This window comes from Numenius arquata, chromosome Z (genome assembly GCF_964106895.1).
Source record: "Numenius arquata chromosome Z, bNumArq3.hap1.1, whole genome shotgun sequence".
NCBI lineage: Eukaryota > Metazoa > Chordata > Aves > Charadriiformes > Scolopacidae > Numenius > Numenius arquata.
In genome coordinates this window covers 48,286,959-48,431,137 of record NC_133616.1, presented here as the reverse complement: position 1 = coordinate 48,431,137, position 144,179 = coordinate 48,286,959, and the positions used below count along the sequence as shown (strand labels likewise).

The 144,179-nt window shown below is 41.0% G+C and overlaps 3 protein-coding genes across 5 annotated transcripts; 1 reads left to right on the top strand and 2 right to left on the bottom strand.

Moving 5' to 3' along the window:
- Nucleotides 1-10,859: 10,859 nt before the first annotated feature.
- On the bottom strand, nucleotides 10,860-21,321 carry NXNL2 (nucleoredoxin like 2). Its single transcript, XM_074166720.1, has 2 exons — nucleotides 21,020-21,321; nucleotides 10,860-11,028 (listed from the first exon to the last, which is right to left on the bottom strand). The coding sequence occupies exons 1-2, from the start codon at nucleotides 21,319-21,321 to the stop codon at nucleotides 10,860-10,862; spliced, it is 471 nt and encodes a 156-aa protein (XP_074022821.1).
- A 16,728-nt stretch (nucleotides 21,322-38,049) lies between these two features.
- SPIN1 (spindlin 1) lies at nucleotides 38,050-99,548 on the bottom strand. 3 transcript variants are annotated; one of them, XM_074165939.1, is made up of 7 exons: nucleotides 99,245-99,415; nucleotides 77,136-77,213; nucleotides 72,786-73,011; nucleotides 53,496-53,544; nucleotides 45,733-45,986; nucleotides 44,500-44,733; nucleotides 38,172-41,892 (listed from the first exon to the last, which is right to left on the bottom strand). In XM_074165939.1, exons 3-7 carry the CDS (start codon nucleotides 72,835-72,837, stop codon nucleotides 41,693-41,695), a joined length of 789 nt encoding a protein of 262 aa, XP_074022040.1. In that variant the 5' UTR covers nucleotides 72,838-73,011; nucleotides 77,136-77,213; nucleotides 99,245-99,415; the 3' UTR covers nucleotides 38,172-41,692. The 3 variants fall into 3 exon arrangements, with proteins under 3 accessions (XP_074022039.1, XP_074022040.1, XP_074022041.1); XM_074165938.1 differs by lacking the exon at nucleotides 77,136-77,213 and having other exon boundaries at nucleotides 38,050-41,892; nucleotides 99,245-99,548; XM_074165940.1 differs by lacking the exons at nucleotides 72,786-73,011; nucleotides 77,136-77,213 and having other exon boundaries at nucleotides 99,245-99,420.
- Nucleotides 99,549-139,661: 40,113 nt separating this feature from the next.
- On the top strand, nucleotides 139,662-140,486 carry LOC141477282 (syncytin-2-like). The gene has a single exon (XM_074166383.1). It carries the CDS (start codon nucleotides 139,662-139,664, stop codon nucleotides 140,484-140,486), a length of 825 nt encoding a protein of 274 aa, XP_074022484.1.
- Nucleotides 140,487-144,179: the final 3,693 nt, after the last annotated feature.

Sequence of the window (144,179 nt, the reverse complement as noted above, 5' to 3'; positions counted from 1 at the left end):
AAATTCTGGAGATGTTCTCCAGAGTAACTGGGGATAAACTAAGAAAACGGTGTTCTTAGAGATCAATGTCGTGGTTGTGGTGAGATCAATGCCAGGAGACAAGATAAACGTCATTGCTGTACTGAAAATTATCCTTGAATTATTTAAATCCCATTTAATTCCTCTTTTCTGAATTAAATTTAATTTAAATGGGCAATGAACTCTGTTCTAGCATAGGGGAGAATTTCTTTTCAAGAATCTGTCTGGTCTCATATGGATATTTGTACATTCCAGGGATGGTTTATGAATGTGGTTTACTTTTTCTCTGGAGATTTTCACTGGCTTGAGACATAGTGGTGATGAGCTCACTTCCTGAGCACTGTCAGGAGTTCCAGATGTGCCTGTAACTAATATAATGTGTTGTCTTACCCTCTGAACTAGACAGAAAAGCAGGGAGAGAATAAAAAAGATTAAGTGTTAAATTCATTTTTAAAAGAAGCACTGGTTTACAGTTGCCTTTTTTTTGTTTGTTTTATGGACAGCAACAGATTTCCTGCTATGATAAACCAGAAGGCTGAGAAACCACTTGAAGTATTCTCACTGGGACTAGATAGTTGGTTACCTTTTAGGGCATCAGGTGAGTGAAATTCCCTAAGTATTTACCATCCAGAGACAGAAATGAAAGACTGACGAGCGATTTTCTTGCAACAATTTGGTATCAGATTTAGGAGAATCTAAGAAATTTGGATCTTCATGCAACCTTCCATGGAATAAAACAAAACATTTTTCAGAAGTGGTATTTCATCCTCGGCAATCACTCATGGGAGAAAAGGGTTTTCTGTTTCCAGGCTATTAAAAATCTAGTGTATAGTTTTCATGCCTTTTTTAAATCTTGGAAGGCCATAATAAGGTGCAAGCTTTGTGAGTCTATATTCTCTTTTCAGTAACTCAGATTCTTAAGTAACTGTTTAATATTTCGAGATAGGCTAGAAGATAGAGGGATTCTTAGTGTGGTTGTATAGGGAATAAAACTAATAAGAGTGATGCTTTGCTGACAAAACATAATAAATATAGAGTCATAAAGGCACCACTAAATCAGCATGAGAGAGATAATAAATTTTTAAAATTTCTTTTTTGTTAAATTTTATATTTGTTACCTATTGTTCCACCCTGGGTGATGGATATGAACTGGAAATGTTTTCCTGTGTGGTCAAGAGGCCTCTTCATTTTCTTAGAGTTCTTAGTTGTCCGTGCTCAGTCATCAGTTATTTCATTTTTATTTTCAAGGTCCTATAACAACATTTTAAGGAAATGTTCTGAAATATTACAAAAGTAAAATGAGGAATTGTCTTCATGCAGTAATATACTGTTGGATAGCTTAGTTTCTGTGTGTTTCAAGATGAGCTATTTCTGGGGAGACGACTTGATATCAAGCAATATAAATCACAGTTCTGCATATTTAAATTAGACATACATACACAGACCATAAATTTCATCTTCCTTCTTAACTTCCAGACTGTAACTCACTAGTATAACTTTTTATACATTCATTTGTAAAAAAGAATCCATTTTACTTACTACATGCATTGTAAATCGCACCCAATACAAAGTAAGTCTGCTAGATTTTCTATTACTAATGCATGAAAATTTAGGACCTAGTGTACTTCATTACAAATGGTAAATAGAAGAGTGATGAATATGGATGACAAAAACTGGAGAAACACATGGAAAAGTTTATACAGTGAAAACCAGGAGGTGACTGCAGCTCCAAGGCTAACCTCCATATTAACTGACCCTGTGTTTAGTCAAGTGTGACTCCTGGTGAGACTAAAATAGCCTTTCTCATGAGACCTCAGGAACTGTGAATCTCTTCCTTATATAAAACATTTAAGGATTTGGAGAGGAATCTGAATACCTTAAGGCAGCTGAACAGATAGGATTTACCAACCCGAGCATAACATGGGACAGGGAGAGGGAGATGTAACAAATACAGTTTGCAGCCCTTTTCTTCGTTTTACTTTGCCTAGCAAAGGACCAAGCCTATCTCTTTGTTACCCTCAAGTGGAGATTCAGGTTTGGCTTCTGCTGCTGAATTTCAGCTTTGCTGTTCCATACAGAAAGCACAGCAACACAGAGGGATAGACAGGTCCCTTGTCTCTCCCATCCCACCTGCCGCACTTAGTTTGAGCTACACTTGGCCTTGGGTCTACAGCAACAGACACCAGCCTGAAGGCAACTGGCCAAGCTAATAGCACCTTCCCCCTTTCTCCTCTCCCTCCCAGATAGGAGCAGCTGCAGCTGGCCATGTATCTTGCTGGCTTGCTTAACTCTCAAACACCCACTCCCTTACTATTTTAAGTAGAAGAGACCCTCCCACATCCCACTTCAGTAATCACCCTGACTCTATCTGGCATAATAATACCACCACCCTTCTGAAAGCCACAGGAATGCTTCTGGAAGCCCTGCATCAATGGATTATCTACATCCTAAGTGCAGTTGGGGTGTAGCAACAAATTTTTTGTCAACAAGTACAAATACTGTTTGTGAACAAACACATCTGGGAATACACCGTGGCATATCCAGACTGCACTTAGTGTCATCAAGTTCTCTCCTTTAAGCTCTGACAGGCCAAATACTTCAAACATAGTTTCTAGTGTCCTCAGATTTTATATTGCATATCATGTTTTGGCATCTGACCATTAGATAAGAATAGTCTAGGATGAGATTAAAAATAAATACCTCAAATTAATAGTCTTCCTTCAAAGGACAAGTGCATCAAGTTTTTTAAAACAAGTCTGGTAAGCAGATTACAAACTAAGGCTTCATTTGTGAGCAAGGAGCATTCTGCCTGGATTCAGAGTTGAGTTCAGCTGGTCAGAAATTCCCAGGCTTGAAGTACAACACAAATTGCTAAGAAGCGGCCTAAGCTATTATGCTTTTGTGCATAATAATGCTACACAAAATACCTGTCAGTGTAAAAATGCAGTCTACTTTGCAGATTCAGGTGAGGTAGAAGAAGGTTATTTCTACAGCTACAGGAGAGAAGGCAGAGGGACAGAGGTTCTGCCTTCTGTTGATACGAACTCTGACTTAACGCAACAGTACTAGGGTTTATATACATTTACAGAAGATAAAAACTGCTCTAGCGATGGGGTTTGGTGTGGCAGGGCAGCATCTGTACAGGAGGCAACTGTGTTCCAGCAGATTTATCCATTTCTTCTTGATAACTCAGAAACTGCAGCCATGCGTCCTCCACATACCTCTGTCCTCCATCTCTCACTTATGATGCTGCTGCATCCTTGAACCAGTTTTACGCATGGCAAGGCCTGTTTCAACATACTTTCCAGAAAGTTGCTCGGTTTTGGACATTTTCTCAAAGATCCAGACAAGGCTGGTGCTTACTCCCTCAACTTGAGCAGAAAGCAAAAGGTTTGAAGTTTTGTAATTTACCAATTTGGGTTTTTTGGCCAATCTTGCTCATTTTCATTAGTCCCACTATCTTGAATGTAGGATGATTCAAACAAATGCATCAGAATTTTATTGTCACAGCCCTACACCTGTTTGAGCCCGGAGTTCCAACTACTTTCTCTGTAAGTTTCTTTCATGGGACTTACAGCTTCTTTTATACCAAGCAGTTCAGTTCTTCCTTCTTTCTGCCTGTGGGATATTTCTACTTTGGTCTCTGCAGGTGATGTCTCCTTGTGCACCACACAGAGTAAAATCCTCCATATACTCAAATTCTTGTGCGACCTTAAATGTGCAATTGTTTACATTTCAAAACAGATACCATTTAGAAAGGAACTGTCTATTCTCTTGGAGAAGTGTGGCAATGCGTCAACTTCAAATCTAAATTGAGATACTGTTAATGTGAATATTATGCCAGTGATAGGTATTAATTACACATATTAATAAAAGCAGCACTCTTCATAACCACAGACTAGTTGCAGCACTCAATATGGAACCAGGGAACAGAGCATGTGTGTTTCAGTGTCAATAAGCAAGTCAGGACTGGGACACCAGAATACAATCAAGGTCTTAATTCATTGTTGCCTGCCCTTCAGTCTTTGGTCTCTTCCCCACATAGGACTACATGTGACAGTAACTTTAAAAAGTTGTAGAAACAAGATACCTAAACTTAGATGGTGGAATTTTGCTTTGGTGATGCTGACAAGATACAGCTGCACATCTCCAATGTATATAGACTATACTGAGTCACAAAATGTGTATGCATTAGCATTGCATCAGCTTACCTGGAGCTCCAGAGCACCCTTCAGACATCTCGATCTTCAGAGATGGCATTCATTGTGTTATTATATGTTTTACTGGGAGAAACTAGGAGAAGAGAGACTGAGTCACTTGTACAATGAAACAGAGATTAAGAGCCCTAAAGTACCATTTGCAGCTCAGAATATTGTTTTTAATCTTGGAGTAAGAGATAAACATAACCAGTAGATAGCTGCATATATGAAACATGACTAAAAATATCCTCTTCTGTGTTTAAGCAGGCAGGCTATCTGTTAATAAAAGTCTGGGCCTCAAACAGTCCTGCTGGAAACAAGGGTGCATTTCAAAGCCAAACTGGAACTACTCCCAAAGCACAGAATAACACTAAATAGCCTTATTTTGGGACAAAGCTCCACTTACTTGAGTAAAATAATTTCCTTTGAAAACAATTTTGATCCGAGCATAGTAATTCTGGTAAATGTTATGTTTGCATAGAACTGTGCCCTCATGTTATACTCAGAAAAACACACATCTCTGAAAAATGTTTTCTTTGATGCCCTATGCATGCACTTAAGGTTATTAGTATAAGAAGGGTTGGGGAAGTTTAGCTACTGACCACACAAAACAGTTGTTTATCTTTCCAAGGATCTATTCATTTATCAATATCTTACAAATCTAAGTAGGTACAGTTACTGGATCAGCATAGCAGAAACATTTCCAGCACAGTATTTACATCTATTCATAACCTGTCTGCAGTTTTGTTCACCTATTTGAATTGTCAGTGCTTATAGCTCTGTTCCTAGTCAGACAGGCATCTAAGAACGGTCTTGTGCTAAATTATTTCAACTTGTATTTGAAGTATTTCTTTGGGACTGCACCACTCTGCTTATGTTCAGTTTTTTGGATAGAAACAGCACTTTCCAAGAAGTCAATTTCTTCAGTTGACACTGACAGGATTTCTCAACATCAGAGTCATGAATTGTATTGAACTTGATCTAGGGAAATTTAAATTTAAATGAAATTGAGGAAGTAGAATGCTTAAATCAACCCATTTGGATTGGCTCATCTCTATGTCCATCTTCATAGAAACTGACAGAAGAAAATTTAGGGTTGTCCATTTATTAATATTACCTACAAGAGAATGCTAGAGCTGACTTTTATCAGTGTCTGTTGTTAAGAAATAACTCAGCTGTACAAAAAGCAAAATCAGGTTGTGCACAGTGTGGAAATGGTATGAAAAGCAAAAAGCTGTCATGTATGTATCAACTGTTACTTGGTTTCTGAAGAACACCTGTTTGCATCTACTTCTTACTGCAAGAAGAGCTACTGATATTTCATTTTGCATGTACTCTGAGATGCAAAGTGAAATAGTATTTATATTAAAAATGCATATTCAAGAAAGTGCTGTTCAGAGCACTGGAACAGGCTGCCCAGAGAGGTAGTGGAGTCTCCATCTCTGGAGACATTCAAAACCCGCCTGGACATGTTCCCGGGCATCCTGCTGTAGGTGGACCTGCTTTGGCAGGGAGGTTGGTCTAGATGGTCTCCAGAGGTCCCTTCCAATCCCATATCATTTTGTGATTCTGTAAATCATTACAGCATTTGATGAAATTTACAGGTACACACTTTAGATCTTTTCCTTCAGCCCAAATCTCAAAATTATACAGTTTAGGTGTGACAAAAACTTTAATTTCCATTTTTCTATTTCCAGAGAAAAAGTAGGAGTTTTGATAACTGTAACTATTTTCTGTGTAGGTATTTATCATGGTCCCATCACATTTTGTCGTAAGACTTGCAGTTTTCTTTCCAGAGCTCCCAAAGGAATCTTCAAGGTAACAGACCCAAAACCTAAAACATGTGAACTCCTTTCATTGCAAGTCATCAAAAAAATTACAATAATATGAAAAAGTAAACACAGATTTTAAAAATTACATTTATTCACATATATTTTAATATGTCATTGGGACACCGTCTCCTTAAGGGATACTGTATTAATGTTGTGTGAGGCAGTGTGGTGGTGTGCTCTTCCCCTTCTCCCATCCCTGCTCCTGCTCAAGCCATAACCATCAGTGGGAGCTGTGACAGGTTGCACTGAACTTTAGGCGATGGATGGCAACACAGCCAAACACCATCTGGAATGGGGACCTAGACATCTTGTTGCCATGCAAATATGACTATAGGTCAATTATCTTACTCTCTACATAGTTGACAGCCCAAGAGTCCCTTGAACTCTCTTGCATGGCAGCAGGCTGCACGCCAGGATCTCCCCTTGAGCAGGGATGCCTGTCCAAGGTTACTCCTCGAGGTTTAGATAGTCCTTGCTGTAACAGATTCTCGGTAAGCGGTTAATAGCATGCTAAACTTTGATATCTTATCTAAGTGATATAAAGGATTGATTACGCATATGCAATCCTTTAGATATAAACTGTTGACCAAGTCTGGGACTATGATTGGATCCAGCTGTACCCAGACTTCTCTCTGAGAAAGATTTTAGAAAGCAAGGGCGTCCTTTCTGAAACCGTGACTCAACAGGACGGTCTCCCTGACAGTTCTGTCAGACCCTGTCCTCTATGCAGTAAATAACCAAGTGTATCTTGCCATCAAATCTCGTAAAACATGGTCACATTCACTATCAAACTTTGTTAAATCACTGTTTTATATTAATAAATATTTCACTGCTTCTCTCTTATGAGTGAAGTCAATCACTCTACCCACAACAGGCAGCCTCACACAAGCTAGAAAGAAGGGGACAGAAAACATTCTACTAGCTTTGTCGTTGTTGCTATTAATGTGTATGGAGTCTTATTGAACTATGCAGAACGTATATGTAACTAAGCTGTTCTATACTGTTTAATGTATAATATATAACTATGGTCAGTAGTAAGAGCAGCCACAATTTGTTCTACGCAAGTGACGAATTGGAAATACAACATTGCCCTAAGCACCCATTGTATGTTACTTGACGTATGTTAAAGACCTCCAGTCTTGATTCCAAAACCTAATTCTAGGGGAATGAGAAAAGGTTCTCGGTGGACAGAGGTATGCAGCATTTCAGAAATCATTTGGATGACTCGTCAACTACAGAATTCCCTCTATTAGGCAAAACCTAGCATGCACATCACACAGGTAAAAGCATCATCACTTGGAACAGAACAAACCCAACCCTTTCCCTCTAGGAAACCCTTTTCCCTCCTGTCTAGTGGGACACCTCCCACTAGAACAGGTTACTCAGCCCCACCCAACCTGGCCTTCAACACTTTCAGGGATGGAGCACCCACAACCCCTCTGGGCAACCTGTTCCAGTGCCTCACCACCCACACAGTAAAGAGTTTCTTCCTAATATCTAAGTCTAAATCTCCTTCCTTTCAGTTTAAAACCGCTATCCCTTGTCACGTTGCTACACTCCCTGACATAACAGTTCTTCCCCATCTTTTCTGTAGGCTTCAGGTACTGGAAGGCTGCTATAAGGTATCTCATTATAGCCTTCTCTTCTCCAGGCTGAACAGCCCCACTCTCAACCTCTCTTCATAGGAGAGGTGCTCCAGGTCTCTGATCGTCTTTGTGGCCCTCCTCTGGACTGGCTCAGGCTACTCAAGTTTTTAGTGGCTGGATCCAATGACAGACTATTACTATTGTATTACCAGCTAAGTGATACCTGATTTTGGCACAATTCAGAATGACCTGAAATTCTGTAACTCGATCAATGAACTGCTTTTAGTCAGTAACACAGAGAAAATATGACCTTGGCATTTTCTATTTCATTCACTATTACTATTTCATCCACAGATAACAAGCACTTGTTAGAACTTAAGTGAACTATAGCCACAGGCAACCTTAGCTTTTGTTTCGTGATCACAAGGAATGGACTAAAATATAATCTTCACCTATGCATGTGTGATACTAGTTTTAACTCAATATAGATCTTAGACTAACTCAGCAGTTCTGCCTGATTCGTGTTCTTCCACAAGCCAATTAGGAGGGCTGTACATGATGGAGAGTTACAGAAATAAAAGATTAACAAAAAGAAACATGTTGGTTGCATTTGCGATGATAATGTTTATTTCATGTCTGAATCTGCCACTATGCTTTGCCTCTTCCCAAATGGTATGTTTAATGGTCATAGCAGAGCCCGCAGCATTCATCTGCAGCTAGTCATCCTCCTCAAAAGTCACAGTATGGATCAATTCACAAAGTATGAACTTAAAATCCTTGTTATTTTTCTTAGCAAAATAATTATCCATAAATTCTGAAAAAAAAAAAAAAAATCAACACTGTAGATTCTTAAGCAATCTTAACATACCTTGCTCCATAAATCATTTACTAGTAATGGGCAATATCTCATCTAATGGAATAAAGGATGCTTCTCCTTTTAACCTGAGTTGGTTTTTAGCCGACTTCTTTATGAGTGTGCAGCACCTATCAATATCACTATGATACTATTATATTTTTAAAAATGCATTCTTCTTCGTCTTTCAGAAAAAAGTACTTATATTCTCTAATGTTAAAGGTAACTGTGACTGAAGATGGAGGGTAGAAAGTTGCTAGGTTTTTTAACTATTTAACGAAGTTAAAGGGACAATTCTGTAAATTCAAATATTAGTACACTGTTAAGTTTCCTTCCCAATGGACACACATTCTAAGTAATAACAAGCCTTACGGTTGTTCCACTGAGATCTGCTCCTCTAATTTCACAAGGTGCTGCTAATAGACAAAGAACAGGGTAATGGAAAATATTTGCTTGTGTCAAACATACATTATTTTAGCACTGAGAAAGGAAACAAATTTTCTGAGCTTCCAAACACTGATGTACAAAACCAACAGCCCTTAATTGAAGTCAAACCAGGTATTTTGTTACATACCTTTGCTCCATCATCACGAATTTCCTGGCTGAATTTTAATTTGAGTCTGTGTTAGTGACTCAGTGTGGCAATTATTCAAAGGACCCAACTCCATCTCAGTCTTAAAATACTGAGTTCCTTCTTTCATACACATACAGACAAACAATGAAAAAAAAGATATCTTGGCCTAAGTGATGCCTGATGTCTGGTAATGCCTGATGTCTGTCACAGTGGATGCTTTTGCTATACAATTTATTTTATGTTCAAGTAACATTATTTTAAAAATTTTTGGAAGCACTTATATTACTCATTTCTTACCTTATGTTTGAAATACATTTGCCATTAGCTGGTCCCAGAACAGTAGACAGTGCCAACGCATCACTTGCACAGAGAATTCACTAGTGAGCTTAGCATTCATTAGAAAAGAACCTGAGCATTACTTACATGATTAGACAGTGAAAATTAGAAGTTGTCTGCAGTATACCCAGATGTCATTTTAAGAATAGCTATAAGATGCTCTGACTCACCACTCTGCTGAACACCTCCTAGATCTAATATTTTTCATTTTAAATTCAATTTCTCTGGAGTACTCGCTTTTTGATATATTGTGAGGAGTACATGACTTCTTTAAGCATGCTTCCTGAGGCCTGAAGAACAGCCAGGCCAAGAGTGTTGTGATTAGCAGCACACAGTCCTGTTGGAGGCAAGTTATCATCTTTAAGAAAACACCATTAACATTAGAACAAAGAGGAAGGATGAACATAACTAGAGAACTGAAAAGTTAATGGGTATCAGTTTTAACTGTATCTTCATTAGGAATGACTTGTAATCATGTTACTAGTAAATCTACTGGTTACTAATACTTCAAGTCTAGATTATTCAATTAAGTGCTAGTAACTGGACTAATAATAATCCTGTTGGTCTTTACATCCTAGTCAAACAACTCTTGACTTGCATAGGAAATGTTTCTTTAGCCAATTGCATGGACTTTTGGCCTGGGACTCCAATCATGAAGGCTTGCTATCAAATCTGAACACAAGAACTGGTGGAGACAACAGGCAAACCAGGCAGTACTTTAGATGCAACATGAGCACTCATCACATAGAGCTGGTAATGGTTTTGATGATTGCTTCTACACACTTTGGCAAAAAGAGGAGATGGAAAATGCGTGCTGCTTAGGCCTGACATTAACTTGGGATATAACAGCTTACAGCACCAAGTTTAAAAAACCAGGGGTAAGGAAAATGCAGAAGAAATTAAGTAAATCCCACACAAATTAAAATAAAAAGAACATTATTTTTTCAGTACTGATAAACAAATGTGCACTATTTAAAAATCTTTATATTTTCTGATTAGCATGTTAAGATACATAAGACACATTAGACAAACACTTCATAAAGTCCTTTATTAAAGCAATTTCCTTTTTTTAATAAAATGCGCTAATCACCAGGAAAAAGTCATTAAAAAGATAATTTTGTGCATAAATATAATTTTTGCTGTACAGATTTTGCAAAGTAAGTGTTTGCATAGATTTCACAGTGCTCCTTTATTACTGTCTAAACCAGACTACCCTTTTTAAGTTCTTCAGTATTATCAGGAATGCTTTGGTTCATACTGAATATAGTAGATAGAACAATACAAATAAAACAATAATTGCATTTTATGACTTACTGGAATAACTAATCTTCAAGAGGAAAACAAATTTTGTTTACAAGCATAGATATATAAGCCTCACCCTTCTTATTCTGAAGAACGGAACAATCCTTTCAGAACTCTACAATGTCTTCCATGATGGCTTTTCTTTCATCTGCCAACTTTTCAGCTAGAAAAATTCTGAAATATATCTGCACCCTCAACCCAGTTCCGAAAACAGGATAGCCCTTTGTCTCTGATCTGTTTTCTTCCCTTGTCAGTAATGACTTCTCCAGTTTGTTTCACAATCACCAGTTTAGGAATTGCTGTTATGTTGTATTTCTTCTTCAGATCACTGAGGGGAAAAAATTAAAAATATAACACGCCATTAGGGAGCATTTTAAGAAAACTCCTTGTCTCTCATGAGGGGTACTCTGGCCAGGGTGCATGGAAGAGCAGAAGTGATGAGTGCCTGAGCTTCCTCAGAGCTTAAGGCAGAGCACTGGGTAGTATAGGGAGATGAACAAGGCTGCAGCTGGGAGTTTACCTGGCAAAATTTAGCTCAGGGAGTTCAGAGAATTGCAGCACCCTTCCTTTAACTGCTTTCACTGCTGCCTGCAGTCTCCACAGGAACAGAGACTGACTCTCAGAGACTATAAGGAGGTCCATGGAAGGAAAGTGTGACACACACTTCCACCTTGCTTTTACTAGCCAGAAACAGATGTCTTCTGTTACGTTTCTACTGGATAGGAGAAGGATCTCACTTAAATTAGCATGAGACATTTATTCCAGTACAAAGATGTTCAAGTGTCCCAATCCCATAGAGCTATTTCCTGTAATCTGCATTAAAGCATGATACATAATCTTTCGATGTAAACAGAAGAGATTGCAGAAATTTCTTAAACTCCCTCAGTGAAACAGGCTTTCTACATACAGCAATCGCAAGACTTGGAACAAGTTGTCCAAGAATGAAATTTCAACAACTCCCCTGTCCATCACACCCACAATAGCAGTCATTTATGTCAGGAAATAGAAAAATCCAGATAGATTACAAATAACTCCATCTTAAATAGCTTACTATTTTATAACAAAACATGGTCAAAATATGGTTAAAAAAATAAAAGAGCCATAGGAACAGTAATGCTTCATGAACAAAATGAGAATCTATTCAAGCAATTGATGACTAAGTAACCCAGGAAAATTAGTCAGAAAAGACTTCTGAAGGATGAAAATTTAATGGGATCAAACTTAAGATACATGTAAAATTTAAAAAATGGATTAATAATACTGAAAATAAATAAATAAATAAACAAAAAAAAAAATGGGAAGGAAAAACCTAGAGGACACAAAATATCCAAAGAGGAAAAAATACTTGCTGACATTGGCACATAATAAATAACAAGCGATGACTATTAATTATACACCACAGAGACAAAACTGTACAAATAGCAGGCTATCAGCCACATGAAGTAGTAAAACTTACCTCTTTATACAGGTAAGTTGAAAGAGATGAGTAAGATGCAAACAAAAGTAATACGCAAAAACACAGAGAACGCACAGGCAACAGAAATGGCATGATGGAAAACACTTCCCAGGAAAACAGTTTAACAGCTATGACAGTTTATTTGTTATAGGACAAAATGAAGAGGAGGAAAAAGAGCAAGGCATATAGATCTATCTTTATAGAAAGACATTATCTTCTATACAAGAAATTTGCCTCACTTGGAAGGGTGGTATTTCAATGCAAATGAAAAGTAAAATTCAGGACACAAATAAGCCAGAAAAAGCAATTTTGAGACTAAAACTAGCACTGACATCAACTTTTTGGCATGAATTTTATTAATTCACAACAGAGGTAATTAGAAAACAGTCAATGAGATCTAAGCTCATTAAACATCTCAATGGACATCAAATAAAATCAGAGTTAGCTGTTGAGAGTGCTGTTCAACAGGAGGAACCTCAAGCATTTCCAGGAACTCCAGAACCAGCTCACTGCCTCAGCTCTAATGGAGAAAGAAAAGCAGATAACGAATGTCTGAAGTTTCCCACCATGTTCATCAGGACACGGTAAGAATAAATTCTTTCCAAATACATGGCAACAGCAAAAATAACTACTTTAATTAACCCTAGATGTCCAAAGAAGAAAGGAAAACACTTGTTGAATATAAATAACGTGCAAATAGGTTTAGAGTGATGGTCATGAAGTGACCCTTATCAAACTAAGCTAAAAGGCAGGAAAACTACTACCTATCTCCTACCATGTCACACTATTCATAGGTCATCCTCAGCACATCTATTCATTGTACTAGGTGTTCACAGTAGAGAGCTATAAATGAAAAAATATAGATGCTAATGAATTTGTAATGTCCATTTTGGAAGGCAGCAGTTAAAGAAAATATCTTCTAGCATATCGTACTCACAAATGATATTCCACAGTTTAGCAGTAGGAATGCAAACCATGGTGACAGGCATGCTGGTATCTAACAGGAAAAGACAGAAACATAAAATCTACACATAAGATCCAAGTTGTGAAGTCTAAAAGAAAGCCTAGAAAAATGTAATCCTTTTTGAGGAAGGGGTCATGTGTTTCAGAAGGGCTACAAGAAACGGGTTAAGTGAACTACAATAGGTTAGCTAAAAGTTAACAACGTCCCCCAAACAAATATAATCTGTTGTATGGAAAATTACCCCAGTGCATCGCCTTTTATCAAAGTGAGCAGAAATTAAGCACCTTTAGAAGAACCTGAGGATAGAGACACAACAAGCAATAATGGAACTGCCTACTTCCAAAATATGAATAATACCACTCTCAAAACAAAACTTAAATACTAAATGGAAATGTAGTGCCTCAGCACTATCACTACAAGCAATAACATCTGCCGTGTGAGGTTCAAATCAAAGAATTTTGATTGACTAGGAAAAGAAAGAATTTGTAAACATTGTTAAAAAATACAAGACATTAATATATAGACATTCTCTATGATTTCCTGGAAGAGATGAGGAGTCTTTAAAATACAGAAAATAAGACTTAAGTGAAATACTGGCCCAGACAAGGCATTCCCGAAACATGTCTTTCCTTCTGTATTTTTCCTTAAGAGAAGAAAAATCAACAGGTGAAGGATACTGCTCTGCCATTACATCAGCTGAGCAATAATGCAGGAAATACTACAGCAGCAGCAATAATATGGTCTACCAACAGGTTTGCTTTCCCAGTGAATTCTGAAATAAAAGCAAGCAGCCAAGAATCCCCATAGACCTTTCTGAAGTCTGCTAAAATGGGAGAAAAAAAAATATTCCAAAGCAAGTTCATGTACAACCCATGTAAAAGACAATCACCTCATACTACTTGTATGACAAACAAGATGGGTGGAAGATGCATTTTACTGGTTCAGTGGACAACTTGAAATACCTAACACAATTGTAGCAGAGACAGGACAGCAGGAAACCCAAGATAATTTGCTATGAAGTCTGGAAACTTTGCTTTCTTAAGGGAATGCATATATAGCTTATCCACTCCAGCACAGCATCTTGTTTACACAGCTTCTGGGCTGAAGGTTGCTTGCATCAAGCCAGACTGAAACATGCACAAATTTTGCCTAATTACGTGTGCAACTTGTAAAATGAATGGACCTGAAGAAGGCTTAGGAACAGTTCTGCAGACAATGCTTCTTAGTCACTGTGTATGTGTGTACAGGTACTTACAAAAATGACTTTTTAAAACCTGTTAAGGATCCTATCCTGATCTCAAATCCTATGACTCACACGCACAAATTACATATGTGCCACAGGACTAATTCCAATGACAATTTATGAAATCATTAACTATAAATAGAAACATTACACATGCTACAAAGATGAACTCGATTCTCATAAAGTAAAATACAGTGATGTAACTCATGATATTCTTAAAAAGCAGTTCCCTAGCTATTCCCAGGTAAGTATAAAGGCAAACACAGTGTCTTACAGACTAGAAAAATCTAAGATCCAAACAGACAAAGCACAAGAGGAAGCTATAATAAAAGATAGCTATGGAAGACTGACCAAGCAGGGAACCTTTTAGTCAAATCCTTTGAGACATCAGGCCTTGGCTATGCAGGTTAGAACATGAGATGGCAACCTTCGTTTGCATATGAAATACCAAGAAGATTAATTTAAGATTGAGTCAAACTTCAAGTCATTGTAATTGTTACGTCTTTTGACTCTCATGAGAAGACAGGAAGAAAGTTTCTGAGAGCACAGATTTTATATTACTAGGTAGTACCGGCATTGGCTGGAATGGAGTTAATTTACTTCACAGAAGCTTGCATGGTGCTGTATTTCAGATTTGTTACCAAAATAGTGTTCATAAGACACCAATGTTTGAACTATTGCTGAACAGTGCTTACACAACACCAGGCCCTTTTTATATTTCTCATGCTGGCCCACCAGTAAGTAGGCTGGGGGGGCACAAGGAATTGGGAGGGGACACAGCTAGGACAGATGACCCCAACTGACCAAACGGATATTCCATACCATATGACACTGTGCTCAGCAATTAAAGCTGAAGAAAGGAGGAGGAAGGAACAATGTTTGGAGTTAAGGCATCTGTCTTTTAAAACAACTGTTACACCTTACGAAGCTCTGCTGCCCTGGAAATTGTGACAGATCTGCCTGATAATGGGAAGCAGTGAAAGAAATCCTCATCTTGCTTTGCTTGTGTGTTCACCTTTGCTTCATCTGTTAACCTGTCTTTATCTCAATCCACAAGTTTTCTCACTTTCAACCTTCAGATTCTCTTCCCCATCCCACTGGGGCAGGGAGTGACCCAATAGCCGTGTGAGGCTTAGCTGCATACCAGGGCTAACTCACAACACAGGCAAGTATTTTTATATAAGCATTTAAGATCCATACACAAGAGGGGTTTTGAGATGTAGACAACATAAGGCAAAATTAATATCATACCAGCAACATAAGTGGTATATTTTATGTACTTACATAATGTGATACCTGGCAATATTCGAATTTTAACAGCATTCACTTAGAAGTGAATTCACTTGAAAGCAATGGACACCTTGCTAGCCTGCTTCTAGCACTGTAGCCTGTAATACACAGCTGTACGTCTATTTTAGCTGTGAACTTTCTGCATTGTTAAGTGTTAGCCATATGAACAAGCACATCATATGGATGGGATTCAGTTTTAAAGTGTCTGTTAAAGAGTTTGAGATAACTGTCTAAAAAGACTAAGAACAGACAATAGCTCTTAACTGCTCAGATACTTCCACTCTTCTCCTTTTGCCTCTCTTTTTTAGCCCACTCCCCCCTATACATTCCTGTAGGTGCCAATCCACCTTCATACCTAAAGCTTCCTAATATAAAATGTAAGTATGGCCTTTTTATTTTCCTTTTTCAGGAATTCTAATTTTCACTTAGGTGTACAGGTCATGGACTCAGTAAATACCTGCCTATCTGCCAGCCTGAAAGAACTACTAGCATGTGCTAGGCACCCACAGAGAATAACACCTTTCACAATAGGGTTCAGTTGTCTTCGTGTATCATAATTAAAACATCTGTCCCCATTTACTAGCATTTGTTGTTGACATGTTCTGTTCTACTCCTGCTCTTCCTCTCTACTATTGCCTTTCTCCTCCTAGTGCTCACTTCCTACTAGATTGTCTTCACACACCCCTGCACAGATCAAATGCCTGTGCCTCAGGCAGCAAAAATCAACATTAAAGCTGCAAACAGTCAAGGCATCAGGAGCAGTACTTCCTGTTAGTCGTGCCACAGACTACATGTAGTAAAGGTGCAGTCCCACCTCAGAGAAACAGTCGGGACTGACAGCATGGAAGAGCCTTGAGATTCTGCTCCGAATTCAGTATTTTCCTTCTCTGCAGGTATGTGCAAGGCATCACACTTCATACACTACAAGTATGAATGCAGGCTATTTCTTAACAAGACAGAATTCATACCCAAGAAACTCCATGCTTCCATTTGTGAAATAAGAGCCATACCCAAGTCCCAAAAATCAAGCAGGAAGGGAAGAAGACCAGCCTGGCTAAATAGAGAGCTTTGGCTGGAGCTCAGGAACAAAAAGAAGGTTTATGATCTTTGGAAAAAGGGCCTGGTAGGCAAGGAGAAATACCAGGAAGCAGTGAAGATATGTAGGGGGAAAATTAGAAGGGCCAAGGCTCAAGCTGAACTCATCTTGGCCACTACAGTTAAGAACAACAAAAAGGGTTTTTTCCAGTACGTAAACAGAAAAAGGAAGATTAGGGATAATGTGGGCCCACTGAGGAATGAGATGGGCACCCTAGTGGTGGAAGATACGGAGAAGGCAGAGTTGCTGAATGCCTTCTTTTCTTCAATCTTCACTGCTAAGGCTGCCCCTCATGAACCTCTGGCCTTGGAGGCCAGGGGGAGGGTATGGAGAGAGGAAGTTTTTCCTCCAGTAGAGGAGGACCAGGTTCGGGACCACTTGGCCAAACTGGACATTCATAAGTCCATGGGCCCAGATGGGATGCACCCACGAGTGCTGAGAGAGCTGGCAGAAGTTATCGCTGGGCCACTCTCTATCATATTTGAAAAGTCATGGAGAACAGGAGAGGTGCCAGAAGACTGGAGGAAGGCCAACATCACTCCAGTCTTCAAAAAGGGCAAGAAGGAGGACCCTGGGAACTACAGACCAGTTAGTCTCACCTCCGTCCCTGGGAAGGTAATGGAGAGACTCATTCTAGATGTCATCTCCAAACAAGTTGAAGAGCAGGGGGTTATTGGAAGTGGGCAACATGGGTTTACCAAGGGTAAATCATGCTTGACCAATCTGATAGCTTTCTATGATGCCATAACTGGTTGGCTGGATGAGGGGAGGGCAGCAGATATCATCTACCTTGACTTCAGCAAGGCTTTTGACACTGTCTCCCATAACATCCTCATTGGGAAACTAAGGAAGTGTGGGCTGGATGAGGGGACAGTGAGGTGGATTGAGAACTGGCTGTGTGACAGGACCCAAAGGGTAATGGTTAATGGAACAGGCTCAAGCTGGAGGCCTGTAACCAGTGGTGTCCCCCAGGGGTCAATACTTGGTCCAGTCCTGTTCAACATATTCATCAGTGACCTGGACGAGGGGACAGAGTGTATCCTCAGCAAGTATGGTGATGATACCAAGTTGGGTGGGGTGGCTGACACCCCGGAGGGCCGTGCTGCCATCCAGAGAGACCTGGACAGGCTGGAGAGCTGGGCAAGGAAGAACCTCATGAGGTACAACAAGGAAAAGTGTAAGGTGCTACACCTGGGCAAGAAGAATGTCAGGCACCAATACAGGTTAGGCGTGGACCTGCTGGAGCCAAGCTCCGAAGAGAAAGATCTGGGAGTCCTGGTAGACAGCAAAATGACAATGAGCAAGCAATGTGCTCTTGTGGTCAGGAAGGCCAACAGAATCCTGGGCTGCATAGGGAAGAGTGTGGCTAGTAGGTCGAGGGAAGTCATTCTCCCCCTCTACTCTGCACTGGTGAGGCCACAACTGGAGTATTGCATCCAGTTCTGGGCTCCCCAATTCAAGAGGGATAGGGAACTACTGGAAAGAGTCCAGCGAAGGGCAACAAAGATGATTAAGGGATTGGAGCATCTCCCGTATGAGGAAAGGCTAAGAGAGCTGGGACTCTTTAGTCTGGAGAAGAGAAGGCTGAGGGGAGACCTTATTAACGCCTATAAGTATCTCAAGGGTGGGTTGAAGGAGGAGGGAGCCAGACTCTTTTCAGTGGTTCCCAGTGACAGGACAAGGGGCAAGGGGCACAAGTTGGAACATAGGAGGTTCCACTCGAATATGAGGAAGAATTTCTTCACGGTGAGGGTGACAGAGCCCTGGAACAGGCTGCTCAGGGAGGTTGTGGAGTCCCCTTCTTTGGAGATTTTCAAGACCCGCCTGGATGCAGTCCTGAGTAGCATTGTCTAAGCAATCCTGCTTCAGCAGGGGAGTTGGACTAGATGATCTATGTGGTCCCTTCCAACTCTAAAAAAAATTCAGTGAAATTCAGTGAAATTCAGTGAAATGTATTTTAGGTGGTAAATTTAAAATTGGCTCTATTGTGCCTAGAAAAGACTTCAGTCTATGCTGCAATTATGTGTCTTAAACACTGAAGTCATCAGCTAGAGTATTTTACCTTCACTGAAGATACTGAAATGCCTTCTTTACACAGTCCACAAAAGAGCAGCCAGAGTTATTTACAATGGAACTTTAAAAATATTAATGAATAAAAATGTTAATAAATGTGAATGTTAATAAATATTAATAATCAAATTAATAATTTATGTTAGTCAGTTTTAAAGTTACATTCTTAGGTAGAAGTAGTTCCTAGCCAGAATTGCAGCGTGGTTTAGTGAACACACATCTGTCTGTTCTAAGTCTACAATGATTCACCAGTATCCCTGAAGCCAAACTACCCATTAATCCAACCTAAGCACCTCGAACATCCCACACAGCCCTTTATTGTTGTATGCAAGAAACATAACTTCAAAAACTGCCTTTTCATGTCCCTCTGCACTTTGTTCTTCACTTAGCCCTTCAAACGCTATGGTCTCACAGCTATCCGTGACAGGACAAGCTATGTTTCTCTACAGGATGCTGAAGGGCATTATGGGCCGCCACAGAAAAGCCAATTAAACTATCTCTGTAACTCCATTCCACATGACTTGAGCAAAAGCAGTGACAGAAATAGACCCCTAATCCACAGAGGCTGAAGCTGTAAGTGCATTCCCATGGTCTATGCCAAACAGCTTGCCGAGTGCAGTAAATTCAGTGCTACATTTCTATCAGGAAATATGCCTGGATTCTATCAGAATCAGTAGTTACGAAAGGAGAACAGCATTGCTATTTCAACCTATTTTTAAGTGAATGAAAACCTTTTTAGAAAGGTTTAACATTAATTGGCTGCTGACATCCAGGAATGAGGCAAAGAACCATGAAATAGTTCCTGGCTTCTGGTTGTTTGCTGCTGAGGTTGTCAAAATGCACTGACAAAACAAGATTAGTAAACCTGCTCCACATTGAGTAAGTAGCTAGGGTGTTACCCAGCTCTATCCCGGGGTAGTACACAGGGATGGCTCTAGAGTTAAATGAAACTAGATGTTACTAGAAGCATGAGAAGACAGTTCTTTGTTAGAACAACAAATCTTCTGAGTTTAATTACCCAGTCCATATTTAAAAGTAACAAGTCCTTGACCTTGATGACATCTGTATCAATAGTCTCCATAACCTACTTATACATTATTTAAAGGGGAAAAAAACCTACCCTTTAATAGTACACGCATTTATAGTCTCCAGCTATAGGCATTTCAGTGGCCCTAAACATCTTAACTGTGCCCTCATAATCGCAATCCATATTTCTTGATATGAGCTAAATCATATTTCTGACAGTGATCCAAAATCAGTCTGCACCCTTGACTCAGGTCATCAAAACAGCTCCTGGTATTATCCTTCACGCTGTTACTTACACATGGTCATGTCCTTTCCCTTGATTGTTTTGCTGAGCAGGCTGCCTATGGGAATGCCCGTTTATAAAACTATCAGCACAAGAATTTCACATCCCAATTACCACGTGCATTTGCCACAGCTAAACTTGAGCTGTTACTACATTTCTTTTCCACCTACTTTACCTCTATCTGTTTGAAATTCTTCATAGTTTGCTCTGCTCTCCCCTAAATTGTTCATCTATGAGTTTTGATCCTTCTTCATTTGCCTTTTTTCCAGAGCATTAATAAGCTACCCAGCACAACTTTAAGTACTGCAGTGCTGAAAAACAATCATTTGATCCTCGGTTGCTATAAGTTTGTTTTTGATTTGCTACTCATGTCATGTTGTTAATACACGGGGTCTTTATCAACCCTTCTTCAAAGACCTTTTAAATCCTAAATTAAGTACACAAAACTAGTTCTCCGCCATCGCTTTCTTACAGGCTAAAACCAGATTACTTCTCTGAAGAAAGTAAGCTGTTAGTTGAATGTTAGTGTTACACCTCCGTGAGAGCACAGGGAGAGTCAGCCAGCAGCAGCCACTGCTCAAAGGACAGGGCAGAGGCAGGACTAGGCTGGCCGGATGCTGAGCCCTTCACCTCAGGAAAGACGCTGCAAACTGTGTTTCGGCCTGTTCAACGGAAAGGGAAGAAGCGGATCAAGAGGGCTGGTGGCGGTCCCGAGAAGTTTTTGTATCAGACTTCGGTGTTATGTTATACTGCCGGCTAAAGCATCCACACCTCCTGCCCCCTGCCCCGCGCTGTACCAGCAGAGACACCAGCGGCCACCCCACAGGCCGTGGCCTGCCAGGCACGGGAGAAGGCCCGGACAGGCTGCGGTTCGCCGCCGGCGGTACTCACTGCTTATAGGGGTCGTGGAAGGGCAGGGCCAGCCAGTCCCCGTGCATGGCGTGCATGTAGCCCGCCATCTCCTCGGCGCTATGGTCGGAAGAGATGAAGACGACCTCGAAGGGGGCGGGGGGCTGAGTCTTCTCCAGCAGCTCTGTGTAGAAGTCGCAGAGAACGGGGGTGAAGTCGCGGCACGGCGAGCACCAGCCGGCGGAGAAGTACAAGCCCACGACCTTGTTCTGCAAGGCGTCCTCGGGGTCCACGCTGCGTCCGTCCTTGCTGACCAGCATCCGCCCGCTGAACACATCCACCATGCTGCCACCAGCAGCCCCCCGGGGCGCGCAGCAGAGCCGAGGGCGGCACCGGGGGCTGCAAGCCCAGGCGACCCCTCCACGCTGGGACCGACCTGCCTTCCTCGCGCCACACCACTCGATCCACCCGACGAAACAACTCTAGCACAGCCCCCAAACCCCCCAGTCGCACAACACTCCCAGCTTATACCCACCCCCACCTCCCGGGTCCGCCCACCGCTGACTGACAGGCTGCTCGCCAATGGCCGCGGCCCTACCCCGCCCCTGCCGGAGCAGGAGGGTAACTGCCCCAACGGGCGGGGGATAACGGCCCCAACAGCCGCGGCAGAGCCAGGCGGGTAGGTGTTCTTCCTCTTGTTCCTCTGAATGCCTAAACGGCCTTCGTGAGAACGCAAATACCTTTCGAGACTTACTAAGCTCACTGAAGATACCGAGCTTTTAAGAAATTTAAGCAGTAACCACCAGCACGCCAACGCCAGACCTCTTCAGCTTGTCACGGACTTTACTTTCTCTCCCTTGGAGATCTCACAACACTTGGTCAGCTTCAGCACTGGGCTGACTTTATCTTTTTGTGGAACATACAGTACTGAATTTTTTTCTAGCATGGAAAATCACCTGATTTCTGCTTATAAAACAGGCTATCCTCTGTCCAAGCAGAGGAGGAATTCTCATTTTATTCCAGTGCACTTCATGTGTTTTTTTTCCAGCTAATACCGAGTTAGAAATTAATAAAAATAGCATTGTAAATAGTATTGTGTTACAAATATGCAGTCTCTTTTCTGCCTAAAGCAACCTGCAAAAAGGAAATGAAAGATGATTTGCCTGTTGGAGACTTAAATTACAGTTTAATTAAAAGGTCATGCTAGGGTGATAATGACACCTCGTACATGGTCTCATTTTTATTAATTGCACAATATTCAATTAAAAGATAATTTATCTTAAACAAAAAATTATCAATATCCCCAAAACAAATTCTAATATTTATACTGCATACTTCAAGCGTCTAATCATGGAGGTCCCAAAGAAAATATTTCACATTAAAGCTGTGCGTCCAAATGCATTCTAGGTTTTTGCTGTTTGGTTGGTCTTTTTTAAGCTGCAGCCCTTCAAAAATCTGTCAATTTTACTTTTGGAAAAGACAGTGTCGTGACAAGTATATATCATGCATGAATCAAATACTGAACACTAGCATGTAACTAAAGTTAATCATGGCGAGTGCTTGGTTAGGTAAATTGCAACTAGGTTCATTGTGAAATTAAGTCCAATTTCTACATCTGACCATCTACTGACAATATAGCATGCACAGTAAGAACTACAATACTTGACATCAAAAATTAAAATTTAACTTTGTATAGGAAAAAACTAGATGGTTTCCTCACATACACATACCTCTCCTTTTTGAAATGTCTTTTTCTTCCATTGAGGTGACCCAAAATTTTTGGTTATCTGCTACCACTTTCCTTCCTGAGTGAAAGAAACAAGGTATCGTTTTAAAAGTCGGACCACTTAAGAGAAAGCCCAAAGAAGCACAACAGAAGTAACACAGCAGTGGGTTTGTTTTTCAGTAGCCTTCATCAAAAGTAACCACCTGGCTGTAGGATCAGTTTAATTTGGGAGATTCCTTCTCCTGCCCTTTCTCTTACCCCTTTTTCCTTTTATTATGCAAATATACTGCTAATTAAATCACTGCTTGCTTCTTGTGCAAAAGCTCACACATCTTTTAAAAAGCATAAGAGTTCAGCCATTATTATTTTCTGAGATTTTTTCACATACAAATGAATCTTTACGAATGAGACCTTTTAATTGATGTCCTAGTATACCTATTGCAATTACTATTCTGCTATTTTATTGGGGGAAAAAAATTGCTTAGGTGTTTGGAAAGCGGGTTTTATTCAAATATTTCTCCATGTTCATGGACCGTTGAGCTGTGTTGTTTTTCAAATCCAAGAATCTGCTTCCAGCACAGAAGTGACATTTTAATTAAATGTCACTTAAATGTCACTTAAATTGACATTTTATTAAAACAACATAATCCTTCCATCTCACACATCTCTCATCAATCCTTTCTCCAAGTTTTGAATGTTGTTTTGTGCTATCACCCCCTTCAGACTTCCACCTGATATCAGAATTGGAAGACAAAAGGAGCTGTGAAAGATTGCCTGCTCTTAGAATAGCACAGAAGTTTAGCTCACCTAAGCCTTTGATTTGCCCTACCATCTGCCTTTGTGAGATCACTTGTGAAACAGGATAGAGACAGTGCCTTGGGAGCCACAGAAAAATGGATAAAACTTTCCATTGAAGTTCAGGCTACCGTAGATACATTACTGATATTCCTACCAATTTCTCCTTCAAGCAGTGAAAACATTTTCTCAGATATTATGAACTGAAGCAGTGACCTAGGGAACTTGCAGCCACCCCACCTCTAAACTTAGAAAGCTGGTTAGCCAGATATGGTACAATTCCATGAGAAAAGGACATATTGAGATAGTCATTGAGGCCTTTGGCCACACAGGGAAAAGTTCCCAGCTACCTACAACTCCACGTGGAGAAAGAGCTGGATGTACAAGGTGCACAAGGTTTGAGCTTACAGTTGTCTGTACTAAGCTGATTGACAAACATAACCAGCAAAGAAGTGAGTCCAAGTTGACAGGGAGCATATCACAGAATCACAGAATCACAGAATCACAGAATCTTAGAGGTTGGAAGGGACCTTTGAGATCATCGAGTCCAACCACATTAAAAAAAAAAAAAAAAAAAACCACACACAAACAAACAAAAAAACACAACACACAAAACCAAACAAACAACAACCCCCCCCCCCCAAAAAAAAAAAAAAAAGCACCCACCAACTAAACCCCACACCCACAACCTCACACACAACACCCCACCACAAACCAACAATCCCAGGCACTAGAGCATGCCCTGAAGAGCCACGTCTACACGTTTCTTAAATACCTCCAGGGATGGCGACTCCACCACCTCCCTGGGCAGGCTGTTCCAGTGCTTGACCACTCTTTCAGTAAAGTAATTCTTCCTAATATCTAATCTAAACCTCCCTTGCCGCAGCTTCATACCATTTCCTCTGGTCCTGTCGTTATTCCCTTGGGAGAAGAGGCCAACCCCCGCCTCTCTACAGTTTCCTTTCAGGTAGTTGTAGAGGGCAATGAGGTCTCCCCTCAGCCTCCTCTTCTCCAAACTAAACATGCCCAGTTCCCTCAGCCTCTCCTCATATGACTTGTTCTCCAGACCCCTCACCAGCTTGGTGGCTCTCCTCTGGACATGCTCCAGCACTTCAATGTCTTTCCTGTAGTGAGGGGCCCAAAACTGAACACAGTACTCGAGGTGAGGCCTCACCAGTGCCGAGTACAGAGGCACGATCACTTCCCTGCTCCTGCTCACCACGCTATTCCTGATACAAGCCAGGATGCCGTTGGCCTTCTTGGTCACCTGGGCACACTGCTGGCTCATGTTAAGCCGGCTGTCCACTAACACTCCCAGGTCCTTTTCTGCCGGGCAGCTTTCCAGCCACTCTTCCCCAAGCCTGTAGCGTTGCTTGGGGTTGTTGTGGCCGAAATGCAGAACCCGGCACTTGGCCTTATTAAACCTCATCCCATTGGCCTTGGCCCATTGGTCCAATCTGTCCAGGTCCCTCTGTAGAGCCTTCCGACCCTCAAGCAGATCAACACTCCCACCTAGCTTGGTGTCATCCGCAAACTTACTGAGGGTGCACTCAATCCCCTTATCTAGATCATCAATGAAGATATTGAACAAAACTGGCCCCAAAACTGAGCCCTGAGGGACACCACTGATGACCGGCCGCCAACCAGATTTTGCTCCATTAATCACAACTCGCTGGGCACAGCCATCCAGCCAGTTTCTTATCCAGCGGAGGGTACACTTGTCTATGCCATGATTCTCCAGTTTCTCCAGGAGAATGCCGTGAGGGACGGTGTCGAAGGCCTTACCAAAGTCCAGGTAGACAACATCCACAGCCTTTCCCTCATCGAGAAAGCGGGTCACATGGTCATAGAAAGAGATCAAGTTGGTCAGGCAGGACCTCCCTCTCATAAACCCATGCTGGCTGGCCCTGATCCCTTGGCTGCCCTGCACGTGCCTTGAGAGCTCACTCAGGATGATCCTCTCCATGATCTTTCCCAGTACTGAGGTCAGGCTGACAGGCCTGTAGTTTCCAGGATCCTCCTTCCAGCCCTTCTTGTAGATGGGCGTCACATTGGCCACCCTCCAGTCATCTGGCACCTCTCCTGTTGACCAGGATTGTTGATAAATAATGGAGAGAGGCTTGGTGAGCTCTCTTGCCAGCTCCCTGAGAACCTTTGGGTGAATGCCATCCGGCCCCATAGACTTATGCGTGTCCAGGTACATAAGCAAATCATTAACTACTTCCTCCTGGATTACAGGGGAGTTGTTCTGTTCTCCATTCTTATCTTCCAGCCCAAGAAGCTGAACACCCTGTAACCAGTACAATGCTTCACTGCTTCCTATATGTGTAACTTGGTGAAAGCCTGTCTGCATGTGAAACAATTGCCATTTTTTACTTCTGGTAATTCCTGTAGCTGGTAAAAGGCATGATCTCATATATGAGAAGATAACTGTACTACCTTCTGTTAATTGTTTTCATTTGGGTACATTTCCGCCTTGCCTAAGCAGGGATAAAACAGAAGACAGGATGAAAGTTTAAAATGCGCCCGGAAGACTGTATGGCTTGAGCCACACCCCATCTGTACAGAAGACAGGCACATGCAAACATACCAGCTTACAAAGAAAATTATAAATAATTGGCTGATGTGCTCCAGATCATAAATCTCAATGATAGTGATATTAAAGTTCTTGAAACTGTTTAAGAAATTGCTACTAAACATGAGAAACCAGATAGATTTTTGGGGGGAGCTTAAGGTGATGAACTCTGTCAGGACACCACAGATTTACTGAAAATGCTGCATACCACAGAAAATCTTAACTTGCACCTGCCTTTGATTTGACTACAAAGACAGTTCTCAGTGACACTAGTATAGACCGATAAAAAAAGTTTCACTTTATGATTTATACCAAGGAGGCTAGAGCCAATTTTGGCTACACATATTTTCTAGGACTATTCTCATTAGAGGTGTTAGCACTGTTGTGATTTATTCCATTCCCTAATCTCTAGTTGGACTGATAATAATGGAGCTTTTTATTCAGAAACTGTGGTCCTTTCTCAAGGGAGGATATTAGCTCTGAGATGACACTATCGAAAGCTTGTAAACAATGCTCATCCAGTGGAAGCCTCTGGGGAATTCCAGGGTAAAATAACTGAGATATAAACTTGCCACCACAAAATATTTAATTTCTAATTTTGCTAGAAAACAAGATTTTTATTATTTAATTTACTATATTATTTTAATGTACCAGTATTTAATTCTGTCTTTTAATCTAAAAGCAACATTTTCAGTTTATTTGTGCTCACAAGGGATCCTATTTCCCTCATGTTTTGCTTCAGTTAACATTGAAGTTAATCAGATATCTGGGTTTTGACAAGCAAATGAGAATTTAAAAACTACATTAAGAGCTTGCATCAATAAAGTCATGTTTTCAATGATACAAGGCAGCATGCTGAGAAAGAGACATAGAAGAAATGAAATGGAAGTAAAAAATGTTCAAACTTTCTAACTCTTGTATAATATAATATACAATCAAGGCAGTGTAATTCTATACACCTCTGGTGGCAGAGCTAATGTCTCTATTAACTCTATAAAGTTAAACTAGGAGAAGGTTCTGAAAGCCTGTCCACGTCTTTAAAGAACATACCCTTCACTCTCTCCTCCATAGACCTTTTCCATAGGTGGCACTGTTCTGAGTAGTAGAGAATTTGATCCAATAAGCATTTGCATAAGCAATCTCTTATAACTTGAGGTATATGCATGATTCTTAAGTGGTCCATAGGAAATGCATATCTGTATAACACAATTGCATTGGCAAGTCATACATGCATCCAGCGAAGCCAAAAGGCAAAAGCTGTCTAAATTTACTCAAAGGAGAATATTACCTGGGTGAGGGCTTGTTGTGCCTGTGTTCAATTTGACCAGTAGCACATCATGTACTTAATTATACTTATTAATTAAAAAATAGAAGTAACAAACCTAGTAAAGATAAACTTTATCTAAGGTCTCTTCCAACCCAAACCATTCTATGATTCTGTGATTCTTAGTCTCAACCCAATACATTAACCAATGAGCTGTGAAGAGAGTAGTGCACAAAGAAATACCGAGCTAAAAAAATTTCAATTTTAGCGTACACAATCTGCAAACTAAAATAGTTATTGGAGATTCATAGCCCTCCTTAGAGCTGCCACATTTGGTACACTGTTCCCTCAGCTGGGATCAGGAAACCCAAATATTTGGGTCTTTATTCCATAGTCAGCTGTAATACAAATACTTTGTAAATGACCCTGCGTAACTGTTCTTGGATCTACTTCCCCTATTTAACCTCCAAACACAAATGAAAGAACATTATTTTTTTTTCAAGTAGATATACAAATCAAATAAGTAGTACATAGGCTCTTTAAGTTACATTTTTATTACTAATATTCAAACTGTCTATGCTTAACAACAGAAATGTTAAGCTGTACAGGAACACCAAATGTTCCCTTACAGCAAATGTTAGCTGTAAGGGAATCTTGCTTTTCCTGGATAAAAGAGATACTGGGACGTATCTTATCATTCTTACCATGAATTGATCCAGCATCAGGTCAGGATTGAATAAGAGCTCTAACAGGTAGCAGTTAAGAAAAAGCATTCACCATGGAAGATACTGTTTAGGTAAGGAGTATCCCCCTTCTTTTTGAAGCAACAGATTGTTACAAATAACAGGTTGTAATTATTATAGATAACAATTGTTATACTAACATTTGGAAAATACCTCCAGGTCCCAGTTTAATATGCATTCTCGGCATGAATAAATAACAGCACACACAGCAAGGAGGAAAGAATGCCATTAGAAAGACTTAAATTAGCTGGATTCAAGAGATTGCAAGGAATACTTTTTCTTGTAATCAGGAAACACTCAAACCTATTAATAGATTCTAACTAAGCAATAAATCAATTGCAAAAAGTGCAACAACTAGGGCTACATTCTTTGTATTGTTCCCTGGATTCAAACTTATAGCAGTGCTGACCTTTGGGAAAATAGCACAGGCATACGAATTTCTCTTTGTAACATGAAAAGCCTGATTTAGCCATCCTTTGCGTTTAACTTTATCCTGGCTAGTGTGTATAAAATTGCCAAATAAGGTTAGATAGTCTAAATACCAGTGCTGTAACATTTCTGACTTCTGAACAGGTACAACAGGGAAGCAGTTCAGAGTTGTCTAATACAGCAGCAGCAGCATGGCAATAAGGAACAGTATTTTTGCCTGCAGGAGTGGAAAAATGATGAAAGAAGACTCTGCTCAAGTTCACTTGACTTCAGACACACTTTCTTCTTCACTCTTTAGCCTTTTGGCAGTTTAGAGTAATTGAGTCGACTTTTTATGTGATGAAACCTCTGACTAGGTGCATTCCTTTCAGGGTTAGAATCATCCAACATTAGATCCTGCATTTCTGTGCTTTATGAGAAGTGTAAGGCTGTGTGAGACTTCATTTAGAATCCAGCTTAGTCCTCTACAGTGACCAGCAACCACCATCTAATCCTATTCATTCCCAGAACTTTTGATGGAAGAAGGAGACCTGGTTGTCACAAGGACTCTGCCTCAAGGAGGAATTTGAGAGTTTTGGGTGGTAGTTTCAGTTGCTTTAAGTAATTTGCCAGGCACATAAAAAAGTAAACAGCCTCTGCTACATAAACACATCCTCTTCTGGCGAAAAAAAAAGATGTATGCCTTTCTTCATTACCAATTAAAGGAAGAGGTGCTGGGGGAGGAAAAGTCAAGCCGCTGTTATGTGTTAAAGGGCTGAAAGCTAGAATATTTTTCTGCAAATAAGCAAGCTGCCAATATAGCTATGTTGCAGCAGCTAGTAGAAGCTCGTAGTAGAAGTTTTGGCAGAGCACATTGACCACACTGTAGTCACTTGTCTCAGGGGTTTGCGACTAGCGTCCAGAGAGATTTTTCTGCCTAGCATGCTCATTTTCATAAGAAAGCTCTGGTTTTGCTATTTGCATAAAGGGAACACTCTTTTAAGGCTGGGATTCTCTATACTTTGTATCGCACGTGCTTTATCTAATCACTATAAAATCCCAAAGACCTTCCCCTTGCACAGTCATACCCAGAATACATAACATCCTCATGCTTTCAAATTTAAAAACCATTAGAAATAGAGAAATTATTAGGAGCTAAGTCAGGTAAAACATGGTATGCTTTAGCACCGAGAAAGTACATCACCAGAAAACTGGCCATAGGTTGAAAGCTCCACTGCAAGAAGAAAAAGCCTAAGAAAAGACCTGTTCCTTTGGTTGAATATGGGTAAAGAAAACAGTGTCTATATTGTAGAGCTCTAATATGACATTTAGCTTGGGAGAACGAAACGTGTTAAAGACTCAGGTGTCACCTGCTAGTCTCTCTGCCTCATGAACTTTGATTTTCATATAATCACATCCTTTTCAGCTACATACAAAATTATCCTAGCCAAGGGGAAAAAAAGTCAAACACAAGATTGTTGAGTAGAATAAATACTTTTTCTGTTGTGATGGGTTAACTTTGCCTGGCTGCCAGATGCCCACCCAGCTGCTCTCTCAGTCCCCCTCCTCAACAGAACAGGGACAGAAAGTATGATGAGAAAGTTCATCAGTTGAGATAAAGGAAGAGAGGTTGCTTACCAATTACCATCATAGACAAGAAGACTCAACCTGGGGAAAAATTAATATATTGCCAATTCAACATAGAGTAGCATAGTAACAAAAAAAGACAAAACCAAAACCACCTTCTTCCCCCCCCCGCCTCTTCTTCCCAGGCTCAACTTCACTCCTGAATCTTCTACTTCCTCCACCCATCCCTGAGTGGTGCAGGGAGCTGGGCAATAGGAGTTGTGGTCAGTTCATAACAATCCATCTCTGCTGCTTCTTCCTCCTCACACCTCTCTCCTGCTCCAGCATGAGGTCTCTTCCATGGAATACAGTTCTTCATTAACTACTCCAGTGTGGATCATTTCCATGGGCTGCGGCCCTTCAAGAATAGACTGCTACAGCATATGTCCCCTGTGGGCTGCAGTTCCTGCCTGAGAACATGCTCTAGCATGGGCTCCTTTCCACAGGCCACAGTTCCTGCTAGGAATCCTTTCTCTTCGAAGATTTCTAGAGGTCCCACTCACTTGGCTGATGGGCTCAGGCATGTCCTTGATGGGTTCATTGAGACTGGCTGTGTTCAACAGACGGGCAGCTGCTGGCCTCTTCTCATAGAGGGCACCCCTACAGTCTCCCTGCTTCCAATGCCTTGCCATATACACACAATACAGCTATTTTAAATTCTTGCATTCCAAGAATAGCTTCATCCTAAAACTTGTTCCATGGCTGAAACAATTCAGAGGAAGAATTATTTGAATTCAATCATCTTTATCTTCTTCATATTCAAGAAATAAGAAGGCTGATAATTGAAAACTGGCTGTTCTAGGGATGGTTCTGGGGCCATAGGAACAGATTACTGCAAATGGGATGTGGTGAAGAAGCAGAAAGTCGTGTAAGAAAAATTACAATATTGTTTTTGCAGAGCAACATTTTGGCTAGTTTTTACAGAACAGTCTGATCAGCTTGCAATGATGTAGTTAGACAATTATTAACAAAACAAAGGCTTCCCAGGGACATGCAAGAATGCTCATCCCTGAGGCAAAGGAGAAATCAGTCTATGCCAGAATGCAGTCTGAGGGGAAGACGAATGTTTAAACTGGGACTGGCAAACTTGAGCAATATTACCAAAGAAGGGAATAAATAAATAAGTGAAGTAATTGATATAGGCGGAGTGATGGGGAGGAATAAACAGGAGCAGGAAAAATGTTAGTCTTAGGTGTCTCTGATAGGCTGTAAACTCTGGAGTACACAGCCAATGGGGAAACAGGGGAGGGAAATTTCAGCCAGGGAATAGGGAATAAAAACAAAACACACCAAAACCCGGTATGCCTGCTTTCGCTGGGTCACCCATTCTTGCAAGAATATTTAAATAAAATGTGCTTCGTATTGATCACTGCCTGAGCCGTTATTATTGGGCAAGGAGCATATCTCACAGTCGGGCCCAGGATGCAATGGCCTGGAAGTTCTACAGGTCATTTACTACCAGAAGAGCAAATGTCAGTATAGATACGGAGTTAAGTTTTAAAGAAGCCTCAGAGCATAAGTCTTCAATGTTCACAGTGAAAGCACACCCCATTCTGCATCTCTGATTGGCTGTGGCACAAATCCTTCCTGTGAAATGGACTTGAAAACAACTAACATACTTGCGACAGGACTCCCCCAGAACCAGAGCATCAAGACAGCCTTCCTTACTCACTGTTAATCACCTTGCTAAGAGCACGCTACATTATGAGACAAGACCAACTTTAATCTGGCCCAGTGATTAAAGGATTATTGCTTCAGAACTAAGCATTTACTATCCTTATAGCTATAAGGATCGCTATGGTAAAGAGCCTAGTAAAAAGTGGGTTTAGCTGCTACTCACTACTGTCCCAAAGGTCAATTCAGGATTTCAGTTAGAATCATAGAATGGTTAGAGTTGGAAGGGACCTTAAAGATCATCAAGTTCCAACCCCCCTGCCATGGGCAGGGACACCTCCACTAGAGCAGGTTGCTCAAAGCCCCATCCAGCCTGGCCTTAAACACTTCCAGGGATGGGGCATCCACAACTTCCCTGGGCAACCTGTTCCAGTGCTTCACCACCCATAGAGTAAAGAATTTCTTCCTAATATCTTCCAGATATTGGAAGGCTGCTATAAGGTCTCCCCAGAGCCTTCTCTTCTCCAGGCAGAACAGCCCCAGCTCTCTCAGCCTGTCTTCATAGGAGAGGTGCTCCGGCCCTCTGATCATCTTCATGGCCCTCTGCTGGACCCGTTCCAACAGGTCCATGTCCTTCCTGTGTTGAGGACTCCAAAGCTGGACACAGTACTCCAGGTGGGGTCTCACGAGCGCAGAGTAGAGGGGTAGAATCACCTCCCTCGACCTGCTGGCTATGCTTCTTTTGATGCAGCCCAGGATGCGGTTGGCTTTCTGGGCTGCCAGTGCACATTGCCGGCTCATGTGGAGCTTCTCATCCATCAACACCCCCAAGTCCTTCTCCTCAGGGCTGCTGTCTAGCAATTCTCCGCCTAACCTGTATTTGTGCCTGAGATTGCCATGTCCCAGGTGCAGGACCCTGCACTTGGCCTGGTTGAACTTCATGCAATTTGCACGGGCCCACCTCTCAAGCCTGTCCAGGTCCCTCTGGATGGCATCCCTTCCCTCCAGCGTGTCAACCGCACCACCAAGCTTGGTGTCATCGGCAAACTTGCTGCGGGTGCACTCTATCCCACTGTCCATGTCTCCGACAAAGATGCTGAACAGCACTGGTCCCAGTACTGACCCCTGAGGAATACCACTCGTCACTGGCCGCCAATTGGACATTGAACCATTGACCACAACCCTTTGAGTGCGGCCATTCAGCCAGTTCCTTATCCACTGAGTGGTCCATCCATCAAATCCATGACTTTCCAATTTTGAGACCAGGATGTCACGTGGGACAGTGTCAAACGCTTTGCATAAGTCCAGGTAGATGATGTCTGTTGCTCTGCCTTTGTCCACCAAGTCTGTGGCAGTACTGTAAAAGGCCACCAAATTTGTCAGGCATGACTTGCCCTTGGTGAAGCCATGTTGGCTGTCTCCAATCACCTCCTTATTTTCCATGTGCCTTAGCAGAGATTCCAGGAGGATCTGCTCCATGATCTTGCCAGGCACAGAGGTGAGGCTGAGTGGCCTATAGTTCCCTGGGTCTTCTTTTTTTCCTTTTTTGAATATCGGGGTTATGTTCCCCTTTCTCCAGTCAGCAGGAACTTCACCAGTTTGCCATGATTTCTCAAATATGATGGAAAGCGGCTTAGCAACTTCGTCTGCCAGCTCCCTCAGGACCCGTGGATGGATTTCACCAGGTCCCATGGACTTATGCACCCTCAGGTTCCTTAGGTGGTCTCGAACCTGATCTTTTCCTACTGTGGGCAGTTCTTTATTTGCAGAGCCCCTGGTTTTGCCTTCCGTGACTTCGGGAGTGTGGTTAGAGCCCTTGCCGGTGAATACTGAAGCAAAAAAGTTGTTCAGTAGCTCATCCTTATCCATATCCTGGGAGGCCAGGTCTCCCATTTCCTTCTGGAGAGAGCCCACAACTTCCCCAGTCTTACCTTTATCCCTGACATATCTACAGAAGTTTTTCTTATTGTTTTTCATGTCCCTGGCTTGATTTAGTTCTGCCTGGGCTTTCGCTTGCCTGATCTGGTTTCTGGCCACTCGGACAGTTTCTTTCTGCCCATTCTACCCGTCCCTGCTTCCACCCTCTATAGGCCTCCTTTTTGGTCCTGAGCTTGTCCAGCAGTTCCTTGTTCATCCATGCAGGCCTGCTGGCTATTTTGCCTGACGACTTCTTTTTTGGGATGCACCTCTCCTGAGCTTGGAGGAGCCGGTCCTTGAATGCCAACCAGCTTTCTTGGGCCCCTCTCCCCTCCTCCTCTGGAGGAGGAGGAAACTGGAGGAAAGACCCTCCAGTTCTTTCTCCCATGCTACTCTGCCAATCAGATCTCTCAGGAGACCACAGTCTGCTCTTCTGAAGTTCAGGGTAGCGAGCTTACTGCCCTGAGCTTCAGGCCAACTTAGTTGGCCATGTGACTTCACTCTGCTGCACCATTTTTCCTGGTGGTTACTCTGCACCTTTACCCTGCCAAGTATCCATTCAAGATTAATGACTAATCTCAGTAAGAAAAAGCAAAACAACACAAGCCAAAATATCTTGAAATTGCATTAGTTTGATCAGGTAGTTTACAGAAAAGCAGATATCTACAGAATTAAAATTTCTGTCTTCAGTAGCACCGTGCATACCTTGTTAATTGACTCAAGTGGACAAAGTCATCAGCATTACTTATTTTTGCAATCTAGAACTTAATGTTGAGCAGAAAAAAATGGTTTTATTCCATAGAGGAGTAAAAGCACAAAGCACCAAGTCAAATATGTTTTTCAAGGATGTGACAGCATGCATCACAGGTTTTCTGCAGTGAGATTTTTAGCACTCTTCAAGTATTTCCTTTCTTCCGCACTTGACTATAAAAGTCTCAAGCCATTCAGATCTCCCTTTTCACACTTTCAGATTATCTGTAAAAGTATGATTAGTAATAACTAGTAGTAATTTTAGGTAGTTGTAATTTTGTAATCTGCAAGTGTGTTATTTATTGAACTAAAATTTCAGAATTTGGAGCACATATGATATTAATTGGGGCCATTTTCTTGCACAATTTAATTATGTTTTAAATACGAGAATCTCCATGTGTTAAACCAAATTTGTGAAAGCCCAAATGCTATTAATTTTCTCCCATGTACACCGCTAGCCTAGTTATATCAAGTTAAAGACGAGGATAATGTTGTTTTGATTTACAGCATTAGAAAGTATTGCCCATCCTAGGCAATAATTAATCTTGATTTCCTTTTCTCCTCAGTAAAATACCTTGTGTTTATCATATATTATGACCATCCTCTTGGCTAGTCTTAATTTCACTCTTTTGGAATGACCTCTCATTTCCTCTCAGTTCATGATCAGTAGATACTAGGTCCATTTCCACTACCCCACCCACCCACCCCTGCCATGAGAAATTCTGAATAAAAGTGGATAGCTTTTCTACCTTACTTTTTCAGAAAACTGCATTTCTTTATTCTTTCTATCTGCCAGCTTCCAAGCAGACAATACACTGAGCCTCATTAAGAATAGAAGACAATTTTGTGTCAGGTAGAATGAATACCCTTTTAAGGTAGAAAATTGAGAATGAGTTAACAAAGCCAGAGATTAATGAGGATTTCCAGCAAGACAGTTTCAACCTTCCATAACGAAATGTGCGGTAATGTAGCAATAAGTTACTTTTAAAACTTGTTGCTATCCTTTTTACACTTTTGAGCATAACCTTTGAATCATTATAGACTTCTCTAGTGCTTCTGCTATTAAGTGTTGATTTATTTTGTTGTTTTAGCTTAAAAGATAATTTGGGTTTTAATTCAATAAATTCATGAGAGTTCAAATTAGACATCTGCTTCTCTAAGTTCAGTCCAGATCAATGGTGAGTATATACCACGTGTAGCTAGTTAGTGCAGCAGGACTAAAAATTATCAGCCCAAAATCCAGTTGAGTGGAATGTGTAAGGATCTTACCTTTCTCATACTTAAAGGACTAGCTGCCCTGTCACTGCACAATCTTCCATACAAATATAAGAAAAAAAAATCCCCAGCCCTCTCTCCTCCCAAAATAGTGGCTGTTACATGAAATCACTTTGATTAACAAGAATGTGCATTTACAGTAGCATAAAGTTGTGTTAATTATTTTAATTTATCAACAAAAATATCCCTCTCAAATGTCAGGTCTGAGCAGAACATTCTTAAGAAGTAACAAAAGAAGTTTGCTCAAATCAAAGTAAATGTGCAGATGTCCTTGTTCATTACCAAAATCAGCTCTGAACAGCTCAGTCTTTAGTGCAGAGACCTGAGGAACAAACTGACACCAAAATGCAACAAAGTGTTCAAAATGGACTTGTCAGCCTCCATTAAATACAAGTAAATTTAAGGACTAATTGGATGGGGAAGGGGGTAGCGGTGGAACCAGTGTCAAAGCATACAGGTTTTTTAACTGTCAGGCTACAAAACCATTTACACAAATTTTGTACAAGTGAAGATACGCAAACCATAACAAATTTCAGAAAAATAATTTGCAGAAATCTGTAATTAACATCCAAGTAGAACAGGAAAGTGTTAAGTAGACACCAGCTGACTTACACTGTTCAGACCCTGCTGCTTTCTGTTGTGGATACACTGCTGTATATTGTGCATATGAAGCTCTGCACACTAAATTTGGAAGAGAAATCAAGGAATGCACAAGGCAGTAAATTGTTAAAATGGGAAGAGCAGAGATTGAAAAAAAAATGCTTAGCGCCTGATAACTTTCCCAGGCTGCCAATCCAGAAATTAATTAAATTGGTAAGGTATTGTTGATATTGCCAAGAGAGTTAAGTGATGTAACATGCCAAGGCAGGAACTTACTGAAAAAGAAACTAGAGTTAGATTGAAAAAAATGCTTCCAAGTGTGCAAAAAAGTGAAAATCTTTTATTATCCAGTGCCTGAGGATGAAAGAACATACCTGTTATTTCCTTGATCTAGTCTTACTTCTTTTAGACCTTAATGATTTTAAATTGCAGCAGCCCAACCTCCTCCAAAATATCCTTATTAAAGCTTATCCTTTCTGAAAAACAATGGAGTCTACTGAAGCCATCAGTGGCTCAACTGCTTACAGCATGAATATTTTTTTTTTTTTAATATTAATTTCAAAATAAGTAACTCACTGAACAGAAAGAGAAGGTGTTTTTTTTCTGAAAGTATAACCTGTTCATATGCCCAAGGAGGAACCTGACAGATGCGAAAATAGAGTATAGTAGTATTAAAGCTGTGGCTCTGGGTAGGACTCTCACCCTCACCCTTCTAAATTTGTGGGACACGACTATCTTCAAAGCATTGACAATTGAGCTGCTTGTAAATGAGCTCATAATTAACCACCCTTCAGAAGCAGTTTCATTACTGCAGTAGTAGATAATGAAAGTATGTTTGTTTTCATAAGGGTCCATCTGCTATGAAGTGAAAAGATGCTACAGAACCGGTTGGTTTATCAGCTGTAATACAGAACAGGTTCAGACATTAGTCATAAAATGTTAGTGTATCTATTTTTAACTACAATTTAACGTAGCCAGCTCACACAGCTTAACATCTGCTTATTGGACACTTGCTAAAGCAGTGTTAGGCTCCCCCTAATCGTCAGTTGTACACGAACACAAATCTTCACCACAACCAGTCTCTCAGGCAACAGGATAAAATAAACAGGACACTGAACTAAGGTAACTAAAGAGGCTTGGGTATTCATCTCAAATGCACATTGGCACGCTCCAAGAGTTTCAGTATACATCTAATGAGCATGGTGCCAAAAAAGGTATTTTGCGGTATCCTTAACACTTTCCCCTTTATTATCAGAAGAGATAATAATCTGTCAGTATTGAAAGGAAAATCTGTTCAGTATTGAAAGCTTGCCTTAGTAATTTAATGACATAAAACAATGAAGTCTTCATGCATAATCGTAACAACTTACATGACTTAAAAAAAATCTGCAGCATTGTGATGTTACCTTTGCCGTTCATCACCTGATATGGAACAACTTTACTTTTTTATCATCAGTAACATATGCTTAATTGAATTTTGAATTAAATCAATTAAAAGCAGACAAATCTACCACCTAAACACTGCCAAATGCTTCTGCTGTTCCTCACTGCTGAAATATTTTGCGTGCTCTGGAAATACAGATCCCTTCACAGACTTGCATAATCCCCTGGAGAGGAATTTTTCTGTTTGGTAAAATACAATTTAAACAGTATGCTTTACCTTAGCCAAGTTCTATTTTATCAGCACTTACCCTTACTTGGAAAAAAGAATAAAGATTCGGCTTTGCAAGCAAACATTTCATAGGTCAAGTATTACACCAGCATATAAGGCTCACCATTAAAATAATAAATCCTTAGATTTATTTAAACTAATTAGAAATTAGAAAACTGAAGAAATTTCTTCTTCGCACTCTAGCATCGCATCACTACATTTTGCTCATGAGAACAAAGTTTACAGTCATAAGTTGCACATAAAGGGTTTATTTTAAATGTTTTAAGGATAGAGTTACATCATAATTATAAAAATTACTTACAGAATTAAGTAACAGATTTAAAGTGTGTATACTTCTAAATGCAGAGAACAGGGAACTGTCTACATTGTTCAAAATAAAATAAAAATAATGAAACCAAGCTCTAAAGATGAAGTCATTACCTATTTTAAAATGTGAACACGAAGACCTTTGAACTATACACATACCAAGAACCATTCAAATTGCACTAATGATGTAAAATACAAAACACACAGCATTTTCAAGGAACCAGAAACTGTTTTTACCATAATTCTTTTCCCTGAAGGAACTAGTCAATTCTACCCAAAGATAAAGCCTCCATTTTTAAATAATTCACTTAAAGGCTTTTACCTGTTGCAATAAAAAGGGTCTTCCCCATAGTCTACTCCAACATAGTTTAGGGTTTGGCACTCAAAAGAAAGAAGAAAAATGTAGTGTTTTGCTAATCAACTGCAATTTTATTTTTTCTTTAACAGAATACATGGTCCCTTCAAATGCTGTGTGACACATACAACTGGAAAATTACCTTCCGTTGGCACTATGCTCGTCTCACCGGTGCATTTAATCCTACTAACAACCATTAAAACAGCACAATAAGCAAATTCACAAAAAACTGAACACAAAATAAAAACAGAACAAAACAAAAACCTAAACACTTTAACATGCAACTTTAGTTTGTTACACTGAATGTTCTAACCCTCTAAGCATGCAAAAAAGGATGGTCTGCATTTAAGTTGTTTTTTTTTCCTTTTAAAAAGTTTTACATGGCAGCATGACATCACACACGCACACACACAATATACAACAATACTACAGCAAGTAAATGTGGAAGGCGAATAATTTTTATACAAAGATCCATGGCTTGTGCCATCACAAGCCCTGTGTGATTTTGGAAAGTAATGTTGAACCCCTATAACAAGGAACCAACATTTAGTTACCAGGGTAACGCAAGCACTGCATGCAGATCTGAAACATGAGCCTAAAACAAAGCCCAAAGCAGATGGGCAGGGAGTGGAATTAGTCTCAAGCCTCAAATAGGTGGTTTAAGCTATCAAAAAAAAAAAAAAAAAAGGAAAAGAAAGATGAAAAGAAATACCCACGCAACAGACAATGGGGACGTCTAAAAATAACCGTAAAATTTACAGATTATAGATTATACTCTAATTGGCAGAATATGTGGTGTATTCAAGAGGCTTGCAGAAAACCCACAAATGCAAGCCTAATGCTAAAAATGTTCCAGTAGACCTAAACCTCTGATATTTCAAAACAAACCGTGTATTCCTCAGATACATAGCCCAAAATTCAGTGTACTAGATTATTCATGTATCTTGTGTATAATCAACACACTCACTTATTCTTGTGCCACAAATACCAACTTGGGCTCATGGAGCCAGGCTCAGCTTTGAGATTTACATGCAGGACTCTTAAGAGTCAGTAGAAAACACATAACAGATCTGCAGGATGAAAACACTGTGTTGCAAATCTGCTCACTTTGTTCAAAACACAAGAAAAACATTTAGGACTCGGGTACTTAGTGCTTAAGGACTGCATTGAGAAGCTATTCACTGAAAGACAATAGCCTGCCTTTGGTTGCCCATGATGAAATACTGGACATAATGCAATATAGTAGCAATGGACAAAGAATTAAGGTATCATATTTATATGGAGAGTATTTATTACCATTCAACAGCATAATGAGGCACAAGCCTTAAGGCTAAAATATGAAATCAGGCAAAAATTGAACAGAAAGGGGCTTAAACCACTGAGTCTTCGATATCAAGAATACCCACAACAGAGGTCATCCGGACCTCTGATTTCTGATTAACAGCACCTCTCCTGCATCCTTCCACTAATGGCATATGGTTGCATATCAGAGTATTTGTTCCTTCCAACAATAGTGTTGACTGCCATCACATACTGTATTTCCGTGAAGCAGTTCTTTGAAACTTGCAGAGCTCTGCCTTAATGTAGCATGACAATTTTGTTGCTGTGCTGATCGTTGTTGCAATTCTGATACTTTTAAAAGCTGCCACACTTAAAAAACCTTAATTTTCATTTACAACTATCTTGCAAGATTAAAACCGTGCAAGGATTTTGCTGTTGTGGGCTGCTATTTACATCCACAATCTAATGCAGATGACTGAACCACTGAGACTGCCTATAGCTTCCATTAGATAGTACACCACTAGCATGCAGAACTCTAGTGTTCATAGAATGAAATTCACATTAACAGCATACCTCAAAGCAAGTACAGTGCACACCACAAAAGGCAACAACAGGTTTAAGCTGTAGATTTGTCCAGACACTCCTTATGTGGAAAAGCCAGAAAAAGAATAAATTGGGAAGATGCCTTCTTGAACTAAAATGGTTAAAAAGAAACCCAACCAACCAAAGGAACACAACAGCTGAGCAGAAGGCGACAGACACTTCTCCTTGTCTAAAGTCCTTCAATGAAAAAGGACACCTCTCCCCACCCCCCTGGCATGAGATTGTATTTACCATGTAAAATATTAATTACTGTAAGCCTTCTAAGTCCACACATAAATATCCAGGTTGCTAGGTTTTGTTATTAAATGAGAGACTACTGATTGCCAATGCGTAGTCTAAAGTCTTCTGAAGTAGCATATATATTATTAAAATTGTGGCACCAAGCACTTGGGTTTTGCTAAGAAGTGTGTATAACAAAGAAAGAAATACAACATTAGGATTGAAGGCAGCCTTGTTGTATGTATTTTACTGGTTCCTACAAATTATAAATATGGACCATTAACCGGCATTTCCTAATTAACTGGTTATACAGATTAAATATATTGTTATAGTTAAAGCCTTTTCACTGAAAGGTGTGCAAGTCAAACACTTGATATCCTACTGTCCTGTGACTAGTAAAAATGCACAAGTATTTCCATGTACTGCAAGTTCTTAAAAAGCTAAATTTGAAATAAAGTGTAGAAACACAGCAGATTGATGTTACTTGGGTTAGGCACTCCTCAAGGCTGCACAAACTTTTTAAACCTTTCAGAAAAGTCACCTCTGTCCCAACCCTGAAGACAAGGACTGCCAATAGCCAAGAAATTCAATTTAATGTTACAAAAGAAGGCATATCAAAATATCATACTACACTTGCATGTGGCAGTTGAACAAGTGAGTGCAAGGTTGAAGTAAAAGTTAAAATCTATGAAAAAATTTAGATTAATGATTACAATACTACATCAACTTTACACAGCTTGAATTTGCAGCTGTTATTTGCTTTTAACTCCCTCCTGCCCAAATACATTGACTTCCTTCAAGAAAAGGAGTTCTCTTACACAAAATTGTTTGTTTATATTATTCTGAATAAAACAGTTTTGCTGGCAGAGATTGTGGGTTCGCAGGGACATCTAAGCTTTCATTAAACTGGAAAGCATTCAAGTCTTTGTGTCTACAAATTTTACATTTAATAGTTCCACAAATTTGGCAAAAGTTCACAATGACGTCTAGGATGTCTTCACCAAATCATAGACATAAATATGGAAATCATCATCAAACTTGATGAAATAGACAGATGGTTTGGCTTCAACTTGATGAATGACCATGCCAGTCCTTTTTGAGCCATCTTCTTTGGCATATTCCACTTGTTTGCCTACCAGGCTGTCCACAACTTCACCTGGTTCCCGTTCTGCAGGAGGTGAATCATCTGTAAGACAAAAAACGTGGTACTTTGGTAGACATCAGTGGAATTTTAACACAGAAGACAACTGTAGAGTCTTCTTTAAAACAAAACAATCAGAAGTTTTAAATACAGAGTATGTAGAAAATTAGTTTTGTTCAGACAAGCACCATGCTTCTAGATCGCCATGCTTCTAGAAATACAGTTGCAGAAAAAATTTTAAGTAATACTGTCTTCAGCTTTATTAAGACAAAAATAGCACTTTGATTGATAAGAGAGTAAATCTTTTGACACAAAGGTTTACGCACAAGTTATAGAAAATGTCTGAGGATAACAGAATTTAAGCCACCAGCTTAAAGGCAGCCAAACTAACTCCCCTCTTTCCACACACATTATTCAAAGCTTCAGTGCATGAATGCCACTTTAACAAAAACATCTAAGATGACAGTACATGTAAACTCCTTATTAAAAGGGGTGTTTGACTCCATATTGGAATAATGCTGTTGGTAAAGTCTAACCATATTATTTGCTTATCTAGCAAAACATAGCCAGAAATATCCCTGTATTTTAGATAATGCCTATGCTAAATTTGGATACAAAAAGGCATGATTTGTAATGTGCCAGTTGCCAAGTGGCTGGTTACAAGACAAACACAGAACAAATGTGAACACTGTACTGGAGAACCTAACCACACCTTTCTCAGCTTGCCTTCTTTTTGACTAGTTTAGAAAACTTGTGTTTTGTATACCAGTGAGAAATCTTCTTAGTAATAGTCACACCTGATGTGGCTTTTAGTCTGGAAATCCTAAGCCTTTAAATTAATGTCTTTGTTCCAAGTTTGCGTTAAGAATCCCTTACAGATTTTACCCATTTTCTTTTCAGTACTGTGAGTTATGAAAGAACTCCCAAAGGAGAAAAAAACACAAACAACAGCAACCACACAACAAGGAATCAATAGATTGGCTTGTACTTAAGATTCTTTCACAAACTTCAGAAATTTCTTTCATTTTTTGTTTCAGTTTGTCTATACACTGTCATACATTGTTATTATCCTCTTAATATGTTTTATGTAAAGAGTCTTCCTTGATAAAATTGCAAGTTAAACTCTTACATTTTCATTCAGAAGGCATTATGTAGTGTTGACAAAGTCTTAGCATCAGATCCTGCAATACAATTTCCCCTTACCAAAAAAAAGCGTAAAAGAAATTATCTAAATTTGATCTTCTCATATAGGCAAAGCCTGTCTTCGAGACAAGAGTGTTCCCTAGAAATTTTAGTTTTAATACTATGGCAGGTTTCACCAGTGATTTTAAAATTTTATTCAAAAAATAGTACTCTTAATATCCAATCAGTGACTTAAGGACATAATTCAAAAGATCTGGAAAGCATTCAGATTCAGGGAAGGCAGCAAATACTTAGAGGTGTTTTGGAAACAGGTAAGCAATAGATAGGCTTGTGGTGAACACGGAAAAAGTGCATTAAACCCAATGAATTCTTCAATGGAAAGCATAGTAGTTCTTTCTCTACCCCACCCCTAAAGGTGGAAAAAAGCAAAGCAGAATTAAAATACATTCCAAATCCTTTTTACTAGTTGAGACAAAGAATAAATTATTTAAAGGTTCAAATCTGAAAGAGCTTGCTTTATTTGTTTAGGAAGATGAATGTTACTTTTTTCCATTAACATTTGTGGCTCACTCTTTACAAGCAGCAGATACATTGCTTGTTGTTAAGAGTGAGGGAAAAGCAGTATCTAAACACAGATAGATGATTACTATAGAAATTATGCAAATAAGGGCCACTTGTTTATTTAGCTGGCAGACTTACTAGACCTAGATCTGAAGGAGGACGGTCTCAAACTCAATAACTTAACTGTAACTAATACTTATGTAAAGCACTAAGTAGACAACTACTACAGTCATCTATTGTGATTTTTCTTGAAAGCCCAGATTTCCTCTGTCACAAAGTATGGTCTAGGTACATGGGAGAAATAAAAACAGAATATTCTTTACAAGTTTTTTTTCCCTCTTTTTTCACACTGGTTAACCAAATCTCTTGAACAATATTGACTCTGTGAAAATCTTTCTACATTAATAGGAAAAGACCCAATGACTTTCACTTCAAGTAGGGAGGAAAAAAAATATCCTTCTTAATCTAACTTTTCTTGCTTTTGTGTTGCAACATGTGTGAGAAAACGAGTTTTCAAAAGATTAACACTTCTTTCCCCCAAGAAACTATTTAGAAGTTTTTCATACTGAAGACACCTACCCCAATTAAATTAATCTAACTATATTAGCAGCCCCCAAAATAATATTCCCACGGCAGCTACTTAAAAAATGCAAATCAAGCGCCATCTAAATGAGCTATGGTACTTCTATAAGAAAACAACATCAGAAAACTTCTGGTTTGTCAGTTTCCATTAAAAAAAATCCAAGCGTAAACTCTTCCACAGTAGTTATGTGTATGTTTTCATCAGAATTAGGAATATGTCACTGCTGATAAAAGTAAAGTATTCCAGCATTAACACAGATGTTCTTTTTTGTTGTGGTACTTTAAAGAAAAAAAAATATGGAGTAACCAAACATTAATATAAAAAGCTGCCACTTTCCAGAAGAAAACAGTAACTGGCCCACTTACTTGAATCAGGCATAATGCGAAGGTCACCTTCTTTATAATCATCTAAGAGCTGGTACATGTACAAGACGGGATCTTTCTCATAGGTAATATAAAACCATGTGTTCATAATAGGAGCTCGAGCCAAAACCATCCCCCTCCATTCATCTTTTGAGCCGTCTTCTGTCTCAAACATGTGTTCCACTGCTTTACCAATCATCGTGTCTGCCAGATGGGCATCACTAATTCGAGACGAAGCTGAAATGACAGCATTTCATAAGTTCATCCAAAAGCACAGATACATGTCCTTGTGAAAAATAATCTTTACCCTGATCCATAAAACAAGCAATTATAAGTCAGTCGGATCATACACAAAACAACTGCAGAACTTTAGAAAAGTTGTTTAAGTAACAATATATCATTGTACTCCCTACGATTAAACAATCATCATGCAAGGTAAAGGGAGATCAATCAAGGCCACTGCAGTGAAGATTCTTTGTATTTTATTTACCTACACACTGGAGGGAGCAAGGCAGGCAGGGAAGAAGAGGACGAGAGGCCAATTACAAAACAGTTCTATTAAGTTATTAATGAAACTTTGGGGCTTGTTTCCCTCTAATGCCATTCTAGAGACTGCTACCAATTGCTTTACAGTCAGAAGAAGGAACAAGCTTGCTTATTTTATTTGTAAGCCAGTAATTACTTGGGTTAATATTGAACTTTGCAGTTTGAAAAACCTGCTGTTTAGCAATCCAGTGGTAATTCTGAAAAATCAAAAAGCCTTGTTACGAATCAAGTTATTTCACTCAGTAAAGGTCTTTTCCCCCATTATTAAAAGTACTCAGGCAAAGTACATGAGGAAAAATGTGACATTATTACTGTCAGACACACAACAGACAACACAGCCAAGAGGGCTTAGAGTTTAAATGTTAACAGAAATATCAATGTTAACTTTACAGATTGTTCTTCATTGTAAGATGCTAAACAAAATCTACAGAATGTACAGCATACTACTTAAAAACAGAAGACAGTACTGCACTCGCTGTATCATCAAACCTTTGCAGAATCAAGAAAATTTAAATAGAGCATTTAGATTATCTGCCATGTGACAAAAATGAATTGGACTAATAACATTTAAGTTATTATAACACTTAGATGTTATCTTGGGGGAAGTCTGGAGAGATTAGTGGAGACCATTTAATAGTAAATGTCAGTCTATGTGTATGTGAATTTCGTAGAAAAATCCAAAACTCTTACCAACTCTGTCTGGAAGAACTTCAAGTGCTGAAACTCTTTCATCTTTGTGCAGTTCTAGTCCATACACACAGTCAAATCCATCATACTTTATAAGATAGAGAGATGGATTTACAGGAACTTGATCAAGAACTGTGCCCTTCCACTGTGTTACAGGTCCACTCCCTTCTTTCCATCCATGCTGTATTCTGCAGCCTACAATATTTCTTCGTGGCTGAGAAATAGGTTTGCTTGGTCCCACATTGTTTCTATGCTTTCTGTACACAGATACAAACATAATATTAAACAAGTACATACATATATAAAATTCTATCCCAGACAAGAGCTGTATGCTTTAAGATAGTAATATATTTAATAGCTTAATGCACCTTTTTCAAATTAGGGAATAAAGCACATTACACTATACTGGAAAAAAGAAAAAGACATTAAAAGTAGAGAAACATTTTTGAAGTGCTTTATAAGGTCAGCTTCCTAATAGCTGTTTCTAGAAATAGTTTGCTTAAACCAAAAGAACTATTTTAGCCCTTGCTACACTGAATGTCAAAACTAAAATTCACCTGATCAGGTCTCGAAGTACAATATTACCTGGCATTATTGTAACTTTACTATCTTGTTCTCTGCAGAATAGTAAACACAACTCCTGCCCCCGGAGGAAGAAGTCAATGGAAACATTACCAGTGCCTGACTAAAATTCTTCCAAGGCATTTGTTTTCCCTAACCTGCATTTTTACCTGACGGAAATTTAGATTTCTTCTGCATTACAGGTATTTTTGACTCAAATTATTTTTAAAGACACATGGTAGGAACAACACTTTGCCAGCATTCCGTTCTAGTATAGCAAAAGAAACATGATACGTAATGGTAATGGCAACAGAAAGGATACTCTTTAAGTGGAAAACACTATTTTCAGGGAATGCTCTCTTGTGAATAACAGTTGTTCTGATCAACAGTCAGACAAGCTATTTGACAGTTTCAAATCACTGAAAGTGTTACACAAGTTTTGTTCTACCCAGTTATTAGAAACACTAATTGACAATTCTGAGTACAAATGAAGAAACTAAGGAACATTATGACAGCATACTGATGACAAGAAATGAATATTCTATCTATTCAAGCATGTTATGTTTAGCACTTACTTATTCCTAAAAAGATTATTTAGAGGGTTGCCTGATAAAAATTGTCATGAATAAATAAATTTTTGGGTTATTACTTGTAGAAGACTTCATTTAAATGGCAATAAAATATGCACAACACTAGCATGCTTAAGAGTAACATGTAAAAGAGAAAAAACAGTTGCAGAAAACAATAGTCTTCCTTAGATTAGAGATAGTGACCAAAGAGAAATGTCTCCAGGAACAATGAATGCTCTCAGAGGAGTCCCTATGTGATGCAAAAAAGGCAAATAACAATCATACCACTGAAATCCAGGAAGCAGACCCGCAGAATAATGCACTCATACATCACAATGGAATGCATAATTCTGAAGATATAATCATAACTATTAAAAAAAATGTAAAATTCCTTCAGCAGCTTGTCCTGCCTCCAGACTTTCATTCACTGTGAAGATCTTAGCAGGGTGTTTTGTCAAATTTCACTTTTGTTATCATTTGACCTTTTCAGCAAAAGCAAACTGCACTTTTTGTATTCCTACCTTTGATAGTACAGGTTATTATAGGAACTCCAACCTCTTCCAGTTAAGAGAACTCTCCCACAAAGTTGGCTCTAATTTTATGCAGAAACTAGAACGCACTTTCAAATTCTAGGTCTTGCCCACGTATGTTTTTTTAAAAATGGTAATAGCCTCAGTAACAGTTTACTATTACAAAATGAGATCTGAAACCTGGTTCTCAACAATAAAAATGTGTTCGTTTTGCATGCAATTCATTTGCTTAGTTCTAATGAATCATAATTCCATTATAAAGCAGAATAAAACCAACTGAAGATACGAGAAGTTAAAATAGATAAAACAATGTAATTTTTAAAGTTGATCTATGCTGCTCATCATCTCATTGTTGATAAAGGTAAAAATAACACTGTTTGTGTTCTACTTCACTGTAAATTTTATTTTCTGCCTATAAAGCATAATCCACTTTAATGTTTAAATTGCAACAATTGAGTGAAAAGCTTCCCACTCATTCTAAAAAATATGATGGCAAAAAAGCTACATAAAATCATCATGGTTAGAGCTGGAAGGGACCTTAAAGATAACCTAGTTTCAACCCCCCCAGCCATGGGCAGGGACACCTCCCACTAGACCAGGTTGCTCAAAGCCCCATCCAGCCTGGCCTTCCAATACATCCAGGGATGGAGCATCCACAACCACTCTGGGCAACCTGTTCCAGTGCCTCACCACCCTTACAGTAAAGAATTTCTTTCTGGTATCTAATCTAAATCTCCCCTCTTCCAATTTAAAACCATTGCCTCTCATCCTATCACTACACTTCCTGATAAAGAGTACCTCCCCATCTCTCCTGTAGGCCCCCTTCAGGTACTGGAAGGCCATTATAAATGTCTCCCCAGAGCCTTCTCTTCTCCAGGCTGAACAGCCCCAGCTCTCTCAGCCTGTCTTCATAGGAGAGGTGCTCCGGCCCTCTGATCATCTTCATGGCCCTCTGCTGGACCTGTTCCAACAGGTCCATGTCCTTCCTGTGTTGAGGACTCCAAAGCTGGACACAGTACTCCAGGTGGGGTCTCACGAGCGCAGAGTAGAGGGGTAGAATCACCTCCCTCGACCTGCTGGCTAAGCTTCTTTTGATGCAGCCCAGGATGCGGTTGGCTTTCTGGGCTGCCAGTGCACATTGCCGGCTCATGTGGAGCTTCTCATCCATCAACACCCCCAAGTCCTTCTCCTCAGGGCTGCTGTCTAGCAATTCTCCGCCTAACCTGTATTTGTGCCTGAGATTGCCATGTCCCAGGTGCAGGACCCTGCACTTGGCCTGGTTGAACTTCATGCAATTTGCACGGGCCCACCTCTCAAGCCTGTCCAGGTCCCTCTGGATGGCATCCCTTCCCTCCAGCGTGTCAACCGCACCACCAAGCTTGGTGTCATCGGCAAACTTGCTGAGGGTGCACTCTATCCCACTGTCCATGTCTCCGACAAAGATGCTGAACAGCACTGGTCCCAGTACCGACCCCTGAGGAACACCACTCGTCACTGGCCGCCAATTGGACATTGAACCACTGACCACAACCCTTTGAGTGCGGCCATTCAGCCAGTTCCTTATCCACTGAGTGGTCCATCCATCAAATCCATGACTTTCCAATTTTGAGACCAGGATGTCACGTGGGACAGTGTCAAACGCTTTGCATAAGTCCAGGTAGATGACGTCTGTTGCTCTGCCTTTGTCCACCAAGTCTGTGGCAGTACTGTAAAAGGCCACCAAATTTGTCAGGCACGATTTGCCCTTGGTGAAGCCATGTTGGCTGTCACTAATCACCTCCTTGGAGGATGTGCTCCATAATCTTGCCAGGCACACAGGTGAGAATGACTAGCCTATAGTTCCCCAGGTCTCTCTTTTTTCCTTTTTTGAAATGGGGGGTTATGTTTCCCCTTTTCCAGTCAGCAGGAACTTCACCAGACTGCCACAACAAAATATAATGGAAAGTAGCTTAGCAACTTCATCCACCAGCTCCCTCAGGACCCATGGAGGGATTTCATCAGGTCCCATGGCCTTATGCACCCTCAGGTTCCTTAGATGGTTTAGAATCTGATCTTCTCCTACAGTGAGCAGTTCTTCATTCTCCTAGCCCCTGTTTTTGCCTTCTGCGACTTGGGCAGTGTGGTTAGAGCCCTTACCAGCAAAGACCGAGGCAAAAATGCCATTCAGTACCACAGCCTTTTCCATATCCTGGGTGATGAGGCCTCGTTTCCTTCCAGAGAGGGCCCACATCTTTCCTAGTCTTGCCTTTATCCCTGACGTATCTACAGAAGTTTTTCTCATTATCCTTGATGTCCCTGGCCAGATTTAATTCTGTCTGGGCTTTAGCTTGCCTAATCTGGTTCCTGGCCACTCAAACAGTTTGTCTATATTCCACCCAGTCTACCCAGCTTTGCTTCCACCTCTGTAGGCTTCTTTGCTTTTGAGCTTATCCAGGAGCTCCTTGTTCATTCATGCAGGCCTCCTGGGTTTTTTGCCTGACTTCTTTTTTGGGATGCACTTCTGAGCTTGGAGAAGGTGATCCTTGAATACCAACCAGCTTTCTTGGGCCCCTCTCCCCTAAAGTATTTTTTCCCATGTTAGCTTGCCAATCAGGTCCCTCACGACTCCAAAGTCTGCTCTTCTGAAGTCCAGGGTAGTGAGTTTGCTGCGCACCCTCCTTGCTGCCCTAAGGATCTTGAAATCCACCATATCGTGATCACTGCAGCCAAGGCTATCCTTGAGCTTGATATTCCCCACCAGCCAAATTCATATTATATGAAATGAAATTTTCAAACTAGTAAATTACCAAGGAGTACCTACTTCTTGTATCTGAACATGTAGTAAAAAGCAAGTGTAGGTTTCTAACTATCAATAAATAATAGCTATGCATATACTTCCATGTCAGACAACCAAGTAACCAACTCAAACCTCTTGTCTCCTCAACAAGGAGGTTATTTCTGTGATACACCAAGTAACACTACTGTACATAAGCTTCTATGCTGCTATGTGCAGAAGGCCCAACAATTATTTTTTCTTTTATTAGAATTATCTTTAAAATTCCACAGAGATTTGCTCTTAAAGATTGCATAACAATTTTCCTAGATGTGTAAAACATGAAGCCAGGAAAAACAGAAAATAGGACGTCCTGAAAATAGCTCTTGACACATCAGACACATCCTCATTGCAAATGGCCCTTCAGTCCCCAAAAGTTTCAGATCCTCTTCCTTATCTTGAAGGCAGAAGCTGTTAAGTAAAACCTAGTTATGTGAAAACTGTATTTATTTCGTTATCAGAACCAGATACTTTAGAAACTTTCTAGAGACCACACAGGCAGAAAGAAGTCTTCCCAGATTTTGAAGTTGTATTTATATGGTCCTCACACAAACTTTTATTTGGCAGTGCTACCAAGGAAACCAATGGAATGCAGAACTGCATAAGACCCGTAGTACAAAAATCAACCATTACTTTAGGGTTATGCTTGAAAGACAAACTAGCATTTATAAAAAGGAGAATGGCAATTCCCAATAACCTATTAAGTTATTCATTTAGGTTCGGTTGTTGTTTTTTTGTTGTTAGGTTTTTTTGGGTTGGTTTTTTTTTCTGACCATCTCATTTCACAAAAACACCACAGGGTAGAACTAAGGAAAAAAATGGAAGGGTCAAAGCAAACCATACCCCTAAGATGTGCAAAAAAGGCAGAACTGAAAAACAGGAAGGAAAACTATAAAACTGTAAATGCAGTACAGCAGCAACATTCGGTACAATTTGAAGTCTTTCATCGAGCCACATAGAGAAATAATTCCCAAAACTTATTACAATTGTGATCTTATTACAGACTACCATTAATAGGAGAATGGTCATGAGAGAGTTTTTATCAACTGCTTTTCACAATATTCAGACTATGAGGCACAGTAGTTGAAACAAAAGTTTAAAAGTACTTTCTGCATTCCCTCAAAACCCATCATACAGTTGTGAATTTCATCTCCAGATGCTGCAGAAATCAAGATTACAAGTTAGCTTAAAGGGGGATCAGAAATTCAAAATGGTTAAGTTCACTTGTAGTTTAATTGCATGTATAACCTGCACCTCAAAGTCCTTGAACTGCCAACTATGAGAGATCTGGAGAGCCTATGAAGACAGGATTCTTTTATACTTACACTACTTCTTGTATTCTTTCCTTATGCACCAAAGCTGGAAAGAATGAGATCTGGGAGATTACTGACTGATCTGATGCCAGCGAGGTCAGCTTCACATTAGCAGAGATCACCACCACTCATTGACAAAGCATTTGGAAGAACATGGGAGCCCTTTCCAAAAGGCTCAACACTTAGTACCATTAGAAGTTCACAAGATTCATCCACACTGCTCATTTTATCACATCCTCAATTACTGAAGTCATGCCCTATTCCACCCTCTTGGCTCCTTCCTTTGCCAGAAACCTTCTGAAGCTAGTTTAAAATCTCCTCAATGGCCTTTGAGTGCCAGTAGGCTTGTTCCCTTTGATTTTCTATGAGGAGTAACTAAATAACTAACTAAATCAGTGACAACGTATGTATTACTAACTCATAGTCTACCATTAACAGCTCAGAGCAGTACCAGCATATATTATTACATGGTCATTCATATCCTACTTGTTTATAGGAAAGTACTATGGTCTACTGCTCTGCCTCATTGTCAGAAAAGTCAATGAGCAGCACACAATAAATCATCTGGGTTTGGTACAAAAATCCCTTGCTAAATAATTAATAAACAATTAAACTAGGCTAAATTAACATAAAACTAAGTTAAATGCCTCAAAAGCATGTCACTTAAGATCAAAACTTCTTATGCTCCATAAAAGCCTTTATGCTAACAAATTTACAGCCTATTTAGATATTTTAAAAAGTGTATAATATCACAACAATAAAGACAAATCTAGCCACCCTCAAGTACAAAAGGCAACCCACCTCTGATAGTCTTCCCATCATACACTCCTTTCTCTGAGCGGTTGAAAGAGAACAAGAGAAATTAAGTTTTAACCAACTCTACCTGCCCCTATACAAATAAATGTTTCTCTTTGCCTGCTATGAATATAGACAAAAATGGATAAGGATGAGCTGGCGGAAAGGATTAGAATAGTTTTACATCAGGTGTTGTCTCTGAGAAACAGTTAACACTGTTAGCAGTGATTAACTATATTAATTGTAGAAAACATACCTGCCAAACAAATTGCTTTTGACTGATGCACCACTATACGAGTTTACGCTTAAAATACAACTAGGAATATTTAAATAAGTTTCACACTTACTCAGCTTAGATTTCTTCCACCAGAGATGTAGCAAGATATGGTATCTCGCTGTTTGACACTAAGACAAATTATCACCTGAACACTACCTCTATTTTCACCCAGCTACTCATCAATGTTCAGCTGCTACTACTTAAAAATGTTGTAGAGGGAAAAATACATGTCATATATGTGTAGGATAAGCAGGTATCCTTCACACACAAATAGCAGACTCTTTACAGAAGTATTTCAGTATATTCTTTATTTTAGAAAGGTGAAAAATCCTTTTCAAAACTACAGTTGTAGTGAAAGCAAGATTAGATATTTCTAAAATTATTTCCTGATATAACTCAGACTGGGTTATCAGTAAGCATGCTTTGCAGTTTTTATTGGCCTGGTGACAATGCATGAGCTCTCTGCCAGAGAAGAGAGATCCTACAGTACAAGTGGCTAATTTCTGGTTCCCAACTCCTTCTCTCTGAATTCCAGACAGAACTACAAAATTATATTCAAGGAAAATTTCATATTAACAGTAAAATTAATGTTTAAAACTCTATTTCTGGGGTATTCTTTCCTACCAGTCTCCTGAAAGAATCAGAAGTCTGACTCTACACACATATACAGGCTGAACATTATTCCACATGATTTTCAAGAACAAAGCGAGTGGAAAACAATACTACATATATTTCCACAACAGTACTTCCAGTTACTGAGAACTATACTTTATACATATATAAATTGTATACTTATACATATACATATTTATACATATATATGTATAAATATATGTAAATTGTATATTTATACATATACATTTATACATATACATTATACATATAGAAATCGTAAGTAAAAATACTTACTTGTGGGAAGTTCTTTTCTTCATCATGCTGGCAGACACTCCTGCATGACCTACAGCATAAATGAAGATGGAATTATTGGAAAATAAAGCATGTATACAATGCCAAAAAAGCCATCTTATACAAGTCTTCCTTTTGAATGTTAAAATGTAAAGAAACCAAACACTTCGTGTTATGACTGATCAATTAACTGCTACAATGGGAGAATGCTCTGCAGAGACAGACACAGGCTACATGCTCGTGAAGCTCAAGGTTGAACAGGAGTGACTGACCACAAGCATTAAAAAGAAAGAGGAATTTAACACAACAGGGGCCTGTGTGATCTTTGTTCTAGGAAAACAGCTGTAACAATTGATATAATCAATCAGCTACAAGAGTTAAGTGAATCAACTGGCTGTGTAACTTTTCATCCTTGAATTAATCAAAAAGGTGCAAATATACATCTTCCTGAGTTAGCCAGACCAGCACTGGGGGAATTATGCACACATCTCAGCCCAAAACAGCATATAGAAACTGAACAATGAACTGAAAGAGCTTTCAGAAGAGTAACCAGCTTGAGCTAGCTTCAACCCATGTATTCCCTCCCAGAAACTGGGGACACCCAGTCCTGTGACGCTGAGTATGTTACAGAGACCAGCAAACAGAATCACATTTGTATTGAGATGCAATTGCATATTGCAATGATTATATTCTACTAAGTTCTGGTGGTTTTATGCTTGTAACATTCTGCTAAATCAAAAACTATAGTGCAATGTCAAAAAAAACTTTAAAAAAAGAGAAGTTATTAAAACATTAAACCCTCCTTGTATGTAATGTGTGAGAGAACCTAGTCAGGACAGTAGCAGACTCTTGACACTAACTAGTGTCATGGCCATGACACTCTCTGACGTAATAGGGTGAATGTTATTTATTAACAATTCAATAACACTGGGAATTCTGATTTAGCCCTTCAGTCATGAATAAGAGCCTAAGAGAGGTGACTTGCACTGTGAATAAGGAAGAGCAGTGAAAAGATTGTCTGCAGACAGGCCCCTTACTGTTTAGAAGATGCAAAACATTGTGAGTGCTAACAAAGGCTGGAAAAAGCTAGCTGATATATTTGAAAAAGAGGGATGGAGAAATCCTAAGCAGGATTTTTCATGGATAGAAGAACATTGCACTGATCCCAGTGATATTTTGGAATGAATATGAAAAATGGAAAGCGTCTACTAAGTTGGAGAGAGGAAAGGGGAAAGCAGGCTCATGCTGGTTGTTAGAAAGCTACTTGTGAGCAGTAGTAAAGAAGTCAGCAGAGGAGGTATGCCAGAACGAGATGATACTGATAGAAAAAACAGTTACAAAAGAGAACATGATGTATAAAAGGTGATGTGCACAGCTAGCAAAATCATAGAATGGTTAGAATTGGAAGGAACCTTAAAGATCATCTAGTTCAAAGCCCCCTGCCACAGGCACAGGCACCTCCCACTAGACCAGGTTGCTCAAAGCCCCATCCAGCCTGGCCTTCCAATACATCCAGGGATGGAGCATCCACAACTTCCCTGGGCAACCTGTTCCAGTGCCTCACCACCCTTACAGTAAAGAATTTCTTTCTGGTATCTAATCTAAATCTTCCCTCTTCCAATTTAAAACCATTACCCCTTGTCCTGTCACTACACTTCCTGACAAAGAGTCCCTCTCAATCTCTCCTGTAGGCCCCCTTCAGGTACTGGAAGGCCATTATAAATGTCTCCCCAGAGCCTTCTCTTCTCCAGGCTGAACAGCCCCAGCTCTCTCAGCCTGTCTTCACAGGAGAGGTACTCCAGCCCTCTGATCATCTTCATGGCTGGACCCATTCCAACAGGTCCATGTCCTTTCCTTTGTCGAGGACTCCAAAGCTGGACACAGTACTCCAGGTGGAGTCTCATGAGTGCAGAGTAGAGGGGTAGAATCACCTCCCTCGACCTGCTGGCTATGCTTCTTTTGATGCAGCCCAGGATGCGGTTGGCTTTCTGGGCTGCCAGTGCGCACTGGCAATCAAAATAAGTTCTTAGAATGAAGACTGCAGCCTCAGATAATATCCAATTCCCACATGTGTAGGGATGACTTGTAGCGATGACTTAATAAGGTCAACTCATATAGACCCTATTAAAGTGAAGGCTGCTATGTATGCTGAGGATGACAAACGATCAGGAGATGTCTGGCTTGATCCTGATTCTCCCAGTCTTCTCATTGTACTGGTTTTGGCTGGTATAAAGTTACATTTCTTCATAGTAGCTTGTATGGCGTTCTATTTTGGATCTGTGCTGGAAACAGTGTTGATAACATAGTTATAGTTATTGCCGAGCAGTGTTTACACAGCATCAAGGCCTCTTCTGTGAATAGACTGGAGCTGCACAAGAAGTTGGGAAGGAACACAGCTGGGACAGCTGACCCCAACTGACCAAAGGGATATCCCAGACTATATGATGTCATGCTCAGCAAAAAACTTGAGGGGAGGCTGGCAGGGGGCACTGCTGCTCAGGGACTGGCTGGGCATCGGTTGGTGGTAAACGATTGTTTTTCAATTGCATCACTTGTCTTTCTTGGGTTTTATTTTCCTCTCTCATCTATGTTTGGTTTTTTCCCCCTCACATTTTTTAAAATTATTATTATCATCATCATAATCTCTTTTTAATTATTAATCTGTTTTTATCATAACCCATGAGGGTTTTTTTCTCCTCACTTTTACCTTTTCGATTCCCCCCCCCATCCCACCAGGGTGGGGGGAAGTGAGCAGTGGCTGTGTGGTGCTTAGTTGCCAGACAGGGTTGAACCACAGTCCTCATGATGATTATTCATACGATCCAGTAAAAGAATGTTAACTTTAAATTGGCTGCTCCCATGATAAAATTTGAGCAAACATCAGATGCACCCCTTTGTGAGACAGTTTATCTTCTTAGAGTTAGCTAATTGATCTCCAAACTAAATTTTCAGCTACACCAATAGATACACCCCCAGAATGGACGACCTGTTTATGAGGAAAAGGAGCAAATCAGGTTACTCCCATCATGGAGGAAGCTCAAGGTTTAGCACAAAGGACTAGGGATTCTCCTACAAACCCTGCACTGCAACAGGCAGACTTGCTGTGGGGGTGTACTGTCTGCTGGGCCAAGCAGCTCCTGCCAGCCACCGGGGAGGGATGGAGGGCAGGCAAGGGAGACGGTGGTGGAAGAATACTCAAAAGTTACAAATTTGCATGCTGAATCTGCTATCTCAGACAAGCTGGACAGATCCAAGCCTGTAGGTCAGGACAGGCAGCCACCAAGTCTCCTGGCCACTACACCACAGAGAAGCTTGGTCAGTGACAGGCGAACCATGTGGGTTTTTACAGGGCTCAAGACAAAAGACAGTGTGCGGTGGCTGATACCCAAGAGGCCACTGTGACAGCCACTGTCACGGTGCAATTTCTATATTACGATTGTGTTGTGATTTCAGTATATTGCTCTGCTAAATTAGAATGCCACGTAATGTTGAATATCTGCAACTGGTATTAAAACACTACACCCTCCTTGTCTGCAATATCTAGAACCTGGTCAGAGTGTTGGACTGACACGTGTAACTCTAATGTCTTATGTGTATGTTGAAACACACGCAGAATTTCAACTATGGATACTAAAATTAACACCTACAGAGAAATACTAGAGTTTCTCTATAGGTCTAAACAAGCCGGTTCTTTTAAATTTACACTACGTGCATGCCCCAGGCATAGCTTTGGAATATATATATTGAAAACTTACGTGATAGTAGTAGCATCACAGAAGAGACTGAAGCACTAAAAGTACCCTTAACCTCCAAAGTCTTCACAAATATTTTAATCTTTGTATGTTCATGTGAAAAATTAAAGAGGATGTATATACAAAGTTACAGAAATGGCAGAATTAAAGTAATTAAAGTAATGCTACATTTTATGTTTACAACACTCAAGCTCCTGTAAAATCTTCAGGAACCTGCATTTCAAGCTGCAATGACATCTGGAATGTTTGGGTTTCAAAAATTAAGCCTTATATGCCTGTTACTAGAGTAAAGATTCTATTTCCAATTTTTGACTCTTTTAAGACCAAATAACTAAACTGCATGCTTGTAAGAACTATTAGCTAGAAAGGAAAAAACAGCTTGATTGGAAACCCAAAAGCCTCTGGGACATGACTATAACTACTTAACAAGCTTTCTGATAATATTGTCAGCTACCTCTTCTGTCCATGTTTTATTAATACATAATGTAATAAACTAAGTTTTATTCAAAATATGGTTTTATTAAAATACAAATATTTAGAAAAAGAAATCTGTTCTTATAAAGTATAGGAACTGCATCATCAAAACACAACATATGCATTTTGTTTTACATTACTGGCTGATGAGACAAAGTAAGACTAGCTACATCAGCTCAACTAGTTAAAAACATTACAGAAGTAACACCTACATATTCTTCAGAACAGTTTGGTACAAAACTTGCTTTCTGTCCTCTGCTCAAGGACTCTGCACTTGTGCATAAGAAGGGAAGTCCAAAGCATTTAGTCCTTCAAAGTAAAGAACAGGAATTCTAGACTTACTACAGAAGCTGCAATAATAAAAAAGGACAAGCTATGCAAACCTCCGGGAATGGGTGTTTGCCCTGTTCACTAACTTCTCACCCTCAGAACCTCGAATCTTTGATAGGATTCAACTTGATCATTTATGTAGCAAGCTCCAAACCAAAGCCAACTAAAATGACTAAGAACTGCTCAGCTTCTTATGTCAGCCAGTACCTTAGTTATTAATCTGGGAGCTATCTTAAGTAATGGCATTTGGGTGTCTAATATAAATGTAACAAGCTTTCAAGAAGACAGGATAGTAAGTATTTGAAGATTCTAGAACAAACCCCCTCCTGTAGTGACTATAAGCCAGAAAACACCTCTCTATTTTGCACTTTCTGAATTCAGTAAGGACTCAAGGAGATGTGAACTCCTTTTAAAGACATCTCAGATTACACTATTGAATTGTGTTATTTCACTTGGCCAGACAGCTGCAGAAATTGTGGAGGTCACTGAATCATGAACATTTCTGTCCCATGCAGCAGTCCAAAATAGGGGGATGGAACAACACAGAATCCTTACACTTCGCATATTCTAATAATAAGGTCAAAATCAGAATTATCTGATAAATCTCCCTGTTTGAATCTTTCTTTGACCATTCCTTCAGCAATTCCACTGCTACTGAAAGCTACAAGAACTCTATCAGATATTCATAGGGCCAAAGTTTAATAACATCCAGAGTTTGGAGTTGTATCTAAAGTTCAGAGAGAAGGATGGCACAGAGAGAGTGAAGTGTTCAAGATCACTCGGGACAGCATCTTCCTTAGTGCTAAGAAGATATACTCAAATAGCACAACTATAATCCTTGCAATCTTCAGTGGGGATTGTGAAATCAAGAAAATTAAAAAAGCCAACTTTAGCAGTTCATGCTAACAGTAACACAGCTTGACATAGTGCATTGCTAAACACACATCCATGCACCCTCCCCCACCAGACAACAAATTTCATTACTGGCTCCCCTTTCAGACACTGAAAAACAAGAATGGTGTCCAGGTATAATGGTAGTAACACACTGTAACTGTTTCAAGCCGCTTTTTCTTGCGTTTATTATCAAAAGGATCTAAAACAAAGTAATGCTTTAAAGTAACTGCTAAAACAATTACAGACATTTTAAATAATAATAATAATTATAATAATAATAGCAGCAAATGCACCTCAGGAAACTAGTTCCATACTTGGAGACCATGTATATTACGTAACGCTGTAACCGTCAAAATCGCACCAATAAGATATACACACTGCTACCTGTTTAACAGCAGCATGTGAAAGACCATTTCCCTAATAGAAGCTTACACTAAAGTCCAGCAACAGCACAAAAAGACAGTATGTTCCAAGAGATATAAGCACCAGTAGTAGAAATAAAAAAGTATACTGAACAGGCCCTGTCAAACAGGGGAATAGCTGTGGACCCCAAAGCACCCCTTTAACTAATTATCTCTTCCTCGCAAAGTATCAGCTGATCCATACCAAGATAAAACATTTGTTTCAAGCAGCTAATGCGAGACAGTCTTTGAATGGCTGCAAAAACTACTCCTTTGAAGTGGTAAAGCCCATTATAACCAATTCAAAATAAAAATATTTAGAAATTAATTGGAAAATCTAAAAGTCTTCTGATGTGTGAGGATATCTTAAATCCTGTGTACTTTCCTTTTTTGCAGGATTAAAGGAAGAAGTAAAGCTACCACAAAATAAAACAGACATGAAACACCTTTATGTGGTGTCATGGTTTAACCCCAGCTGGCAACTAAACACCATGCAGCCCCTTGCTTATTCCCCCCCCAAGAAGGATGGGGGGAAGGAAAAGAACAAGTAAGAAAATTTGTGGGATAAGATAAGAACAGCTTAATAATTGAAATAAAATACTACTCATAATAATTGCAATAAAATACTACTAATAAATGAAAAATAAATTTACTAATGAAAAAAAAAAAACAACAACCAACCGACTGACAAAAAGAGAGAGAAATAAAACACAAGAAAGAAAAGTGATGAAAACGAAAAACAATTGCGCACCAACAACCAACTGATGCCTAGTGGCCTTCCAGCCAACTTTGCCTGGAGTTTATATGCCGAGCATGACATCATACGGTATAGAATATCCCTTTGCTCAGTTGGGGTCAGCTGTCCCAGGTGTGTCTGTGTACCCTCCCAACTTCTTGTGTTCCCCTAGCCTACTTGCTGTCACAGTGGTATGAGGAGCAGAAGAGGCCTTGATGCTGTGTAAGCACTGCTCAGCAATAGCTGAAACATCCCTGTGTTATCAACGCTGTTTCTGAAAAAAACAACAGCACAAATCCAAAATACAGCCCCATAATACAGCCTCCCTATCTACTACAAAGAAAATTAACTCTACCCCAGCCAAACCCAGCACACGCTCCAGCCCTTGTTCTATACCATTTATGCCATGCTCAGGTCCAATACTATCCAATATATCCTCACTAACCACCTCTCCCCCCACTTCCCATACTTTTATAGAATACACAGATATCATTCCCTCAGTATATGGATCACCCCTGCGAAATGTCTGAAAAATATCCATAAATGTCCACAAAATGTCCATTGAGTTCATTTAGTATGTGACTTTGGGGTCCATCTGTTACAGTGAGGGAGGTGGTGTGTTGGGTTGAGATACCGGGCACCAAAGCCAGCTCAGGCTGGGTCACTGCTGCACTTGCACTGTTTCTTTAAGACTTGTTCTCCATTGGTTCAGGTGGTTTCTGCTACAGTAGTTCCTATAACATGCAACTCAATCACAAGTTACAACGATTTATAAAGGTATTTCCATTACAATCTCCATCCCTGGTCCCTTTGGGCCAATTACAATTACATAGGGAGAACGTAGCCTGGGAATACAGCAGAAAGAGGCAATCTGTCAAACACCTGAACCAAACTCTAAAGAGGAGCTGAGCACGCTTCTGGGAATGGCCGGATAGTGTCACCTGTGGATTGTTAATTTTGACTTCTTAACGAAACCCTTGTATGAAGCTATCAAGGGATCTGGAAATTGCATAGAATGGACTCCAGAATGCAGACAATCATTTGTTCACTTGAAGCGTGGGCTCATGGCTGTCCCGGCCCTCAGATTACCAAACATGGAAAAACCTTTTGAGTTGTTTGCTTACAAGAAACAACATGTTGCTTTGGGAACACTGATTCAGAAGACTGGATCCTGGGAAAGACCAGTAGGATATTCTTCCAAGCGACCAAGTAAGTAAAGGCTGGCCTTCATGTTTGCAGGTGGTGGCGGCTACCGTAATGCTCATACAAGAGGCACGGAAGTTAGCCCTAGGGCAGAAGCTGACTGTTCAAGAACCACATGTGGTGACTACTCTTTTAGAGCAAAAAGGGGGACATTGGCTATCCCCTAGCCAAATGATGAAGTATCAAGCTGTTTTATTAGAACAGGATGATGTAGAATTAAAAGTGACTTCAGGATTGAACCCAGCAACCTTGTTATCTTTGTCAGGTGACACAGAATTAGAATATGACTGTTTGGCAACAATTGAACAGGTTTATTCTACTCACACAGATTTAAAGGATGAACCTATAGACTCAGCAGAAATGAATCTATTTGTGGATGGGAGTAGTTTTGCTGATAACTGAAGTAGGAAGGCAGGATATCCTGTAATCCTAGAAGAAGTAGTTATAGAGGCAGAAGCATTCCCTCCAGAAACTTCAGCACAAAAAGCGTAATTAATCACATTAAATACAGCTTTAGAAGTAGTGGCTGGGAAAACTACTAATGTACGGATTGACTGGAAATATGCTTTCAGGGTACTATATGCCCATGAGGCATTTGTGGAAGGAAATGAGTCTCCTGTCCACTCAAGGAACACCAGTTAAATATGGAAAATTAACTAGAGGTGGTGCAATTGCATAAACAAATTGCTGTAATGAACTGTAAGGCTCATGAATTCGGAAACTCTTTCATCATTGCAGGAAATAGAAAGGTGGATAGGACTGCCAGGCAAGCTGCAGAAAAAAAAATCCTCAGGATGTGGCCTGAAAGATATCAACACTAAAGTCAGCCTCTCAAGTATACAGAAAGGGATGAACAACTAGCTAGGTTGTTAATGCCTGATAAGGATGAAAACAGATGATGGATGACCAAAAATTAGCGTGTGCTATTACCTGAGCATCTTATGAGAGACACTTAAGAGAAAAGCCATGAAGAAACTCATTGGGGAATGGAGGCTTTAATAGATAATACTAAGACTTATGCTCTGGCAGTATGAATCACCGCTATTGCAAGAAGTGTCATAAACAAATGCGAGATATGTCAGACGAATAATCCCCAAAGTAAACCAAGACCCTCACCAGGAACAATAAAGAAAGGAAATATACTGGGGGATTATTAGCAAACCGATTTTTCTGAGCTTCCCAGACAAGTCAGGTACCGATATTTGTTGGTACTAGTGGATATCTTTTCTGGATGGCCTGAAGCTTTTCCCTATCATACCAATCAGGCATGGGAGGTAGTGAAGGTATTACTAAAGGAGATTACTCCAAGGTTTGGAATCCAATTGGAATGTCATCAGATAGGGGACCTCACTTTGTGGTGGAAGTGGCTTGGCTTTAGTAAAGTTTTTAGGGGTAAAATGGGATTTGCATACCCCTTGGAGACCCCAATCAAGAGGGCAAGTAGACAGAATGGATCAAACATTAAAAAGACAGATGAGTAAGATTTGTCAGGAAACACAACTGAAGTGGCCAGATGTTCTCCCTTTAGCTTTGTTAAATGCCAGGATCACTCCTAGGTCAAAGGAGGAAGGTAGCCCATTTGAAACACTTCATGGGCAACCTTACCAGAGTTTGTCTCATGAGCCGGGGAATGAGATAATATTAGGAAAGTAGCATACCAAAGAATATGTAATTTCTCTAGGAAAAGTTGTTTCTTCCCTTAATAGGTATCTACATCAGAAGATACCTGTCAGGCTGGATACAGTAGTTCATCCATTTCAGCCAGGAGATTGGGTCTAACTGAAAAACTGGAGTGACGAACCCTTGAAAGAAAAGTGGAAAGGATCTTTTCAAGTTCTTTTAACGACTTATACAGCTGTGAATTAGATGGAGAGAAACCTTGGATTCATTGTACCAGAGTTAAGGAAGGTATGGCATCTGATAACTGGGAAATAGTTTCCCAGGGACACAATCCATTAAAGCTGAGAGTGAGACAGCAGAGTGTATGAATAACACACAGGAAATATCTGAATTATACAAAGGACCTGCACACATATTGTTCTATACTGGAGTGGGACTTTTAATTTTGATTAGTATCTTAGTGTTTTGTAGGTTTCTGTATGAACATGAATTACTTAATTCTAAAATGGACATTGGGCTTTGGCACTGGATGATAGGACTATCTCTGACCCATCAGGATCCATGGGACCATAATGTTCATTACAAAATGATAACAGCAAACTTCAAAAATAGAAAAGTAGTCTAACTGCTGGGTTTGTACTCACTTTCCTCAGCATGCAGAGCAAGGGATGCCAGTTATAGGGATACCTATTCCATTTAACATTTCCTGGAACAGCCTCTGGGAAGGACCTAAGTTTCCAAAAACAAAGAATCTAGACGCCCTGGATAGGGATATAGACATTCCAGAATTCTTAGATGCCAAATGTCTAACTTCAATTAAAACCCTCTCACCTGGGAATGTGTCAGTGGGGCACTATCTGCATTGTGGATGGTCTATGCAAGTGCAAAGGAGACTACTGGAATATTGGTCAGTTCCAGAAGGTACAGGATGGTATTGGTTATGCGGGAAAAACGCTAGAGAGGTTTTACCCCCAAATTGAGCTGTATCGTGTACTCTAGGTGTGTTGGTTCCAAACATTACCATTATAGGGGAAATAAACAGAGAATCATGAATCAGGTCCTATATGAGGATCTTTAAGATCGTAAAAGATCGTAATCGTAAAGCACAAATAATCAACAGTCTGCTGCTCCACTTATGCCTTCTTCTGAGGTACTCTATATCCAGCTGGTCTTACAAAATTCAAGAGATCAACTGTATAGTGCACACAATTGGGTTTTGTCTGTGTCCCTTGGAGAATGTCATCCACATACTGTGACAAGGTTACTGTCACATAGTATACTTGAGGGTATGGTCTCTATATGAGACAACCCTCTCATATGGTCTCTAAAGTCTGAAGAAGAAAAAGGAAGAAAAATCACAAAAGGGGATCCTTCCAGGAAAAGTGCTCTCTGCTTTCCAGCAGGCAGTTCCGCAGGCAGAGCAGAAGGCCTGATCTTACTTCTGGGCCTCGATGTTCAAAGCAAGGGTCCCCTTCATCAAGCAACTGATTGTACATGGAGCACATGGGTTGCACTAATCATAAAATGAGCTCAAATGAGAAACCCCAGTCGCTCAGGAATTCTGGGAGTCATCATGGACTGGCCAGAAGGCAAAGATTTCAGAGTATCAGCAGAGGAGGATGTGACACGTGCGGAAGAAACCCCACTGTATAATAAACAGCCAGAAAATGAAAAGAAATATGATAGATGCTGTTGCGTTGTGGGAAAGTATCAGAAGCAGAAGGCTCCTGTCCTATACACCAAGCTGCAGAAACTGCTGAAGCACAAGGTGAATTGAGCCAGTTTGCAGAAGTGGAAGTTACTCATCTGGCTTCAGACATTGTGAGTCAAGAAAAGTGGCCAGTACTCGTAACTCTATACTGACTCATCGATGGTGGAGAATGGCCTGTGTGATGGTTCCAGAAATGGAAGCAAAACTGGCAGTGCAGAGGCAAACCCATCTAGGCTGCCCCATTGTGGCAAGATACTGCTGCCTGGATAGAGAAGTTGGTTCTAAAGGTACCTCACATAGATACCCGTGTGCCTAAGAATCAAGCCACTGAGGAACATCAAAACAACCAGCACATGGATCGGGCTGCTAAGATTGGCAGCGACTCAAGTGGATGTGGACTGGCAACCTAAGGGTGAATTATTCATAGCTGTGTGGTCCCATGACACCTCAGGCCATCAAGGAAGAGATGCAACATATAGCTGGGCTATAGCACATGGCAACATATAGTTGGGCTCACAACCGATGGGTGGACTTTGCCATGGACACTATTGCACAAGTTATCCATGAATGTGAACCATGCACTGCAGTCAAGCAAGCCAAACCGTTAAAACCTCCCCGGTGTGGAGGACGATAGCTGAAATATAAACATCGTGAGGCCTGGCAGATTGATTGTATCATACTGCCACAAATCGTCAAGGCAAGCGCCATGTGCTCACAATGGTGGAAGCAACAACTGGTTGGCTAGAAACATGCCCTGTGTCCCATGCCTTCGCCCAGAACACTATCCTGGGCCTTGAAAAACAAGTCCTGTGGCAACATGGCACCCACAGAGAGAACTGAGTTGGACAACAGGCCTCATTTCTGAAACAGACTCATAGACACCTGGGCCAAGGATCATGGCATTGAGTGGGTATATCACATCCCCCATCATGCACCAGCCTCTGGGAAGATAGAACAATACAATGGACTGTTAAAAGCTACACTGAGAGCAATGGGTGGTGGGACTTCAAAACATTGGGATACACATTTAGCAAAGGCTACCTGGCTAAAGTTTATACCAGGGGATCTACCAATCGAGCTGGCCCTGCCCAATCAAAACTACCACATACTGCGGAAGGGGATAAAGCCCCCATAGCGCACATGAATACTATGTCAGGAAAGACAGTATGGGCTAGTCACAGGCAAAGGCAAACCCATCCATGGGACTGCTTTTGCTCAAGGACCTGGGTGCACTTAGTAGGTGATGGGGAAGTCCTGTGTGTACCTCATGGGAATTTGATTTTGGGTGAGAATAGCAAATAAATCAAATTGTATAATGTTAATTGCTGAATAACCCTGCCACTTTATGTCATCATTACTACAATTTCTATATGCCTTATGAATGGTACTACAGTAAGATTGGCCCCAATTAATGAAGAATGAACTTTGAAAACAGTAAAACACAGCAGTGATGGGACCAGAACTGGCTTCAGTGGCTGGCATCCAGCAACTTCATTGAGATCTACATGTTCATCCCATGTACCATGGGCATGAGCTGCACCAGACACATCAACCACAAGCTCCAAAAATACAGCATGCAACAGTCCAGCACCACACACCATCTTGCCTGCCCTGAGAGACTGTTATGATAGATGGAGCCCAGAGTCATGGATTAAATGAACTCAATGGACATTTTAGAGGGATGGCCCATAGACTAAGAGAATTATATTTGTATGTAGAGAAAGAGACATCACACAGACAGGGAAAAGTGGACAGTAACTGGAAAGTGTAAAATCTAGGCATGACAGATGTTATAGAATAAGGAGTGGATAATGTCCTGATTCCAGTGGGGATAGGGTAATTATCCTCAGGCTCTGGTAGGGGACACAGGTATTCCGTACAATGTGAGTCCATAGCCAGGAGCTGGCCCAGGAGGCAGCACAAAGTCTTTGCTTGGAGCGGACGGGGACATTGCTTGTCTGCTAGGTGAGCAGTAGTAATGTTTTGTACATTGCTCTCTCAGTGTTATTCTTGATGTTTTCCTGTTCCCTTTGCTGTTCTGTTAAACTGCCTTTGTCTCAACCCACAAGTTTTGCCTTTTTCTTTTGATTCACCCCACAGCAGTGGGGGGGCTGAAAGAGCAGCTGCATGGTTCTTTGTTGCCACCTGAGACTAAACCATGACAGTCTGGCACATTAGAGTCACAAAACTATAAAACCCTGGTGGACACTGGTGCACAGCATACCCTATTGCGATCGAATCATAAAAGGACAGAATCTGTTACTATTGGAGTTACTTATTTGTATTATTACTTAATTGTAATGTTATATTATATTAACATATATTATTATATGTTAATATATGTTATGTTATTACTTAATTGTAATTGTATTATATACTTAATTACTTATTACTATTGGAGATACTTATTTGTAAAGGCATGATGTTTTAATGAGTGATGTCTATGATGTCATATTGCTTTGTCTTAATGACTTAAATCATTTGAGATAAAATAACTTTTTAATTAACTTTTGACATACACATATATTGCTGATCATCTTCTTCACCTAATGACTGTGGAACATAAAGCAGTAACCTGGCTTATACAAACCCTGAAACCTCCAGTACTATCTAAACAGCTTGTGACAGAAGTCTAATTAGCCTAAGTCATTCTTTGTCAAGTGCCCAGTTCAAAGCAGAAAGGCATTTAAAAAAATCCCAAACATTTAAAGGGTAGTATCTTCCTGCACATCTTTCAAAAGAAAAACACATCTGCATACCAAGTGTTTTGGTGTCAAGCACAGTTTGGTCACAAACCGCAATTTGACTTCAAAGACGTTAACACTAATTAGAGAATGGGAAAGGAGAGTTATTACATTCTACACAGCATGAATGCCATTGACTGAATGGGTTTAAATTCACATCCTTTACCTCCTTTTAACTATGATAAGACAAGTTCTAACTAGAACACTCCATGAAATTTTAGGTAAGACTCAAAATACTTTGACCAACTAAATTGCCCTGAACATGGAAATAGAAAAAAAATAGAACTGAACAAAAATCAAAGTGAATGTATTAGCTTTACTCTTCTTTGTAATAAGCAGCAAAGACTCACACTTTGATGGATCTGAGGAAGAAAATATTTGTCTCATTCACTTATATAAGAGCACAGAAAGACATTTTTTGTAATAGAAAGTGAACACAAACTCCAGCTTCCAGTCAAGAGTATCAGAGTTAAGCATTTAATTGTCATGTTGTCGGTATGGTTTTTGAGGCTTGGTTAATTTACTCTAACAGATTCTTAAAATTCAACAGCAAAACTAGAAACCATGTTTCTGAGTACTTCTACTTTACTCTAGGCAAAGTAAAAGAAAAAGAATAAGACAAAACACGCTAGAACAATCATGCTTTCAGGATGTTAACTCCCAGGGAGCTACACGTCATTTCAGATGAGGTGTACAGGAGGAAAGAGGACAGGAAAAAGCTACTGGCAATGTTTTTTTTTATTGTCACATCAGATGTTATCTCATCCAATCCAGCAAAATCATACAGACTCTTCAAAACACACACTATCTTATTTCACAAAATATCCCCTGTTTACAACAAGCCGCAAAAGCTGGGTGTTTTTAAGACATATTTCAGAATCTTCTGTGGGAAAAGCAGCAATCCCACAGGAATTACTCTGTATCTGGAGGCTATTTGAGAATTACTTTCAGGGACCTAAGAAATACATTCATGTGGTTATCCACACCTAGTACTGACCAACCTCAACTTAAAAGAATTTAGGGAAGGGAGTGCTTTTAATCAAAGTAGAAGTGCAGAGATATAGAGAATTCTGACTCTGCCAAAAGATTTCACTGCAGTCCTAAACCAAGTCATATCTAGCAGTGAGATCTCTTTTCTTAGTTCACAAAGACAGTACTGAAACAATTTACACTTTTAAATGGGGGGAGGGAGGGCCTACAGAAACTTGTGTATGATTTAATGTCTCCTAATTACTAAGAAACAACTTTGCTTTCAAAACATCCAGCATTACAATTGTTCCTTACCATCAGGCAGTTTGGTGGGATTCTATACCTCTGGGAAATAATTGCTAGGTTAGGTCTAAAGGACCGTACTTTTCACTTGCATTATAAGTGATCACTAGGTCAAATAGAAGTGTAAACACATGGATAATCATAACTTACTTTACAATCAAATTAACATCATATAGTATAATTAAAAAAAAAATAAATCTGTATTCCCCAATATTGGAGACGCTAATCAATAAGACATGCACCCTGCCATGCATAGAAGCAGCTGGCTGATCTACTGAAACTACATCCTGGAAAGCAACTCTGTATTTGGACAAACTCATAGAGGCTGTAGCCATGTACTTTACTGTTCTGAAAAAATATAAAGTTTAGCTTTCCTTCTTTTCTCCATCTTCAATTCTACCCTTTACTTCCTCAAGATGGAACTATGAAGTATTTTTCCAGTAGAGACAGATTTCAAAGGCCTAGAAATTTTAATATACTTTAATCAAACATCCTCTTCTTTTACACCTACTTTACAGCAAATGAAAGCATTTCCTTTGTAGGCAGATAGGACAGATGAAAATTGGCTTTTTCAAAGAAGCCACCAAACCTGTAATGTCACTGATTGATAAGACTCTACAATGGGATGAAATCAAAGTCAAACGCAAAAAGTTTTTGTAATGCATTACATTTTGTAAAAAGTAATCATATTGGCCTATATGAATACTTGACACAACCACTAGTTTATCTGTACCTCCAAACAGACCATGTGCAGACTACAAAAAACTAAGAGTCGCCTAGAATCGAACAAGTTTATGATTTTACATGATTAACAGGTCAAATATAAAGTTTGTAAGATTTCACCATATCTTTTAATCAGGAGGAAAATTAATAGAATATAGTAATGCCAAATTACGCCCAAGTCATCCCCCAGTCTGTACTGATACTGGCCAACCCAGATGAAGCACCTTGCACTTGGTCTTGTTGAAACTTCTTTAGGTTCGCACAGGTCCACTTCTCAAGCCCGCTAAAGTCCTCCTAGATGACCCTTGAGGGACATCATATATTACTGGTTTCCAGTTAGAGACTGAGTTGTTGACTGTAATTCCTTAGATGCAGCCACACAGCGAATTCCTTATGCATACAACAGTACATCCATCAAACCCGCCTCTCCAATTATGTAGGTAAAAAACATCATACTTACCCCCACTGATAATGTCATTACTAATTATTTCAAATAAAGTAACTATCAAGCTCAGTGATCACTTAACTACAGTAAATCCTTAACATTCCCAAAAATAAAAGAAAAAAACCAAACCCAACTGAAGCCACCACCACTTTAGTAGTCTATAAAATGTCACAAGAATCACTGACATGTAGTCAATCGTAACACACAGAACACCACAACAACTGCAGGACTAAAAGTCATTCTTCCCTAGCCAATAAATCTTAATATAAAACTAAGAAATAATATCCCTTCACCTGTTTATAACCAAATTCTCCTTCTAAAAAGAGGGAAAATCCACTTTACCTCGTTGCAATTTTGATAGCTTTCTTGCCTAGAGACATTTTCTGAAAAACCCAAACTAACTTGCTATAATGTTAATTTATATCACATTGCAAGGCCTCTCTCCCAACCATCAAAAATCACCATTTTATAAACTCCAGTGAACTCAATTACTATATTTCCTGCTTTTTTCAAAGAAGAATTTGACCACTATCAGTGAAACTGCTGCTGAGATAAACAGTCTGTCTTTCCTGCTCACTAGTTGCCTTTAAAAGTCCCATGCCCAACTTTCACTGTAGACTGGGCTATGCCGTCTCCTACTGACAGCTGCCTGCTGGACTCATGCATACCCATAAAAATCAAGAAACAACAGCAGATAATTTCAATACCTCTCCCTCCTCCTCCTCCCCCTGCAAAACCACAGTAAAAACTATCTAGCCTCAGCCCACCAAATATCATCTGGAGAAGGAGCAACAACAGCAAGGATGTCAGCAGCAGTCTTCCTCAAGAATATAATAGCTGGAGGCTGAAAGCTGGCAACACCCAAGCCTAGGCCGCAACTGTGCCAAGAGCTGATGGGGACCAAATGTGTACAAATCATGGGTTGGATTTAAATTACAGTGATACTACACTAACCAAATTAAGGACTTTCAGTTAAGATCATAATTTTCTCTGTAAAGTTTTTTTGAAGATAACTTGTAACTGTTGTATAAGGAACACTAAAAAGCAAAAATGGCATTTGAAGTGTGTTAATTTAACAATTAACAATTATTAATAATTAATAAATAACAATCAATAATAACAAAATAATTAATAATTAACAATCTGGCATGGTGCCAGTTATAGGACAAACTATAAAGAACAAATGGAAAATGTGACAATATAAGTCTATTATACTCTTTTTTTAAAAAAAAAAGCCACAAAACCAAATAGGAAACAAATTCTCTTCTCAATGTACTTAAGTGAAATGTCCTGGCTTAATTTTTTTTGTTTTTCAGAATAAAAATGCAGCCATATAATCATCCTCTATATAACACTTCAAATCTGTGCTGTAGTTTTGCTGTTCATCGCACATCACGTTGGAGTTATTAGATAAAATATTTCCAACAGTTACCTTAAATATCTAGTATCTAAGTTCTTTGAACTTGGGCACAGAGCCTAGTTAATGCTTAGACATCAACAAGACTGAAGTTAAGCACCAGGTCAAAGCCTGCTCTCCTTTCTTTTCTTTTACAAATACAGTTCTACTCCCACAGCTTTCTGCTAGCATCAAGAGGAAGGATGATTCAATTGATGGCATGAAGCTCACTGAACCAAGTGTTCAATACTTTGTATTAGGTCTCTCCTTTGAAATCTTTTATTAAAAATATTTTTGAGTTACCTTTGAAATCAGCAGATGTTTCAAATTAATAACAGCAAATTGACATTAATGGAAGTTAATCACAGGTAAACACAGTTTTGAAAATTTCCAAATGCTTTCAGAGAAATTTTCTAGTACCAGTTGTTTCAGTTCTCAATGAACTGGATGAGTATTTGATAGCATCAGCATGAACTATTGTTTGGGTATTTTAAAAGTTAACTGAGCTTTCCCAATTATATGTGACAGTTTCCTATGATTTTTAGAAAAGCACCAATTCAAAATGGTTGGTGATAGAAAATACGCTGCATCATGTGTCTGCAAAGTCTTTCCCCACACAGGTCACTGACTAATGAGTTTTGCTGCAGCACAAGATAGGAAGGGCACTTCCCTCAAACTGAAAAACACAAAGTAACTTTGTAACAGAAAAAAATGACCAAATATACAAAACAATTTACCTTTAAATAAGTTCAACTAAAAAGCAAATAATTGAACAGAAGGATGAACAAGATTTATCTGTAACCTTTTCATCCTCAAAATGCCGGTCTGTAGAATTGCAAATGTTAACTTCTAGTCCCTATCCCACACTAGTCCAGCCAGAATGCACAGCTGAGCAGAGTCTATCTAAATTTACACAGGACTAAGTATCAACTTTCAGAACAATTCTTCTCTGGTCACTTGATGCTTCTTTGCATCACTGCTGATAATTCTTACTACAGAGCACACAAGATTGACTAAGATCCATTAGCCTTTCAAGCTGCAAAACTCTGAATAAACCTAACTAGTCATAAGAGGATGACCTCTTACTCAAATTTGCATTTTTCTGAATTAAAAAATTGTTTTATAATACTTTCACTAACCTATTTCAGTTTAGAGGGAATACACAGTAGCAACAGTATTTGCATTTTTGTAGTGTTTTCAAGAGATTCTCTTTTACAGTTACTAGTTGATCAGCTTCGATATAACCATGAGGAGTTTTACTGTTATAAATATATTGTGAATAAATTTCTGTTTATGTTCCAGCACTTCTGAGATGAACAAGCGAAACCCCCCCCTTAATATGTCAATGTAATCCTACAACAAGATTGATTTTGTTCCTCTTTAGAATTTATGTTAACTTACAGTTCCAATAAAACTTCAGTATTATAGACAATATTAAACACTTCTTATATCTATGTCTGTTTATATAACAAAAGTACATGTTCTTTTAAAATAGGAATGATAACACCTTCATAAACCCATTAACATATCAAGAAAAATTCCAAAGTAAGAACACTTTTTACCCACTAAAACCACCCAGAAAAACACCTCACCTGCATCAGCTCTGGACCGCTGACCTGGTGATTTTCCAAATGGGGTCTTCATTCATCTGTGTTTAAGTGAGCAGCAAAGCTGCTGGACTAGGGTGAAAATCCAGTTCTTTACAATTCCCAAAATATTGTCTTACTCTTGGAATAAGACAGCTACTTATTAATCTGCCATTCAATCATGAATTTGTCCTTCCTCAAATGTAGAAGATTCACTTTCAATTACAGTACTCTGAAAAACAAAACCGGTAAATGTAAATAGGTTGATTTGAGATTCGGTTATAATAAGCATTAACTGACTTGGTTAAGTTAAAATATTTCGTTACACTTTAATGTTTGTTTTCATACTCAAAGTTCCTTCATATTCTGTTACTCTGAAAACATTCAGCAAACAGAGGGCATACAGGCAACAATACTGCAAAACAAATACTAGGGCTGCTACTTTTCCTGCATATTCATAGGTTCATAGGCGAGTTCCATATCGCATTAATTACATACCAAAAGGAAAGCTTCTTAAAAACCATGAAGCTCAATACAGGGAAGAATGACTACAGGCTTAGAAGAAACAGTACTCATTCACCAAAGGTAAAGCACAAAAACTATTTCCATTTACTAGAAACAAAACACCTTCACAACCACATAGAGAATAACTTTGATTCACAGAAGTATTAAAAAAATAAAAATATGTTGAAAAAAATCCATCATATTCCAAAACACTGTATTTATTGCAATGACTACTGAAGCCAGCAATTTGTTAAGTCATAGGTTCATAGAAGATCTGCAGAAATTTTTTTATATTCTCTACACCTACACTCATCAGATTCCCCAAACATTTAGTCAACACATTCCTCTAGATGAGGGAGATAAATGAGGACAATTTTTTGAAGTAATTTTCAGGATTTAATTACAGAAACTTGTGATCACCTGAGAAATTCCAAGAATTACAGGTTAGCTCATTTCAGACAGGAAATATTTATCCAGATTAACCCCTAACATCAGTGCTACTACAGCCAATACAAGTGAAGTCAGATCATCCTTTTACCCTCATTTCCTTAAAAAATGTCATTGCTGTAATCATGTTCTCTGTAATCTGTTAAGCAGCACTGATCTTTTCTCTCTTACTTGAGTTCTGGAACCTGCTATCAATTTTCATACAGGGGTTAAAATCGGAAGAATGCCCTAACCTCATATGAGGTAAAAAGAGTACCTTATGTTCATGCTTTACTGAACAAGGGTACATACAAGGACATGCCTGGAGGTATAATAAAACTGTTATGCAGAAAAATGCATTTATATCTAACAACACTTGCCAATTCTTCCATGAATCACACCCATTAACTTAGAGAACATTAGAGAAACACAGAGCAACACTCCCAGGAAAAAACAGCAATAGCAAGACAAAAATTCAGTAATTTCCAGTTTTCAGAAAAATGCATACTATGTTTGTAAGACTTAACTTAGACTTTCACAGTCAGGAATTTGTAAGAGTTTGTGAAATTAAAGTTAAAAATTGATTCACAGGAACTCAGTAGGTTTTCCACATTTCATCTGTTCCTGAAATCTACTAGTGTACACACAACAACGCTGAATGATACCAGGGCAACAATAGTCAACTCTTAAAAGTATTTGAAGACACAATAAGAAGCAATTAACTTGCTTAACTACTTTACTATAACACAGCAAAAGGATTGTTTTTTCTATTAAACTCAGAAATATTTTACTATTAATTAAAATACATTAGCACAGAATCACCAGCGATTATGAAAACAAACTTTGAATTCAGAATCACCAGCGATTATGAAAACAAACTTTGAATTCAGAGCACTGCTGTGGTATAATACCATATTTAGTCTCCCAAGCACTGCATAAGTATACAAGAGGCACCTTTTCTTTCCTTGAGGAGAGGTATTAGTTGAGAATCAACTGTAATCTAGTATTGTATTTTTCTACTTCAGAAAAAACAACCAACAACCCTCCCCTCAAAAAACCATAAATCAAACAACTCCCCTGACACAAAACCACAAACTGTGAAAATCCTTCAGACTTAGAAATTAACATAACCTTTTGCAGCAAGCTGTTGACCCATTATTCAAGCAGCTGTAAGTATTTCATAACACCTGTTTGTGTTATATACTTCCCCCGAGATTTCCAGTTCATGGCAAAAATATAAAGTACTATATAGATGTTTTATTTTCACTGGTTGTTAAATAGCTATATTTGTAAAGATAACTAAAACACCTCAAAAGTTGTGGGTTTCTATCAGTTAACGTTTTTTTTTTTTTTTTAAATGGTATGTCCCCGAGCATTACTACACTACAGATCTAAAGTTACATCTCTAAAAAGGAAAATTACTTCCTAATCCTTTATAGGTCACAATTCATTTGCTAGCATTTAATGAAGTGTTTCACTGTACCCTCTGAACCTAAGGACACAAGGCTACTGAAGTCAAAAAACCACTGCTTTTCTAGAAACTAAGCCAGTAATTGCCATGAATTCAAAACCTCACTGAATATTTTCACTGAAAGCAAACGACACTTGAGTTTTCCTAAAACTAACATTCTGAATTCAATTTACATTTCAGTTTCCCATTGATAGTTATAAGATATTAATAGGGAGGGATAAAACCTGATTTTCTGAAAATAAACTGAGGTACTTTGGAACATCTTGCCTTTTAAAATATATGTAATGAAGTCTCACTTCATTAAAAAATAAACCAAACCATATAAAACTTAGGATTCTTAAATATGATGAATGACAAAACAACACATTTAATGTCATCGTGCAAATATCTTGAACTCTTAATATGGAAAGTCATCAATAAATTAACTCACAAAATGTAAAACTTTTACTACACAATTTTATGGCAAGTCTCAAAGAATGTCGTGTTCCACATAAAAGTTGAAAAGAAGTTTTTAATATGCTTCTGATGTACTCAGTAGCAATAAGCTATACTGTTAATACCTTGATTGGATGTATATAAGATGATTTATGAAACAATCAACTTTTTAAGGTAATTTTGTTGATAGCAGCACATATAACAAAAAGAACACAAGTAGCTTTTTTTGATCCAAACTGACAAATCCAAAACAAGTTATACTAGTCTTTACAGACTGCCAGTAGCTTTCAAAAGAGAAATGCCACTACCTATCAGTTAGGCACCGATTTCCCTAACACCTGACAGCACAGGTCACCAGCAGCACAGCTGCAGCTTTCACCTAAAGACAGGCATTCATTCTTTCAACTTATCATCAGCTGCAACTACTCACCAGCCCAGGTGTTTTGCTTGTTTGCTTTTACAAAGCTTCCTAGATCACAGCACATTAAAAAAAAAACCAATATGGAAATTAGATCACTAGTTTGCTTGACAGTGTTATAATTACTGTGAACTGTGCCACAGAATGTTAAGTACTAGACTAAAAATACAAGCCCTACAAATTGTCAATCATACCAGTTTTAATAAGAATAGTACAATCATACTATCAGAGTAGGGAAGAAGACACAATATTAAGACAGAAAAAATAAAGCTGTGTTAAAAAATTATTTTTGCAGTATAAAGGCAAGAGGAAAATCCAAAATGCACACAGACTGCAGCTTTCACTGTGAAACAGCTTAACTCCCTCTATAAACTTAGTTGTTTACAAACATTAAAATGTTTTTACATGAGCTTTTAACTCCATGAAAATAAGTGCAACCATCTAAAATAATTCTCTAGCTTAACTTCCAGTTAACTTCCATGCTTGTTTTTCCACCAAATTATACACACTTCACCGCAACACAGAGCACAACAGTTTGCTGTATTCTAGTGAAAGCTATCCATGGAAGAGTGACGTTTGTGGCAGAAAAACATAGTTGTGATAATTAATGCTAATGGCACTAAAAGTACAAGGTTAAGTGCTTCACTCCTAAAGAGCATACCTAATTTTTACTATCATGAACACAGAAGGAAATAGTATCAGAACATTTGCCGAGGCACTGCTTTCGGGGTAGAGGTTTGAAGGAGGGGCAGGGTAATAGCTTGTGTTGCTTCTATCTCTTAGATACAGAACTGCAAATTCAGATTATATATCCTCTGATGTTAACTACAGGCTCACCACTCCTCAGGAGGTCTGTTCCTGCTTTGAGAGCTGACAGTGAGCAGGCCTTCTGGCACCACCTGGCAGACTCCAATATTTCACTTTGACATCTTTCTCTTGCATGCTAGGCCCCTCTAAGCTTGCACTGGGAGCTGTTTAGTGAAGGACCAGCATATCACAACACATCACAAGGCTGGTACATGTTTCAGTTGAAGTAGTACCATGGTTTCAGCACTAACAAGTTGGATAAAGCGTGTATGCTATTAGACTCCCTAATTCTTACCATATGAACAGAAAGAATCATCCTCTGCAAGTCTTCTGCACCTCATCCCGAAGGGCCATCTTAATGTTAAAATATCTCCTAAATAACAGGGGGAATAAAAATATAAATGCCTAGTTTTAGTTTGCATTACTTTTTTTTTCTTCCTTAAGAAAAAAACAGAAACACTTTCCTGTGGTATAAGAATTCAGCCATTCAAACTCCCAAGCTTGTTTTGAAGTATCCTACAGGCTCATCCAGCATATTGGTTACTAAGAACTTTATCCTGTCAATAGAATTTTGTGTGGGTAATAACATTTGACATCTGAGAAGAAAGATTATAGTATGCAAACTCTGAACATAGAAGTGATTTACAGCTGACAAACATTTATTTCAACTATGGATTTATGAGCTGAAAAGACCCCAAATCAAGTACTACTATCCCTCCCCTATGAAAGCCTCTCCAGTTTTTTCTCTACCCATAGATATGTTATTTGCCTACAACTGTGCAGAAACAAGCAGCAGTGGCAGGTACACAAACACACAAATACACATATATTTGGCTGGATGGGCCTTTGAGCAACCTATCTAGTGAAAGTTGGACCAGATGATCTTTAATGTCCCGTCCAACACAATCTGCTCTGTGATTCTATGACAGATATAAACATATAAATAAAATTTTAAGTTACCTTCACGCTACAATGCTGTAGTGATGCAACTGCAGATTATTCAGAAGACTGAAAGAATCTGAAACTTGGGGAAACTGCCTATTCAAGTGACTATTGTTAAGAATGGGACTGCAAACACTGTACAGTTTCTGCTAAAGAGGAAGCAGCACACGCATACATGCGATCAATTCTAGGGATCAGACTATCATACTTTATGGTGATTCTGGAACTGAATAAAAATGTTTTTAACCTTTCAGCAAACTCCTGTATTTTTACTTGTGTCAAGAGACAGCAAACTGCAGTTTCTATTTATAAATAATTACGTATTAAAACACTTTAGCATCAACAAAGGGACAGACTGTTTACCATAATATAGAGCAAAAAAAGGTTTTGCTAATAAGTTCTGAAGACAAGAACTTGTTATTATAGCATAAAACCAGGGAAGGTGACATAGGATATAAGTAATCCTAAAAAAACTAAAAATGCTATAATAGGGAACTATCAACAGTAATATTAATTTGAAGAATTATTCCATTCATTCAGAATTAGATAGGTAGTTTTACAAAGGATACTAATTTTTCGGAAGTCTTCTGCCTCAGGCAAGAGTTTGAACAAATTTTGTCTAGACAATCTTTCCGCACATATCCTTACCATAGCTCTACTAAAGTTAGAAATAATATTTCAGGTGAAATGTGGATTTTTTTAAAATACTTTTTTTTAAATCAATTTCATTAACTTGAAGCATTAATATAGTTTTACAAGAACACATGCAAAAGGCAACTCAAAGACTGCTTTCAAAATTCTTACACAAAGGTTTAAAAAAAAAAAAAGGAAAGAACGCTCAGAGAGAAATCCTGGAAGTATAGTTTCCAATGTTTCCTATGCATGTTTGTTTTTTCGCTCTTGAATTAGCAAAACGTGGCTATTACTGAAACAACAGTAGAGGGGTTTTTTTATTTCCACTCTTTATTTCCACTGCATTTTCCCCACAACATACATCATTAAAGCAGTCTGTCTCACTTAATCCAATTTGACATTTAAGAACTGTTCTTTTCACAACAGATTAATTTGACATAAATTTTGACAGTGTGTAATTCAGCCACTTTGTAAAACCAGCAGCTAGAACTTCACTAGAGCCATATTATAAAACAGTAAACAGACTTGCTTCTTTTTTTTTTTTTTTTTAATTTCGGAGACTTAATGACCAGCCTCCCAGAAAGAGAGTATCATCTTTCAAGACTAACTTTTGGAACTCTCAGGCTACAGTTCTCAATTGAAGTAAAAGCTCCAGTAAAGAGAGTAGGAGAGCACAAGTCGATGGCCCCCGTGTCAGCACCCATTTCTGATTTTAAAAAAATCTGTAACAGATTAAATGCTAGAAAGATGTAATTTCCTCCAAAAACTTATAAAATCATTTTTAGCCTTGTCTGCATTACCCTTATGCTTACATAAATAGTTACTGTGGGAGATGCAAGGTACAGAAATTGTTAAGCCTGTTCTTGTCTGCATTTCAGCACCCATCCATCACTAGCCTGGAACACACGAAAAAACAGGTAGGATTTTTCACTTTCTACGGAAAAACACCAAACAACTAAAACCCAGAGGAATCGCATTTGACACTACCGTACCAGACAACTGCTCAAAATTACAAGAAGAATATACTATATCCCGTTTGGAAATACTTTGCTGGCATCTGCTCCTTGAAATGCCTTGCGTTACTGGGAAAGAGATCAACTTCTGAAAGTTAATTCTAATCACCTACAATAAAGGGTAGGGTGTTTGTCTTAAACATTCACAGAAGTATGCATCGCATTCTTAAAATAAAATCCATAGGTGAAAAACAAAACATAAATTGTGTCTTCCAGCCCAAGAACACAGTCAATGGGTTTGACTAGTGCCACACCAGTGAAATTTATTATTAAAGTTCGGCTGTCTAGAAATTAAGCACTGAAAGAGGCAAAGTCTCTCCAGGTAGTAAGAACTAAGTTTTTGAAAGTTTGGGTATCTAGAATAAAACTTCTACTTTTTATAAATATACCAAGGTGGCACTTTCTAAAGTGCCTCTAAATCCTACTGCAATCAAAGAATTATTTGAGACTTTTTGGTCAACCACAAAATACATTGACATCATATCATTCTCATCTGACTTGCTTGCTATTTTATGCTAGCCTTCAGTATATAGCAAAATTCCATACCCAACATGAATGTGGGATTCTGGCCTCAAAAAGCGGCAGTCTCCACAAGTGGCATACCATAAACATAGTTCCAAGGGATTCCCCATGAAATGCGTAGCGTTTACACATATCAAAGATTTTACTCAGTGGGCCACAAGTGGAAACAGAGAGTAAACAGCAAACTGTCCAAGATAAACTACCTGGAGGTGACTCAACTAGCAGGTCAGCTGTTAGCCTTGCAGAGCTTAATAGCTATCTGAACATCTGTACAGTGAAAGCATAAGGGTGCCTCAGATATACTTCAATTTACCTTCTTTTTTTTTCCAGTCTAGATTGAAGTTATTACAGATAATTAGCAGTAACTATTACAGATGATTAGCAGTAACATAATAGCAGCCAAAAGTTACGTATGTATACTGTAGTGCAGCATGTCCTGTAGTGCAGCCTGCAAGCCCTCAATATTATTTCTTTCCCTCTTTCTCTCCCAGTTTCATCCCACCAATCTTCATATAATCTTTACCTGGTTGCACAATACCATTGTTTTCACCTGCCACTCCAGTATCCCTTAGCGAGAACATCTGGCTTTCTTCTTTTGCAGAATCTTTCATGTGGATGATAGTATTTTCAGTGCATTCGAACACGACAATAGTTTAAGTATGTATGAACACATCATAAGAGAACAGGTATTTTTACCTTCAGGGTTACAAAGCCCCAGGTCATACCAGGTTAGTTTTTCCTATTTATTCTTCAGTGGGGCAGGAAAAAAGGCCTTAGAAAAAATTGACTTAAGATTCTTAGCAAACAAAAAGCAGAAGTTGAAGCCTGATCCATCAGATACCTCAAAGGATTCTCCACAGCTTCCTACATATAAAAATTAGGTAGGAATCTCAACATAACCTGTAAGAAATTCTATTATTAACTCTCCAGTACCTGTCCAAATAGTTCAATGAACCATTGTGTGGGAAGCTTTAACATGCAGTTATGGAAATGAAACTCTACTCTAGAAGCTTACAGAGCTATGAGATCAATGCATAAAAAGTCTTCCCAAAAAGATATTTCTTTTCTACCATGAAATTAAGATCATAGGATAAGGATAAAGGATTAAGGATAGAATTGATCAGAAGGTTAAAAGTGCCTTACCTGTTAACAAGTTAAGTGAGCTTCATCTATTTTCTTGCTGACTTCACAAATGGTCAGAGGACTAGCATCATGATTAAAGAAAAAAGTTACGTACTACACAGAATTAGCAGTTACGCTACACAGACTACCACCCAGAAGGTATAAAATCAAACTGAATGCCTCTGCTACTTAACATAGAAAGATCTGTAATGTTGTCAGAGGTTTGACATTATGCCTCAATGGCATCACCACTTCATGCAGCAGAAAAATCTAATCGCCAAATAATTAAGAGTGCCAATTTTGACAATGATATTAAGTAAAAATTTTAAAACTAAACTTCATCACTTACGTTGCATCAGAACCACTTTATACACTCAAAATTGCCTAAAAAAGTAAGAGCTGCTAAATGAAAGAGAAAGTGAGAACAAGAACCCCATTACATACTTTTTTTTATCAATGAGATCTGGTAGAGAAGCCTGTTTCACAACATATGTGTTAGAACTATGAGACGGCTTCCCTTTGATCTTATTTCAGCAAATTCTGTGCTAAGAACACCGTAAAACACAGCTCACGATCAAATTACACACAGAATTGCAATGTGAACTTTCGTAGCCCAAGCTGTTGAAACTCCAAGAAAACAATGTAACTAATGTTTAGATTTTACTTAGTTTTTGTATTTCAAGCAATAAAAGAAAACTTAGAATAAGCAAACTAAGCACAAAACAAAGAAGCAGCATAAAATACCATACATCTTGAAAGTGATATAAAATATTTGAACCTTATCTAAAAATTACGTTTAAGACGAATACAATTCAAAAATTAAACCCTAGAAATACTAAGAGTTAAATGCAACTTTTTGCATACAGACACTGCTTAATAAGTTAAAAAAGGCTTCAAAGGTTTGTTTCGTTTTGATTTTTTTCTACACAACTTTATTCTACACAACTCTGGAAATTTTTTCTCTTATTCTAAAGCATATAAATCATTACAAACCTTTTCCATAGTAGAATCCTTGGAACTTGCCATAATGCATTGTTATTTAGTAAGAGTTAAACAAATATTAAAAGCAAAGTTGTGCACCCATTACCTGTGCTTCACTCGAATCACATAATGGCTTTCTTTATACAAACACATTTAATTATTTCCATGTTCCACCTAGCTTGTCTGGCTCTGCCCACATTTATTACACATCAGTTACCCTTCCAGATTTGACAGGTAAAAAGACCTAGCCAAACCACTTGTCACTCTACCACAGTTTCTAAAGCTATCTGCCACTGCAGGACACTGAAATAAAGCAAATCAAGAAGTCATTCACTTATTTTTAAACTTTGTTTCAAGACCTAATTTCCCAAGCACGGCCTTACACTCTGTGTTATCTTTCTCCCTGATTTCAGCCTCCAGTCTTCCATGTATTTAAAGTCGTTTTACCATCACTTTACAGATCAATTCCTCCAGTCATTTTACAATGACCAGTTCAAACATCTGCCCACTTTTTTTTACATAGTTCTTCATACCAACGCTCTCTGGGGATCACTGCAGCATTTTTTTCTGCCCTTGCATGTTTGCAAAACTAGCTGCAGTACATGCTTCTCTGTGGCTTCTGTTTTCAAACTGAGGGCTACTTGTCACAAATAGCTTTTAGCCATCACCTCTGAAAACCAAAACCAATTAAAAAAAAAAAACACAACAAACAAAGCAGAACACAGAATAGAAACAAAAAAGTCTCACTGATCATCCTCAGCAGCACAACAAACGACACACTGGTATTTTACATTGAATTATGGCTGCAATCCTATCCAGACCACACAATGCTGGATAGAAAGAAAACATAAGCAGGGACTTAGGGAGCTCTGCTGCCTAATGCCAGTGGGTCTCTACTAAGTATGTATGAACAGGAATTGCTCAGTGCTTTTTTGTTCAGAGTTGAAGTTTTTCATTAGCAGTTTGCTAGCTTTTTAAGTAAAAAAACCACTATGTCCTTATCAGAGATATACATACTCTTTATACTCTTCAGTTACACCTCTCTGATGTCAAGTTTCAAGTATTGGATCATGAAGGCTACAGTTACTTTCTGCAGAAAAAGAAAAAATCAACTCTCTTCCTAGTTATAGCCTCATGAAGACAATTAAGCAATTTTGATGAAGTTTTATTAGAAGTTCACTCCAAAGAGCTTAAAGCATATATCCAGAATAAGACATGCAAGTCTTAATGGCCAATCTTGGACAGTCAAAAGCAATTGCAAACAAGCTCTCCCAAATTTAAACATGAAGTAGTTTCCAGCATAAGCAGAACCACGGGCAGACTTAGAGCATCACAGTCCCCCTGTACCACAAAATTCTTAAATGCCCTCTTTAGAAGCGTTTCCCAACCACAATATCATCCCATCAGTCCAAAAATGCAATAAAAGGAAATAATTTTCAATCCCTAATCTTACACCAATCTATTCTGACTGGCTTCTACACTGTTCTTCCCATCAGTTTGTTAGAGGATGGACATTTCTCCCAAAAGGTTTAGAACCAGTGGTCCTCTTCCACCCTCCACCCAACAATCTCTCATTCACAATTACCAATGATCTTTCATTTACAATTAAATTCATAAGGCCATCCAAATTAATAAAAAGTCAATAGCAGAAATTCAGTTAATCAGCTACTACCTTAATGAAAATCTAAAGGTGAGTATGCTTTCTAACATATTGGCAGCTCTTGGTTCACAATTACTCATGGCAGAGAAGTATTGAATCTTTATTTATGAAACACATTTGCCAGAAAACTTTAAACGGTATTTGACAAGTCGAATCATGAATTATTTTTATTTACTTATTCAACAGTTTTAGCCAGCCAACAGCAAAACACAAGGCACACATAAAAAATAGTTTGCCTATTAAATGAGTAGTATTTTCCACTACAATAAATAAAACTCAACAGCTCATACACCTGATCTTATATTACTAACTACAAATTTAAAAACAAAAGAGGTGGTATCGGATTTGTAAGTGTTTTTAAAATTTCCTTCCAGTTTAAAGTAATTTTACCAAATTCTGCAAATGGACCAAAATTAGTTAATATTGTTAAGAAGCGAAGTTCTGCCAAAGAGGCTGGCAGCCTGTTTTTTCTGCAGCCAACGAAGTTTTCAGCACAGGAGCAGTTCTCATTCATAGTTTTCTTATTTCAATCGTACCTTTTATCACAATTAAGACTTGACTTTCTCTGCTCTACATGGCATGCAACCTGTGACAACAAAAACTACTTGCTTCAGGCACTGTCAATACCCTTTTAGAGGCCAAACACTCCAGCTGTAAACAATGCCCTGACCACTTGGCCCCATTTTTCAGCGACTCAGCATGTCTCTTCGCATGCTGCTTTTAATAGGATCAGAGTATTGCAAAATCCATCTCGAACTTCTCTACAAATACGGTTGTTTCTAGAAGGCCTTCAGAAACACAAGTATCCCTCATGGTGGCTAGTTCCACTAGCAATGCATTGTTAATTGATTTTTTTTTTTTTTAATGAGAAATTATTGTAATTCAGCCTTAGGCATGTGGGTTGCACCTCCTTACAAAATAGTCATACATAAGGCTGGGTCTTGCTAGTCTTCTAAAACAAAAGCTAAGTTTCCTAGGTTTAAATGTCAATGCTGAAAGGTTCTCTGCATCACCTGTTTTAACATCCAGATTATGCAATGATGCATTTTAAAAATCTCCATTTACATTACATTTAATTTCTGTTCACCTGTAAAGCTTGCTGGAATCAAGATCATCTGCTGAGGCCTCCTACTAGCACAGTGTAACACTTAAACAGGAAAAGGCAAGAATGTGATCTAATGTGATCTTGTTTCTGTGAAAAGCATTACAAAATGATGTTTTTCTATATTGGCAGAGTTGGAAATTAAACTAATGCCTCCATTGTGAGAGTAAGATTTGGCTGAAATGAAACCTCTCTGCTTTCTCTTCCCTCAATTCCCCAGGATACTTGGAAATAAATTACAACTTCACTGACAACTGACAAGTTGGTGAATTTTATTTCTTCTATTACAAGCCTTAACACTTGATTCTACTAATATGTAGGTAGTCCAGTCACCTAATAAGAGTATGATAATCCTGGACCTCAAAGCAAGATGAATTTATCACACTGTACAATTCTCTGCATATTGCTTAAGAAAAACATTATCCTAGCTTTTTTGGAGAGCTACTGGGTCTGGCTGAAACGGAGTTAATCTTTCCCACAGCAGCCCTCATAGTGTTGTGCTTTGTATTGGCAGCTAAAAAGGTGTTGATAGCTGTCTTCCAGACCAATCTCTACACACTACACACACCAAAGCAGGAAATGGTGGGACATCACCTGCTGATGGGAAGTACAGAATAAACCTTTTGTTTTCCTTTGCTCCTCAGACGGCTTTTGCTTTATCAAACTGCCTTTATCTTGACCCACAAGTTTTTTTTCCCATCTTACTTTCTCCACTCCCTGCCCTGCTGAGGAGGGGAGTGACAGAGCAGCTTGGTGGGCACCAAGGTCAACCCACCACAGGACAACAGTGGAAGAAAAACTTTTTTTTTCCCCTCAACAGCAAACAACATGATCCATTCAGCATCATGAACTTTCAAGTGTTACAACAGCATTTTGTCCTTACTCATGGTCTTAGAGTTAACCAAAATAATTGATTATAATTGGAAGCAAATTTACCCAGTTTGGTTTGGTAGCAGTTACAAAGACAGGTCTCTGGAAACCAGAGAGGGAAATGTCCATTTGAAAGAGCAAGACATTCTCTGCTCTCCGGTTAAGTGTCTCCTCCTAGGGGAGATTTAAGTCATCAGCCTTTGTTTGAAGACCAAGTTTAATTGCTATTGTGTTAGTCTAAGAAACATAATTGCAAAGTCAAACAGATCACCCAAACATTTTGGAAGAGCAAGGCCAGGGCAAACATATCTAACCCTGCTGTTTGAAGATTATTTGAAGATAATAGAGCCGTAAGATACTGCACTTAGCTAAGTCTCCTCGGTCAATTAATCATGGCAAATCAAACTCTTGGGTTCACATCACTTAAGGAGGCTAGCTGATACTTCCATCTTTCCATGTGACATTTTAAGTGAAGAGCAGCCAGTTTTCAGTGAAAATTCCGTGAAATTCAGTAAACAATCCAGGCTAGTAATACTGCTACACACACCTTCCAACATTGAGGGAATCTAAGTTTCATGCCGTATTTTAAAGAGATGGGGGGGGAATAAATCTGCCAATTGACAGACCACTTTAAAGCATTTTAGCTCATTGGTTTTCTGTGGATCATAAGCAACAGATTATTTTCGGACATGTGTTCTGAGAGTTCTTAGAGCCTAATACAAACACTAATTGAAAATGAAGATAATTAAATTACTTTCCTAAGCCAAACTTTAGAATTCATGACATCAGTTAGTTCTGCAACAGCAGTTTGCTGACATACTTGAGTATTTTTTTCCTCTCTAATGCATCCGTGTTCATTTATGAACACGCACAGTAAAGAATATATTTTGCTTCCTGCATTCAAGATGACAGTTCATGCTTTAACAATCATTGATTCTTACAAATTATATCCAATTTCTGCAGCTGTTTAATAACTTACTCATGACATAATCACTATTTCTCTTCAAGATGAGCAGCAGCAGGCCACCAATTTGGGGTAGAGAGCCAGAAGACATCAAAAACAGCATGGGGGGAAGTAAGCCAAGTAATATCAATATTTAAGACTTGTGCTACAGCAACTATCTACCAGTTTTAAAAACAGACAAAACACATGAGCATACAAAATTCTTATCAGGACAAGCTGTTATTCACAGCATTAATTAGAAAGTCAAAATTTAATTATTATGATCCTCAATCTAAGTAACCAAAGAGGATATTGACATTTAAGTAATAATTCAGCACTTAAAAAAACACAACAAAAAAGCAGGGCCACAATAATTAGAGGGACCAGGTTAGAGAATACAGTTACCCATATTAGCTCTGTATACAACCACCACTATGGCAATCTGTACTACGAGCCCATTTACTCATAGTTTTGAGACACACATGCCTAACCTCCTATCATAAACACCACAGTAACTACAACCATAATAATGGATGTTTAATGAATCTGGGGTATTAACTTCTGTCTCACTTGGACACAAATACTGACTGCCTCTACTCTGAGAAAAAAATCTAGTTCTCTTTCTTAAATAAGGTGGGAATACAGGGAGAAATTAGAGTTAAATTACAAGGTAAATTAAGACCACCTCTAGTCACAAGAAAATGGACAAATAATTTTGTTAGGAATTACTACAATGAAAGAGTAAATAGTAACATATTGCAAACTGAAGCATGATCACACCAATACAAAGACCATAAGCCCATACTGAAAGCATAAAAAAATTTCTCCCTATAATCTGATTTTAAGAAAAGTTTATAGACATGATCAGACAATTTAAATCAGTAGTAATTTTCATCCTATCTTTGCAATGATCAGGAAAAAAAACAACCCCAAAAAAAAGGAGACTGGGGGAAAATTCTCTCTTGCCTTTAATCTGTATCTTGAAAAAGCAGAGTAACCAGTCACGAACAGAATTTGTCTTATCTACTTCACCTTCGGACATTTCAGCTCAGATTAAAGCAGTTCACAAAATCACAGAATGATCTGGGGTTGGAAGGGACCTCTGGATATCATCTAGTCCAACCCCCCCGCCAAAGCAGGTCCACCTAGAGCAGGTTGCACAGGAACATGTCCAGGTGGGTTTTGAATGTCTCCAGAGAAGGAGACTCCACCACCTCTCTGGGCAGCCTATTCCAGTGCTCTGCCCCCCTCAAAGTGAAGAAGTTCCTCCTCATGTTTAGATAGAACTTCTTATATTCAAGTTTGTGCCTGTTACCTCTTGTCCTATCCCTGGACACCACTGAAAGAAGACTGGCCCCATCCTCTTGACACCCTCCCTTTAAGTATTTATAAGCATTGATCAGATGCCCCTCAGTCTTCTCTTCTCTAGACTAAAAAGACCCAAGTCCCTCAGTCTCTCCTCGTAAAAGAGATGCTCAAGGCCCCTAATCATCTTTGTAGCCATCTGCTGTACACTCTCCAGCAGTTGCCTGTCCTTCTTGAACTGGGGAGCCCAGAACTGAACACAGTACTCCAGATGGGCCTCACCAGGGCAGAGTAGAGGGTGAAGATAACCTCTCTTGACCTGCTGGCCACACTCTTCCTGATGCACCCCAGGATGCCATGGGCCTTCTTGTCTACAAGGGCACATTGTCAGCTCATGGGCATCCTATTGTCCACCAGAACTCACAGGTCTTTCTCCTCAGAGCTGCTCTTCAGCAGGTCAGCCCCCAACCTGTACTGGTGTATGGCGTTATTTCTCCCCAGGTGCAGTGCCCTACACTTGCCTTTGTTGAAGTTCATCAGGTTCCTCTCTGTCCAACCCTCCAGGCTACGCAGGTCTCGCTGCATGGTGGCACAGCCTTCTGGTGTGTCGGCCACCCCTCCCAGTTTTATTATGTCAGCCAATTGGCTGAGGGCACATTCCATCCCTTCATCCAGGTCATTGATGAATATATTGAAGAGGACTGGACCCAGGACTGACCCCTGGGGAAGCCCACTTGTTACAGACCTCCAACTAGATTCTGTGCCTCTAATCATGACCCTCTGAGCTCTGTCTTTCAGCTAGTTTTCAATCCACCTTACTGTCCATCTAACCCATACCTCCTAAGCTTACCTATGAGGATGCTGTGGGAGACTGTGTCAAAGGCCTTGCTGAAGCCAAGGTAGACAACATCCACTGCCTTCCCCTCATCTGTGCATCCAGTCATGCCATCATAGAAGGCTATCGGGTTAGTCAGACGTGACTTCCCCTTGGTGAATCCGTGTTGACTACTTCTGATAGCTTTCTTTTCCTCCATTTGCTTTGAGATGACACCCAAAACAAGCCACTCCATCATCTTTCCAGAGATGGAGGTGAGGCTGACTGGCCTGTAGTTTCCTGGGTCCTCCTTCTTGCTTTTTGAAGACTGGAGTGATGTTGGCTTTCCTCCAGTCCTCAGGCACCTCACCTGTTCTCCAGGACTTTTCAGAGATAATGGAAAGTGACCCACCAATGACTTCTGCCAGCTCCCTCAGCACTCATGGGTACATCCCATCGGGACCCTGCAGATCCCCAGTTCACTTAACTGTTCTCTAACCTGATCTTCCTCAACCATGGGGAAGTGTTCTTTCATCCAGACTTTTTCCATTACCTCCAAAGCCTAGGACTCCTGAGGGCTGGCCTGAGCAGTAAAGACTGAAGCAAAGAAGGCATTCAGCAACTCTACCGTCTCTGCATCCTCTGTCACCATGGCATCCGTCTCATTCAAGAACAGGCTCACATTTTCTCTAGTTTTCATTTTGCCTCCCATATACTTGAAAAAAAACCTTCTTGTTGACTTTGACATCCCTTGCCAGGTTTAATTCCAAGGAGGCCTTGGCTTTCATCATTTCGTCCCTGCACACACTGACAGGATTCTTGTAATCTTCTCAAGTGATCAGGTAATCTTCCCAAGCAGTCAGGTCTCAAAGGCATTCAAGGAACTGTTTACACTGGAAATGTAAATCACTTAAGTGAAAGCATTTGCTGTTAAGAACAGCAAGTCTCTTGCTACGGCTACTAACCGGTAACATGATCATTTTTCCAGACCAACTGCAGAATATTCAGTCACTGTCTACAATGTTAATATGAATCTCAGCCTAAACAGATGATCAGCTTTAAATGGTGAATAGCTGCAACAGATGTTGAAGTTGTAATATGCAGTAACAGCAAGGCACTGAAAACTATACAGCATTGTACCATTAGCTGCAGCTACAGCTAACTATGGAGTTTTTGATCAATTTAGAGGGTTGGTGACAAAAGAGTACTTTAAAACAAAAATTGCTAGTTATAGAAGAGCAGTATAGCTGTAGAGAAAAGATATCAGAGATATGTAATATTAATAATTTAAATACTGCAGTGAACACTGGATTCATCACCAAGGACAGTAACTTATTAAACTGCTGATCATTCTTTTTTTCTATAAAAGATGAGAACCATCAGTGTTGTAATATTACATGGTATTTTCTTTGCTTACATACAAGTCTTTCAGATTTTGGAGGGACAACACAACATATCCTGCATAAATAAAAGTCAGGAGGGGGCAGGACAGAGAGAGAAGGAAAAAAAAAAAAGCTGTGAAACCAGTGACTCTCCCTAAAAGCAGTGGAGGCATCGGAACAGACTAGCCCTCATACTGTTGGTGCTTTGTAAAACAGGTAAAAAAAATGCACAAAGTACTAGTTCTGAAACTGGTATGGCATCTGCATACTCATGAAACTAATTGGAAGGTACTGAAGTATTTAAGAGGATGAAGAACTGTTTCAAGTTACTCTGAAAAGTTATTTACTGGACTGTGAAAAAGTTTACTTTCAGAGAACAGCTGCATGAGTTTGAGTGAATGACAATTTTTGCTCAGAAACAGCTGCCTTAAAACATTGAATTTCTTTTGTTCTGTAGTAGTAGAAAGGTGACAAAGTGATGGCAAGATGGAAGTCAAGACTTTAAGAATGAGGAGCACCTAGGAATCACTTGTTCCTTACCATACCTTGCTTGTCCCACAGTAAACATGTCTTTTCTTACACTTTGAAATAAACTCCAATCAAAAACCCTGCTTTGAAATTACCTCACTGTGCATGCAGCACAAATGGAAATGAAATGAGAAAGTAAATTAATCAAGATAGGACTTCAGAGTGAGAACTTTCAGCAGCAGCAACAGGTAGAGATAACTTTTCTCTTTTTAACTTCATAATCTAATTTTCTCTACAGAAAGCTTTCTATCTGACCTGAACTAGATTCACTAACGTAAACATTTAATTGTATTTCCTGAGATTTTGCATCAGTATTGCATATATTTGTCATGTATTGGTAATAACAACCACCACCCCCAAAAAACGCATACCCCTTTTTTCTTTTGGGAATGCACATACTTATTTGCAGAGAGGACAAAATCGTCCTGCGGTATCTGAAACAAGGTTGAGTTGAGTAAAATGAGAAGCAAAGAGGAGGAGAAAGAGAAATTCAACAAGGGAAAAAGTGAGGTATCTTCCCCATGAAAACAGGATCTCAGAGGGCAGGATATCCTTCCCCATAAAAGCAGGTGAGGCTTTCTAGAAGTCTGTTCTACAGATAAGCCAGAGCACACACAAGAACAGACAACCACACCTCTGCCTTTTGTGCTGATCCCTGCTTCATATTTAACCTTGTGTCACCCCCACTCAACCATAAAGTCTCTTAGAAATGTGGTTAGAGGTCTAAGTATGACAGAACATTAGGGTATTTATTCACAGCAAAATTTCACACACACACCCTTTTCCTCCTTCAATTAATTTTATACATATGGGAAAAACCAAAACAAAAAAACCACCTCAAATGCATGTAAATTCCATTCTTCAAGCGTCTAGAGTAAAACTATCTGTAATGCAATGCTTCCTTCACCCCTGGCTCCCCAACAAGGCCACAGCAATATATTAACACTTAAAAATTTACTTTTCATCCATTATTATTACAGCCCCATGTCCCTACTGATATAACATAAATTGACTCATTTATTTATTATTTTTGACATAAATACCATAAATTTGATTCATCTCTCTCCATACAAGCCACAGGTATACACACAATATATATAATGAGGGAAAGAGAGAATCTCCCCTCAAACTTGAACAGTTAGGAGGGCACTTGCACCAAAAGACAAGTTTGCTTGCGCCCTGTCTTACAGCTGGCACCTAACAATAAAGTATGCTTTTACTGACGAAATGGAGATGCAGAAGATGGAGGGGTGCAATTCACCTGTGATGTACTCCTGCAGTCTAGGAACTACAAGAGTTTTCTATCCTTATTCATGCCTTTTCCTCCTCCCTTCAGCAGCAGAGAGAGATGACCCTGAGAACAGCCACCGTGAGCGCTTCTTCCCTCTACCAACACAATGTCAACCATATGAATATGCAACAACCTGCGGTTTCCAAGTATATCAAACACCCGCATATTCCTTAAGCCTGAAAGCACTTAAGAGTCAGATTTCTATGAAGTCATGTGAAAGACAGAATTTACTGTGAAGCTATTTTTTGAATATACTCTTGGTAGAGTATAGATTTTGATAAATTATTTCTCACAAAACTGCAGTTCCACTGACAGTAAAAACAATCATTTATTAATTTGTGTGTCAAGTTTCACCATCTGAAGGGGATTAATGAACAAAAACATAATTATGTCCATTTAATAAAGCTCTCTGCAATTGGGGTTTTGAGAAGAAAGTAGTAAATTAATATTATAATAACATATTTGCTCTCATTCTGACTTCACTTCGGTGTTCAGATCATTGCCTAAAACACATCTCATTATAAAACAGGACAGGAAAGCAATTGTCCAGAATCATGCAGACATCGCCAACTGTCTTCCAAATATAAAAGTTACATGACCTACATCCTTCCAAGAGTTACTTTTATTTCTTTTTATAATTCCTAGACTGTCTTTATTCAATTTTCTAAGCTGCAAACATTTTTACAGTTCAACTTGAAGACGAGAGGTAAGTAACAGACATTCAGAAAAACAGGCAAAATACTTACGAGTATATGATAGCTGCCTACCTTTGCATAGTAGAAGCCTAAACACTGTACTGAATTTTGCAGGCATTATGTTTGTCAAGGCATTTGGAAAAGGCTACCAAGAAAACTTAACAGAAAAGTGTCAGCAGTGAACTACTCTAGAACATGGCAGGGGGGGTGGAACTTGATGACTTTTAAGGTCCCTTCCAACCTGAACCATTCTATGATTCTGTAACGTCTTCCCCTATGCTATTCAGCTCACAACACTTACACTAAATCTAGAAAGCTGAAAAAATGCATATTTAAACTCCACTGCTAACACAAGATTATGTAGTGGACCTTTATTCAGCATACTAGGGAAGAATTCTGTGCAGGGAACATAAATACTAGATTAGGAAAATGAGGGTTGCAACAGAAATAATTATTTGATTTTAATAAATACCAAACCAGAAATCTGACATCTAATAAATCTTTCCGTTTTTACCCACTTAGGGTAAGAGAAGATGATCTAGCAAAGTTCGTTTTTACATTAAAATTGGATTAATAAAAGTTCAGAGAAAAAAAGGGGGGCTTTTTTTTTTTTTTTTAAAGAAGGTCAAAATAAAGTCTATATAGGTGAAATTTTACCAACCTCAGCATGATGGCATAGACCAGCTAGAATAACTTACTATAATTACTATAATTTAGAATGTCAAAGAGTATTACTCAGGAAAAAAGTCAAGTTTATTACTTTTTCATTTGATATATGACTGGCCACATCTGGGTAGAGTAGTACCGCTCTCAGAAGTAGCGCCAGTGCTGGACATTAAATTGCCAGGTAATGTTACATTTACAACCTAGTTAGTGTAGTAATCTTAAAACAGATTAAATTTACAAACATTCCCTGTGTTTATTAATTGTTCTGCTCTAATAGGAATCTAGGAACGAAAACAAACTAACCCAAGGGTTATTAAATAAAAGCCTCCAAGGTACACATTCAGAGGAACTGTCATCTTAATAGGCTACTCCCAGAAAGTTACTTTGCCAATACTGGGATCTCAGGACTCAAGATCAGCTCTGAACCATTAGGACTCACTGAAAAAAGGATGGAAGATCCACACTGACCTTAAAGAAAGCAACACATTTTACTGAGGCATTTTAATTCCAAAGCACTTACACTGACACTAAAACCAAACAACTCTGGGATACACCATTAAGAATAGTTAGATTACCACACACCACCAATCACTCGAGAAAGGCAGCTGTAGTGATGGAAGACAGAGCCCTTCAGCCAAGTCCTTTCAGAAGGGGACTACCAGCTACCGTACAGTCAGGGAGCAGAATCTTTATGCAGCTAGGCCAGAAGTGGTGAAGAGATGACTTCAAAAGACAGCAAGTGGACTCAGCACTTGGTCTCCACGATAAAAACATTCTCCCTATGCAAGGCCATCGTAAGTCAGCAATGTGAGAACAACTGGAAAACTGGAAAACTAATGGAAACAGAACAAACAGGTCTGAAGTTCAGCAGTCATTTTGTGTAAGTTTTTACTAAATCACTGAAATCCACAGGACTGCTCTTGAAGTAGGTATCTGCTCTCACCAGAACTTCTAGGTGCAGACTCGAATAACATATTGGAACATTAAACAATAACATTAAAAAAACAATAAACCACCAAGTGCTAATCAGCTCTTACGGGTTTATAAGCTTTGTAGTCTTACCAAAAAGTCTATAAAAATCCACTTGTACGTGCCTAGAGGATACTATCAGTAACTCTTATTCTGCAAGCAGATCTAAAAAAAAAAAAAAACGAAAATGTATCATCGGAAGATATTTCAACATCATCTCAACCACCCTGCAATAACTGCAAAGATTAAAATACAATTAGGTCCTAGTTAAGGCTAGTAGTCACCACAGGTAATGATAAAAATTTCTATATATTTATATATTGTGGAATCATTTCAGTAACTTTCTATATAAGCAAGTCAAACAAGGCTTCATATAGCAAAGATTTACAGCAGTTTCGCAACATATATTACAGGAAAAACATAAAAAGGTAATCCAGATTTGTAGAATCATTCTACACCTTATAGCCAAATCAATTTGCCTCCTGAATTCCACATGCCATCAGCAAATTCACATTTTACAGTACAACAAAAGTTAATTGCAACCACCACATGGCAAAAGTAACAAGTTTGAATAAAATCATTTCACCATTGTTTGAAATGGATCAGTAATGGTTTTTTTGGTCACTAGAATCAATTGTTCTTAGGTAAGTACAAATTAGTTAACTACACCATTTCAAGGAACCCATCACTTATCCATGTCATAGAGATGTGGACGGAAGCGGTCTGCACATTTATACAAGAAAGGCAAAATTCCCCATTCCTCTAAGCCATGTAGTATGCTGACATCTAGGTAGTACCTGGATAGCAAGTGGGACACATCTTGATATACAGAAAGTATTCATTAGGAAAACCAGAGTCAAAAGAGATCAGCATTTGCCTTCCAACCATAAAAGTACCAAACTCTGAAAATTAGTAAGAGAAGGAAAATGATAAAAACAACAAACCAAAAAATTCTCTCACATCTGGTATGAAAACCAAACTATCTAATCATAAAAGAGGAAGTAACTCCACACTAGTGATTCTCTCTCTTGGCTCTGCTTCAGTGAGCAGTTTTCCAAAGATGGTTTTTGAACCACTTTGCTGTATTGATTTTAGTCATCTACTAAAACATATTCTCATGCCATACCATCAAGTAGTCAAATTTGATCTTTCTAATACCTGGGGCAAGAAAAGAAAGGAGGCAAGGAAAACCAAAATTAAAGAGTGAGAAGTTTAGAGCAACAGGCTTCATTCTAGGAAAAAAAAAGCGCTGTTCCTTTTTCTTCAGAAAACAGAATCTTACTGAAATCTTTCATTTGTCAAACATTAAGCAAATTATACATTACATTAAAAAAAGCTCTTTAAAACAGCTATTGCATCAGCTAGATGTTTGCAGATCTGAACATGTCAAAGAGTGCAGCTTGGCAACAGATAGCAAGGAAAGATATAGGGCAAGAAGTCAATGGAAGAACACTACTTGGATCGAGAAAACATACAAAAAGCATTGAAGTACAAGATCAACTACAAGTGTTTATTACCTTTAGGAATTTATATTTTAAATGGCAATTTCATAAATATTTAGAACCACACTGAGTCAAGATTTACTTGATCAAAGACTCATTGAAAAGTATTTCTTGTTAAAAGAAATTGGTTAAATTTTAACATCTATCAGCAAGCTGATCACCGAGACTGCATTTCTTGCAGTTTTCTTCTTCCTTAGTTTCATTTCCCAGTATTAAAAAGTAAACAGTTTTGGAAAAGAAAACGTTACTAGTACCCAGTTTTTAATTTCATTAAACACAGTCTACCATCATCCACGACGACAAAAACACTGCAGTGTCTTCACTTAGTAGTACTAAAGACACAAGTTCTATTGCCAAGATTTGGCAAGTTCTTCAACTAGATCAGCTCCTCAGGGGATACTAAGACCCATAATATTGATTTTTGGCCAACTCGTCAACACAACTAAGACAGAAAGAAAAATCTTCTAGGTGTCATAGAAAAGAAGACAATCGCAATTTATAGCAAAGATGCTATAAACGAGAAACTTCCAAAGCTAATAGAGCTGAATTTTACAGAATAAAATTCAGTTGTAGCAACAAAAGTACAATGTACCAGACTTAAGAAACATAACTATTTTCAAGTGATTTGCTATTTAAGCAGATAGCCTATTTTTATTTTGCTCTTCAGCCTAAGAATCAGCGTAAGTATCCGACACCTATTCTGCAGCAGGAGCTGCATCTCAGTACATTTCACACTTTTAGTAAGAGAGCAGTCAGTTCAAAATGTGGTGGCTATCATAATGAATTAATTACTAGCTACAACTGGTAAACTATTCTAGTAGCTTTACCAATATCACCTTCAGGTTGTTAAATGTAAAAAAAAAAAGTAAGCAACTGCTGCAAGAATCTACTCATATATCAAGTACAGACTTGCTCAGAGTTTTCCATCTAGAAGTAGTACGGTTGGCTAAGGAGCCATGATGTAGATACACATTCCAAAATGATCTTTTAACTTGGATGACTCGAGTTTTATGTTATTGTAAGCTCATTATAATGAATTATTTTCTCCTCATCAGTTAATCAACGCTTATTAATAGGGATAGAAAAGGCAGCAGAAAAGGAAGTACTAACATATGATACCTAATTCTATTATAGAAAGAAATACTACACTTCCATCTCAGTAGAAGCTGTATGATTATGCCATGCCTGTGCTTCTCCACTAGAAGCTTCCAAATCAAAGTAGACAAAGACGACAGAGCTAGGACATTCGTTACTTTAGGGCAATGCTCAGGTATTACCAGGAGCCACTGTTATCCATGTGTATATGACTGAATAAAGACCGTGTCTTTAAATATAATCTTTGAAAAATAAAACATTTACTATGAACTAGAGTAACATGCCTAGAAAGCAATATAAAGCATCCTGTCCTAGCACCTTGAGCATCCATCCTTACATTACAACCTAGATACAAATCTGCTCCATGACAGATCACTTTAGATATGCTCAGCAAACCTCAAACATTATTTGGGTTTTACATCATAAAAAACCAAAAAAAAAAGCCATATCCATCGAAGCCAGAAGGAGGTGCTCTGAATAACTGAGGTGGGGGGGTATTGAACTGAGCATTTCCCTTGTGCTAGGAGAGGTCAGAAGCATGCTGTCTTGTTTCAGTTTGGGAGCTCACTTAAGTTCATGCTACCACGCCTTTTTTACAAAAAAAAAGGAATTTGCAAAGCAGGAGCACTCCTTGTAGCAAAAAGGGGATGCTTCGGTTTGTGCTATTGTCATCACAAGGGCAAATTAATCTGTGACAGAAAACTAACAGAAAGACTTGGCAAGTGTTAATTTCAGTTTTGTACCCCATGGTTTGTGAGCTGTTTAAGATACTGACAAGGAGACACACGGAATGCAAAGAAATCCAAACAACCTATGCTACAGTTTTTACCTAAACAATACCTATTCTGACAGAACTTGTTCAGGTCTTCTTAATGTGACTGTGCTGAGTTGATACCTTATACTGAACTACATCCTGAAATGAAAGAACCGGCCCTAGATCATTCTGCAAGTGTAATACGGTATTTCATCTCTGCCAGCACTTTGGTGCATCAGCTTCCCCCCACCCCAAAAGAGAAAAAGATACGCACATTCTAATCAAGCCTCCGTCAGCGGAGCTCACCCAGTTCCCCCCCTCCTTCCCTCCCTTCCTCCCTCCCTCGCCCCAGGCCTTGTCAGGTTTCCGAATCCCCTTTTATTTTTAGGTTTCATTTTGTTGTAAACAGCAAATCGAAAGGAGAAAGCTTCCAAAGCGAGGATCCTTACCATTGAAATCCCGCCATGCGTGCAATAAGGAGGGTGAATTGTTTTTCCTTTTTTTTTTTTTTTTTTTTTTTTTGGATGGGAGATGAGGGGGGAGGGGGAAAGAAACAAAAGCCTAAACGGAGGAGAGGCTAAGCGGCGGAGACAGAGGGAGAAGGCGGAGACCCTGGTAGAGGAGCAGGGCGAGCGTCAGCCATGTTGTGTGTATGTTGGTCCAGTATTTACAAACCTGCAGCTGCAGCAGCGATTGGAGTCTGGGAGAGAGGGGAACGGAGGGAGGGAGAAAGAAAGGCGAGGAGGGAGGAGAGGCAGGCACTGAAAGAGAGGAGAGGAAAGGAAAGGAGGGAGGGAGGAGGGGAGAGCGGCGGCAGCGGCAGACAAAGGATCCCGCCGCAGCCCGAGCGCAGCGTGCACACGGGCTGCCTCGCAGGGCGGCAGCGCTGGCCACAGCCCCGCCGCTGCCAGCCCGGGGCAGCGACGCGGCAGATCCCCCTTTCGCCTGCCGCACCGCGGCCCGGCCCGACCCTGCCAACACCGCACTCACGCCCCCTTCGCCCCGCTTCCCCGGGGGGAACTTGGGCACGCTTTCCCCCGTCTTCGTCTCCCCCAGCGTGCGCTATAGAGGGGGGGAGGCTTATCTGCCGGCGGCCCCTCGGCGGGCCCAGCCCACATACAATAGCTCCGCAGAGGGGAAGAGGGAGCGGCCCCGACCCGACCCTCTAGCAGCGGACGGAGGGTGGATGCCGAGCGGGGCCCGTACCAGGGGAGGGCGGCAGCCCCTCGGAGTCCGGAAGGGTGGGAGGCGTTGCCAAGCAGCCAGGGCGCGAGCGGGGGGAAGGGAGAGCAGAGACAGCAACATAGGCCCGGGGCCCCCGCGGCCTTCCCCTCCCGCAGTTTCCGGACAGGCTGCTGAGGCGGGGCGGGAGGGGTGCCACGGCAGCGGCAGAGGAAGGGGCAGCAGGGCCGGAACGCCGCGGATGGATACAGAATGTCAGCCCCAGGGGACGGAAGGCGAGGCTGGGCTGGGCTGGGCTGGCAGCGGCGGCTGCGGCTCCCGCTCCCCCCACAGCGACTCCCTCCGGCTCTGCCCGGTACTGGGCCGGGCCAGGCCAAGGGCGGCGCGACGGGCTCCCCCCCGCCTCCCCTCCCCCGCCTTCCTGCTCGCTCACCTGCCAGCGGGACGGGCGCCCGGGGTGCCAGGCGGGCGGCCCTGGGGTGCCAGCGCTGCAGCCGCTGCCGCAGGCCCCTGCTTTGCCAGGCCGCTCAGCTCCTCCGCGGCGGCAGCGGGAACGGCCGCTCCCCTTGTCTCGTTTGCCCGCCGCCGCCTCCTGCTCGCCTCTGCCACATTTGGATCCCTCTCTCCCTACGCCAGCTCCTCCGCCAGGATAGAGGCCTCCTCACCTTCCTGCCAAATAGTGAGCCACCCGCATCGAGCCGTTCAAAACACAGGGCCGGGCTCCGCCCTCCTCCCCTGCTCGCCCCCCCATCCCGCCTCTGCGCGCAGGCGCACTGCGGCTCCCAAACTGCGACAGGAGCGGAGGACATGCTCCCCTGCCCCGCCCCGTCCCGCCCGCCCGCCCTCCCTCGCCGAGCCCAGAGCGCCTGCGCAGGTGCAGCCGGCTCCCGATGCCGGCTGTACCTGCAGGCTGCGCTACTCACCGTCTTGGCTGTGCCGCGGGCTGCCGCGGAGGCCTCCGGCGGGCGGCTAACTGACTGCCAGTCTGCCTGGAAGCACGGCCTACCCGGGCCCGCGGCGGCGGGCGGCCCTCGCCTCGCCCCGCCCGCTCCCCGTAGCGCTCCTGGCGCCGCCTCACGGGCGGGCCGCGGCGGTCCGTGGCGGCGATGCCGCTTACCAGCAGCGGCTCCTCCCCTGGCACGCCTTGGGGCTGTGGCCGACCTGGGGCCCAAGGCCATGGCTGGCAGCCTCACGGGTGACGGGGTCCCCAGCGTTTTCCAGCGGGGTTCTGCAGTGTCCCTGATCATCTTCTAACCCTCGGGCGATGTTCGGGTGATTTGGGGATGAGGTCGTGTTTGTACAGAGAAGCCCAAGAATGGTCCCTGGAGGCTTGTCTAGCATTTTCACCTAATTATGGAAAGTGTTTGTAAGTAATAGAGGCTCTCGGGTGTGCTGAGGAGAGTGTGATCTCTGAAAGAAAAGCAAAAGGCTGCATTTAGCACTAGATTGTCTTCTTAAAACTATTGGGATGGAGGAGGAGTTTCTTCAGAGCTTACAAGACTCTTTTGAAAATGTGTCCTTGTCATGTGTGGAACAGGAAAACAAAAGAGGGAATGGAGGAACACTTGAAAAATCACAGCTGAACAGAAGTACTGGTTACAAGTTCCTTACACAGCTTTCATGGACTGTCCTGGGTGCTGCCAGTAGGCTGACGGACAATACCTGAGAGGACAGTTGATGGAAAACCTGTAAGTAGTCAAGACTTGTTCAGCAATTGCCAGACCACAGATAAGTGTCATCTACTGAACTTTTAGTGTTAAGTCCCAGGACATCTAGAAGAGAAGTAACAAGCTTCTTAACTGTCATGGAGAGCATTTTTTAGTTAATGAAATGTACATGATCTAGATGGAGTTGAACACAAGGAAGTTCAGTAAGCCACACCAGAAATTTTCAGATGAAACTGTGTGTAAACCCTTAAAATCATAGGAAGGAATAAGTCATCGCTAGGTGTTCTGATGAAAATATGATACAGTGTCATTGAATCCTATTCCATCAGTTTGGTACATCATACAAGCGTAGACTTCCAAGAGCCATTCATAGCTTTAGACTTGCAAAAAGAAATGGGAAACATCAGTAAATAAAATTATATTCTCCTCTGACAAATTAAGTAATTTTACAGTGAAAACAGGTGAACAGCTGGAGCCCAATCTGCCTTAGCAAATCAAGTGGGTACTTTTCTCAAAGCACCTTTTGGCAAGTATATTGTGACATGATACTTCTTTTTTCTGTTACAAAATCATAACAAACTTCCATTCATTAAGGGAGCCATAAAGTGTCGTGATATGTAGGGCTTTTGCATGTGGCTAAGGGCCATGTGTACACCCAAGGTCCAGAAATGAAATTAATTTTGGGAAAGGATGATTTGGTTCAAAGGATGGATACACATTTGGGATTTCTTAGTTCGACAGTAGCAAATACACAAAGATCCAAGTTCCCAGTTCACACTCACAGGTCACATCATTCATAAATTCACAGTCTTTGACAGAAAATAAATACAAGAGTGTGAATGTACAGGCATACGTACAGGCATATGCTTAAAATTGTTGCTGGCAAAACAGGAGAACAAAGAATTCTATCTTTAGTCAGCCCTTTGTTAATTTCACAATTTAATCAAAGAGGGACTGTATGCCCAGTAATTCTTCTGGCTCCCCAGAATCTGGACACCATCTATTTACAATTTCAAGAAACTTACAGTAAGGATGACTAACTACAGACAGAAGCTTCTGAGAGCATTAGGAAAAGAGGGGAGAAGAAAATGAGAAAAAGTGTGAAGAGCACTTCGCTTTCTGACAGGAGTGAAATGAGGAGAATTGTACCTCTTAAGTTCTGTAGAGAGTGGAGTCAAAAGCCCTACTGTCTGGTAGGTTTGGACCTTCTTATTTTTCTTCCCTTCTTCCACTTCTCTCTCTCTCTCTTGTTGTATGCAGACCACATAGTTATTTGAAAAACTTTCATTGATTCTTGTGGAGTCTTTTACGATATACATACGTCAAAATAAAAGGGCCCTTAAAAGCTCTGTTTGGCAGAGAATAAAAGATTGCTGTTAATCATGATCTGAGTTAGGATGAGTTGTAGGTGTCTTCTGGGAACAAAGGGAAGTTCCAGAGAGCCATTACCTTGGGAAACCCTCCCAGAGCAGGGTCATCAAGTGCTAACAACTCTTACAAGAGCTAAACTCTCTTCCTAGTGCTCTATGGGTACTGGGAATTGTCCGCAGAAGGAGATCTGAGTTTTCATGCCTGGAAGGAGAAATGCGTGATCATGCATTCCTATCCCATGCCCATCACAGCCGTGGTGATCCCTGAGCTGGCATGGGAGAGTGTCCACTTGATTGAGAAGTATTTGAGATTGGCTGCCCATCAAGGCCATTTGTTCTTCTGAATTGAAACCTAACTGTTTAATCCTTGCAGCTTTGGATCTGACTTTCTGCTTTGGCCAGACTGTGTGAGTCAGTGGATTGCCTGAGCACAAGCTTGGAGCTCTGCATTACACTCCCTGCTCTGTGTTGGTTGAGCACATTTCAGGAATTTTGCCAGTACAAGAATTGTGAGTGATAACAAGTCAGTGTCTCAAGCTGTACAAGTTTTCATTTCTTCCAACAAGCCAGCCATAATATCGCAAGAACTGTGTGAGTATTTGAAATATTAGAATTTTTATTATGGGATGAAGCATGATTGAGCACATCTGGTTAGCTGAGGGTGACCAACTGAGCAGTCACCCACCAATCATGATTGCCTGCCCTGCCTAGCTCAGTGGCGATGCTAGAAATTTGTTGGCTGTTATGGAAAACTTTGAAGAATGCTGTTTCTTTCATTTGCTGTAACCAATCTCACTGTTGGTGTAAACTGGAATGGGTGACGTGCGGAAAGCAGACTCCCCAGCCTGTGAGATTGTAAAGTAGGTATGTTTATTCGGCACCAGGCAGCACGAGGGCTCGCCCCACCACAATCGTGCACACCCACCGCAGCAGTTAGCTTAGGATTTATACAATCAGATCTTATATATTCAAGGGGCGCCTATACATATCCATAACCTTTCCCCAAAAAGGCGGTCTTTATTACAATGAGTTACGAGAAATCATTTCCATAGTCTCCGCCTTTAACTCCTCCCAGTGCACATGCGCAGTGCCTCCTGGTGGTTGTGGGCCGGGGTCTCAGGGAAGAAGGCCATGTCTTCCTTGCTGTGTACCTCTCGCTTTTAATGTTAATGTGTTGCTCCAGGCCACGGGGTTGGGAAACCAGATGATCACTCTGTCAGGACAACTGAGAATACCAATTGTTCCCTTATCTCCCATCCAGGCCGATGTGACCACTTTATGGTTTCAACACATCCTTTCTTTGCCTAAACACCTTGGCAATGGCTTTAGGCTATAGATACACAGTTTAAGGCAAGCAATGGCCCTGCTATTAACCCTTGAGTGTTAGTTCCCCTTATCAATCCCCCCTTTTCTAAGAGATTAGTAAATTCTTTTACTTATTCCTACAGCATGTTTTCTTTCTCTAAGCATTTCTTAAAATATTTTCCTGACTCAACTTTTTGTCAAAGCTGATGCTTCTTCCAAAGTTCGTGATAGAAACAACTGCTTCAACCAAGCAAAGTCAGGCAGCCACGAGGTTAATTTTTCCAAAGATCAGAAAAAACAAGTAAAGCATCATCTTGAGATACTTGGTGTAGTACCCTTGACTGTTGCCAAATTTGAGCAATGTCCATTCTGGCCAACCTGAAAAGGTATCAGTTAATACTAATAAATATCGATACCCCCCTTTTCTTGGGAGTTCTGCTGCCATTGTTGCCCAGGCCCGTTGCCCTTCCCAATTTGGCCCATTTCTGGTTTGGGGGTATTTTTGGGATTAGTCTGGAGGCAAAGACCGCACTGCTGAGTCACTTGTCTCACAGTGGTGTATAAATTTCTAGCTACAATTTCTCTAATTAGTTGTTTATATAGTGCCTCTGCTCCCCAACGCCTCTTTCTATGTTCTTCCCTTTTCAGAGACCATACTATATAAGAGGGAAAGATTAGTTTCCCTTGTGGGGTGAGAGCCCATCTCTCCTTGTTATATGATCCTTCTAGATCTGTGATAAGCAATACAGTCAGCAAGGTGTATGGATTCGCCACTACTGGATAGAGGTCTTCAGTTATCTTATTTATAGCCAGGAGGTTCTGGACCACCCGGTATGACCCGTCGGGTTTGCGGACAGGTAAAAATTTTTCTATTACTGGCCGAATTTCCTCCCTGTCCTCCTCCTTCAGGGGATACTGTTTGATTCTTACCGGCTGTCGTCCTTCCTTGAGTCTGACCTCAACAGGTGGAGCATTTTTGTTTTCCCAGGCACATCAGTGGTCCATACCCCAGGGTATACCTGGTTCGTGGTTTCTTCACTGATTTTTCCTTCTGTGGGAACACTAGCTAGGGATAAACTCATTATTTGGATATACTGCTGGTCATTTACCTCCAGAGTAATCTCTCCCTTTTAAAATTTAATTATTGCACCCAATTGTTCCAACAGATCTCTCCCCAAAAGTGCTTTCGGGGAGTTGGGCATGTACAGGAATCTGTGGACACCCCATTGTTTTCCCAATTTATATCTCAGAGGTTCACAAAAATATGCCTTTTCACTTTGGCCAGTTGCCCCTTTTACCATGATATAGTCATTTCCCAGGGGCATCAGAGCTTGGTTTAAAACCGAATACATTGTCCCTGTATCAACCAGAAATTCCACCTCCTTTTGCTCTTTCCCTAGCTTCATTATAACCAGTGGATCCGCTCCGGTGGATTTCCCAGATCCCCGTCAGTCTTTCTTCTGTGGGACACAGCTTTTGCAGCTTGCTCCTAATATCTCCTGTAGACTGACCTAGGAATAAAGAAACTAGTTGCTGTATTCCTACCTCTGACCCAGGATCCAGCGGTGTGTTACGGTGCATTACGTCCCTTAGTCGATCCAAGAATTCGGATGGTGACTCAGAAAGACCTTGTCTAATTGCATATAATGCTGACCAATTTATGGTTTTGGGAATGGCCCTCTCCATTTCTTTTGAAATCGAGCCCTGGTATGCCTGCAGTTTTCTATATCGGCAGACCTGTTTGCATCCCATTTGAAGGGGGAGGTATTCTTTAACATCTCCTCCTGTAGTTTTATAATGATCCTCAGCCAAATCCCCTGCAGTTTTTAAAATTAATTGTTTTTCCATCTCAGTCATATATTCTAATAATAACTGTAAAATGTTTGGTTACACTTACCGGATCATTCCTGTAATCCTTGGCAACCCTTTTCCATGCCTCTAAATCGGTGGTGGAGAAGGTACCTTGATTAGCATTGTCCCGCCATCCGGCCCTACCACCTCTTGGAGAGGTGCCTGTAAGACTGTTAGGGTAGACTTTTTCTAGTACGGAAGGATACAGGGCTGTCCGGGGGAGTGGAGGTTCTGTCCGAGTCCACATCCTGTTTCTGTGATCGAGGGGGAGGCTTAAGCAAATCAGTTAGATCTTGTTCTGATGCCCAGTGCATTTTATTTACTCTAGGGCACCTTTGTCCAATACTGCATGCCGAGCAACACTGCCTCAGTTTACCTTTAAGTTCTTTGTTATTTTCCCACTCGAGGGCGAGTACCATAGGGTCTCCTGTGGCGGCACCAGTTCACAGTCCCTTTGCCACTCTGGGTGATTTCGGAGCGTGAAAAACGTGTCTGCATATGACACTTCATCCCATTTTCCTTCTCTCCTTAAAAACAACATTAATTGCAGGATGGTGTTATAATCAATTGACCCATAAAGCGGCCACTTAGCTCCATCCTCCAGCTTATAAATTGGCCACCATTGATTGCAATATTTAATGAGAGTCTTCTTATTCTCTGTACCCCCGGTTCCAACAATGTTCCTCCAGTGTGTCAATATACAACCAAGGGGGCTTTTCTTTAAAATACCTTTATTCTGAGTGTTACCCATCTCTCTAGATTGTTTCTTGTTAGCTATTGTGCTTCGTTTTAATTTCCACGTGAACCTTTCCTCACAGGTCCTTACAGTCTTCTCTCAATCTTCTTCCCAAACGTCCCAGTCTTCAGGGATTAAAGTTTTCTTCCCACATATAAACTTTACTGTTTCGGACTCTTGATGAGCCCTTTCCCAATCATAAAACCGTGGGATTAGGGGAGAGCATTTGGGACACTCAGCTCTCCGCCTCCTAGATAAACAATACCAATTTTTCTCACAAGATTTACATTTCAACAGGACCCAAGCCGAATGCCAAAATTCAGGTAATTTGTTAGTAAGCCCACACACAAAACAAGGTGTCACGCCCACGTGTCCGTCAATATGGGGGTTTAGAAAGGTATCTGGGACAGGTTGTTCCCAGTCTAGGGCCACTGTCTGTCCGGCAGGTGTTAAATACACTCCTCCTAAATAAATTTGTCCCTCTCCCCTCCTTATCCAGTCCCCTCCTTCGTTTAAATATTCCCAAGATTCAAGCCCAAACCACCGAAGGAGTGGCTCTCCCTGTCCGGCCACTTTGATGATCAGCCAGACCCCCGATACTTAGGAGATGGACTAAATATCACAAGCAGCCCAACTTACATATATCAAGACATTTACAAATTTTTACAGACATTTCAGGCGCTTTGTCCGTCTCTGGCCGTGTTCCTCGCGGAGTCACGGAACCGCAAATTGGGACTCCCACTCGCTTCACAGCAGCGCTGTGTCTCAAACACACACATCCACACACAAATGCTCTTAACATAAAATACCCAGGCATTTACAAATAAAACATACAATCATTACTCCAGTTGGTACCCCTCCAGCAGCTGCAAATATTATTCAAGTACTTGTATCACAACTTTGAGAAGCCCGCTTACCCTTCTCCCACTTCTTATACAATCATTAGCAGGTCCTTCCTGGCTCCCGATACTGGGATGCAGTGGTGACCTCGGATTTGCTCGATCTACCCCCAAGATCGCTAGCGGCCACTCTATCAGTCAGGAAATCCCCTATTACCATGCAGGGTACCCTCCTCCCATACGGGGACTATGCCGCACGCCAGACGTCTCTGCGCAGTTTACCGGCGGCCCCGGCCAAGCGTGGGCAACCCCTACGACTTACTGGCCCTCTCTGTAAAACATACCGTTTATCCGCGGCCTCAGGAGGTTGTTGTCTACTCCCGTGGTGAGCGGCTGTGAGTGGAGGCTCCTCCAAAGAAAGTGCTTGGGGCGCGCCTAGGGGTGTCCGCTCCACAGTCGATCCCGCAGCCGAGCAGAGTGCCTCCTGGCTGGCTCGCCAAACTGACGTGCGGAAAGCAGACTCCACAACCTGTGAGGTTGCAAAGTAGGTATGTTTATTCAGCGCTGGGCAGCATGAGGGGTCGCCCCACCACAATCAGAATCAGAATCAGACCGTGCGCACCCACCGCGGCAGTTAGCTTAGGATTTATACAATCAGATCTTACATATTCAAGGGGCGCCTATACATATCCATAACCTTTCCCCAAAAAGGCGGTCTTTATTACAATGAGTTACGAGAAATCATTTCCATAGTCTCCGCCTTTAACTCCTCCCAGTGCACATGCGCAGTGCCTCCTGGTGGTCATGGGCCGGGGTCTCGGCGATGAAGGCCATGTCTTCCTTGCTGTGTACCTCTCGCTTTTAATGTTAATGTGTTGCTTCAGGCCACGGGGTTGGGAAACCAGATGATCACTCTGTCAGGACAACTGAGAATACCAATTGTTCCCTTATCTCCCATCGAGGCCGATGTGACCACTTTATGGTTTCATGGGTCAGTAAGGTTTCTAGGAAGATGAGACCTATACCTAATGAAATAGGGAATAAAGATTGGTAAAGTTGAAGGTACAGCTTTATAATGCTATACTGTCGGAGCAGGGTTATAACATCAGTAATTATGTGTATATCACTGAGATATTGCAAGACAGCTGTTGAGATAAGCAACTAGTGATTGAATTTTCCTAAAACTAAATGAATTACAGAATCATATTATAGTTTGTGTTGGAAGGGACTATTAAAAAAATCATCTAGTTCAACCCCCCTTGTAATGAGCAGGGACATCTTCAAATAGATCAGGTTGCTTAGAGCCCCGGCCAACCTGACTTTGAATGTTTCCAGAGATGGGGCATCTACCACCTCTTTAGACAACCTGTTCCAGTGTTTCACCACCCTCATTGTAAAAAACTCCCTCCTTACAAAAGACTTGTACCAACAGAAACTATAGAGGAGTTACTCTCCTTGACTAATTCAGATGTACTGGGGGAAGAATCAGTGGGGTGTGGCGACAAACAAAGATTATGACACTCTAACCTTTGATCTTTGCAAACAAACCCCAGAGTCATATTTGTGACAACCTTCAACATCCACAGTTTTAAAGCTGTTTCTTTCTCCGTATCATAGTGCAATTCATTACTTTACCCTGCTCTCCTTGCAAACCCAAGGGGATCACAGGATAGATATTCAATGTGTCTGTCAGCATCTGAGATTAGGATTATGAATAATCATATTTTATTTATGTCTGGATGATAAGTAGCACTTACAATTTGCTGCATTCAGGTAAAGAAATCTCATTCAGGGTTAGTGAAGGTTTGATCAGTGATACTACCTCTGTAAGAATATTACACCTTCTAGCTTGTTTAATCATGCCAATGATTATAGTCTGTAATACATTCTGAGCTTGCATATATGCTATAGCCATATATACGTTATTTTCCCTGATTCTTGAATCTTGATACTGAATACTTGTAAGCATGAGCTATTCATAATTTTCTATAATATTTTCTGAAGTTGGAAGATTTTTACTAATGTCTTGCTGTCTGATGCCCAGTTAGTCAAAAGAATTAATGTAGGGTGCATCCAGTTTTCCTAATTTTTGGTAGCATAGGAAAGCTTATTAGCAATTACTTAATACTGTGGCATTAATGGGAGACAATCCTGCTCCATTAGGACCTATCTAGACATTTCAGCCTCTTTTAAATTTGGATTTGGGTGTTTCTGAATGTTCTGGGTTGGTCCATCTCATCCATCCTTGTTGGCTTATTTTCAAGTAGGAGGTATGCTGGGGTACGGTTATGGAGATGTTTAAGCCATCCAATTCCACCTGGACTTGTTTCAGAGAAATCTTTGAGTTCCTGGGGATTTTAGTAGGTTGATCAGGTTTTAAGTACATGGGGACCAGTAGTGGGCTATTTTAAGTCATAGAGGGACATTTAGTTAATGATGAAACGATAAAGCACATGCTTTTTTCATTCTTCCCCAAAACAATGTATAATATTCACTTCCAGACCCTCCCTAACATTAAATGACACTTTCTCAAAGTTTTTCAAGTGGGTAACTGACATAGCTTCACTGGATGTGGCTCTGCTTAGTGCGATGAGCCAGTTCAGGACCTTTCTTATTGAAATCTCTGTCTTCGGTTGTCCAGTTGTAAGGAGTTCATTCTGCAAGGACTTTCACAGCCTTAAGACTGATGGAGTTGATCAAACCAAGGTACGGTTCATTGCTTGGCTCTTTTAAGACTTGAGATTCTGTTAGAATAGCAAGACTAAAAGGAGAACTTGTAGCCTAGGCAATAGGTGATAGCACCACCTCACCACAAGTCTCAGTATAAACATCATGGGTGATGCTGGCATCTGAGTTTTTCCCTGCATAATTTTGCAATTGCCTACAAGCGACAATAATTCCCTTCTGATTACCTGCTAAAGGACATGTCCTATAACAAAAGTGAATATATATATAAAAAAAAATATATATAAAAGTATATATATATAAGTATATGTGTGTATATATATCTGTCTCCAGAGGGACATTGGATGCATCTCAGTGTATGGAAAACAATTGGAGCAACTCTTCTTGTGACCATGGAACCATTGCATATGACAGTTCAACACAGTACTGCTTCATTTAGCAGCTCCAAACTGTTAGAGACACAGGTCTCAGTTGCTTGTAAATGGATTGAATGGTCTTGACTGTTGTTGCTATCATTGCATGTATCAACCAGATGCATAGATATGACTGCATTTTTCCTATGAAGAATAGGACTAAAGAAGAATGTTATTGCCAGCCCCTTCCCCACCCTCACTTCCTGATAAAGGATAAAGTTTTAATGAAAGTATTTGAAACTATTTAAGTTCAGGCACCTGTTACCACACTGTGAAAGGATGAAATTAGTGTTACTCAAGTCCATTCTGCGAATTCAGCTATCTGTGGTAGCTGAAGGTTCAGCTTTCTATTCCTTCAGTTGAGAAGCACAGAAGCATTTTCTCCACTTTGGCTTTTGCCAGTAGTCTTCCTATATCTTGGTGAGCCTTGGCTATTTCTTGCACTTACGTTTCTACCCACTCATCTGTAACTACATTTGTTCCCAAGGGCTGGGTAACTACCCCAAACCACCAGGACTTGAGCATTCTCATTTGCCACTGTGTCATAACTTGGAAGTTGCTTTAGGTCCTCACAACGCCATGAAAATAATGCAGTTTCTCATCCCAATTCTTGACATTAGCTTTGCACCATTTTCTTAAAGCTTCCTTAATTGTGGGGTTTATGTGTTCCAGTAAATGTGAAAACATGGGGTGCCCTGCATTGTGGAACCTCTGCTTTATTCTTGGAGCTTTGCACAGCTCATGCATAACTGTTCAGACAAAGTGGGTGCCAAGATCAGAATCTATGGTATGGGGCATACCTCATCATGAAAAGATTTTAAGTAACATCTTTGCAGAGGTCATTTTTCTGAAAGGATCTAATACTACCAAGATGTATTTGTTGTTTAGAGTTGTAACTGACAGATGTCACACAAAGTCAATCTTCGGTCATACTCCTGAGCATTTAATACATTGGTGCTTGACTGAGGCCTTTACTCCAGCATAATCTGCATTGGTTGTGCACAAAGAAAGGCGATTCTCACACCAGCAATCTGCATCCTTATTCCTGTTAGTCCAAACGCCAGTGTCCTTCACTCAGCACAGTGTTTGCCCTAGCTCTATGGCCTTGCTAATGCATGAATTGGATTAGATACTCTGAGACACAATCCAATGCTTGCTGTCTTCTACATCTGCAACTCAGCAGCTATTACTTGCCCGTGCTGTGGTGAATTGGACTGATTGGTCTTTTCCTGCTTCAGCCAATTCTTTAATCTCTGCATCTCCTTCCTGGAATGTACTTAAATCTAAGATGATTCTTCCAGTTCTGCCCTGAGCATGAGTTATAACAGCTGCAGCAGGGGCAGAGTCAGGATTGTGCTCTCAGCTAGGCTCAGACGTGTATAGAGCCTTCTCAGCTATATTGGTTATTACAGTGTGCTGCTGCCATTTGCGGTTTGCTATGGGCAGGAATGAGTGTGTGTGATTCCAGATTATTTCTTTTGTGGTCTAGTTAGATTAGGTATTTGTTGCCCTTTTGCATTGTATGCTACTGATTTGCCATCTGAAGACTCTAGATTTCTTACTAGCCAAACAGGAGGCCAGACTGTTGCCAGACGTGGTCCAGTCTGAGTCCGTACAAACTGCCAGAAGAACATTTGGTGATTTGAATCTCAAAACCTCCAACACTGAGCTTCAGCGCTGCCTGTGGCTCTGAAGTTTATACAGATTGAGGACATGCTGGACCAGAGACTACTCTACCATCTGGGACATAATGGCTTTGTATCCTGTTTTGGTAATACCTTTGTCATAAAAGGGGGACCCATCTGTGTAGCAGATGGTAAAACCCTTTTTTTATTGCTTCCTCTTGTGATTCACTGCATTTTGCAGGCCAAGAGACTTTCTCTTCCTTGGTGAAGGGAAAAGTGTGTACTTCTCCCTCCATCAGCAACCCATTTGGGGCTGCAGATTCCTGGGGTATGGTTCTGAAGCTGACGCCATGATTTACTAAAGCTGGAGTCCACTGTGTAGTTCTTGGGTTGCTAACCTGACTATCCTTGATTTTACTGGATTTATCTGCTTCTGCCTGAAGCAAAGTGAGGGCCGTGATTAGAATAAATCACGCTTTGAATGGGGTCACAGGAGTTCTTCCATTGCAACTGACTGGCCCTCCTAATGGTCCCAGGATCCAGCAATAGTGCAATCACTCTCAAACAAGTATTAAGACCAACCTGGGAAAAATTGGGCTAAAACCTCTTATCCACCTGTTAAAAGTTTGTGTCTGGATTGACTAAAAGGCTTAAATCTTCGCTAAACATATGTACATCTGTATTAGACAGACTTCCACAAGCCAGTTGAGTTATATCTTCTCCATTAAAGCGTGGATACATGCTCCACACTCGAGTGCATCAGTCAGGGTATTTCTGTGTACAGAACCTAACTGGTCTACAGTGGATTTAGCATCATGGGGCTTCTGTTGGACTGTTTCCTTTACTTCTTCCTTAATACTTTTTCCTCTGTTTCCTCTCCTTTCAACCTTTCAGGTTCCTATAGGATGAATGGGATGGATTGGCAGTGCGTCTTTAGGAGAGGGTTCCCAAGTTTCAGAATAAATTCTTGGGCAAGAAGGTTCAGGGGTAAGGAAAATAACAGGAATTTCTTCTGCCCTCACAATAGCTATTAGCCCTTCATATGAACAAATGTTTTCTGTTAGATCTTCAATGGTTACATTACACTGATGCATTGATTGGATGACTTTATGTTTCTGTGCTAGAAACTGAGCTGCTATTCTAGCTTTTTCTAGATAAGTGTCTAAACCTTCCTGTTTCTAATCTTGCACTTTTCCAGTGTCTAACTCTAGTTTGTAAATAAGATCTAAGATCTTTACATTTTCTCATTAAGGTAGTGTTTTGTTCTATTAATTTGTGGGTTTCATCCTCCTTCAGTTTTTGCATTTCTTTTTCTAAATTCTTTACCTCTTCAAATTTTGCTCTTGGGAGATCCCGTGCATAATACAAGGCATTCAAGAGGGTCCAAATGGCACGCCTTTTTTTTCACTGCCTTTCAATTTTGCCGATTTGCAATGACTAATGTATGCATCACAGGCAGCAGAGATGGGATCTGCTCCTTTAAAACAGCCAATGCTCCAAGGGTATTTCCTTTGTTTAGTCATGAACTTATAGAAGTTGGCAACATCCTTTTTCTCCTTAACATATTTTTTGGCATGATCTGGATGGTCTCTTTTACCTTGTGCACATCCTATGCTGCTTTTACACAAACGCTATCAAGAATTTTGTTCTTCCAACGCACTAAATTAGAAGCCCAGTATAATTACGTTGTTTTCTGTGAATTAAAGAATAAGGCTAAGTATGGCTTGAAGGTTTGCTTGACATAACTAGACTGCTCTTGTCCTAAGTACGAGTTAGCAAATATTGTGTGGTTTTGTTTCTTTAACTTGGCTGACCACAAACTACCCCACTGTAGAGCTATGATAAGTAACAGCACAGGAAGGCATGTATGCAGGCAGCAATCGTGTAGGCCAGCACAATGTTATCTTGTAGAACGAACTTATCTTTGAAGAACGAGGAGCTCCAAGAGGGAGGTAGCATATAGTAACGAATTATTGGAAACTGATGAATATGTTAATTAGTTCTCACATGAGTATGTATGTGTGGTGGGCATATATGTTGTTAAACTAACTTTGTCTGGTGCACACATTTGTAGGAGTGATCCCCTGTGCATCCCGCGCTGCAATAAAGAATACCTGCTTAATAGTCATCCTGACTATTGAGTCCTGATTTCGTCTTTCACGGCATCAATTCTGGCACCCCAGATGGGACACTCTGCTCGGCTGCAGGACCCGCTGAGAACAGGACTCCCCAGGGTACCCCCAGGATTTTCCTGGAGGGACTCCTTGCCTCATATGGATCACTGCGGGGGCAGACAAGGACCATTTAATGAATAAGGTATTCTTTAAAAAAAAAAAAAAAAATTGTTTGGGTTTTTGGAACCAGTCATTTAGGGTTCCCACAAGCCATAGGTGACGTCCTACGCAGGGCGCCGTATGCCAGGCTACTAGTGTCTGAGGACATACTGTGTATGTGGGTGTGAGCACATGTTGTGCTGTGTACTCTTGCAATACGTATACTTGGTCTTGGTTTGTGTACGCGGGTACAGATTCATGAGCACGTGTTGTGCTTCGTACTCTTGTAATTCGTACATTTGGTTTTGGTACGTCGGGTACAGTCGCGAGTAAAGCTATGTACTTTTGCATTAACGTACTTTGTGGTGGTAGTAACATCGGTATTGAAATCGGAACTGCTTAAAGGAATTGTTTATTGAAAGCTGATTTGGATTTGATAAGAAGTGTGTGAATGAATTGAGCTAGCTCTTGTATGTATGATTTGAGTGACTGAGACGCGGCAGAGCTGCGAAGTGAGTGTGGAGTTCTGATCCGTGGTTCCGTTATCCCACGAGGGGTGCGGCTGGAGACAAACGAAGCAAGTGTATTTGGTTGATCAGATGAATGTGACCAGTCATATAAATGGATATTGCTCCTCCACCCAGATAACGAGTGTAAGTCAACAATAAGTGTTAAATGTTAAAATTGTTTTAAGATATTTTATGTTCATTGGTTTGGGTCTAATCCAGATTGCACTGATTTTGAGTGCCCTAATTGCCAGCTGTGGATGCAGTGGAAGGAACATTGGGAAGATAGATTTTATCCTCTAACTGTACTGTGTGGTAGGGCAATTGGGGAGTTAAATTAATAAAGATGGGAGGACAGCAAAGTGGCAGAATTGTGAAAAAGAGCCCCATAGGATCTATTTTAAAACATGGGAAAAATATAGGGGGACCATCAAGTGGGAATGTGGATAAGAAAACTTCGATAAAATATTGTAATCAATAGTGGCCGTTATATAAATAGGGCTACTATTAATAAATATACAAAAAAAGATGAAGAAAAAGTGGCCCTTTAATGGGACTCTAAACTATAATACCATGTTGCAGTTGATGTTATTCTTATGAAGAGAAGGAAAATGGGATGAGGTTATGTACGCGGATATATTTTTCACTTTGCGAAACCATCCTGAATGGCAAAAGGATTGCGGATTTAATATACCACTGCAAGATCCTCTAGTTTTGTCCCTAGAGAAAGAACAGAAAGATAAAAGAAAGGGGCAGCAGAATATGAAGAGGTGTTGCTCAGCATGTAGTATTGGACAAAGGTGTTTGAAAGTAACAGAATCCAGAAAGAGGAAAGAGGAAACAGAGGATCAGCTTGAGGATTTGGAATGCCTCCCCCTCTATTGCTAGATCCGCTTTCTCCACACCAATTGCCATTCACTGAGACAGAGGGTGGCGGTAGCGGTGAGGAAGAAGGGGAAGCAGCAAGTGCCTTTACTCCAGTTACTGCAAGAACCAGGAGTAAAACCAGAGAGCTCTACAACTCCCAGCCCCGTTACAGGAAGTAATGGGATCTAGTGGACCAGCTAGAGTGAAAATTCCATTTTCCACCACTGATTTAAATGACTGGAAAGAAGTAGCTATAGGGTATCGAGATGATCCCTCTAAGGTGGCAAAGCGATTTGAATTGATAGTTAGAAATCAAGATCCAGATTGGAGAGATGTAGATTTAATTTTGGGAGAGATGACTGAGACAGAAAAACAATTGGTATTAAAGACTGCCCGAACCCATGTGCAGGCTCAAATTACAGGGAGAGTCCTGCAAGGGAGTGTGGACGAGCACGTTCCACTGACTGATCCAAATTGGGATCCCAATGATGGATGAGATTATGCAATGTTAAGACGATACTGAGATTGAATCAAATTAGGGCTGGAAAATGCCATTCAGAAAGCTATAAATTGGTCAGCATTATATACTGTCAAACAAGGACAGAGGGAGACCCCTACAGAGTTTTTGGACAAACTGAGAGAGACAATGAGAAAATATACTACTTTAGATCTCTCCTCAGATATAGGGGAGCTATATCTGTTTCCTTATTTTTAGGACAATCATCTCCAGATATTAGAAAGAAGCTCCAGAAATTAAAAGAACCAGATATAAGGGATCTGGAGAAATTACTTGAAGAAACCTGGAGAGTTTTTAGAAATCGAGAAGATGTAGATAGGGGAAAGCTGACAAAAGTGATGGCCAGAGCCACTGTGGCAGCATTAGAACAGAGGGGAGTAGTGAATGGTAGGGGATTTAGAGGACCTGGAAAAGGGAGGCCTTTTGGGAATAGAGGAGGACTTTGAACTTGGCAAGAGGTAGAGGTGTTAATGTTGAGAATGTATTGGAAAGGACTCAATGTGCATATTGCTGGAAAAAAGGACACTGGAGAAATGAATGCCCTGAGCTTAAAGATAACCCACCTGCCCTTATAGCTGAAACAGGGACCAATTGACGGGAACCTGGGGCATCTACCCTAGCAGATCCACTGGTTAAGATAAAGCTAGGGGAACAAGAGAAAAGAGTTGAATTTTTAATAGATACAGGTGCCTCTTTCTGTGTTTTAAATCAAGAATTAATACCTGTAAGCAAGGATTTTGTAAATGTGATAGGAGCCACTGGCCAGCAGAGAAAGGCGTTCTTTTCAGAACCTCTCAGATTTAAATTAGGGAAACGGATCGGAATACATCAATTTTTATACTTGCCATATTCCCCCAAATCACTGTTAAGGCAAGACTTATTAGAGCAATTAGGGGCAGCAATAGTTTTTAATCAAGGAGTCAAGGAATTAAAAGAAGATCAGTTGATTGAAATTTTGAGCCTAGCCCTAATGCACTCTGAAAAGCTCACTGTATCATCACCCGAACTTGAAGAAATCATTAATCAGGTATATCCAGGGGCTTGGGCTACAGGAATTCCAGGAAGGGCAAAAAATGCCACCCTCATAGTAATAGAACTGAAGGAGGGAGCAAGCCCAATACATCAAAAACAATACCCCTTGAGATTAGAATATCGCAGGGAAATAGAAGGTCCAATTAATAACTTTTTACAACATGGACTACTAGTGGAATGTGAATCAAAATATAACACCCCCATACTGCTGGTAAAGAAACCAAATGGAACTTATCGGGTAGTACAGGACCTAAGAGGAATAAACAAAATTGTTAGATTTTCACCCTGTAGTTGCCAATCCCTATACCTTACTTACCAAATTGAAAAACAGTCAGGTATGGTTTACAGTACTAGACCTAAAAGATGCATTCTTTTGTCTGCCTTTGGCTAAAGAAAGTCAAAAGTTGTTTGCTTTCGAATGGGAAAGCCCTACCACTGGTAGGAAAACCCAGCTTACTTGGATAGTGTTACCCCAAGGTTTCGAAAACAGTCCAACAGTTTTCAGAAATCAGTTAGCAGGAGAGCTCGAGGCATGGAAGCCTCCTTCTAAAAACAGAACCCTTTTACAATACATGGATGAATTATTAATAGCACCGAAACAGAATTTGAGTGTATCCAATGGACAGTGAGCTTGTTAAACTTTCTTGGACTAAATGGATATTGAGTCTCTCAACAGAAAGTTCAAATGATACAACAGCAAGTGACCTACCTGGGATATGAATTATCTGGAGGACAATGGGAGTTGGGAACCAGACGAAAAGAAGCCATCTGTAAAAGCCCTCTTCCTCAGACGGTAAAAGAACTCAGAACCTTCTTGGGAATGACAGGTTGGTGTCGATTATGGATTTATAACTATGGAATAATAGTGAAACCTTTATATGAACTTTTGAAAAATAATCCCACTCAATTGATATGGCCCAAAGAATCTCAGAACGCATTTGAAATACTTAAAAAGGAACTTATGAGAGCCCTGGCCTTGGGCTTGCCTGATGTAACCAAACCTTTTTGGCTCTTTTCTCACGAGAAACAAGGTATAGCTCTAGGAGTTTTAGCTCAACGGCTGGGACCATACAAAAGAGCCGTAGCTTACTTCTCTAAACAATTAGTAAAGGATGGCCAGGATGTTTACGAGTGGTAGCAGCCGTAATACTAAATATTGAGGAAGCCCGGAAATTTACTTTGGGCCAGAAGATGACAGTGTTGGTTTCACATACAGTATCCACTGTATTAGAACAAAAAGGGAATCACTGGCTTTCCCCATCCAGGTTTTTGAAATACCAGGCCATCCTTGTTGAATCGGATGATGTTAAAATTGAAGTGACTAATGTTGTGAGCCCAGCTTCTTTTGTTAGTGGAGCAACAACTGAACCACTGACACATGACTGTTTGGAAACAATAGAGACTGTGTACTCCAGCAGACCAGATCTGAAAGAAGAACCCCTGGAGGACGCACAGGACTCCTGGTTTACGGATCGAAGTAGCTTTGTCCGACAAGGTATCCATAAGGCTGGATATCCAGTGACCACAACAAATAAGGTAACTGAATCCCAACCATTGCCTGCTGCGACATCAGCTCAAAAGGCCGAGATTATTGCCTTGAGTAGGGCTTTGGAATTGGCAAAAGGGAAAAGGATAAATATATGGACAGACTCTAAATATGCCTTTGGAGTTGTTCATGCCCATGGAGCAGTCTGGAAGGAACGAGGATTGCTTACCGCGCAAGGAAAACAAATCAAACACGCAGAAGAAATACTTCACCTATTGGAGGCAGTACAGGTACCAGCTAGAGTCGCCATCATGCATTGTCGAGGACATCTGAGGGGTAACACTGACCAAGAAAGAGGTAACAGATTGGCTGATTATGAGGCTAAACAGGCAGCAGAAAGAATACAGAAAGAACAAATTCTAGCCTTAATTCCAGACAATAGAAATAAAGACCGGGATGACCTGGAGGGCATTAAATATTCTAGATTAGATGAGGAGTTCATACAAGAATTAGGAGGACAAGCTCCTTCCAGGGGATGGGCTCATTTGAGTGACGGTAGAATTATCCTACCTGCCAAAGTCATGTGGGGACTTGTTAAAGAACAACACAATAAGACACATTGGGGAGCAGATTCGTTATATAAATTTTTGAGCCAAAAATGGATAGGGAAGAATTTATATACCACTGTTCGACAAGTGACTCAGCAGTGTGAAATATATTTGAGAAACAACCCCAGCACAGGTAATCGAGTACAGTTAGGAACTATTGGGAAAGGAAACATACCAGGAGACCATTGGCAAATCGGTTTTTCCAAACTCCCAAGAAAAGGGGGGTACACGTACTTATTGGTGCTTACAGACACCTTTTCCGGATGGCCAGAGGCTTTTTCCTGTAGAACAAACCAGGCGAGAGAAGTGACTAAAGTGTTATTGAATGAGGTAATACCTCGATTCGGGGTACCTACGGTCATCTCATCAGATAGAGGTACTCACTTCTGTGCACAAGTAGTGCAACAAGTTAGCAAACTATTGAGAATTGATTGGCAGTTACACACCCCATATAGGCCGCAGGCCAGTGGGCAAGTAGAAAAAATGAATCACATGATAAAACAGCAGATAGCCAAAATACATCAAGAAGCGAATTTTATTGGTATCAAGCATTACCCATAGCTCTGCTTAGACTACGTGTAAAGCCAAGAGCTAAAGAGAACCTAAGCCCTTTTGAAATATTATATGGGAGACCATACCAGACAAAATATAAAGGAGAAGACTTAAACCAGTTGGGTAGTTCCTATTTACAAAAATATGTTATTTCTTTGGGAAAACAATTAGAGAAAATCAATTAAGAATGTCCTAGGAACTATTTTAGCACTAGGGGCAATCCATCTCAAGATGTAGTAGTCAGACCAATAAACCATAATGTTTGGGCAAAATATAGTGATGATACAAGGAAATGGCAGACCATTAGTACTGAAGCCTGCATTCCAAAGCAACAACTAGGATATGTTTGTGAGAATGCAGTAATTGAAAACGAAGATTTGTGCTTAGACACAGAGGACAGTACCTGCATGTTTGGGATGCTTCCCTCAGAACATGCTCAATCACAGGTATATTATGTAGGAAAAGGATGTGTCTGTATAAGGACTAATTGTGTTAATGTTAGTATTGATACTTATGAAGAAGAAACAAATGGAATTAACTTTTGTGTTTGTAATTTTACTAAGATACAAGGTTGTGATTCTAACTATTCTGCTCCTATAACCACTTCTTGGTTGATCTCTGACAGTTTCATGCTATACAATAATGTACCCAAATAGATTGGAATGGACATTAATGTCCTTAAGAAAATGCTTTCCCACCCAGACATTAAAATACTGCTAAAGAAAGTGAAAGAAGTTTCTAAACGAACATTATGGCAAGTCCAGCACGATACTCTGGAAATAAAGAACATCATCACAACCGTCGAGAAAACTGGTGAACACCATTGATGGGACATTTTTCTAAATACCTCACTAAAATCTCCAACCGCTGCACAGTTTTTCAACTTCCTAGTGCATCCTGTACTAGTGTTGATTTTTGTAGCCCTACTGCTGACTATTCTCAGCCTTTGGCTGTGCTGGAAAGTATGGACTGTTGTTCAACAAGTACATGTATTATGGACTAAAACAAAATTATGTAAAAGAATTTGCAATAGCATAAAGAAAAAGGGGGATTGAATTAAAGAATAAGGCTAAGTATGGCTTGAAGGTTTGCCTGACATAACTAGGCTGCTCTTGTCCTGAGTTAGCAAATTTTGCATGTTTTTCTTTCTTTAACTTGGCTGGTCACAAACAGGGGCCTACCCCCCAGCAGAGCTATGATAAGTAACAAGACAGGAAGGCACCTATGCAGGTAGCAATTGTGTAGGCCAGCACAATGTTATCTTGTAGAAGGAACTTATCTTTGAAGAACAGGGAGGTAGCATATGGTAATGAATTATTGGAAACTGATGAACATGTTAATTAGTTCTCGCATGAATATGTATGTGTGGTGGGCATATATGTTTGTCTGGCGCACACATTTGGAGGAGTGATCCCCTGTGCATCTGGCACTACAATAAAGAATACCTGCTTAATAGTTATCCCGACTATTGGGTCCTGATTTCGTCTTTCATGGCATCATCTGTAAGAACCAGATACACTGTTTTTCAGAGTTCAGTTGCTTATGAGCATCCAGAGAGCCAGACCAAAATGTACAGGGCAGGTAACTGTCAATCACCCTTACTCACAAACCTTCCAGTTTTACTACAGGGCTTGTCTCAGCTTACAGGCCACAAAACAAAAATAGGTTGTGGCTGCTTCTTGAATGAAATAACTGTTTAAGTCCAACCGGGCGTTGTCTTGGAAACAGTTCCTGAAGTCATCAGACCAAATGTGAAATCAAGAAAGAGTAATTTCTGGAGGGATATCTGCGCCCAGGAGCAAGGTCTGTATTCAGTCTTATACATACTACTTACAGTGTAGTTCCTCTATGTTAATAGGGGGAGGGCAGTTTAAACGGGGAACTTTAACTACTCTTAATCCTGGGCTGTGTCAAGGTAGTTGTAGGTGTCTTCTGGGAACAAAGGGAAGTTCCAGAGAGCCATTACCTTGGGAAACCCTCCCAGAGCAGGGTCATCAAGTGCTAACAACTCTTACAAGAGCTAAACTCTCTTCCTAGTGCTCTATGGGTACTGGGAATTGTCCGCAGAAGGAGATCTGAGTTTTCATGCCTGGAAGGAGAAATGCATGATCATGCATTCCTATCCCATGCCCATCACAGCCGTGGTGATCCCTGAGCTGGCATGGGAGAGTGTCCACTTGATTGAGAAGTATTTGAGATTGGCTGCCCATCAAGGCCATTTGTTCTTTCTTCTGAATTGCTAACAGCACCTGCCTGACTCACCCTTAGGCATGGCAGGGCAAACCTAACTGTTTAACCCTTGCAGCTTTGGATCTGACCTTCTGCTTTGGCCAGACTGTGTGAGTTAGTGGATTGCCTGAGCACAAGCTTAGAGCTCTGTGTTACGCTGCCCCCAAATGGTGGTCGTGCAGGTCATCTGAGGAAGCGAAGGTGGTTGGGTTTGTGCTGAGAAGCCTGAGTGTGCAGCTACCTGACAGCAAACTCGCATTTCACATGACTGGGCAAAGTGTTTCTGAGTAATATAGGCCCTTAGACATTGACAAAAGAAAAACAAAAGACTGCATTTTGCATGAAATTGTCTTCTGTAAGAGAGACAGCATTATTTCTTAGGATGGAGGAGTAGTTCGTTCCTTCAAAAGGGTTACTTTAAAATCATGTCCTTCTTGTTATCTATGGAACAGAGAAACAAAGAAGAAGGTGTGGGAACACTTCAAAAATCCCAGCTGAACAAAACCGCTGGTTAAGGGTTCTTTACATAGTCTTGATGGACTTTGTGGACACAGTGCTCCTAGCTGTTACCTTCCACTAGGCTGGCAAGCCTTCCCTTAGATCACAGATTGATATGGGGTTGGAAGGGACCTCTGGATATCATCTAGTCCAACCCCCCCGCCAAAGCAGGTCCACCTAGAGCAGGTTGCACAGGAACGTGTCCAGGTGAGTTTTGAATGCCTCCAGAGAAGGAGACTCTGCCACCTCTCTGGGCAGCCTATTCCAGTGCTCTGCCCCCCTCAAAGTGAAGAAGTTCCTCCTCATATTTAGGTGGAACTTCTTATATTCAAGTTTGTGCCCATTTCCTCTTGTCCTATCCCTGGACACCACTGAAAGAAGACTGGCCCCATCCTCTTGACACCCTCCCTTTAAGTATTTATAAGCATTGATCAGATCCCCCCTCAGTCTTCTCCAGACTAAACAGACCCAAGTCCCTCAGTCTCTCCTCTTAAGAGAGATGCTCCAGGCCCCTAATCATCTTTGTAGCCCTCTGCTGTACCCTCTCCAGCAGTTCCTTGTCCTTCTTGAACTGGGGAGCCCAGAACTGGACGCAGTACTCCAGACTGGGGGCAGGATAACCTCCCTCGACCTGCTGGTCACACTCTTACTGATGCACCCCAGGATGCCATTTGCCTTCTTGATCACAAGGGCACATTGTTGGCTCATGGTCATCCTATTGTCCCCCAGGACTCACAGGTCTTTCTTGTAGCGGATGAAGGTACAGACCCCGGTCAGAGGTGCAATCAGACTCATTTATTACAACAAACACGCAGCTTATATAGTACTAAGTATCTTCTTTCCCAACCAACACGCCCTTGCAACCTCCAACTGCCAGATGGGTGGGAATTGCCCTCAATCAGTAGGGTCGTTAGGTGCTGTTTATGGGTTGTCCCCTGCCAGTGTTCCTGCTTCTTCTATTCCTTCCTCTGGTCTTGCTTCTTCCACAAGCCTGTTCACTCACATCTCCCCCTTTTTTGTTTAATATACAGAATAATGCTTGTGTTAATATATCAGGTAATGATTACACTACACGTATATTACATCCTAATGTAATTGGACCTATACTATAGGTATAGTATTGGACTATACTACATTGACCCTATACTATTAAAACTACTATAAACTATAAAACTACTATTAACTATACTGTTAAAATTATTGATTTCTATAACCCTCTCATATAATGTGATTAGCTTACTTCCACGCAGATTCTATGCTATGGCTGGTTTCTACATCCACTTCTTTTTCTAACATCATGCTTTGCAAGGCAAGTACAGTGTGCATTTGAGCATACATGACTTGATTTATGCTTTTATAACACAGAAAAACAAACATGCAAACAACATAATTATCAACAGAACTACCAGGCCGATAACATCAAAACCAACAATACTTTTGTGAACAGAAAAGATTAATTGGTCCGTCATTTCTGATGGTTGTTCGTGATGCTTGGCTTCTAGATACGTATTGTGCTGGGATCCACTTGGGACCATTTCCTCTGGAAACACAAATGTATCCTCGCCCCCAAGTTATCAATGGCATGGGGCCTTCCCATTGTCCAGTGGCCATATCACGAATATGGACCATTGGCCATGTTTTGAACATTGGGGAAGCTCCAAAGTGTTGACTTACTCATGTCATATCACTGTTGTCTCTGTTCAGAAAATTTAAAACAAAAGTGGCTTTCCATAGTCGTTCCTGTAGTGGATCTCCCAGACTCCCCCTTTTTTGTTTAATTAGCAATTGCTTTAGTGTTTGATGGGCACGCTCAACAATCGCCTGCCCTGTAGGGGAGTGTGGAATTCCAGTGATGTGGCGAATGCCCCATTCCTGTAAAAAAAAGTTGTGTGGTTTTAGATACATACACAGGGCCATTGCCTGTCTTGATGGTTTCTGGTATACCCATAGCAGCAATGGCTGCTAGCCAGTGTCGTGGACATCTCGACTCTTTTGTCCTGTATGTGCAGTGGCAAAGATATAATTAGAAAAAGTATCAACAGTGACATGTACATACTTTAGGCGGCCAAATTCTCCAAAATGTGTAACATCTGTTTGCCAAATTTGCAGTGGTGAGGTGCCATGTGGGTTAACTCCCAATTGTGGCAACAGGGCTATAGATTGGCATTCAGGGCATGTCAAGATAATATTACGTGCTTGGTTAGCTGAAATTGCTTTTGTAGTGCCTTCCTGTTTTGGTGAAAAAGACTATGTGAGAGCTGTGCTTGTTGAAATAATTGTGGTGTGGCGAGGGCGATTGTGGCTTTATCAGCAGCACAGTTGCCCTCAGCTAGGGGTCCTGGCAGAGAGGTGTGTGACCGTATATGTGTGATATAATAAGGTAATTTATGATAGGAAACATAATGCCATAATTTTTTAAGTTGTGCAAATAACGCTGGGTTGTTGACTTCCTTTAGGAAAGCACCTTCTATACGCTGAACAATTCCTGTAACATATAAAGAATCAGTTATGATATTGAGATTTACATCAGAAAAAAGCTGAAAAGCATGCGCAACAGCTGCAAGCTCAACAACTTGGGGCGATCCATCGACACATTTTATATCTTGGTTCCCGAGATTGTCGGTGGATCACCAAAGGACTACCACCCTGTGTGTTTTCCCAGAACCATGTGTGAATGCTGTAACTGCATTAGAAAGAGAGGTATGAGAAAGTAGGGTTCGATTAGTCAGGGGTAATTCTTCTAAGGAATTTAACAGAGAATGTTTAGGTAAATGGATCAAAATTTGACCAGTGTAGTCTGCAAGTGCAGTCTGCACACTGAGAGATTCTGCTAACATCTAGTCCAAGTCTTTTTTGTTGGTGGAAATATAAATGAATTCTGGATCACTAGCTTTTAGAGTCTGAAGTCGGTGACGACCTTTCTGAATCAAGTTGGCAAACATTTCTAATCATGAAGTTAGTCTTTGTAAATGCATGAGGCAAAAAGAGCCACTCTAATATCACAAGTGGGTCTTTTTTGTCGAATCCCATTGGCTTAGAAGGGCATATAGCTGAAAGGTATTTTGAATGACTAAGTACACTGGAAGCGTTAGACAAAAATGGTGACTTTGACGTGTCTGTAAAGCTTCCATTACTTGCTGTGGACATTGCGGTCCAGTAGGTGTCAGCTGTCTTTTAGAGTTCAGGTCAGGGTCACCCTGTTATAATTGAAACAGGGGGTGTAGATCTTGTGTAGTGATACCTCGAAAAGGTCTGAGCCAGTTGATGGTTCCTAAAAATTTTTGCAGATCATTTGGAGTCTTTATTTGTAACGCCACCTTCAGTGCTTGTGGCTGGATGGTGTGAGTTGTAATTTTCCATCCTAGATATTTCCAGGGTGGTTCACGTTGGACCTTTTCCTCGGCTATCTGCAAGCCTGCTCCTTGGACAGCAAGGCAGACTTGGCAGATGACTGTCTGCAGGTCTTTGTCTTTTTTGGTGGCTTAAAGTATGTCATCCATGTAATGATAAAATATAACATGAGGGTTTGCATTTTGGACAGGTTGCAAAGCATTTGCTACAGTTAGTTGGCAGATAGTCAGGCTATTTAGCATACCTTGCGGCAACACAGTCCAGTGATATCGTCGTGTGGGCTGTTGCTGATTGATAGATGGTACAGAGAAAACAAACTGGGATGCATCCCTTGGGTGTAGAGGAATAGCAAAAAAACAGTCCTTGAGATCAATTATAGCTATTGGCCAATTTTGAGGCAGCATAGAAGGTGAAGGAAGGCCAGGCTGTAGCACACCCATGGGCTCAATAACTGCATTTATAGCTCGAAGGTCATGTAACAATCGCCACTTGCTGCTTTTCTTTGGTATTACAAATACTGGAGTGTTCCACGGGCTGGTGGTGGGTACAATGTGGCCAGCGGCCAGTTGTTCTTGTACTAAGTCATGCAAATGCAGCAGTTTGTCCTTTTTCAGGGGCCATTGATCTACCCAAACAGGGTTTTCTGATTTCCATGTCAATGAAAGGGCCTGCTGCTTGTCAATAGCCCCTGTTAAAAATTTGTGTTCAGAAGGATTCCCCACTGGCTTAACAAGTCTAGGCCCCATAACGTGCTTGCACGGGGAGGACATAAGGAGCTGTTTGTGCAATCTGACCATCAGGTCCCTTGAAAGTTAGTATCTTTGCACTTTGGGTGTCTGAGGACCTCCTACCCCCACAATAGCAGAAGTGGGATCTCTCAGTGGCCATTCGGGAGGCCAGTCGGAAACATTAATGATAGTGACATCTGTTCCTGTGTCCACCAGACCAGAAAAGTGCCGATGGTGGAGTTGGCAACGTAACAAAGGCTGTTCTTTAGATACTTGTTTAGACCATAAAACTACAGGTTTTCCAGTGCTCCCAAATCCTCCTTTATGGTTCCTTTCCCCAGGGTTGGTCACAGAGAGGAGAGGTACTAATTGTGCAATTCATTGCCCTTTTGGAACAAAACAAGGCAGAGATGGTGTCCAAGCCATAATTTTGACTTTTCCTGTAAAATCAGCATCAATGACTCCAGGCAAAACAAAAAGTCCCATTTGTGTGGTGGAGGAACACCCTAACAAAAGAGCACTCCTGCCATTTCCAAGAGGTCCCATTACCCCAGGGGAGATGACACCAATTGCTGTGGTATGTAGAGTTACTGACTGGGCTGTGGCCAGGTCCACTCCTGCACTTCCAGCTGTGGCTGGTCAGAGGGTGCTGGCCAAGTGTTGTTCTGTGGTCTTGGGACCGTATTTGTTGCTATCATGCGTGGTCTCTCGCTCCACCCCCCATTTCCCAAACCCCCTAGGGTTCGACCATCAGCATGGAATCTGGATATGCATTCACTCGCCCAGTGCAGTCCCCTGCCGCAGCGAGGGCACGGTTGGTTTGGCATGGATCGATTTTCTTGACCACCTCGCTTAGCTGTTTTACAGTCTTTTTTAAGATGCCCAGGCTTTCCACAATTATAGCAGTCTGCCTTTTGAGCAGCCCCCACAGTGAGGTGTGTTGATAATGCATCAGCTAGGAGATTCATTTTATGAGTTTCTGTGCCGATGTCTTGGCACGCTTTTATCATATCAGTGATAGAAGGATTAGCATTCTTAATTGTTCGCAATACTTTACGACAGTCAGCATTAGCATTTTCGAACGCTAATTGTTTCATAAGAATATCACGAGCTGCTCGGTTATCTACTTGTCTCTCTATTGCATTTTGGAGCTGATCAAGGAATTTCATATAGGGTTCTCCAGGCGCTTGTGTGATAGCAGAAAAGGAAGCTTCTGGAGCGGCTGTATCAGGTACCCGTCTTATTGCGCGCAGTACAATTTCTTTTACTTGCTCAAAACACTGTCTGTCCATTTGGGCTTGCACATCGGGAGTAGCCCGAGGCCCCTCACCAATGAGCTCATTCACACCCATATGATTTAAATTGCCAGTTAAGTTATCTAATGCTTTAGCAGTCATGAGATCATGGTATTCAGTCATGAATATAGCATATTGCATAGCCAACAAAATCATATGCAACAGTTTCCAATCATGAGGAGCCATAACATATCCATCCCCAACAGCTGTTAGTAAGTTCATGGTGTATGCTGACTGGAGACCATAATATTTTACTGATTTCTTCAGCTCTTTAACATGATCGTAACTCAAAGCCTCCCATGCTCTGGGTTGATTTCCGCGATAAATAACAGGAAATGCCCACAAAATGTCTGCATTGCCTTTAGCTAAGGCTTCCTTTCGACATTTGTCCCACACATTACGACAATCGCTCGAGGGGGTTAGTTCATTCCCCACTACCTCTTTCAATTTATCATCAGAAAGAAAGAGATTAGATGCTTGGTCTGGGTCAGTTGGCCCAGGATCGAAGGAGTCTCCTTCTGAGAGACTCTCTTCTGCAACATAGGTATTGTCCGGGGGTGGTGGCGGCGGGGCAGAAGGACACGTTGGGCTCTCCTCTGAGGTTTTTTTTTGTCCCTTTGCGGAGCTCTACTAGAGCTTTAAATATTTGCCATCAAACTGGTAAATGCTTAGCTGCAACCTTATCTGTCCCTGCAGCAGCGTCTCAAAGCTTTATGCCAATTTGGTCCCACGTGTCTTTGTCAAAGCTGCCAGTCTTAGGAAAGTCTGAGACATTTTTTCATACCCAGTCTAAGAGGGTTACCAAAGACAGGGTAGATACGGATCAATTCTGAGTTTTTAAAATATACTGTAGTACTTCAAGATTAATTTGCTGCTCTTTTGGCAGAGTGTTTCCCATGGCTCCCAATCGCTCACCTCTGTCCTGCAGAAAGGTGATGAGCTGGCAGTGAAGTCAGTCCTTGAGGCAATCCCTGGTTCAATCGGGCTACACTATGGGTACGGACGTCTTTAGTCTCTTGATTCAAGCTCCATGTTGGGCACCATTTGTAGCGTATGAAGGCACGGTATGTAGCATGAAGGCATGTAGCGTATGAAGTTGCACCCAGTCGGACGTGCAACCAGAATCGTTTATTACAACAAACACGCAGCTTATATAGTACTAAGTATCTTCTTTCCCAACCAACACGCCCTTGCAACCCCCAACTGCCAGATGGGCGGAATTGCCCTCAATCAGTAGGGTCGTTAGGTGCTGTTTATGGGTTGTCCCCTGCCAGTGTTCCTGCTTCTTCTATTCCTTCCTCTGGTCTTGCTTCTTCCACAAGCCTGTTCACCCACACTTTCTCCTCAGAGCTGCTCTTCAGCAGGTCAGCCCCCAACTGGTACTGGTGTATGGCGTTATTTCTCCCCAGGTGCAGCGCCCTACACTTGCCTTTGTTGAAGTTCATCAGGTTCCTCTCTGTCCAGCCCTCCAGCCTGTCCAGGTCTCGCTGCATGGTGGCACAGCCTTCTGGTGTGTCAGCCACCCCTCCCAGTTTTATTACGTCAGCCAACTGACTGAGGGTACATTCCATCCCTTCATCCAGGTCATTGATGAATATATTGAAGAGGACTGGACCCAGGACTGACCCCTGGGGAAGCCCACTTGTTACAGACCTCCAACTAGATTCTGTGCCTCTAATCATGACCCTCTGAGCTCTGTCTTTCAGCTAGTTTTCAATCCACCTTACTGTCCATCTAACCCATACCTCCTAAGCTTACCTATGAGGATGCTGTGGGAGACTGTGTCAAAGGCCTTGCTGAAGTCAAGGTAGACAACATCCACTGCCTTCTCCTCATCTGTCCATCCAGTCATGCCATCGTAGAAGGCTATCGGGTTAGTCAGACGTGACTTCCCCTTGGTGAATCCGTGTTGACTACTTTTGATAGCTTTCTTTTCCTCCAGATGCAACACTTTCAGATGAAACACTCTTTGAAGAGATTCAATAAGAGTTTGTTTGGAGGCCATCAAATTCTGAAATCAAAATGCAACTTAACCTAATATATAATATCCTGCGAACTATATTTTAACTTACTAATGTTTAAAAATTAAAGAGTGCCATACATAAAATTCCTAGAATTTTGGAATACTTTAAATGCTACCTAGTTTTTGTGCGAACAGAATGGCTGAACTCTTCTACAAGCTTTGAAGGCTATTGGGATGTTTTGGCTGGGAACTAGGTTCCCTTCAATTCAAAAAAACTTTTCTTTCTGACATCTTCCCAGCCTAAGAAGAATCAGGCTTAACTATTGGAGAATCAGAGCCCTCTTTATTCGATAGGAAAATCAAGAACCCTCAGAATCCAAATGGGAAGATCTTTGCTTGATCAGAATTTGAAGGCAGAATGACATCTTGCATCTGAGCCTGATTTTCAACCAACATCTTTAACTTTGCTTTAAAGGAATAATTAAGGGGACTTTATGAAAGAGTAACTTTAATTGTCTCCCTAGCCAATTTATCTTATCCAAGCAAGTTCCTATAAAGCTGATAGAGAAATTATTTAAAATTAAAGGAAATAGAGGCTTCTTTCCAATGTGTTTGCTGAATGATTTGGTTGCAGCACTTACGAAATGTCATGCCTACAGGAACCAAACATTTATCTTTTAACAATTTCAGTAAAAAAGCAATATTTAACTGAAATTTAATGATTTCAGTAAAAACAGCAATAAGGTTCAAATTTAGGTGATCTACATTAAAATTTGCTTTCTTTTTAAGTGAATGTTTGCATACATCAAGAAGTGGTGAATCAAGCTCAGCTTTTAAGGGAAATGCTCCAACTACTACTGAACTAAAACTCAAGATCTATCAGGTATTTCTACTTTCTGCTTCTAGAGAGAGTGAATTCTGATGAATGCGTTTCATTTCTAGGAGCAGGCTTACAACGTTTCTTCTTAGAATTCACACATATGTAAAAAGTAAACGAAAAAACCTACATTTAAAATAAATTTAATCAGTACTTCAATTTGAACAAAATACAAAAACTTACTGAGGTTTTAGAAGTTTGATGGGGAAGTTTTTTGTGGCAAAATTAATTATTTTTTTCATAGCTCAGTCTCAGTTCATTATTAGATTTTTCTTCCTATGAACAAAAGTCTTCATTTCTACCAGTGCCGTTACATCCCTTCTGTAATTAAATGGTCTATGTGTTAAGGAATAATAAACTACTGAAGGAGAAAAAGAGTATAATAAATGTGTTTGGAGAGAAGAGTCACAACTATTAACCCAACATTCCTTTAAAACACATATGACTTTCTGTCATGTAGGATGAGACCCTTCGCAGATTTGCTTTGGTCACAGCTAGAGAGAAGACCAAATGAATCATATTACTATTGCAGAAATTTAAACCCTTCCCAACCCCCGACACGTAGTAGTCCTCAGCCTTTTGGTAGACAAAGTATAGCCTTTTTTCTCTTGATAGTTTCCATGCAGGTAGAGGAAATCTGTATGACAGACAAGGAAGATACGTACTCCAAAGTGTACATTTTCTGCATTATTTTGTTTATATGGACATTGAAACATGAGAAGCTTGATAAGCAGCTTAATTCACAAATACATTGCATTCATTTCCACCCTGAGAATCTTTGCTTTAAAGGGGGTACAGAAGCACATGTACTGTCTGTGTAGAGTTGTGGTTTAGCCTCAGACGGCAACAAAGGACCACGCGGCAGCCACTCGCTCAGATCGGGCCCCCAGCGCGGCCGTGAGGGGAGAATCAGAAGAAAAAGGCAAAAACTCGTGGGTTGAGACAAAGGCAATTTAACAGGACAGCAAGGGGAGCAAGAAACAACAACAATAATAACACTGACAGAGGAATATACAACCACGAGTACGATACCACCGCTTGCCAACTGCACCTGGGACACCCCCTGACTGCTCTGCTCCCCTGAGGGATGACTTCCACTTCCGCCCCCCCGACTTCCTGTCCCTCCCCTTCCCCGGCCAGCTCCTGCTACCCACTGGGCATGGCTCACATGGGATGGAATACCTGTGTCCCTGCTAGGTCCTGGGGAGAATTAACCCTATCCCTGCCAGACCCAGGACATCATCCACCCCTTATTCCATACCATTTCATGCCATGCCCAGATCCTACAGTTTCCAATTAAATACTATCAGTTTCCCCTGACATATATATATACATATGTATATCTCCATACTGGTATAATGTCCTTAGTCTGTGGGCCATCACTCTAAAATGTCCGTTGAGTTCATTTAATCCATGCTTTCGAGCTCCATCTGTTAGAACGGTCTCTCAGGGCATGCAAGATGGTGTGTGTGGGGCTGGACTGTCACATGCTGTATTCTTGGGGCTTGTGGCTGATGTATCCAGTGCGGCTCATGTCCATGGTCCATGGGTTGAAGATGTCGATCTTAATGAAGTTGCTGGACGCCAGCTGCTGAGGTCAGTTCTGATCCCTTCGCTGCTGCACTTTCCTTGGTTTTTCATCAGAGTCCATTTGTCATTAGTTTGGGTGATTCTTACTATAGTACAATCAATAGCAGTTACAGAAATGAGACGTACAGTGGCAGGGTCATTTAGCAATTAACATTATACAGTTTCATTCACTGGCTATTCTCGCCCAAAATCAGGGGCCCGGGTGGTACACATCGAACTTCCCCATCCTTCCGCATCACCCACCAAGTGCACCCAGGTCCTTGAGCAAAGGCAATCCCATGGATGGGTTTGCCTTTGCCTGAGGCAGGACTAACCCAGACTGTCTTCCCTAACATATTCTTCATGTGCGCTACAGGGACTTTGTCTCCCTCCACAGTACGTGGAGGTTTTGACTGGGCAGGGCCAGCTCGGTTGGTAGACCCCCGGGTGTTAACTAGCCAGGTAGCCTTTGCTAAATGTGTATCCCAATTTTTTAAAGTTCCACCACCCATTGCTTTCAGTGCAGTTTTTAACAGTCCATTTTACTGTTCTATCTTCCCAGAGGCTGGTGCATGATAAGGAATGTGATAGACTCATTCAATACCATGCTCTTTGGCCCAGGTGTCAATGAGGCTGTTTCGGAAATGAGTCCCGTTGTCCAACTCAATTCTCTCTGGGGTGCCATGTCACCACAGGACTTGTTTTTCAAGGCCCAGGATGGTGTTCCGGGCGGTGGCATGGGGCACGGGGTATGTTTCCAGCCATCCAGTGGTTGCTTCCACCATTGTGAGCACATGGCGCTTGCCTTGACGGGTTTGTGGGAGTGTAATATAATGGATCTGCCACGCCTCCCCATATTTGTATTTCAGCCATCGTCCTCCATACCAAAGAGGCTTTAATCGCTTGGCTTGCTTGATTGCAGCACATGTCTCACATTCATGGATGACCTGTGCAATAGTGTCCATGGTCAAATCCACCCCTCGGTCACGAGCCCATCTATATGTAGCATCTCTTCCTTGATGGCCTGAGGAGTCATGGGCCCATCGAGCTATGAATAATTCACCCTTATGTTGCCAGTCCAGATCTACCTCAGCCACTTCAATCTTAGCAGCCTGATCCACTTGCTGGTTGTTCTGATGTTCCTCAGTGGCCCGGCTCTTGCATACATGGGCATCTACATGACGTACTTTCACAACCAGATTCTCTACCCGGGCAGCAGTATCTTGCCACAATTCAGCAGCCCAGATAGGTTTGCCTCTGCGCTGCCAACTGCTGTGCTTCTACTGCCGTAACCACCCCCACAAGACATTTGCTACCATCCATGAATCAGTGTAGAGATAAAGTACTGGCCATTTTTCCCGCTCAGCAATGTCCAAAGCCAGCTGAATTGCTTTCACCTCTGCAAACTGGCTTGATTCACCTTGTCCTTCAGTGGCTTCTGCAACTCATCTTGTAGGACTCCACATTGATAAGGGAGATAATACTCAAGGGTTAATGGCAGGGCCATTGCTTGGTTTAGGCTGTGTATCCATCACCTTAAGCCATTGATAAGGTATTTAGGCAAAAGAAAGGATGCGTTGAAACCATAAAGTGGTCACATGGGCCTCGATGGGAGATAAGGGAACAATTGGTATACAGAGTGATCATCTGGTTTCCCAACCCCGTGGCCTGGAGCAACACATTAACATTAAAAGCGAGAGGTGCACAGCGAGGAAGACATGGCCTTCATCGCTGAGACCCCAGCCCACGACCACCAGGAGACACTGCACATGTGCAATGGGGAGGAGTTAAAGGCGGAGACCATGGAAATGATTTCTCGTAACTCATTGTAATAAAGACCGCCTTTTCGGGGAAAGGTTATGGATATGTATAGGCGCTCCTTGAATATGTAAGATCTGATTGTATAAATCCTAAGCTAACTGCCGCGGTGGGCGCGCACGATTTTGGTGGGGTGACCCCCCGTGCTGCCCGGCGCTGAATAAACATACCTACTTTACAACCCCACAGGTTGTGGAGTCTGCTTTCCGCACGTCAGTTTGGCGAGCCAGCCAGGAGGCACTCTGCTCGGCTGCGGGATCGACTGCGGAGCGGACGCCCCTAGGCGCGCCCGGAGCACTTTCCTCGGAGGAGCCTCCACTCCCAGCCGCTCACCGCGGGAGTAGACAACAACCTCCTGAAGCCGCAGATAAACGGTATGTTTAAGGGGGGCCAGTAAGTCGTAGGGGACGCCCACGCTTGGCCGGGGCCGCCGGTAAATCGCGCAGAGACGTCTGGCGTGCGGCATAGTCCCCGTATGGAAGGAGGGTACCCTGTATGGAAGTAGGGGATTTGCTGACCGATAGAGTGGCCGCTAGCAATCTTGGGGGTAGATCGAGCAAATCCGAGGTCACCACTGCATCCCAGTATCGGGAGCCAGGAAGGACCCGCTAATGACTGTATAAGAAGCAGGAGAAGGGTAAGCGGGCCTCAGAGTTGTGATACAAGTACTTGAATAACATCTGCAGCTGCTGGAGGGATACCAACTGGAGTGATGATTGTATGTTTTATTTGTAAATGCCCGGGTATTTTATGTTAAGAGCATTTGTGTGTGGATGCGTGTGTTTGAGACACAGCGCTGCTGTGAAGCGAGTGGGAGTCCCAATTTGCGGTTCCGTGACTCCGCGAGGAACACGGCCAGAGACGGACAAAGCGCCTGAAATGTCTGTAAAAATTTGTAAATGTCTTGATATATGTAAGTTGGGCTGCTTGTGATATTTAGTCCATCTCCTAAGTATCGGGGGTCTGGCTGATCATCAAAGTGGCCGGACAGGGAGAGTCACTCCTTCGGTGGTTTGGGCTTGAATCTTGGGAATATTTAAATGAAGGAGGGGACTGGATAAGGAGGGGAGAGGGACGAATTTATTTAGAAGGAGTGTATTTAACACCTGCCGGACAAACAGTGGCCCTAGACTGGGAACAACCTGTCCCAGATACCTTTCTAAACCCCCAAATTGACGGACACGTGGGGGTGACACCTTGTTTTGTGTGTGGGCTTACTAACAAATTACCTGAATTTTGGCATTCAGCTTGGGTCCTGTTGAAATGTAAATCTTGTGAGAAAAATTGGTATTGTTTATCTAGGAGGCGGAGAGCTGAGTGTCCCAAATGCTCTCCTCTAATCCCACGGTTTTATGATTGGGAAAGGGCCCATCAAGCGTCCAAAGTAGTAAAGTTTATATGTGGGAAGAAAACTTTAATCCCTGAAGACTGGGACGTTTGGGAAGAAGATTGAGAGAAGACTGTAAGGACCTGTGAGGAAAGGTTCACGTGGAAATTAAAACGAAGTACAATAGCTAACAAGAAACAATCTGGAGAGATGGGTAACACTCAGAATAAAGGTATTTTAAGGAAAAGCCCCCTTGGTTGTATATTGACACACTGGAGGAACATTGTTGGAACTGGGGGTACAGAGAATAAGAAGACTCTCATTAAATATTGCAATCAATGGTGGCCGATTTATAAGCTGGAAGATGGAGTTAAGTGGCCACTTTATGGGTCAATCGATTATAACACCATCCTGCAATTAATGTCATTTTTAAGGAGGGAAGGAAAATGGGATGAAGTGTCATATGCAGACACGTTTTTCACCCTCCGAAATCACCCGGAGTGGCAAAGGGACTGTGGAATGTGCCGCCACAGGACCCTATGGTACTCGCCCTCGAGTGGGAAAATAACAAAGAACTTAAAGGTAAACTGAGGCAGTGTTGCTCGGCATGTAGTATTGGACAAAGGTGCACTAGAGTAAATAAAATGCACCGGGCATCAGAACAAGATCTAATTGATTTGCTTAAGCCTCCCCCTCGATCACAGAAACAGGATGTGGACTCGGACAGAACCTCCACTCCCCCGGACAGCCCTGTATCCTTCCGTACTAGAAAAAGTCTACCCTAACAGTCTTACAGGCACCTCTCCGAGAGGCAGTAGGGCCAGATGGCGGGACAATGCTAATCAAGGTACCTTTTTCCACCACCGATTTAGAGGCATGGAAAGGGGTTGCCAAGGATTACAGGAATGATCTGGTAAGTGTAACCAAACATTTTACAGTTATTATTAGAATATATGACTGAGATGGAAAAACAATTAATTTTAAAAACTGCAGGGGATTTGGCTGAGGATCATTATAAAACTACAGGAGGAGATGTTAAAGAATACCTCCCCCTTCAAATGGGATGCAAACAGGTCTGCCGATATAGAAAACTGCAGGCATACCAGGGCTCGATTTCAAAAGAAATGGAGAGGGCCATTCCCAAAACCATAAATTGGTCAGCATTATATGCAATTAGACAAGGTCTTTCCGAGTCACCATCCGAATTCTTGGATCGACTAAGGGACGTAATGCACCGTAACACACCGCTGGATCCTGGGTCAGAGGTAGGAATACAGCAACTAGTTTCTTTATTCTTAGGTCAGTCTACAGGAGATATTAGGCACAAGCTGCAAAAGCTGCAGAAGAAAGACTGACGGGGATCTGGGAAATCCACCGGAGCGGATCCACTGGTTATAATGAAGCTAGGGAAAGAGCAAAAGGAGGTGGAATTTCTGGTTGATACAGGGACAACGTATTCGGTTTTAAACCAAGCTCTGATGCCCCTGGGAAATGACTATATCATGGTAAAAGGGGCAACTGGCCAAAGTGAAAAGGCATATTTTTGTGAACCTCTGAGATAAAACAATGGGGTGTCCACAGATTCCTGTACATGCCCAACTCCCCGAAAGCACTTTTGGGGAGAGATTTGTTGGGACAATTGGGTGCAATAATTAAATTTAAAAAGGGAGAGATTACTCTGGAGGTAAATGACCAGCAGTATATCCAAATAATGAGTTTATCCCTAGCTGTGTTCCCACAGAAGGAAAAATCAGTGAAGAAATCATGAACCAGGTATACCCCGGGGTATGGGCCACCAATGTGCCTGGGAAAGCAAAAAATGCTCCACCTGTTGAGGTCAGACTCAAGGAAGGACGACAGCCGCCAGCCAGAAAATAGTTGCATTTGAATGGGAAGATCCCAGAAGCGGACGTAAAACTCAGACAGTGTTACCACAAGGGTTCAAAAACATCCCTACTATATTTGGTAACCAACTCGCAAAAGATCTTGAGTCCTGGGAAGCCCCGCCTGAGGAGGTGAAACTGTTACAATATGTGGACGATATCCTGATTGCCACCAAGACAAAGGATGCTTCTATGGCCTGGACGGTGAGTCTGCTAAACTTTTTGGGGCTCCAGGGATACTGGGTATCCAAGAAGAAGGCCCAAGTAATGCAGCATAAGGTGATTTATCTGGGCTATGAAATCAGTGCTGCACAAAGGACTTTGGGACAGGCCTGAAAAGAGAGATTGAAAGAGTTACGAACTTTCCTGGGGATGACTGGGTGGTGCTGACTAAAACCCTGTAACACCTTGAATGGACAGGCCTTTGAGTTGCAAAAAAGGCCCTGATGTCGCCCCCAGCCTTAGGACTCCCAGATGTGAGTAAACTGGTTTTTTTTTCTTTTTTCTCACGAGAAGCAGGGGATTGCCCTGGGAATACTAGCACAAGATCTGAGCCCGTATCGACGAGCAGTTGCCTACTTTTGGACGCAACTGCAAAGGGTTGGCCTGCATGCTTGCAAGCGGTCGCAGCTGTAGTACTAAACATCCAGGCAGCCCAAAAATTCACCCTGGGCCAGAAAATGACTGTGTTGGTGTCCCATACAGTATTAGAAGTGAAAGGCGGACAGTGGCTCTCCCCACAAAGATCCTTGAGATGTCAGGCTCACTAACATTGTCAATCCAGCCTCTTTCCTCAGTGGAAACACAGGAGAGCCAGTACATCACAACTGTCTGGAGGCCATCGAAGCAACATATTTGAGCCGTTCAGACCTGAGAGACAGTCCTATGGAAAACATGGAAAACTGGTTCACGGATGGAAGCAGCTATGTCCTAAGCGGTAAAAGGCATGCCGGATATGCCATTACCACCAGTCAGGAAGTAACAGAGTCAGGGCCTTTGCCCATTAATACCTTGGCACAGAAGGCAGAAATAATTGACAGACTCGAAATACGCCTTTGGAGTCATATATGCTCATGGAGCAATCTGGAAGGAGAGAGGATTATTGAACTCAGAGGGCAAAAACATCAAGCATGCAGAGGAGATCCTGAAACTGCTGGAGGTAGTCGAACTCCCTGAGAAAGTGGCGGTCATGCACATTAAGGCACACCAGAAAGCAAACTCGGAGTTGGAAAGAGGAAATGAGCTGGCGGACAGAGGCAAAACAGGTAGCCAAAGCAAAGGTAAAAACAGAAGGGGCTTTGATCCCTGACAGGCAAATTTCCCTAGAAGGTAAGCCAGAATATACCAAGGAAGATCAGAAGCTTATCACAGATCTAGAAGGATCATATAACGAGGAGGGATGGGCTCTCACCCCACAAGGGAAACTAATCTTTCCCTCTTATCTAGTATGGTCTCTGATAAGGGAAGAACATAGAAAGAGGCATTGGGGGGCAGAGGCACTATATAAACAACTAATTAGGGAAACTGTAGCTAGAAATTTATACACCATTGTGAGACAAGTGACTCAGCAGTGCGATCTTTGCCTCCAGACTAATCCCAAAATACCCCCAAACCAGAAATGGGCCAAATTGGGAAGGGCAATGGGCCTGGGCAGCAATGGCAGATTGATTTTTCAGAACTCCCAAGAAAATGGGGGTATCGATATTTATTAGTATTAACTGATACCTTTTCAGGTTGGCCAGAGGCATTCCCTACCAGGACAGCCAAGGCTCGGGAGGTAGCCAGAACATTAATACAGGAAATAATACCACGCTTTGGGGTTCCAGCAACCATATCCTCTGATAGAGGATCACATTTCGTCTCAAAAATTGTACAAAAATTAGCTGCCGTTTGGGTATAGATTGGCAGCTTCATACCCCATATCGCCCTCAGTCGAGTGGCCAAGTAGAAAAAATGAACCACCTAATCAAACAGCAGATTGTGAAATTGGGGCAGGAAACGAACTTGGCCTGGCCTCAGTCCCTTCCCTTGGCTCTCCTGCGCATACGAACTAGACCAAGAGCGAAGGAAGGGCTGAGCCCTTTTGAAATCTTGTATGGGCGATCCTATGGAATATAGAAAGGAATGTCCACACAAGCTGGGGATGAAATCATGACTTCCTACATGGTGGCATTAAGCAGACAACCCAGCAAAATTGAGAAACACGTGGTTGGGACTCGAAGTAGGGGTTTGGATGGGCCTGTACATAACATACAACCTGGAGACTATGTATATGTAAAGTCTCTTACAGAAAAAGCTTTGGAGCCGCAGTGGGAAGGACCTTTCCAGGTACTACTCACCTCCTTCACAGCAATCAAGATCAAGGAGCAGAGCGCCTGGATCCACCACACCAGAGTGAAAAAGGCACATAAATCTCCATGGAAGGTCACGCAAGCCCAACCGGGAAAACTATTTTTCTCACTGACATAGTAACTCATATATACAAATGACCAAATCTGTAGCAGATAGTCTGAACCTCTCCAATTGCTGGGTATGCACAGCCCTTCCCAAGGGAAATTTAGAACTCCCCCTCCTTGGAATACCAGTCTCTTACGCAAATTGGAGCTGGCCATATGACAATCTAAATAATTCCGCTTTACCTACAGGGAAAAACCTCCTATGGAATATAGAAGGTGGCTGTGCCCCAGGTCAATACCAATCCCGTCTCCCTACTGGTGAGACTCTTTGCTGGGGCTTCCAGACTCCAATACCCCCTAAAGGTCACGAAGTCCCAAAATACACATGTGGGAATAATAGTGTTCACCCACTCAAATTCGATCTGCAGATATTGGAGAAGCCAATATTCATAAAGAGGCGTAATAATACTGCCCCAAAGGTTGGAGTTTTTAATCTCAATTTAACAGCAGATCTTAATGGGACTATATGTGAAAGAGGGAAGGATATTAATGACAGCCATGGCGGATGTCCTCAAGCAATAACAATGGGATTATGGCTCAATTATTCCTATAGCTGTATTCCCGACGAACTCTGGTGGCTATGTGGAGATGGGCGTGCTAGGAAATCCTTACCTAACTACTGGGATGGGGTCTGCACACTGGGGTACGTGGTTCCCCAAAATAAAGTATATAATCACTCGCACCCTCCTCCAGGGATTATGCGGACACACTGGCGGAAAGTATGTGGGATCCCGAATAATCCCCTCGCAGAGAGGCCATCAGCTTTCCATAGTTCTGTGAGATGGCTTTTTCCCCAGTTAGGAGTAAGTGAATTAGAAAAGGCTATAGTGAACATCTCAGCCACCATGAAGAAAATTGAGAATCTTACTGTGGATGCTATCCAGGGACTACAAACTGAAGTATCTTCTCTTGGTAAAGTGGTTTTGCAAAATCGTATGGCCCTAGATTTGATTACGGCAAAGGAGGGAGGAGTTTGCTTAATAATAAACCAGAGTTGCTGCCCATATATAAATCAAGAGAAAAGAGTTGAAACGGACATTGCTCAAATTTGGCAACAGTCAAGGGTACAACATCAAGTATCTCAAGATGATACTTCACTTGGTTTTTCTGATCTTTGGAAAAAATTGACCTCGTGGCTGCCTGACTTTGCTTGGTTGAAACAGCTGTTTGTATTATTAATTACAATGATAGTCTTAGGGATTATGATTTGCACTTTACTTAGATGGTTTATGTGCTGTGCAAAAGGAACCACAAGTGATTATGAGCTTTGGAAGAAGCATCAGCTTCGACAAAAAGTCGAGTCAGGAAAATATTTTAAGAAACGCTTAGAGAAAGAAAATATGCTGTAGGAATAAGTAAAAGAATTTACTAATCTCTTAGAAAAGGGGGGATTGATAAGGGAGATAACACTGAAGGGTTAATGGCAGGGCCATTGCTTGGTTTAGGCTGTGTATCCATCACCTTAAGCCATTGATAAGGTATTTAGGCAAAAGAAAGGATGTGTTGAAACCATAAAGTGGTCACATGGGCCTCGATGGGAGATAAGGGAACAATTGGTATACAGAGTGATCATCTGGTTTCCCAACCCCGTGGCCTGGAGCAACACATTAACATTAAAAGCGAGAGGTACACAGCGAGGAAGACATGGCTTTCATCACTGAGACCCCAGCCCACGACCACCAGGAGACACTGCACATGTGCAATGGGGAGGAGTTAAAGGCAGAGACCATGGAAATGATTTCTCGTAACTCATTGTAATAAAGACCGCCTTTTCGGGGAAAGGTTATGGATATGTATAGGCGCTCCTTGAATATGTAAGATGTGATTGTATAAATCCTAAGCTAACTGCCGCGGTGGGCGCGCACGATTTTGGTGGGGTGACCCCCCGTGCTGCCCGGCGCTGAATAAACATACCTACTTTACAACCCCACAGGTTGTGGAGTCTGCTTTCTGCACGTCAACATGGCAGCCTTCCACTCTCTATGCTTTCCCACAATCTGGCAGGACCCATCAGCGAACAGGGGATATCTCTTCTCATTTTTTGGTAGTTCATTATACGGTGGAGCCTCTTCTGCACACATCACCTCCTCCCTCCTCCTCCGGTGACATTCCAAAATCCTTGCCTTCTGGCCAGTCCATAATCACCTCTAGAATTCCTGGGCGACTGGGGTTTCCCACTCGAGTTTGCTGTGTGATCAATGCAATCCACTTACTCCATGCAGCATCCGTTGCATGATGTGTAGCAGGGACCCCTTCTTTGAACATCGAACCCAGCACTGGCAGCCAAGGTGCCAAGAGGAGCTGTGCTTCTGTACCAACCACTTCTGAAGCAGCTCGAACCCCTTCATATGCTGCCAATATCTCCTTTTCTGTCAGAGTATAGTGGGCTTCGGATCCTCTGTATGCCCGACTCCAAAACCCTAGGGGTCGACTGCGTGACTCCCCTGGTGCTTTCTGCCAAAGGCTCCAAGTAGGGCCATTCTCCCCAGCTGCGGTGTAGAGCACGTTTTTAACATCTTGTCCTGCCCGGACTGGCCCCAGAGCTACTGCATGGACTATTTCCTGTTTAATTTGTCCAAAAGCTTGTCGCTGCTCAGGACCCCATTTAAAATCGTTCTTCTTCTGGGTTACCTGATACAGAGGGCTCACAATCAGATTGTAATCTGGGATATGCATCCTCCAAAAACCCACAATGCCCAGGAAAGCTTGTGCTTCCTTTTTACTAGTTGGTGGAGACATAGCTGCTATTTTATTGATCATGTCCATTGGGATCTGACGGCGTCCATCTTGCCATTTTACTCCTAAAAACTGGATCTCCTGTGCCAGTCTCTTGACCTTACTTCATCTTATGGCAAAACCAGCTTTCAAAAGGATTTGAATTATTTTATTCCCCTTCTCAAAAACTTCTTCTGCTGTGTTGCTCCATACGATGATGTCGTCAACGTACTGCAGATGTTCCGGAGCTTCACCCTGTTCCAGTGCAGTCTGGATCAGTCCATGCCAAATGGTGGGGCTATGTTTCCACCCCTGGGGCAGTCAGTTCCAGGTGTACTGGACACCTCTCCAAGTGAAAGCGAACTGTGATCTGCACTCTGCTGCCAGAGGGATTGAGAAAAATGCATTAGCGATATCAATTGTGGCATACCATTTGGCTGCCTTGGACTCCAGTTCGTATTGAAGTTCTAACATGTCCAGCACAGCAGCACTCAGTGGTGGCGTGACTTCATTAAGGCCATGATAGTCCACAGTTAGCCTCCATTCTCCATTAGATTTCCGCACTGGCCATATGGGACTGTTAATGGGCGAGCGAGTCTTGCTGATCACTCCTTGAATCTCTAGTTGACGAATCAGCTTATGGATGGGGATCAGAGAATCTCGGTTAGTTCAATACTGCCGCCGATGAACTGTTGTGGTAGCGACTGGCACCTGTTGTTCTTCGACCCTCAACAACCCCACAACAGAAGGATCCTCTGAGAGACCAGGCAAGGCAGACAACCATTTAACTTCTTCCGCCTCCAAGGCAGCTATGCCAAAAGCCCACCAGTAGGCTTTTGGGTCCTTAAAATACCCTCTCCTGAGATAATCTGTACCAAGGATGCATGGAGCGTCTGGACCAGTCACAATGGGATGCTTTTGCCACTCATTCCCAGTTAGGCTCACTTCAGCTTCCAGCACAGTCAACTCTTGGGATCCCCCTGTCACTCCAGAAATACAAATGGGTTCTGTCCCTCTATAGCTTGATGGTATTAGGGTACACTGTGCACCTGTGTCCACTAAAGCTCTATACTCCTGTGGCTCTGATGTGCCAGGCCATCGAATCCACGCTGTCCAATAAACCCGGTTGTCCCCTTCCCCCACCTGGCTGGAGGCAGGGCCCCTCTAATACTGGTCATAGTATCCGTTACTCACCTCTTGCAGAAATGCTCTGGAAGTTCCTTCAAGGGGATCAGAAGTAGGCTCAGGCCTTCTATTCTGTCTGGGGAACTGCACATTGGAAACTGGGGCGGCACTTTTCCTGGAGAGATCCGCTTTTGTGGTTGTTCTTCCTTGCAATTCCTGTACCCGTGCCCGTAGGACTGAAGTAGGTTGTCCATCCCACTTCCTCATGTCCTCTCTGTGGTCACGCAGGCAGAGCCACAGGGTGCTTCATGCGGTGTACTCCCTGTATTCTCTATCTTGAGTGGAGAAACGTCTGCTCCTAACAGCTGAGATACTGGCTCGTACAGGTGGGGAGGACATATTCTCTTCAAGTTGCTGGACCTTCCGGGACAGGTTCTCCACAGCTGAGACGAGGGGAGAAGAGAGATTTTCTTCATATTGCCGACGTCGGGCAGCCACCTCATCCACCGTTGGTCCCTCTTCGCCTTTCCATTCCATCACTGCTAATGAGTTGGCATATGACGATGGTGCGCTCCATACGAACTTCCACCACATGGACCTTATGCACTGGATTTCATCAGGATCTGTGGGAAACTGTGCATTGTCCAGGTTATAATAAATCATCTCCCGCGCAGCTAATTCTCTCAGGTACTGGATACCTCTTTCCATGGTGGTCCACTTGCTCAGATGACACAGAACATCTTCACTGAAGGGATACCTTTCCCTCACGCCCGACAGGAGTCGCCTCCAGAGGCTGAGGGTTTGTGTCCTTTTCCCAATTGCCTTGTCAATGCCCCCCTCTCTAGACAGAGATCCCAGCTGCCTGGCTTCCCTACCCTCCAATTCCAAGCTACCAGCTCCGTTATCCCAGCACCGGAGCAGCCAGGTGACAATGTGCTCACCTGGAAGCCAGCTGAAATCTTTTCGCATGTCCCGCAGCTCGCTCAGGGACAGGGATCGAGTGATTATCTCTGGTTCTGCGTCTTCTTCTTGTTCTCATGATGACCCTGGATCATCATCATCCTTCACTGAGCGAACTGATTTCTTGGTGTATTTCTTCTTCTGGATAGGGGCAACTGATATGGTCACAGGTTGGTTTTCTGGTTCAGTTGCAATGCCTGCCACTGGGGTTGGAGTAGCCACAGTGCCTGCTGCAGGGGCTG

What these genes read in the sequence shown, in the direction of transcription:
- SPIN1 (XM_074165938.1), bottom strand. Translation starts at nt 72,837, where the DNA reads ATGAAGACCCCATTTGGAAAATCACCAGGTCAGCGGTCCAGAGCTGAT. An exon ending in AGTTCTTCCAGACAGAGTTG is followed by an intron (nt 44,734 to 45,732) that starts GTAAGAGTTTTG and finishes CTGTCATTTCAG; the next exon opens with CTTCGTCTCGAATTAGTGAT. An exon ending in TCGCATTATGCCTGATTCAA is followed by an intron (nt 41,893 to 44,499) that starts GTAAGTGGGCCA and finishes TTTGTCTTACAG; the next exon opens with ATGATTCACCTCCTGCAGAA.
- LOC141477282 (XM_074166383.1), top strand. Translation starts at nt 139,662, where the DNA reads ATGGGATTATGGCTCAATTATTCCTATAGCTGTATTCCCGACGAACTC.
- NXNL2 (XM_074166720.1), bottom strand. Translation starts at nt 21,321, where the DNA reads ATGGTGGATGTGTTCAGCGGGCGGATGCTGGTCAGCAAGGACGGACGC. An exon ending in TTCCACGACCCCTATAAGCA is followed by an intron (nt 11,029 to 21,019) that starts GTGAGTACCGCC and finishes TTTTCCCCTCAG; the next exon opens with TGATCTGAAGAAGAAATACA.